The 144,179-nt window shown below is 35.1% G+C and overlaps 1 protein-coding gene across 2 annotated transcripts; it reads right to left on the reverse strand.

Moving 5' to 3' along the window:
* Nucleotides 1-21,759: 21,759 nt before the first annotated feature.
* On the reverse strand, nucleotides 21,760-119,171 carry LOC150100318 (uncharacterized). Of its 2 annotated transcripts, none has more exons than XM_090402745.1 (6): nucleotides 119,052-119,171; nucleotides 93,323-94,673; nucleotides 55,479-55,601; nucleotides 29,921-30,131; nucleotides 24,609-24,796; nucleotides 21,760-24,491 (listed from the first exon to the last, which is right to left on the reverse strand). In XM_090402745.1, exons 2-6 carry the CDS (start codon nucleotides 94,661-94,663, stop codon nucleotides 24,432-24,434), a joined length of 1,923 nt encoding a protein of 640 aa, XP_090258871.1. In that variant the 5' UTR covers nucleotides 94,664-94,673; nucleotides 119,052-119,171; the 3' UTR covers nucleotides 21,760-24,431. The 2 variants fall into 2 exon arrangements, with proteins under 2 accessions (XP_090258871.1, XP_090258870.1); XM_090402744.1 differs by having other exon boundaries at nucleotides 118,947-119,072.
* Between the last annotated feature and the right edge of the window lie 25,008 nt (nucleotides 119,172-144,179).

Here is a 144,179-nt window from a genome sequence, read left to right on the forward strand (position 1 = left end):
ATGTTGTATTCGGTGTTTACAGTTAATTAAATGTAACAGCTGTGTTAATTATTCCTTGAACAGGATACAAAGCATGTTTAGCTTTCTGCTAAACATTTTATTTAATAATTTTCTTAAAAAAATATTTTTTGATGATTTTGTGATGAATATTTTTAGATCTTTATTTTATTTCTGTTTTCATCCAAAGGAGAAAAAATAAAAGCCAATCTATCTGATGGATCTGTGAGAATAGATTGGTGTAGTTTACAAAATCGGCTTCTGATAGTAAAAATACATTGGATTAAACTGAGCAACATTTCTTGTACCTCTTTTGGAACTATAATTTAGGCGAAATCAACTCCGTTACATACCGCTCGTTAAAAACAAACTCGGCTTAGTGGAATTAGTTGTACAAAAATTCGAAAAGCACAGATGTACTGTGCGACCACACAAGCGAGAACCATCGCTGGTAGATTGCCGAGAATAGTCAATTCATGTTGAAGGGGAGAAAGGAATAAAGCGATGTACGAATTCGTCACCAACACGCGAAATCACGAGCTTTATACGTAAAATTTTCCAACTGTTGTACAAGCAAAATAGATACACTCACCCCACGACTCATTGATTACTCTATTATCGGAATGGATTCGCCTTCTGCCATGCGCAGAAGTGTCGAGGGAGGGGGGGGGTTCACATCTGTGGTCGCACAGTATATCTTCATCACGGCAGCCTTGAACAGAAAGGTTGCGTTCTTTATCAGTATTCGATTTAGAGTGAAAGGAGTCAGTGATTACAATGTCGTGTCCCTTCTACAAAACGAACTTGAATGGTTAAGCTTTCAAAATGGGTTCTTATAGGAGAATAGTGCAATGAACCAAGCTTTCTATGATTTCTATACTACATTTCTGCCTAAGGGTTTCTTTATCCTTTTATTTTATTTTTTTTTTTTTACATAATCCGGAAATCCTGCCCTATAGACCAAACATGGAATTTTTTCAAGCCGTTTCAGGCCTCCAATAAGCAGGTCGATGGTCTCACACCGGGTAATGAAATTCGTTTCCCACCTAAAGACAACCCAAACATCCATGCCCACACAACGGGATTCGAGCCCTCGGCTTATTGGATTAAAAAGCGGGTTGGTTGTTGAGATAACCATTGAACCAACCAGTCCGACTGGATTCTTATATAGATTTTGGAGGCATCAATAAGTACTCCAGAATACAAATTCTCGTTTCCTTTCTTTCCCTATAGTTTCCAAAATAAATTTATAGAAGCTCTAAAAGAAATTTTTAAGAATATGGAATGGAAAAATGGAAGTATTAGAGTCAATGGGACAGAATTAAATCTATGATCTGTTCATGACATCGTTCTTTTAGAGAATTCTGCAGAAGAGCTTCAACAAATTATTAATGAATTGAGTGTAGAAAGTAAAAAAGAAAGGATTGAACATAAACAAAGACAAAACAAAAATAATGTATGATACATAACCCAAAACCAATACATACACTATCTGATCAAAAATATCCGAACGCCTGCTCATCAAAACTCTCGCTCTATTACGAAAGACACTGATATGTAGTTTCTCCAATCTTTGCTGCTGTAACAGCCTTCAGTCTTCGGGGAAGGTTTTCTGCAAGATTTCGGTCCGTTGCTGCGATGATTCCATTCCATTTTTCCAGAAGAGCAATGAGATCGGTCCCTGATATCGAACGATTCCGTCTGGCTCGCAATCGGCGTTCGATTTCATCCCGTAGGTGTTCGATGGGGTTGAGATCAGGACTCTGTGCAGGCAAGTCAAGTTCTTCAACATCCATCTCATCAAACCATTTCTGCATAGGCCTCGCTCTCTTTTGTAGTCTGTGGAATTGTCGTGTTGATGCAGGAAGGATCTTCATTGAACTATTGCCATAAAGTTGGATGCGCAGAATTGTATAGAATGTCATTATAGGCAGCAGCATTTTGAATTAGAGAACCGAACCATGAAAATCTGACCGAGACAGTTGGCACAACACATTCGGTTAGATGGCGTTCTCCTGGCATCTGTCACTCCCAGACTCATAAGTTGGACTGCCAGATGGTGATGCGCGATTCTTCATCTACAGAACGCGTTTCCACTGCTCCAGAGTTCAACAGCGGCGAGCTTTACACCACTCTACCAGACGCTTGCAATTGCCATTGTTGATGCTAGGCTTGTATGGCCGCGCGGCGATGGAAACCCATGTTCTTCAGTTCCCGACAAACAGCTGTGATGCTGCCATTGGTTGTAGCAGTGTTTCAACCAAGGAGGAGTAGTTTTTTCGCACCAAGCGCTTCGGCACTCGGTGAACCTATTCTATGATTTTATGTGGCCTACCAGCCCACGATTGTGTTGTCGTTGCTGCTAGGCCTTTAACTGCATAGTAACATCGCTTATAGTTGATCGGGGAAACTGCAATAGGACAGAAATTTCCCGAAATGAGTTGTAAAGGTGACATCCCATGGTAGTGCCACGTCGAAAGTCATTCAGGTCTTCAGTACGGGCTATTTTATTGTTAATGTTGTCTGTGAAGATTGCAAGACTAAAGATCGACTAATCTGAGAACCAGATGGGGAAAAAAAAAAAAGTTTCTCAACTATGCTGTTAGAATTAGACTTATAATGGTCTTCTTCTGGGGGTGTAAAAAAGTGTGCGTGTGTGTGTTATCTGACTTTAGAGTTTCTGTTGTTTCAAGGCTCTCTTTTGGGTATAATTTAAGCAGAACACTATTGCCTAAATGACCACCGATCGCCATGTACAACAGGAAAAATGTCCATAATAATTTTCGGTAAACAGGTATCGCTCCATCTATTTTTCGCTGCATCCATTTTCTTGTCCTTCGTTGTTAACGATATTTTTCATTATTCGTTGTTCAACCATAAGGAAACATGAAAAGTACGGTATTGTGCGACATCATCTGCAAAACCAAACATTTCAACATTTTCTGTTTTGTAAACAAAAGCGCCCTCTTCATCAAAAGCGTCATTGCTATCAAACAATAACAGTGGGGAAGCGCAATCTCTATTTGCAGGCATGCGTCAGACAAAATGAGATAAATGAATAAAAGTGGTGTCGTCGCTAACAAATTTCCAAAGAAATGGCACAGAAATCTTTAAACGACAAACACAAGCTAAATAAACTCTGACTCACAAGCTATCAATAGAGTTCGGTGTGTGTGTGTGTGTGTGTGTGTGTGTGTGTGTGTGTGTGTGTGTGTGTGTGTGTGTGTGTGTGTGTGTGTGTGTGTGTGTGTGTGTGTGTGTGTGTGTGTGTGTGTGTGTGTGTGTGTGTGTGTGTGTGTGTGTGTGTTTAGTTCGATCGCACTATGAGTAACTTATATCATCAGCAGGTGTGTAGTGCTAATTGCACGCCTGTTGGCTATTTCGGAAAGTTACGTTTTGGCTAAAGTACTTCTTGCAATTTGGGATCATGTAATTCTTCAAGAACATATGGTGATATTTTCAGTCAACAAAGACCACAGGACTTCGAATATTTTCACAAATATGATAAGCTAAGTATTACGAAGAGGACTAACAATAAAATATCCTAATGTAGCATGAATGTTCACTGAATATTATCATTACTCTGAGTGAGACGTCTGTCTCTCTCTGAGAGGCTTTATTTTTTCATAACTCAAATATAAATTTCATACCACTTTTATTAGCAGTAACAGACTTGTACTGTCAGCTTAATATTAATCTTAGGAGCACCGCGACACTAATGAATTCTGCTACTACGATCCGAACAAATGTCGGTGTCTAAAAGGATTATCCGGTACAAAGTAAGCACGAGATACTGAATTTGCTCATCTGTTTTATTTTGCGAGTGAACAGGAAGTTATCGCTAACGAGTAGAGGAAATGCAAAGCTTGTTAGGTGAGTTTTCTAAAAGGCATTTCCTGGAGCATGTTGCATTGGTTTGCTACTGAAGAGGAAGCAAACGGTTAACAAAAGAAGTAGGATATGCAAGACCTGCCAAGTATCATCTCATCAAAATACATTTCCTGAAACGCTGTTCACAATATGAAAGAAAGCCGTTTAGATATTTCAAACGAGGTAGTGTTTAGATTGGAATTGTTACTATATCTTTGTCAGCGAAAAAAAAAAAAATATTCTCATCTTCTCGTTTGGCCTTCGTAAAGTGATGATTATCCACATGCTGATTATTTTTTGCAATATAAGAATGCTGGGATGTGAAGTAGTCTTTGTTAGGTTTGTCATTCGACTAGATTACTCGTTTGAGTGATTTTTAATTTTAATCTTATCTGGTTTGACTGTTGAGTGAATTCGTGTAAAGGACGCTAAACCACACACACTAACATGTGGTTAAATCTTCAGATTTAACCTCATGTTGGTGACGTTAAATCCCAAAGCACAATGACCTATGCAATCTCTCTTATAGCAAACATGATGCTAGAGCTCTATGACATTAAATCTTTAAATCTTGAACTTTAAGTATTTAAATCTTGAACTATATCACCAGTATGTAAATTATATATCAGCAGTCCTCCGTGTGGTATATACTGCTTGCACTTTTTTTTTTTTTTTTGAGAGAGAGAGAGAGAACGCTCCTCTTTATACAACTCGTTGGATTCCATTAGTTATCACCTTTCATTATCTTACCCATTTTCAAAGTAGTTGTGTCAGGCGATATTCTATCGGATGCCTTTGCAAAATCTAGAAAAAATTACTGAGTAAGCATCTCCTCTGTCTGATGCATTAGTTACTCTATTATAAAACTAACTGGGTTACCGAAACAAGATCACTCTTCAGCAAGCCATTGCTATCCTCTGGAAGGATTCCTATTCACATTTGAATTCTGTATTCTATCTCTAATCAGACTCTTCAACCCCTTCACCAAAACACCTGATATACAAAAAAGGAAGTGTTAGCTCCTGTGAGACTCTCCCCCCTTCCCCAAGTCCGGGGGTGGTATCACATCTGGCAATAAAATTCATCTCCTAAGGACAATCACAGACGTCCATGCCCCATCCTGAAATATTTCTAACCACTAAGTAGCCGCCATAAAATCACTTTGTTATCTATTGAAAAAAAGCACCAAAATGCGAGTTCTAAACTACATGAAATTTATAACTAACATTTAAGGATAACTAAAGTTCTTTATGATTACTCTCGTAGATATTTCTCATTTTAAGACTACAGCAATTGCTAAAATACAGCTCGCGATATTTTTAATGTATATACAAAATCAAAAAAAAAAAGTTAATTTGTAACATAGTGTGCTTGCTAAGCCTTATACAGAATGTGCAAGTCAACTCCCCCCCCACACACACCCATATTTTTTTTTTTTAAAAAAAAACCGATATTACTGAAACAATTTAGAGAAAATTTACAAGATTGATAAACCGTTGGAAGTTTAGACCACTCCTATATTCTATTCATAGGAGAGAAAAAATATTGAGAATACGATTCATTAACCATGTAAAGAAAATAGATATCGAGCTTATTGTGAAAACGTAAAAAGCTTCACAGCATTGAAATCAGGTGGTTTGCTTAAAGGTCAGAAGCCGTTAGGTTTATTTAGTTGTTTGTTGAGACATCCTGGTTGGGCCTCTGTGCTTATATCCCGAGCCTAGGGGCCTGTTCAAGTTTGTATAAAAATCGATATTTGTAGAATAATTAAATCTTATTTATTTTATAGGATTTAATGAAGAAAATTTTATAGTAAAATAATTATGCTCTGCAATAATAATGTCTAAATATTAACCAGACCAAACAGTTCATGTGACTAGTACATGAACTGTTTGATGCATTCGAAGGTCGGTTCCATATGCTTGTACCGTGAGAGGCTTATAATCATTCTATGCCGTTCATCCTGTCAGATGGTTTCGAATGTCAGCGGTGAATGCCCTCCAAACATACATTATTAATAATAATAATAAATTAATCCAGAAGTCGTATGAAGCAAACACAATTAAATAATTTGAGTTTAATGATCCCGAATAACATCATATACTCATATAAATAAACTTTTATAGACAAAATTAAATTAACTTAACAATAAATTATTTAACGTGCTTATAATCGCTATATGTATTTTTTTAAAATAGTAATTGAAATATTTTTATTATAGCATTTTGTGAAGTACAGAATACTTTTACGATGTACTCTCCAAATATGGTAGGTTCCCCCGTCTCCTTTCGCTACGTCACCATATTTTCTCAAAAGCTCTCTTTAACTACTATGCAGCAAAACTATTCATACACCTGATGTTTCAAAAATGCTTTATTTTCACAAACCTCAGCACATCGTTAATCCACGTTTGGCCCACGATTACAAGTCATTTTCCTGGACAGATTTTGATATATTGATAAATATATAAAAATATTTTGGACTTATTCCTTCTCGAAAGTTAGTTCCGTCGTGAATTCGGATATACTGGGTTTGCCGTTAGTATGACATGGTTCATTATCATTTTGATCATCAACTGGATCGTTTTCAGAGAATAGTTGCATGTAGGTCTTGATTCGTTACTCAGTACAGCTTTCCAACGATTTACTGTTCAATGATGGACAGTAAACCATTCGAGCCGCTCTATTCCACAGTAATCTACCTCGAGCATTGGTTTGAGATAATATTTCAGGTATGTGTAAAGTTCTTTAATGGAAATCGAGGCTACTGTATTCACAGGTATGTGATGTTTTGACACAAACCTCTATGGACAGCTGTGAACACCCTGAACCGTTGGCTGAGAAAATCCACTGAGGCGTAACGGAAGAAGTACGCAACCATTTCAACACTCTTCAATTTATTTTCATCAGCTTATAATCGGCCTGATTGTTTCACGGTTTTCTTTCCACATGAGTTCACGTTTCCATTTATGAATGATATCAGCCACACTTCATATAAAATGTTCTAAGCGTGTTGCAAACACACAAAATGATTGATGACCAACATGTCATTCCATAATAACGCATCGCTGGATGTCAGTTGACCTTGAACTACGTTTCATTTCCAGTATCGTACCCGACTACATTTATTTAACATATGTTCCTTCGCTTGTGTTTTATCAGTGTAGGTAATATTCAAGGCAAATAGGGGGTGACACTGATAATTTTTTTTGGAAGATAGCCTATATTGTTTAATAACTTCACAAATCTGGTTTGAGGCTTGTACCTAAACATGTGGTCTATTCATCATTCGATGAAGAGATAAAAAATGACTGGTAAGATTTGTCATTCGTTTATATAGAGTACACTGAAGGGCAAATATGAAGAGTCACTGACCCATTATCATCATCTACCATTCCCTTATTCAGCCAAGTGAACTGTTACTGCCATCTGGCTGTCGTAAACTAAATTTCATTACAATTAGGATGGTTCATTGTTTCCTTTAATCTGCTCTGTCAACTGCGTATTTTTACATTTTCTTCTTTACATCCCATTTCGAATTCTTATTCCTGTTCTACTTGTTTCCATTACCTCTATTCCATATAACATTTTGGAAGTATAATTATTTTCTTAAAACTTGGCATTTTATTTCTATGGCATCTTGTTCTGCATCGCTCTTAATTCTAGCCATCCACATTACTATTTATTATTCTATCCATCAACATCCTCTACAATAAACTTACTACGTATTTAATTATTTCACATCCTTTATCTCTTTATTGTGTCTATATTTACTTTCCACATTATCGTTTTTTCCAATTCCTTTACCGTTAAGCCATTTCATTCCTCAAAGGAAGTAGATGGCACCTCTTTAACCCTGTTTTTAAAAGTGGTGCTTATTAACACCTCTCACCATTGTTGTGATTCAGTGCATCCTCACGGTATGTTAAGGGCGATAATCCTAACTCTTATTTTAGATGTGCTGCAGCATTAAAAACCAGAGTTTGTCTAAGGAGAGAAGGGGGAAAGGGATCCTACTTTCCAACAACAACAAAAACTCTAATAGGTAACTAGAATCAATTTTGTAACGTCTTTCTTCAGCAGACCTAATATCGTGGTGGTGATGGGAGAAATTGTCTTGCGCCCACGAAAGGTTGTAAACCATAGCACATCACTACTGTCAGAGGACAAATTTCTTTATTATTTTATTTTATTATTTTTTACATAGTCCGGAAAAAACCCTGTTCTAGAGACCACGCATGGAACGCAGTGGGATTCGAACTAGTATCCTGTTGGTTACAGAGAAAGACACTCGCCCAGCAACTTATTTTAGACTTCCTTATTTGTAGATATTTCTACCATCTCTGAGATATCTTTTACAGTTTTCCGACATCTTCATAACTGATTGTTATCATTAGTAAAATGTGGTTTGCTAATCATATATTTTCCTCTTAATATTGAACGGATGATATGTTCATATACTTAATCACATGCCGTTTCAAAATGCAAAACATCATTGTAATTTTTTCGTATGCAAAGTGTTATCTCAAAATTCACATGTCACTTGTTAATTCGTGTGATGAACACAAAATGAACAGAAAATAAGCTTTGTTTGGCGCAATATTCCGAATGACGAACTATGTTCGGAAAGACAGTTCGGTGAGTTAGCCAATCTCATACGGGGTAGCAAAGTTTTTCTCCTGAAACTTAGGTTTTCATCCGCATACAGGCAAATCGGCTAGAGTGCACACGCAATTAATAGACAAATATACTATTACTGGCAGTAGATAGTGCTGTGTGCGTGTGTAGTAAGTGATGTAAATGATGGATTGTGTGCCCTTCTGTGATGAGCCCTTGGACTTCTTGAAGGTGTCACACAATAATGATAAAAATAAACATACCAAGATCCCATTCACTCACATCAGACGACAACAACTATCATAATGAAAGCCACTATTGCCTGAAAGACCATTCTTCTAAGTAGTAAATTCATGAATTTGCTACTTAGAAAAATGCATGGCATTCTTCTAAGATTTAGGACAGAATTTAGGCCATCTGATTCGGAACTAGACAAACCAATGGAACCAGTGGCGTAGCTAGAGATTTTTCCCCCCCGGGGCGGTCCCTGAGTTTGCTGCCCCTCTCAATACAAGTCAAAAATATTACAGAAAGTTAAAACGACGTAGGGAAAGAAATTAAAACACTATGTTTATTTTAGTTTTAAGTATAGTTGTTGAAAACTAATTATTTATTAAATAATAAAATTACTAAGTTAACATAAATAGAAGATTCGTCGAAAAATAAAATTGTGTCTCACGTGAAAAGTGCCGCCCGGGGCGGACCGTCCCCCTCCCCTAGCTACGCCACTGAATGGAATATTCCTGAACAAAATCGTTTCCGATGATGAAAACTTAGTCTGTAGCGTCATGTCTGAGTCAAAAACTGGAGTTCGAGACACGGAAGCATTAAAGCTGCTCGACATCCAAAAAGTCCAATTGAGAGAATCTAGTAACAGTTTTGTTGTTCAACCCGTACATTCTGTTGATAAGCATTCTCCATAGAAACGATATAATCAATATATTCTGTTACTACAACACACTTGTTTAAGTAAGTCAAGTTTTTGATCAAAAGCTTTCGCTTTTGGAAACACACAAAATGGTAGGTTCATGTTCTCCGACAATGCAGCATCACATACATCCTATGGAAACCAAGCAATACGGATAACAGCAGTGTAGCATCTCCCACACAGTACCAACATACTGTTGTTGGATTTTCCTCATTTTAGCCCACTCGTTAAACATTTCTCGGAGAATGGGTTTGAAATGGATGCTAATATTACTCCGTCGGGTATGACTTGTCTATATTTGCTTGTCCATGATTTCTGAGCCAAGCACTTTAAAACGCTTTTTTCCCGATGGGACAAGTGTCTATTAAAGTACTTACCTTCTACGTAAAAAGTTTCTCAAAAGATTACATTTTTAGTGCTACTAAAGGCAGAGTCAGTGATTTTTGAGTACTTTAAATTTTGGAAGTCTTCGTAACGGCGATTTGAAACTTAGAACATGAATTAAAAAAAAAAAAAAAGAATACGAGGATTAATTCCCAGAAAATTCATAAATTCGTAAAAATGGCTCGAATTCTAAAGAGAAAAGTTCATTTTTATTTACTTTGTTGCGACAGCGAGAATTTTGTAACGCGCGCGCGCGCGCGCACACACACACACACACACGAAATCATCACATCTACTACCACTCATTGGTTCAGGTTTCCTTTATATTCGGCCACAAGTGGGTGGGAACAACCCCATCTGAACCATGCACTGAATTTAAACTCCGGCCATAGTTTATTTTATTTTTATTTATTTATTATATTTTGAAGTATGGTGATGCGTTATATAGGATAGGTATAATATTTATATTAGGTATAATATAATATTTAGTAAAATGCATTATTTTAGAGTTTATTATATACTCCTAATAACCTAAAATTATATTACGTGAAAAGTATTTATATATAATTTACTTCTATTTATATATAATTACTTCTATTTATATATAATTTAAAACAAAACTTGATGTTTGGTATCTAATAATTTGGCGCCTTAAGCCTACTAGTATATACAGCCATGCTGACAAAAAATACATAATGATAGTTATAATATATGATGATAATTATTCTAAAATAGCATTTGGTGGAAAAGAAGTAATCCAAGCGAAAATTTAAAACTACACCAGTGGTAAACTGAATTTTACCTTTTGCACCCAACATTATTTTCTTCTGAATGTGACCAGAAAATGCTAGCGAAAGATGTACATGTTACAAGAATGTTTTTTTTTTTTTTAAACTTCATAAATTTATATTATTAATTTCAATGACACGTTTACTGCTGCTTATAAGAAAATAGAACTTTACGAGCATAATTGATTGCTATTGCATAAATCACAGTATAGCGGCTGGAATTATCCATATTTATTGACGTCTTTTGCTATCATTAATTTGGCGCGAGAACATTTCACACTGGCAGTTCCTTACTGGTTAGTGATGCCCCCTATTAGAAAATTTAGTAAACAGCTATGAATAAGAAGCAAAGCTGCATAAAAAATAATCACGTGGATTCACACCTGCTTACGGAAATTCCTGCTAGGGGGCAACACTAACTGGTGATGAACTAACTTGAAATACTCTGCCAAGCTTTATATGCATCTTTTATGATGATCCTGTACAATGCGATGTGTCTAAGTTAAGATCAGATAATCTGATATTGATAGCTAATCAGTTTTCGAAAAACATTATTATTTAATAGACCTGTATAAAGATTGACGTTTGGGAAAATCTTATTCAAATAAGGATAATTTTTATCACGTTACCTAAGTTTAATTTTGTTTAGATCGCCTTCCGCGAGCCTCGTTTTGTTGTTGGAGTTGCTGTCAAAGATAACGAGTTCATTATCTGTGTTATCGTTCATATTATGCTTATCAGCTAAGACAAGCAGGGCTCATTTTACGCATGTAGAATCGATCGGTAGTCATCTTCCGTGTTCAGGAGAAAGAGAGAGAGAGAGAGAGACGAACTCGCACGGGTACGTTTATATAATGCTATGCTTTCGTCGCACCTCATACAAAATTTATTTCGGTTTCATAATGTATTTTAACAACACACGATGCCTGACAATCATTTCTTTAAAATTTGATGTTCGTGATGCTAAGATTGAGAGCCTTCAACATATATTTTTGCGAATTTTGAAATTCTTACCTATAGGCAGAATCTTTTATAGATCATATTCAACTCCTTAAAAATATTAAATGAAAAGAAAAAATTAATTAATTAATTAAATAACACAGCAGCGAATTTCAAATCACTACAACGCAAAATTATTGGCAGGTAGTCTGACCAACTTCAACAGTGAATGTTCACCTATGAAGCAGTAGATTGCATAGTTGATAAGGGATATATCTGAGATGTACTTCTTGAACACTAACTGCATAAACAAATACTTGTAAAGTAGCTAAATGAGTCTTTTTATAACAGACAACAAATCATGCTCTTATTTTAATCCTTTACTTAAGCGTAAGCGAATAGTTTGCGCGTGAAATATCTTGAGGGCCACAACTTGTATATAGAGACATTTGACTTCACTTCAATTGCCTTGGTATCCCATAATGCACAGCACATTTCTTTTCAGACATATTTATTGCTATGCATTATGGGAAGTGTCGGCTAGATCAGTTTCGTCTTTTATTGAAGTCCCATCAGTGGGAACTAGACCCAGAAAGATGATGAGATTAAATCAGTTTAGAAGTCATGTATTGCTAGGTCTAACCCCCAATGAGATCCCAGTAAAGATCGAAACTGGTCTGAATAGTGTTTCGTCCTGCAGACACTATACAAGTCCGCAATGATTTTGCTATGCATGATTAGTGGATACCAGGGAGGCGGTGGTGCATAGGCACTGCGGAACTGCAGCACCCCCAATTTTTCTCGATATATAAATATATTTATTAACTTATTTATATTTGCTTGTAATATTTAATTTTATCATCAACAATCCTACACAATTCTCTTATTTTGTATAAAAAACAATAAAAATCAATCTTGTAGCACTTAGGAGGGCAAAGGACTCTAGCAGCACTGTGTTTACACAGTGTCATATTTGATTTTTTTTAAATTAATTTCTTTTTTTTTTTATTTATATTTCTAAACAGTGTCATATTGCTACGCGCGCAAGCATATGCCCGTCATAGTGAGATGCGAGCTATTAGCGTAATGCGGCACTGTCCGTCGCGCAGTTCCACTGTTTTTTATATGCAGTTTGCGCCAGTAGTAGAGTGTTTGTAGTGCTTATCGTGTTTACTCCGTCTCTTTAAATATTTGGACATTACAATTAAATCCTTTAATTGTAATGTCCAAATATTTGTAAATTGTAAAAAATTGTAAATCCATTCCTTTAATTGTAATTAAAGGAATGGATTTACAATTTTTAAGTAATTTTGAATTATTCCAAACTGTATAATTTTATCGATAATAAACAATATTTTTTCATGTTTAATTTTAATTGTTAATTTTTTTTAAATTTTTACCATAATTTTGCGGGATTGCGGGGCTGACAAAACTCGACAGAGTCAGAAGCTCTGCAATTCGGGAAACCCTCAATACTTAACCACTGCTTCTCCGTGTTGAGAGATCACAGTTACGCTGGTACGCGCACCTGGTCAGAATGCCACAAGAGAGGCTCCCTCAGCAGGCCCTCTTTGCCAAGCCAGAGGGTGGGAGGCCACGTGGAAGGCCAAGGACTCGCTGGATAGACAATATCCAAAACCTTGGGTGGACACGTTTGGGAATCTCACCAGAACACCTGAGCTTGGTGGCAGAAGATCGTGACCATTGGAAGTTCCTCTTGCAGCTTTTGCCCCCACAACCCAATTAGGAAGAGTGGGCCTTGAAGATGTATGTATGTATTTACCATAATTTTGATATTTTATCCAATACACTGTACTTACAGTATGTATGTATGTATATTTCGAAAGTTGCAGCACCCCTACGATTTCAAGCCACGAGCCGTCACTGGTGGATACTAAGGCAACTGGTGTGAAGTGAACTGCCTCTATACTCAAGTAGCTTAGTTCTGAAGATACTTCACGCGCAAACAGCGTAACAGCGTTTACCTGAGATGGACTTAAGGATTAAAAGAATAATTTCGTATCTGTTGTAATTTATTGTAACTAACAGGGAGCTTTCGTAGCTCCATCGGCTTCGACGAGGCCAATAAGTTTCATTGCATTCGTTTTTCGGTTTAGGTATTTTTTATTGACTCGTGAAAGGGTGAGATAGTATGTGTGTGTGTGTGTGTGTTATTTATTTCACTTTTTTTTCATCTTTGTTACGTAATCCAGAAATTTTGCTCTAAACATGGTACTTTTTCAAGCCACTTCAATTTTCCAAATAGGTAGGAAGGTGATGTCAAACCAGGAGATGAAATTTCAATTTCAATCACAAATCTCTGTGTTAATGGGGATTCGAATCCCCCACATCTTACAGAGAACAAGGATGGAAAATTGTTGGATGTAATATACATACATCTAAAGAATGTTTTACTTAGGATACAGTAAATCACTTAATAAATGTTGCTCTCTGTCCTTAGAAATTAATATATTATCTATGTCGTATTTCTCTGCAGTTTTTCATATTATCCGACTGTGGCTATATCACTAAAATATTATTTATTTATATAACATTTACTATGAGCAACATAAACTGATTATCTTCAATGCAGTGAACGCCCAAACTTATGAAAACATTTTCGGGAAATTGATGAAGCTAGGGACTTGGGGCGTTGGTTGATAAAGAACCAAATAGGCATATTATTCTAATGTCCAAGGTAACTCGTAAAATTATTTGGTTATTGAAAAATGCTCATTTCATAAAACAATCACCAACTTGATCACTCGCCTTTGGATCTTCTTCAGAACTTTACCTTCTTTTTCTCTGCATGTTAATGCAGAGAAAAAGAAGTCCTTAGAACATTATTACGTTCAGGAAAAAATCATTTAATTTTTCACTACTTATAAAAACTAAACGTAGAAGTGGTGAAATGCTTACAAACGTAATGGCGATTTCTCCAGTTTGAGATTATTATTATTATTATTATTATTATTATTATTAATGCCAATGCAATCTACCCACGAAAGGTTATAAATCTTTTGTACGTTTAGTATTTCATTACTCTGGGGACTGAATTAGGGTAATTCACTCTGAAATTCCCGAACACGATATTTTTTTACCGTTCCCCTATGCACGACCATTGTCAAGAATGGTCCTAAGTAAGCATTACTTACATAGGACCCTAAGTAAGCATTACTTTGCCATTCCTAAATTCACTGAATTGCTTAGTGGGTTATGAAGGCTGCCCCATTGGCATCATCAAAAGGGATGGAGATTTAACGTACAGGTTTCGTATTTTTATTCCTCAAAAAAAAAAAAAAAAAAAAAAAAATATATATATATATATATATAAGTTAATGCTTAAAATGGAAAAGCCAAGGTTATTAAGTTGGCGTGCCTGTTCTGTATTTATAGGAGTAGCACAACCAAAAAAGGTTTTCTTTCCTGAAACTCAGTTTTTTAACCGCATCTCAAAAAACCTCACACTATTGTAGACAATAATACGAATGATAGGGTTTAGGGCAACGACATGGCAACAATTATCTCTCTCTCCTGAATTTTATTTATTGATATCCTTGGCTCACTATCAGCAAAGGCTTGAAGGATGAAAATGGGTTCTCTACTGTCTTCAAAATGTTAGGGCTAAAGGACTTTGCCGACTTTCTTTGGGGAATAAAAGGCGTTAATGGATTTATTTATTTTAATTTTTATTTTATAGGAAGCTAATCACCCCGGAGGGAGTTATCCCTCACAAATCGCAAATTTATATGAAACCACAGCCTAATGCTTGCAAGCGGAACTGCTACCCACTCAACTGCACAGATATTAAAAAAATAATGTCAATCTTATATCTGAACAAAAAAGATATAAATCTATTGTGTATTTATTACCATCGATGAACTAAAGATTAGATAATTTGTAAGCTTATTCCAGGTATTAAACATACTTTTCCAACTCATACTTTTCGATGCCACAGCATGTATTCATATCGTAACATTACCTCCATAATTTCTTATTATTTAATGGTTAATGTTTATATTAATAAACACCCCCTCATAATTAACATCATAAATCATGATAATACTGGAAGCATAGTTACAACACATTGTTACACAACTCCATGCAAACGGATTTCAATTTAAAAAAAAAAGCTGTGGATGTGAAGTTTCATTCATATTCATTTCTATCAGATTTCCCATAAAACACAGATCATTCTCATCTGTTTCAGAGAGCACTCTAGAGTCATTTGTCAAAACAGCTGTTTACAATTTCTAAAAGAAATTCTGCATATGATATTTCCTTGAAATAGTTACGTATATCATCTTTTAGGTTTTGAAATGTGCGCCATTGTTCCCTTCTCACACGAATTAATCTTTTCATGCAATATATCCCTTTCCTAATAGGCATGTCTAATATGCCTATTAGGAAAGGGATATATTGCAGATTTTAGTGAACAGTATAGCCTACTTATTTCAATGTGACCAATATGACTGAATAGTTAAAAGTAATAGAGAGACGTTCAGAACAAGAAAAAGATGCCCCGACAACCGAAATATGGGAATTAAGCAATAAAGTCTCAATAACAAACAACATAACCAGACTGAACTGATAGCGCAATATTCCTCTATACTGTAAATCAGGGTTACCTTTTTTATGTTAAGCACTAATACTTTGTCTAGAAGCTAATTTGTGATTTTGTTAAGTTATTTTTTAAACATATACTTCGCATATTGCAAGAAATTACTGCATTTGTAATACACTGAGTAGTAGCTTTTTGAGGAACAGCATTTAATAACGACTGGGACCACTTTTGCCTTAAGAATGTCCTGAGTTCTCTGGGGGGCGTTGATTCAACTAAATGTCTAAAACATTACTCTGGCATGTTTGTCCATGCGACATTGTCTGATTGTTGTAGATTGGATGGTGGCACATTGCTGTGGCCAGCTGCTTGTTCCACCTCACCCCAGAGATTCTCGATTGGATTGAAATCTGGGAACTGAGCTGGCCACTGAAGTAAAGGAAACTCGCGGTCATGTTCCTCGAACCACTTCAGCAGGCTATGCGCTTTGCGTCATGAGGCATTGTTTTACTGGACGTATCCATTTGAAAATGAGGAAACTGCAGCCATGAATGGGTGAACATGATCGGCAACAATGATAAGATAGGCTGTGGCATTTAAGTAGTGTTCATCTGATGTCAGAGGATGTAACATGTGACAAGAAAACATTTCCCCACACCATTACACCTTAGCCTGAGCTGTTGTTACTTGGCAGGAAGGGTTCATGGATTCATGTCGTTGCCACCATGCTCTGGTTCTGCCATCAGCATGATACAGTAAAAAAACGGAGACTCGTCACAAGGCAATTTTCCAGTGTTAGATCACGTGCCCACTGAAGCTGCATCTTTCTGTTCTTAGCTGACAGCATTGAGACCTGAGATGATCGTCTAACCACTACTGTACTAGTTGTAGTCTTCTCGTCACGTTTCACAACCCTTGTCGTTCTTCTCTGTCATCTCGTGCATCAATGAACTGTTTCTGTCTGCAGGACTGCTGTTGGCTTGAAATTGTGGTTATCACACTACCCCTGGCACACCTAAACACTACTGTGCGTGAAAAGATAGAAGAGTAGATGTTTGTGAGACACTGGTCACTCTGTCACTCAACAATCATTTGATAGGACTTTTGAGTTAAAATCATACTCAGTCACCTGTCACACTTTTTACTGATTCTAATGCATAAACACACACACACACACACACACACACACACACACACAAAAAAACCATCGGATGATTGTCTGATTTATATAGAAACCTGCTACCACGTGACTCAACGTCTTCAGGAACGGTCTATTTCCGTAAACGAGGAAGTGTTCCTAATAAAGTGGCCACTTAGTGTATATAACTGAAGAAACCATTCCTGTACGATTTATGAAATAGGTAATATATAAAAATTTCCAAAAAGCTGACACTAGTTTAAAAAAAATCTCATATGCAACAGTACATAGGCAATTCCAAAATCCTTAAAACAAGAACTGTTGAGTACATGGTATAACATGTGCCTCCTTTGCATCTGCTGTAGAATTTTATTAATAGGTATAGCAAAACATTCCATACCCAGCAACTTAGGAAGTCACTTTTAATTGTTACTACTTTTCAGCATGAAAAAGAGAACATAGAATAGTATGACACTTTTTGACCTAATAGACGAGAGAATTTGCAGGACAAGTCAAAGAAAATCCTTTGATTTCTTGTTTGCATTATATTATTCTAAATATCACTTTTCATGTCCCACATGACATGAAAAGTGATATTTAGAATAATATAATGCAAACAAGAAATCAAAGGATTTTCTTTGACTTGTCCTGCAAATTCTACCAGATGCAGCTATGCCCCATAATTTGGTTGTAATTCACTGAAAAAAAATCTGCTAGTGTTTTATTCCCAAATGGAAAGTAGGCGAGGCTGTTTTAGCCCTAACTTTTGGAGACTTAGTGGGTGGTTCAATCTCCACTGTTAACCAATCAGAGATAGCTGCCCGTCTCACCAATTTTAAGCGGCATCTAGTTAAGAGATGGCAAACATGTGCCACCACTTCGTGGTCCTAACGCGTTATTGTCTGGAGTAGTGTGGATTCTAAATTCAATTTTTTGTTGAGTTTACAGAACGAAAAATCTCGCCTGCCCGTGCTGAAGATCTATTAACTCAGGCACAAGTCAAAGAAAGTCTTAGAAAAAAGTTCCTTTAGTCGGAAGACTGGATTTGAACTTAGGTTTTTCTTTGTAAAGATAAAGAAGGTATCTTTTCTCAAATCCTGCGAATTTTTTTCAACATACTATCTGATAAAATTTTCTACTCCTTTCGCATTTCAATATCGTCCAGGTGTCACTTATCAAATAATCGAAAGCGATCACAATTTCTTAGTTGAGTGTGCATTAGTTAAAATTTAAGATTTCAGTTCGAATCAACAGGTAAAAGTTTATTAGGCATTTTCTGTAGAGGCTAATTGCTTAAATGGAAACTGTCCGGCAAAAACAGAACAAATTTGAAGTGAACATGCATATTTGGCAAATTATATCTATGCACAGTGACATTAGAAAACGAGACCGGTGCAATAAAAAAGAAACAATGTATTTTTCATTTTCGTTCAAAATAATTCCTACAAGAGCTCAAACACTGAAAAGAGCAGTCAGCAAAATACAATAACATTGGTCCTCTTTTGGTGTACTGTTTAAACTTCTCATGGGTTTTGATTGAATAGTGTCCACATAATCAAAATAGCAGCCATTCAATGGTCTCATCATTTTTTTTGGGCAAAAAAGTCACATGGAGGACCCACTTAGAGAGTATGGTGGATGAAGCAGTATGCATTTCTCCTGGCTATCTAGAATGATAAGTGCTTAATTCATTACCAAGAAAGAGCCAACTACATTCTTTTTCTGCTCCTTTTTTTTTTTTTTTGGCAACAAACATTCAAAATGTAGGTGAGAGAAGCCTGGCCACTCAGAATGTCCTCTTTGTGCACAATTTCTTCATCATAAAAAGTAATGCATTGTTTTAATTTTTGACCGTTCTTGACATTTTTTTAGAGGCAAAAGTTTTTTTATTTACATTCTGTACTCTGTCATTTAGTTTCAGACGGTGCTGAAACACATCATGTCACCTATAACAATCAAGTTCATGAAGTCTGGGTTTTTTTCGGGTGGCCTCCCAGCCATTCTTGACATTTTTTAGAGGCGAAAGTTTATTGATTTCCATTCTGTACTCTTGTCATTTAGTTTCAGATGGTGCTGAAGCACATCGTCACCTATAACAATCAAGTTCATGAATTCTAGGTTTTTTTCTCGGGTGGCCTCTCAGCCGTGTTAAAATCTGATCATCATTTAACCCATGCAGAACAATCAGTACATTGTTTTCTTCAAATCAATCTGAGTGTTTCACATCATTGTTGGTCAGGATGTTCATCTTCTAGTGATTCTCTGCCATGGCAGAAACGTTTATACTTCTCAAAAACACTCACACATTAGAAATTTATCACCCAAAACTTGCTTTATCATATCCGATGTTTCTATGGCAGTTTGACTCATAATGCAGAAATATTGGCTTTGTTACATTTTAACACAAACACACGAGATACTTTCGTTTTCAGCACTCAAATTTTATACATCGTATTGAAAATGATAGTGCACCTAATGATAGAGGAATAATTGATTGTTTAAATGATATGCACGTCCACTAGAGAGCACCAGTATCATTTTACAATTGCTCCACTGTGTAAGATGCATCACATCAAGAAACTCATTAAAAAATGCACCAAAACCACCAGGTTTTGGTGCTTTTTTTGAGAGAAAATTTAGTCATGTGAAATGCTCAAACATAACCCTAATCTCAACAAAAATGATGGCCTAACCATTCCAAGAATGTGGAGGACCCATCATCTACAACCTGTATAACAACCTAAACTAGCCGTAGAAAAATCCCACTACAAGAAGACAACCTGGTGAAGTGTTTGTAACATTCAACAACAACTGAAGGAAATCATATAACAATCAGAACTGTACAAATCCAGAATATTAATACATGAGGACTTTAGCAGTTGTAGTTTATTGTAGTTGTATTTATTTTTATTTATATATATTTTTTTTATCACTAGAGGTCAGGCTAGGGAAAAGGATTAATTAACTACTCAGATTTAGTTTATTGGTATACAGGGCTAGAGCATGTAGCTTAGTTCCTTATACACTTGTATCCTTCCGAAGATGACCGCAATACAGAGGTCGAAACGTCAAGTTTTATTTTATTAGTAATTAATAAAATAATCTGTTCAACACGTGTGTTTTTGTCCCTAAATTTATAAATATGAATCATTAAAAAAAGTTAATGTACTTCTTGATTTTAGTAGGTATTAGGTGTTGAGGTTTATCACCTAACATATACAGAAATAAGATTTAATGACAACTGGCTATTCACAGTGAGTGGATCATTCTTAAGATCATAGAACTATATGAGTTGTAGTCTAATGGAGAATGCATGGGAAATTGTCAAGTGCTTTTCAAATCAAATCACAGAAATATTGTTCCAAATTATTAACACAGCTGTTGATTTATAGGGAAATTCTCTGCTGAATTCTAATCATTACACTTTGAAATATTATTATTATTACCTGAGACCTCCAGGGAGTCAAGGATTCATTGAGGGAGACTATAAATCACCCAAACCAGCTGTCGTACCTTCTCTTAAATTCATTCATGCACTCACTGCCCCATAGAGGCAAACTATTCCATTCACTCACTAGTTCATCAGACGATAACCTATAATACCCATTCAAAAGTTTATAGACCTCTATCATATATCATCCCTCTTTCTCCTGTTAACAAGAGCCTATAATCCACATACTTGCAATCTGTCTTCATAATCTAAATCCCATAATTCGAATATAATCTTTGCACCCTTTCCACAGCTTATCCCCTTGGAATCTGGGAGCCAAATCTGTGCACAATAATTCAGGTGTGGTCTTATCAAAGCTTTATAAAGAGAAAAAATGATTTCCTTATCCTTACATGTCAAGGTTCGCTTCAAGATTGCAATTATCTTCTGAGTTGTATTTGCACCTTATATATATATTATATTACAAAACTGAAATCACAGGTATAAACATTAGCAATTCTTCAACTGTGATACAGATTTATGCACATATAGCTTTTTCAGGAATGACTGATGAGAAGGTGACACATTAAACTCCCTTCAAACATGTTTCTGAACAACAGTGAGATCAGGATTCACGGAACCATGAATGCATCATGTTTTCTGCTACTCAAATCTCCACTGTGTTGATACTGCAACATATACACCTGGTGGCAAGGATATAGCTAAGTAAATTATCATGAACTGGTACTAGTTGGAATTCCAACTAAAACAACTAAGGTTATGAGGGCAACTCTCACAGATGCATCAGCAATTTAGAGAAATTCTCATTTTTTTTTTCTTAATAGTTCAAATTCACTTCTATAACTGTTAGCTTGTTTTCACTCTGAAATATATATTTTTCAATACAGGTGAGTGAGCTGAAAATAGAGATTTAAAACAAATTAAACAAGTTTGTGGCAATTTTTTTTTCTTCTGTTCAGTTTTATGAATAAATGATAAAAGTTTAAGATTATTAAGTCTAAGTATGTTTAAAAAATAATCAGAAATGTATTGTTTAAATAAATATACAAAACATCTTGTAAAAGCTCAATTTATTAACACTGCCTTACTGAAAGCTATGCTTTCAGTTTTTTTTCAGGTAACATTTAAGAAATTAATTTATTTAAAGGCCAAGCACATTAACAGAATGACTATGTATGGAAAGTTAAATGGTCCCAGTACTGTTAAATTAATTTAAAGCTGTTTGTATTACACATTTAGTACCCGTACAAACTGATTTATTCCATACATAAGCTGTTTGTTTTCCTTTTATTATTATTAATAACATAGCTCATCTAGAACAAAGATCTAAAAATATAAAGCAGCTAAGAAAAAAATAAAATAAAAAAAAACAGGAAAAAAAAAAGTAAATATGCAATAGTACATATGTATAAAAAGAAAAGTGTAGACATTATTTTATACAGATGAAAACCAGATTTCATTGGAAAATTATAAACATGACGGATAGGATATATCTACTGAATATAAAATTTTCATGTTGTGCTATAAAGATATATGATGTAACATCTGGTAAATACATAAAGTTAAAATTTTTTCCACAGAGTTCCTAGTTTTACTAGGAAAATTAAGAACAGTCATTACCCATAATGCATTATTAAATACAAAGGATGACTCTCTTCCAAGAAACCCAACAAATACAACATACATGCACACATATATATATATACACACACACACACATATATATATACACACAAACAACATACAGAGATAAGAATCGCACAGTTTTAAACTGCTGATACAGTATTTTAAAACAGGTGTAATGTTTATGTCTTCAACGGTTTGCACCTGTTTAAAAAGAAAAACAAAACAAAAAAATCATTTAATCAAATCTCCATTCTTAATGTCAAGCAATGATTAGGAGTAACATCATCCTAACACTCAAAGGATCCTTAAGATACCACTAAGAAGTAACCGGTACAAATGACATGGTCCCATAGATTTGTTTTAATCTCCGTCATCTTTAATATGAATTACTTATTCTGTAAAGAATAAATATTAACTTATTAGCAGTGAAAGTGAAAACGATGAGATTCTAAACTAAAAATTCTATATTAAATTATATCAGACATTCACTAAAGAAAAGAGCACTGAAACAGAAATATTAATAAGTAGATGATAAGGTTAAATATCATCTGCATCAAACAGCTTTGTATTTTTCCTTCCAGAGCAGCTCATTGATATAATAACAAAACAGAGAGAGCACTGTTTAGAAACACTATTACAAGATCCTCATTTTTATTGAATAAAACAAATTTCGAAAAGCATATTTAATATATATATACATATACATACATACATAAACACACACACACACACCTGTCTACTTGGTTTCTTTTAAATCTGGGATGAACATGATTATATTTAGATTCTGGCAGTGATTTACTGACACTATATATATATATATATATATAAACCAAATGTATAACTGCCCCCACACACACATACACACATACATACAGATATATATATATATGTCTAGTCAAAAATTAAAAGTAAATTTTTTTTTTTCTTTATAGAGGGGCAACTATGTCTGTAAAAATATGAAGGCGAAGCTTCCTATTGAGAGATGCATAGCTCAAGAGATGAAAGTCAATGATTCTACAACAGTTAGATAAGCACCCTATGGAATGATCTTATCATTCTTAGATAACCAGAAATATTTAAGTGATATTTAGAATACCAACTTTATATTGCACTACACACTGGCATTGTGGTGATCTTCAAGATATCTACAGTTTTAAGACTGCTTTAAAATGTCTTAGCAAATTCATACAAAATTACATTTCAAAAGTCAACTCTTTTATCATGATCTGTACAATTAATCACCGAGCATAAAACTTTCTCTATTTAAATATATAAAAATGCAATACTCTGATAAAATGAAATTTCAAATATTCAAAATAGTCATTAATTATTTTATTCTAAGTTGCATTTTAAACAATTTTCAAAAACAGAATTGCTATGTTTCATAAAGCAAACATGTCTGAAAATTCAAAATGTTATTTTTCCTTTGCATTCACCACATGATAATCCTTCACAACATTTTTCTAACATAGGCAGATTTTTAAAAAAATTAATCTTTTAAATAATAAACATATTAAGGAATTTTTTTAAAAAAATATCCTTAATACTATTCAGCAGTTCTCATTATTATATTCTATCATATTTTGTAATATGTAACAATTTCAGAAAATACTCTTTTAGGGTTTATAATCTGACAAAAAAGGGAAAAAAGCATTTCATGTCTGGGACTAGTTATTAGATGATCACTTATCAATTTTACTTACATGTGGGATGAAAGGAAAAAAAAAAAAGAGAAAAGAAATATTTTAAAATTTCCTTTGTTTGAAGTTTATGACATGGATGGAATTTATTTTCAGTAACACCTGATATATCTAGGAACTTTGGCAGGATGGGCTTTATATACATTCTACAGCTTACAACAAGTTCAACAGATGAAGAACACATTATATGTGTTATAAAATTTCTTCTTTCAGAAAAAAAATAATAATAACATAAAATAAAGTTCAATACTTTTGTATCTATCTCTTCTGTGAAGAGTACCATATTCTTCATTAAATGCATGAATAAAGAATGCCAGTAATCCAAAACTTGTTCTTTATGGGGAGGGAGAAAAAAATGTCCTGAGATTTTTAAACAACATTCTTGCTATAATTAATGACCAATGGATCTTTTTAAGAAGAATTATAATTTCTGTTATCCCCCATCATCACCATCATCCTCTGTGCTTAAAGATTCACATTTGGAAGTCGTACCCTATTAAAGACAAGAAAATATAAATTCAGCAAAACAATTCAAACACAAAATATAAGTTCACATCAAAAGGGAGACAAGAACTTAAATCTACACTTTTATCTGCACTAAAAATATTACCATATCATGTGAGGAAGCCTGTTGTAAACACTCATCACTGATTGGATCTTCTGTCTTTTCTTCAGTGTCTATCCACTTTAGCTGCCATTGCCTGAACCAACCACTACCAGCATTAAAGTCTGCATAACCCATCTTCTTGAATACCGTACAAGCTTGTTTACAAATCATATCTTTGGATACTTCTTTACCTGCAGAATATTTAAAAAATTGAATTATGAAAACTAAGGTTAGGGTATTCCAATAATTGATATATAGTAAAACATCCCAAACATGACATTCTGCATTCAAACTGGTACTGCCTAGTCATCTACCTAAACAAACTATACATCTCTGCTGATGTATCACAGAGTGAAATAAAATGCTACCGAGTCTATGGATATTGTCAAATCATTGTATATTTGACAGTTACTTGACAGAAGATAATTAATCCTGGGAACTATTCATGTAAACACCAGGATTAACTATCTTCTGCATTTAGGAGAAAAAAACAATGACTTGCTATAACTCGAAGTAGTGTTGCTTTGCCAAACCCAGTTTTTCCATGTAACTTATCTGAGGGTATTTCTAATGAAAGGGCATGCCATTCTTCTGAACGTGTAACATAGATATAAAACAGTTATATATATATACCAAGCAGTTAGTTTATTAGGTAGTACACCTACATAACAGTGAGTGGCATTTCTCTTTGGCACTAAGAATTGAACTACTTAACTCTTTGGGGTATGGACTCCTTGGATGCCAATAAAATTCAAAACAGATGTTGATTTATACAGACTCAATTACACCATGCAACTACTTCAGATTAAATTGTAACAGATCCCTGTCACAAACAGCTCATTCCACAGACTAAATTGGGATGAGGTCCAGTGACTGAGCAGACTAATAAAATTTGATTAAGCCACCCTTATGCTCCTGGAACATTCTTGAAATATGCTTTGTGACATGTCATTATTTGATGGAAGGATGATTACCACATGGATAAACTGTGAACATGCAATAACAATGTTCAAGTAAATTGTGGCATTCCCCAACCACTCAGAGGATTTAGCAAATATCAGAATGGAATAGAGATTCAACAGACTAGGAAACATCATTCTATACCAAGTATTTAGCATTGATCTTCATATGCAAAATTCACTTACTGCACATCTACGAGTGATAGGGACCGCCCATTTAAGCTGTATATGATTCTTTTAATCCTCTTTTACTTCCTAATTTCAACAAGCTGTTTCAAGCCATAAGACTACTATTATTGGCAGGATGGTTTCTGTTTGGTTGCTGAACCACAACCAGTATATTCTAAACAGCCTGCAACATGGCAGCTCCATGATGTTTGAACTGGCATATCCCATGCCTGGCTATTATATCATATTCACAGTCATTATCCCTTGGCATCTATCTGCTTTATATAACTTGGGACTTGTGAAACTACACTGGTTTCCATAAAATTAAGGAACAAAGAGAAAACGCAATAACTCAGGGAAAAAAAAAAAAAAAAAAAAAAAAAAAACACGAAACTCAGGAACATTATGTAAAAGTAACACTGAGTCTGGTTATCATATACAAATGAATGGTGCTGTCAGCAGTATGTACAAATGAACCATGGCAATAAAAGCAGGCATTTTGTGTCTGGAGTGAGAACAAGACATTTCATGATGACAAAATTCTTGAATATGGCTGCAAGACATCATTTAATCGAGATGGCAAGCCATTGTAAGACTAGACGCCGGCCAAAGTCAGGCAGCAGCTGGATAGTTGCATGTGATAGTTCTGCAGTTTACAGGATGTGAACCAATTCTAACAGTCACAAACAACATCCTTGAGATACAGCGAAGGAAGACCATAAGTTACAACTGCAGTAGGTGACTGATTATCTACTTACCGCAAGATTGCTACCCAGAATCAGCTATGATCTGACCTTGTGTTGGTACAGGAACATTAGTGTCTGCTTCTACCATGTGCAGGAGGTTTCATGAAGGTGATGCTAGGCAACCAGTAGTCTGCATGTCCTTATCCCAAAGCTACAGGGAAGAATGTAAGAAATGAACTAGGTTTCATGTCAACTGGAACCAAGACCAATGGGGATTGGAATGATGATGGTTGCTTACAGATGATTTCTGATTTGTTCTACAAAGCGAATACCAATTCAAATACCAGCATTCATGCTTCCTAGCGGAACCATGAATGCTGCAACTTATAGAGATGAGGTCCTGGACCCTTATGTTTGTCCATATGCGGGTGTTTGATTTATCTTATGAAATGATAATGCTTGCCCTCATTGAGTGAAGCTTGTGGACAAATATCTTCAAGAAGTCTGAGACTATTGTATGTATGGACTAGCCAGCCAGTTCTTCTGACCTTAATTCTATTGAGCATGTCTGGGATGCTCAAAGTAGGCATGCTACTGCCTGCAACCTCCCCCCCCCCCCCCCCTTAAAAACCTTGAGAGACTTAGGAGAGCTTTACAGGAGCAATGGTTATTATTACTGAGTTCCTGGACACTAAAATAAACAGTAAAACATCGCTGTGAGGGATGACCATATTCATGTATCCATTTATTACTGAATTAAACTATTTATTTACAATTTTTGTGGGTGAAACATCCATTTTTTGTTTTTGAAACACCTTTCACATCTCATATCATATTGCTTTTTACTGAATTGCATAAGCATTCATTGTATAGTTTTTAAGTTATTATGATTTTTCTCTTTATTTCTTAATTTATGGAAGGGGACATGTTATATAATCTGGAAACTGTATCATGAGGAAAAAATATAAAACTTTTTTAAGTCATTTAAAGTCTCCAACAAACAGGGTAGTTGTCATACTAAGCAGTAAAATTTCTCTACCACCAAGAGACATTTATAAATACCCATGCCTGCACACAATGGGATTTGAACTCACAGCCTATTCATGTGGTACATAGATAATCTGGAAATTCTGCTCTTAAAACAAACATGGTACTTTTTAAACCACTTTAGGCATCTAATAAACATGATAATCTCACATCATTAGAAGAAAATCATTTACCACCTAGCAAACATTTACTTAAATGACATTCTGAAACATCCATGCTATAGTGGAATTTGAAATTACAGCCAACAATTTGGAGAACAGACACCACCGTCTCAACCAACCTGACTGACAAAATCTGCAACTCTGCACCTATTTAAAAACCACTTTATTTCTAACACTAACAAATTAGGAGGAAGCACATATTTTGGACTACTAACCACTGAAGAAGCTTGAGTGGCAAAAATAATCAAATTGTCTGCATTATTTAATTTACAGTGGTAGAGCCAGTTTTGAGATAATCACTTAAGAATTTGAATCCGGCATGTAATGACTCTACTGTTCAAACTAGTGGTAGGTAACAATCTGGGGAGTCTATTGTTGGGAGGACATGCCATATTGTCTTCTGACATCGGTATGTGTCCTTGCACATAAAAACACATGGATGTCATATTCATCATCACATAAGGATTTTTTTTAAAAAAAATATGAACTGCTCTCCTCCCTAAATGTAAACCTACAAACTATTGTACATTTGTTAAGATGGGCAGACAAAGAATAGATAATCGAGTTTCTTTCCTGGAGGTGCTTTTTCATTTCAGGCATCCAATATGCAGGATGGCAGCCTCACATCAGGTGATGAAAATTGTCTTCCACCAAAGGTACATATTCACAAGCAGTCATGACTACATGTCCAAACCTGAATCAGAATGACTGCCTCTTACAATAGAAGATATGGGAGAGTCTTATTCTCATCATACATAATTAAGTTTTTTAGTTAATCAATATACAATTAATTAATAAAGCAATGTTTTCTCAATTATTCCTTTGTGCTTTATGTCTAACATCACGTGGCTCTCAATGTTTTATATTAATCTACTGTTCGAGTTCTATTTTATATTCAACTGCCTATAGCTATTGATGAGGACCTGTAATTTCAGGTCAAAATATATGGCCTTTGAATAAATATTATTCACTCCTTTCAATGTGTTATCATGGTCATTTTATGAAACCTCATGGCACACATATCTCTAAAACAACAATTACTCTTAATGGATAAAACTAACAACTGATAAAAAATGCCATGACAGGACATTAGTTCTTTCTAAGTTATAATTTGAATAGTTTATGCAACAAATGTTGTGCATTTCACAACAGCTGTAATTTGTGATCTGAAAATGATGATGGTTGGAAATCCAGCAAAATATTAATAACTTAATAAATTATTTCTTTATTTTGTTCCTCTGGTATTGCTTATATTGTGAGTACTGCTAATCATCAACAGCTATGCTTTTCATTATGTTAACATATCATTACAGAATGATGTGCTTTTGAAAAATGTAGGTGATGTTCTGAATATTTAACATCTTTTAAGAATTTATTATCTTTAACCTGAGGAAGCAGACCACAGAACCTATGAAACCGGTAAATATAAATATACTGCTTTCATACTGTGGATATGTTGTGCAATCTTATGTGAATAAGGAAAACAACTACAGAAGATAAAAGATGAATTAACAGACTGCTTTAGAAGGATGTGGAAGAAAAATAGTAATAAAATATTATGTTGGACTATCATAATATCTGATACACTCCCTAAGGATGGACTTTGTGACAAATTAATATATTTACCTACTTCCTTTTATGCAAATTATAAATGGCAAGATATTACTTTCTGGTTTTATTCTTTACCCAAGATTATGCAAACTAAAATTTGCACCTGAAATATCTGTGCAACTAGTCTACTTGTAATGGCTTCCACCGATGAGACCTTAATAAAGGTGAAACTGGTCTGGATAGTGATTCTGGTGAAAATATAAATGCATTTATATTTAATGCATAGTAATATAGATGTCCAAAAGTATGTTTTTCATAATGAGTTACTGAGGCAATTGATGTGAAGCCAACAGCCTCTAGTTCTTGGGATTATATAACCATTAGCCCATCCACATTATGAAATACACTACAGGTTATCAACTTTTTGTAGGTGGAACTGACAAAAAAAATGAAAAAAAAAATTGTGCTTATATTTAATTATATTTTAGATACATTAATCTGTTTATTAAATAATAAAGAGTCAACTCTTATTATAGAGAACATATGGCAAACTCATTTACTATGATATACAACTACCAAAACGTCCTGTGGCACCAACTTCATTTTAAGGATGTTCGCCACAGAAAGAGATTTACTATAATGAGAATTGAATGAACCCACAGAACATGTTCGTGATAAAATTTAATTCAAAAATAACATGTATGCATGGCATATTTATCTTGATTATTAATTCCTCAACTTACCTTGATTTTTTAATTCTTTATACCACTCATAAATTTCCCGATCTAAATCTTCGTTAAGGGGATGTGTTCCTTGTTCTAACTGCTTATTAGCATTCTGAAGTTCATTTTCCAGTATTTCTTTATCAGCAATCCATCGGCTAATTACTCGACGTGCAATACCATATTTTCTTGATGTTGCATGCTTAGTATGACTTTCAGCAAATTTCACAACCTGAAAAAGTTTCAATGGCATGTTATTAAAAATAAGTACACCTTTTTTGCCATTATATTTATTTATTTTTTGGAGGGAGGGAAGGAGAGAAAGAGAGAGTAAGCTTTAAATGTAACTGCCTTACTGCATTTCTGCAATAGCAGAACATACTGCAAAATAGATAATATTACTAAACAGTTAATAATAACATTCTTTTGTTAGAAAGACTGGAGTTTTAATCCCAAGTGGGATACAATGAACACTTATAAGGGCTTTTCTATGGAATGTGAGTAAACACATTTTGCATAGAATGGCAGATTTTTCTGTCCAAGACAACAAACAAGATAAACTAGTTAGAAAAAGAAAGCAAACTATATTGATAGGAATGTTCACCCTATCATAGTGTGTTCATTTGAAGTTGCCAGGCTGCAACATATAATTGACCCTAACACAAAGCAGATGAGAATACTGGGCAAGAATGGCAATTATGAGTAACTTCATTTTATTTATTTATTTTTTCCCAAAACAAGTTTATGAAGATATCAATGAAATCCATTAGAATCTCCACAAAGAAACAACAAGAACTGAAAGCTAAGTTTATATGGCTTTTACTTGTTTCCACTTTGTGTGCTTACCTTTGGATAAAACCAAAGAAACTATCCAAAAAAACTTCATCAGAATTTGATCCAGCCACTTTTTTACTAGGTTTTACTTTGTATTTAGCCGAAGCAGAAAAATTCCTGTTACATGCATCATAACAGACACAACTAATCGGGAAAAGTCTCTCCTAACATTATCAAACAGAAGAGGTTTCCAAAGCTAATGAGCAAACTTATTCCACAGTACAATTCTTCAGAAAATTTCTTTTGAGTCTAGCTAGCAGCGCTTATTCCTTGAAAGATTCCCCCTCCCCCTTTTTTTTTTTACAAAAGACAAAAATTTTTATGAAGAAACTAGACATATGCTATTCCAAAAAATGCTGAAAAAATCATTGCCCTACATCATAATTATCGTGAATTCATTTTGATTGTATATACAGGTATCCCTCGATTAACGCGGTTAATTAATCCCTCGGTGTTACTGCGTATATCAAAATCGCGTTAATCAAATCTAATAATCAATGGTAAAAATTACAATTCGTCCATGATCGATTACTGTATTAATAATTCGTTTTATATGGTACTCTTTTAGGAAAGATAAAAAATGAATGCAAAGTAAATGTTTAATAAATACTTGTACCTACATTATTTACTGCAATTTTTTTTTATCAAAAGAAGTTATCAAGAGTCGTTTGAACAGTTTTAGTTTTTTTCTTATCAGCATAGATTCTACGATAACAAGCAAAATGACTCTCTAGACCTCGCAAACAAACAACAAAACATACAGAAAAAAAAAACACTGCAAATATAATACATGATGGTACAAATTAAGTGAATATTGAATCCCCAACCTTTTTCATAGCTGAATATAGAAACTACAAGAGTTTCGTGTAGAATATATAAAAACTAAAAGTTTTGGTGGATGCAAGCATAAGCAACCTTATGGGACACTCGTAGTAAAGGTGGAGTAAGCTCCACATCACTTTCCTTAGTATTTTCATTAATGTAAAGCACATCTCCTAGAGCAGTGCTTCCCAACCTTTTTCACGTCACAGCACACCTCACAAGGATAAATAATTTCACGACACACTATGAAGGAACATTTTTTTCTATTAACATGATTAGTTTCTTCTATTTCATACAGGGATTCAATTAATAAGATCTTTCTTTCAAATATTTTTGCATTATAATACATAATGCATTCCAGCTAGACATTCGTTTCAGATAAGTCTTCTTATGCAGTCATAAGCATGAAATAAACGAAACAAATGGAATGAAAATACCTAATCCATACATCCTCAGTAATTGATATTTGACATAGTTTTTATATCGCATCTAAGAACTAAATTGTCAGATTTGACTAAGTGAAATTGTGATTAAATTTTTAGAACACTTATTTAACAAAAAATTATGATGTGAAAATACAAAAGTAAAATTAATTATACACAAAAGAATTACTGACTATGTATAAATATGCTAATAATAATAATAATTTAATAACAAAATAAACATTTTAAGTATTAATATAAATATCTACAATATTCTTTTGCCACAGTTAATACATATATTTCCTTTTTATTTCAGTGAGACGCTTGGGCTTGTTTCTGTGAACACAACTTTTTTTTATATCTGGGTCTATGGTTGAAAGAGCTACACGCAATTCATGATCAAGACTCTTCAATGATGATCTCTTTAAATTCTTGATAGTGAGCATAGAAGAGAAACTTTGTTCACAGATGTATGTTGTAGCAAATGGTAAAAGAATATTTATAGCTTTTTCGCCGATGGATGGAAACTCCTTTTCTTTCACTGATAAATTGAATGCCATGTGATCTAATGAAGATGCAAATGGATTTCGAACCCAATCGATTTTCTTTGTCTCCGTTAATTCAAAGTAGTGATGAAGCTTTCTTTCAAGCATGCATAGGTGTTGATCTACAAGTTCTATTAGTTCTTTTTAAGGATTCGAACTACAACACCGAATAAACATTTCAAGGGAACCATTTTTCACCACATCTTTCCAAAGTTGAATTTTGTTTTTTAATCCATTAATTTTGTCAGTGTAAGTTAATATATTCTCAAACGGTTCTTGTATTTTTCGATTAAGTTCATTTAGGTATTCAACTGGCATTTTTTACAACCAGTAATTGTCTTCCAACTTAGCTGAATACTGAGAGTTACCTTCAAAAAATACTTTTAATTCTTCTTTCAACTCATGACCTCTGGACAGAACTCTCCCTCTTGACAGTCAACGAACTTCAGTATGGAACAACAAAGATTGATGCTATCTATTAACACTCCAAGATCCCAAGCCTCATCAGTTTCTTCTAGCCTAATCCCACCAATATAATACGACACTGGATATCTAATTATGCCGAAGTGAGTGACTTTACATTTGCTGACATTGAACTGACACCCATTTTCCCATGCCCACAATTCCAGCCTATTCAAATCATTCTGCAAGGACTGCATATCAGCAGCATTCCTGATTACCCTACCTATCTTTGCATCATCAGCAAATAACTGTATGTCGCTTGACAAATCCTTCCCAATATCATTAATGTACAGATTGAATAACAGTGGACTAAGCACTGATCTTTGTGGTACACCACTTGATATATTTTTTTTTTTTAATTTTTTATTAATCTTTGTACTGGTTATGGGCAGTACTACCCTTAAATCACGTCCAGACTTGATATAGGCCTAAGCCTTTACAAGTGTTTTACCCTATGCTTGTTCTAGTTATCATTATAGTCATTCTCTGGTGGCAACGTCATGCCACCAGTGTGCCCTCAAGGAAAGAACTTTTATATCCTTCTGCATAAGCACAAGTTGTTTTAAGTCCTTATAACTATCTGCATCTCATACGCCATGTAAAGAGATGGTGGCACTGGTAAACCTCGGAGTTGTCCCATGCTCCTCCCGTATCTTACTAACTAGATCTTGCTTATTTTTATAATAATTTACTTTATTATTATGGCTATAGGCTAGTGAGTGCCCTGTTCAGCATCAACTACCCAAACGTCACCATCTCTTTTAATCACTGAGTCTGGCTTATGCAAACCTGCGGAGGTCCTATAATGTGGTTCCACCGCAGTCTCCCAACCTTTGTTCTTAAAGCGGTTGTTCAGAATGGAGACCACAGCATCATAACCCCTCACGCGGACTCCATGGGTACGGAAGCAACACTGGGCTACATGAGACAATGTCTCACTGTAGTGGCAGCCAGCCCTACAGTTGGAGTCGTAACTACTCCATCGAGCTGTGTGGGCTCGAGTAGGCAGGGCACTGATCCTCGTCCTGATATTGACCTTATCAGGACTTCTCCCTGGGTTCGAGTCTGGTGCCATCCCTTACCCAATCATGCTGGGGAGGCACCAGATATGACTCTTAAAGGAGCACCACCTACAGAACAGTGCAACAGAGATGCCCATCTCTTGTGTTCTGTGGGTGCTGACTCGATTAAAGTACCTTGATAATTGTACCAGCCTTTTGCCCGCCTAAAGTCTTCTTGTATTAATGGACTATAGAAAGCCTCTCTGCAGATGGGGGAAAGAAGATAGTTCTAATTGCGTGATTCTTGACAGCCGCAGGTGCAGGATCAGCCATCTAAGTGATGGAACCCCAAGCCCACCATCCTTCACCCGCGCATGGAAATATGCAGTAGGAGTGTCAGGCAGCAGTCGGAGCCATGATCTCACGGCTGAATGGATAGCCCTGTCCATTTGGGACAGTACTGAGATATTTGTCCTACCAAGCACCAAATTGTGGTAAAAGCAAGGTAGGAGATAGTAGGAAAGGAGAAACAGTCTTTGCTGAGGCTTCAGAGGAGCTTTCCTCAAAGAAGCAATCCCAGCTTCTAGGATAGAAGGGACAGAAGACCTTCCCTTTGGGGTGAACATGATACTGAGGCATCTCCACTCTTCCAGGATGGTCAAAGCATGCAACGGCCTCCCGTGCAGGGAAAACTCTTTAGTCTCGACCTTAGGCTTCTTGTCATGACCAGAAGAGACAAGAGCTAACAAGCAGGACTTCTCTATATTAACAGAAAGGCCTCGAATAGAAAAGAAGTCAACTGCCCAGTCAAGGAGTTTCTGCAAGCCTATCTTAGTAGAGGCTACGAGAATAAGATCATCCACAAAGGCCATACAATAAAGGAAGAAGAGTATAGAGAGTAGCCTATATGGTTAGGAAGAGAATGAAGAAACTCATCTATGACATAGTTAAAGAAAAGGAGAGATAGAGGATCACCCTGGCGGACACCCTGCACTGCGGGAATAGAAGTTACATAGGACCCTGTAGTGATAGTGATGGTGCTACCCAAGTATAGCTCCATAACATAGGAAAGAAAAGGTTCTGGACATCCAGCAATAGATAGCGCTCGAAGGAGAGCAGGAAGGGAGACGCTATCAAAGGCCTTTTAGAGGTACAGCGATGCCATATATTACTATTATTACGGGACTCCAGGGAGGCCTTAGACTCATCGAGGGAGGCCCTAAACATCATGTCCACACAACTATACGACATTCTCACAGTATCTATCATACCTTGCCTTGAATTCCCTCACCGTCATAGCACCCACAACAGACTCTGGCAGCTTATTCCACTCATTTACAACTCTAAAAGTAAAGAACCCAGCTCTAACACACTTGCTAACCACACTCTTGCCCAGCTTCCATAGGTGTCCCCTAGTTCTCCCACCACCAGTCCTAATCTCAAAAATATCCTCTGAATTAATCCTATAGAAACCCTTTAGCAATTTGAATGTCTCAATCATATCTCCCCTTTTCCGCCTATCATCTAATTTCTGCAACTCACAAATCTTCAACTTGTTCTAATATGGTTCATTCCATAGACCTGCTATCATCTTAATCACTCACCTCTGGATCCTCTCCACCTCCTCCCCATCAAGAAGGAACCAAGGTGACCAAATCTGGGCACAATAGTCGAGATGAGGTCTTATCAAGGTTCGGTACAGAGGTACAACAACTTGCTTATCTCTGCTCGTCAAGGTATTTTTCAACAACTGAGATGATGAGCTGATTTAGCTACTTTTGCAATATGCTCCCTAAACTTCATCTCCATATCCACCAACACTCCCAAGTCCCTGGCCTCATCAATCTTCTTGAGTACAGTTCCACCAATGTGGTATACTGCTGCTAATCCTTTCACCCCCAAAATACATAACCTTACATTTTGTCACATTAAATTGATATCCATTCTCCTTAGCCCAAAACTCCAATCTATCCAAGTCATCCTACAAGATTTTGACATCATCTTCTGCATTCACTATTGCCCTACCCAACTTTGCATCATCAGCGAACAAATGAACTGTTCCTCTTAGATCCTTCCCTATATCGTTAATGAACAAATTAAACAGCAGTGGTCCAAGAACAGAATCCTGCGGTACACCACTAGTCACAGGCCGTTTTTTGGACTCTACTTGAATAAACTACTCTTTGATATCTCTCCATCAACCACCCATCTATCCATCTCACCAACCCTATATTCATTCCCATATGTTGTAGTCTACAGATTAGAATTCCATGTGGTATCCTGTCAAACGCCTTTGCCAGGTCCAGCAGTATCACTGTAAAACCATTACCCTTATCCAGTTCAGCCGTCACTGTGTTATAAAACTCGAGCAAGTTACTGAGGCATGATCTACCCTTCACAAAGCAATGCTGTCCCCCATACAGTATCTCATTTTCATCAATCCATTCCTGTATTTCTCCCTTGACTACTTTCTCCAAGACCTTGACAACGACTCCTGATATGCTGATATTCTACACTACACCGTCTGCATAACCTGCGCATAATGTCATTTGCAATTATGGCCATCCTTCTAAACTCCTCTCTGTCATACCGCGGCAGACTCACCATTCTATCTCTGTCACTCTTTTCTTTCGCTACCTTTAACAATACTTTCAAGTCCTCTCTCATAAAAAAATTATCTCCTTTCAATTTATTCGTACCCGCCACAATTATTAATTCTTTCACCCTCTGTTTTTGCACTCTAATACTCTCACTTACATCCTTAAATTTTGCACCCGGTAAGTACGATTTAGTTAAACTCCCATCTATCACTCCTCTTAATAACGAGTCACCATACAACACTCTTTCCTTCATTTCAGAAACTCTTCACTCCTACGCTTATTTTTCCTTTCAAACGCTTGTTTATTTACGTTAGCCGAATCACTCTGGAAAGAGTTTTGCAGGTGCTCTAATTGCCGCTGCGCATTTTGTATCACAGCGATCTCACTCCCTACAAATAATTCCTCATTTTTTTCATCATTTAAACCATTTTCTCTCTCTGTATAGTTGCTTTCACTCTTTCTTTGATCACCGCTCTCATTGCCATCTTGTACAACATTGCAATTCCCTAGCAAGCCACTATTTTCACTCACATTCTGCCTTTCTTCAACAATAACTGTCTCACAACCTGACACATACTTCAACTCCTCACTTTGCTTACACTTTCTGCACATTCTCCCACCACTATCACTTTCAATCCAAACTCCAGCCTCATTCGGGAATGCATATGTCCCACACACATCACATTGGACAAACTCCCTCACATTACAGTTTTCAAACAAAGGCGTCGTATATATATATATAGATAGATAGATAGAGGCTTAAGGTGGCATGGGGAATCAGAGAGAAGAGAAGAAAGAAGATATATTGAAAGTTTATTTTCACTTAGTTAGACCATAATAAATTTAGTTTAATCCTTTATCCAAGTGTGAGCAAACAAAGTTTGTGCCTGAAAATATCTCCAGGACTGTGTTAAGGTATTACAACACCGGGCAACTTGCAGCAAAGATGGAGCAAGCTAACATCACTCCTAACTCAGTATCTCCCATAATGCACGACACATCTCCTTGCGGATATATATAATGTTATGCATTAAGGGAAGGGCCACTACCCAGACTAGTTTCGACCTTTATTGAGGTCTCTTCAGTGGGAGCCAGGCCGAAGTGGAGATACCAGGCAGAAGCAATTGCAGGTCATCTTTACCTATAGGAGTTGCCAAATGGTGTGCCACCTTTTTTTTTTATTATTAAATAAATTAATAAAATAAAAAAAATGAATAAATAAATAAATAATAAATAATAATAAAAAAAAAATGTGGCACACCGTTTGGCAATTCCTATAGGTAAAGATGACCTGCCATTGCTTCTGCCTGGTATCTCCACCTCTGGGTCTGGCTCCCACTGAAGAGACCTCAATAAAGGTCAAAACTAGTCTGTATAGCGGTCTTTCCCTTAATGCATAACATTATACATATCCTCAAGGAGTTGTGTTGTACATTATGGGAGATACTGAGTTAGGAGTGATGTTAGCTTGCTCCACCTTTGCTGCGAGTTTCCCAGTGTTGTACTACCTTACCCCCAGTCCTGAAGATATTTTCAGGTGCAAACTTTGTTTGCTCACACTTGGATAAAGGATTAAACTAAATTTATTATAGTCTAACCAAGTGAAAAATAAACTTTCAACATCTTTCTCTAAATCCAGAGTAATTTAATACAAAAAAAAAAAAAAAAAGGTCGCACACCGTTTGGCAACTCCTATAGGTAAAGATGACTTGCCATTGCTTCTGCCTGGTATCTCCATTTCTGGGCCTGGCTCCCACTGAAGAGACCTCAATAAAGGTCGAAACTAGTCTGGGTAGTGGCCATTCCCTTAATGCATAACATTATACATATCTGTAAGGAGATGTGTTGTGCATTATGGGAGATACTGAGTTAGGTGTGATGTTAGCTTGCTCCACCTTTGCTGTGAGTTGTCTGGTGTTGTAATACCTTACCCCAGTCCTGAAGATATTTTCAGGCACAAACTTTTTTTGCTCACACTTGAATAAAGGATTAAACTAAATTTATTAAAGAAGATATATATATATTCTCAGCACAGCCGCCTGAAGGGACAAAAGTTCTCTGTCTATAATCATGCTGTATATGTTGCTGAAGTTATTTAACTAATATTTTATGATAGAGTCTAAGTAACACAGGGGAGATGGTAATAGGTCTAAAGTCTGATGAACAGCTTGAAGTTTCTTTCATCGGAATGAAGATAGTTCTTGAAGCATGTAAGTATGGTGGTATTACTTTACTGGAAAGGAGAATGTCCACTAAGTCTTGAAGAATCTTCAATGGCACCTTCCGAAGCCTAGATGCAGGAAAGCCATCAGGTCTGGAGGCAGAGAAATTGGATGGAAGAGCTGCTTTAATCTCCTGGATGGAGACAGGCTGGGATATTTGAAGGGCAGGAATGGACCTCAATATTAGGTTGGTAATCATAATCAGGGATGTGTGGAGGTAAAGCAGAAAAGACTGTACTCCAGAATTTGACAAAATCATCATGCAAGTCTGCTAGAGGTGGAGGGGAAGTACCGTCAAGGATGGTTTTGGCACACTGCCCTCTATTCTTTTTATAGAGGGCCTGCATAGCTGCATAGGCCCTCTTCCTCTGCTTCCTATTTGACAAAGTCATTGTAAAATGAGATGTAGGCATGAAGTGTTCAGAGAATTCAGTGTGGAGGTAGTCATTCAACTGATCTGTGATATCCATTCCCAGAAGGTGAGTCTGGATGAGATATTTAAGAATTTGATGGTTATATTCTGGAAGAGGAGGATCGTCTAGAGATGATGATCGTCTGAGATCGTCTGAGAATCAAGACTCTTCTTCAACAGCAGGATGGTGGCTGGAAGATGGAGAGGCAGAGACAGGAGATATGGAGATATTACCTGTCCCTACCTGTGGCAGATGGGCTGCCAATTCTGGAAGTAAGGCTTTGTAACTGGCTTTCAGTCTATGACACTTGATGGCATCCAAGGATCTTAATGGGAACGCCTTAAATAAAGCCTCATTGATTTTCTTTATCCCTCCAGCCGTCAACTCGATCTCATGAGTGGCGAGGATCTTGCAGACTCAGATCCCCCATATACCACTTTTTGATATGTCAGTCAGCCATCCTCTTATCCATGCTAATATTGTATAACCCAAACCCATTTTCTCCAATTTATGCAGCAGTCTGCCATGCTGTATTCTGTCAAAAGCCTTAGCAAAATCCAAAAGTATCATGATTTATCCATTTCCCTTGTCTAGTTATGCCTATTATATTATATTATATTATTTATATTATTATTTTATATATTATGTATCATATTATATTATTATATTATATGCCCATATATACCCATTAAGTTTTTTTTATCAATTTTTAATGAGTAAAATGTAAAATTTAATTCAGTATACTTTGGCTGAATATTTAGTACCATATTTTTTGATAGATAATGCTTGCATTATCTATACAAAAAAGTTTAAATTCGTTAAAAATGAACATGCGCGGTATACAGGGTGTTCGGGATAAATTTGACATATTTATAATTAATTATATTTTTCCGTAAGTTACATGTATTAACACACACTTCTCTTCATTTAAAAGTTTGGACCCTTCTTCATTCATATACAAGATGTCAGAAAGGATGGATAGCTGGAACCCACCTGAATCATGGAAGAGAATAACTTGTATCATCATGATTCGTGCCCGCCATCAAAATAAGGATATTACGACTGCTGCCCAATGCTCCCTGAATACAGTAAAAACAATCAGGCATGAACTAGAGACTTGCAATGGTGACTACGAGGATGTAGCAAGAAGAAAGATCCCTAGCAGACGATCTGATTGTGTTCGTACAGCAGAATTCCTCGCAAATCTGCAGGAACAGGTGTTGAAGAACCCTGGCATTGGAATTCGGGCTTTGTTCGTGGAGTTGCTAACTGTAGTCAAGCCCTGGATAACAAGGGTAGCCAATGGTAGGCCGTATGTATGGCAGCAGGATTCGGCCCCTTGCCACACCTCTGGGAAAAGTCAAAAATGGTTGTCTGAAAATTTCTACGACTTCACCAGTCCAAATGTTTGGCCTCCAAACTCCCCAGACCTTAACCCCATGGATTATTTTGTATGGGGCACAGTTGAAAAAGACACCAATCGCACTTCCAGTAATACAAAAGCCCAGTTAATGGATAAAATTAAAACAGTTTTTGCGGCCCTTCCCAGGGAGACTGTAGCATCAGCTTGTTCGAGGTTCCGAAGCAGAATTGAAGCTGTGATCGATGCTAATGGTGGTTATTTTGAGTAAATCTTGTTGATAGTATTGTAATTAACTCTGCCTGTAATGTTTTTTTGTCAATTCATTAAATTTAATAGATACAAAGAAGATTTTCTTTTTCCTTACGAAACTGTCAAATTTATCCCGAACACCCTGTACATTAGAAAGGTATGAGAGGTAAATCAAGTGTAATAACAAAACTAAGGTAGAAGTATTACTTAATATTTATTGAACATTACATTATTCAAATCCAAAAAATTCTTTATCAGACTCAATATTGAAAGAATCAGTTGTTAAAAATTTCGTTTGCTATTTCTTCAGCTTCATAATCATTGTCACTGGACACCACAGCATTCCCTTGTGATTTAATGAAACCATTTCTAACACAGTTTTCACTTAAGTAGCTCAATTTCTACAATCTACATAACTATATCTTTATATGACATTTTTTTCATCTGCCCTGTTTTGTTATATTCATGGATGCCATTCATCATCCAGTCTTCCCACTTAGCCGGCAAATTGTCTTTGAATGGTTTATTTACTGCAAAATCAAGGGGTTGGAGTTTTTGTTAAACCACCTGGAATGATGGCCAATTTGGAATACTTACAATTGTTTTAACTTCTGCTGTCATGTGTGCCTACACGAATCCAACACTAACAAAGATTTTGGCTTGAAAAATGCCATTTTTCACTTTCGTCACACATTCTCCAACCAAAATTTCATAACCTTGGAATTTATCCAACCTTTATCATTAGAAGTAACAATAATATCTTTGGAATCACAACCTTTCTTTTGAAAATCACCATCGATGGCAGTGTGGAACCATCTGCAGTTACACAGAACTGCGCTGTGTAGGATTTTTTCCGAGAAGTACTTCTGTCTTCCATGGGTAATTCAGATCTAATAACAAAATATAAACAAATAATGATTTACTTTATGAAATATTTTAAAACAGGATGTACGGAATAATCAACCACTGCCACTAGCAACACATGTGCTTTTAAAGAATTCCTCCGTCCTCTGTCTGTACTTCCTAACTCTACTGCTAGTTGGCGCATGCGTGTTATCTATACATCAAAAGGAGCGATGAAAATGTTGGGGTGCGTGTTATACATTAGGTGTACGTTATCTATAGAAAATACAGTATTTGGTGCTTCAGCATAAAATACTAACCAAATCTCTCTTTGGCATCTTCCCTACTTTTTACAACTTCATAGATTTTATGGAAAAATATTTGTTTCTCAATTAATATAAATACATACAGTATTATTTTAAAATATGGTGAAAATAATTTCTCCACTCACAGCAGTTAGTAATAACAACCTTTTTTGGAAAAAATATGGGTTCAACTTTAATCACACTATGATAAAATCCTTTATAAGAACTTTTTAACTAAAGTGAGTTATCAGAACTCATACCGATGTGGATGTTCCCTCTCCCCTATTCCTGGAATTCCAGGTTTTAACATCTTTCTTCTTCCATCTCAGGTCTTAGACCTGCCACAACAACGTTCATTACAATCTGTCTTTTCACCATTTCTATGTGATCTTTCAATCAGTCTTTTAATTTATTTATTTGGTTTCCATTTTTATAACCTTCAAGTGAGAATCAAATGAAGTTCTCATTTCTCATACATAAATTTTTGATATAATTGGTTCTCCTGCCCCTAAATAAAGAGTTGAAAATCCACATCCATCATAGAACAATGAGTGGGCTTTCAACTCTTTCAACAAGCAAGGTGGTAATGCCACACCAGGTGATGAAAATTACCTACTACCTTAGGAAAATTGTTTCTATGAAATAGCCATTTTATTTGCTATTTTATTTCTAAATTTATTTAATGCAGCTTAAATATAAGATACAAAACTAAACAAAAAAAAAATTATTAAAGATTATAAAATTTTTCATCTGATAAGTTTTGCACTATACTGCATAAGCAATATGTACAGAAACTGATTGCTAGTTTAATAAAGCATGACACAAATTTTGGGTCTCAACTTGAATTGCTTAAAAAGAGTGTGCGTGAGACAGAGAATAGCGAATTGTTACATAAGAGATTCTTAATTATATGGCCATATCATTTCTTATACTGACACAAAATAATCTACCAACTGCACTAGAACATGTAATTATAAAACTTTACAAGTATTCAAACACTGCACAAATATGACAAAATTCAATGAAGTAGATTTTTATTTATTCATGTGGGGTTCCTCCACCATCCTTAGGACTAGTTGAGCCCCCCCTAATGAGGGATTAAGTGTGTATTTTATGACTGTAGATCCACGTGGGGTGTGTGTGTGTGTGTGTGTGTGTGTGATCACAGGCCAGTTTGCCTATGCTGAGGACGAAAAACTTGAGTTTCTGGGTGGAAAACCCTCTACCTCTGTATGAGACCAGCTGACTCACCATTAGTCAAAAGAGACCAGATAAAGGTTCCTCACATCACGGACAGGAATTAAACCCAAGTTTTTCCGACCAAAGGGCTTCATCTATACCAACAGAGCTACAGAGGCTCTAATTAAATAGATAAAAGATTACTATCCAGACAATGCATACACTGAAAATTCTCTGTCTAATATATGTACATAAATATGACAAATAAAAGTAAAAGGAATCAGAGATAACACAAAACCTAAAGTAAAGATATTATGCATGTCTGGCATACACAATCTTTAACCAGAAATGCTAAGATGATGATGTATAAAATTTTTACAGTGCCTTATGATGCATAATTCAGAAGGTATGCTCAAAAAGTCAAATCCAGAATGGAATAGAGCCATAAAAGTGCTCATCTTTAAAAATAGAAATAAACTAAGAATTACAGAGGAATTTCCCTACAGAGAGTTCTATATTATACTTAACAAGTAATTAAATTATATTCATCCAAGAATTAGATTCTTCATGACTAGTCCAAGCAGTGTATTTATAATATATATATATATATGTAATTAATTTTTTAACTTGGGGATACTGTATATTAGGGTTACCAAGTAATTTTATAAGCTTGGTTATTTAACTCCTAATCCCAAGTATGCAAACAATTAAGTTTGCGCCTGAAACACAGTTCAAGTCTAACGTAATGGTACAACACCAGGGCAACTCATTGTAAAGGTGGGTAAAGCTCTGATCACTACTCTTAGTATTTTCCATAATGTAAAGCACATCTCACTAAAAGATGTATACTGCAATACATTATGGGTGGGGTCACTACCCAGACCTTAAACGTGTGGACAGACTTATGTGTTCGTCGAACATGTTGTTTTTTATTTTAATGGTATAATAGAACACAGAAACTAAGTAAATAATTAATTTATTAACTTGATGCTGATATTTCGCTGGTATTATAACCAGCATCTTCAGAGCACAAAAACACTGTTTGTCACAATACGCGAGACTAAAACAACATGGTGTACATTAACAAAATTGTAGCAGCAACACAAAGACTAGAGTCCTGATTTTGGCGCCCTCTATCTGAAAAAAAAAAAAAAAAAAAAAAAAAACGCTATCATATATTGCTAGAGTCCTAGAAAAGTGCTAGTTTTTCCTTAATATGACTGTCTCCCAGATCTTCGGCAAGTTAATACAGCCATATTTGTTGAGATTTGGGGTGTGTTTTAGGGCTTCTGTCGCCTCTAAGAACAATCTCTCTGATTTATATGGGTTTCTGTGTAGTACTTTTGTGTTTTTCCAGTTGATCCTGTGTGCAGGGGTATCCAGAGTATGGTCTGCTAGGCCCGACTTCCCATAATGATATTTCCGGACGTATCGTTTATGTTCGCTGATGCGGATATTCACAGTTCTTCCTGTTTGACCGTAGTAGGCTTGATTGCATGAGCAGGGTACTTGGTAGACTCCTGGATGTGATAAAGGAGGAATGCTGTCCTTGGGTGAGCGGATGAGGGTGGCTAATTTCCCCCCCCCCCCCCCTAGCCAACTTTTACATAGAACACCTGGAAAAACAAGCAATCAATACAGCCACTCTCAAACCAACACTTTGGCTACGCCATGTTGATGATGTGCTTGCCATTTGGCCACATGGCCCTGAGACATTGAAAACATTCTTAGCACATTTAAATAGCCAACACCCAAAAATCCACTTTACTATGGAACCGGAAGCCAACAACTGTCTGCCCTTCCTGGATACACTCATCACACGTCTCCCAGATGGTTCCTTATCATTTTCAGTTTTCAGAAAACCCACACATACAGGCAGATACTTACACAAACAATCACACCATCATCCTTCTCAACAATATGGCATATTAAAAACGCTAACCCATAGAGCGAGAGCAATCTGTTCAAATGACAAGGCTCTTACTGCTGAACTGACTCACTTACGCCACACCTTCTTGGCCAACGGCTACAATCCACAAAAAATAAACAAAATACTAAACACTCCTAAGAAATCCCTCCCACCATCCACCACAGAGAACTACAACAAAACAGTCACCATCCCTTACATAAAAGGCACATCCGAAAAGATCTCAAGAATTCTCATTAAACATAAACTACGCACTACATTCAGACCATGTAGCATATTAGCCACCCTCATCCGCTCACCCAAGGACAGCATTCCTCCTTTATCACATCCAGGAGTCTACCAAGTACCCTGCTCATGCAATCAAGCCTACTACGGTCAAACAGGAAGAACTGTGAATATCCGCATCAGCGAACATAAACGATACGTCCGGAAATATCATTATGGGAAGTCGGGCCTAGCAGACCATACTCTGGATACCCCTGCACACAGGATCAACTGGAAAAACACAAAAGTACTACACAGAAACCCATATAAATCAGAGAGATTGTTCTTAGAGGCGACAGAAGCCCTAAAACACACCCCAAATCTCAACAAATATGGCTGTATTAACTTGCCGAAGATCTGGGAGACAGTCATATTAAGGAAAAACTAGCACTTTTCTAGGACTCTAGCAATATATGATAGCGTTTTTTTTTTTTTTTTTTTTTTTTTTTCCCAGATAGAGGGCGCCAAAATCAGGACTCTAGTCTTTGTGTTGCTGCTACAATTTTGTTAATGTACACCATGTTGTTTTAGTCTCGCGTATTGTGACAAACAGTGTTTTTGTGCTCTGAAGATGCTGGTTATAATACCAGCGAAATATCAGCATCAAGTTAATAAATTAATTATTTACTTAGTTTCTGTGTTCTATTATACCATTAAAATAATAAACAACAACTACCCAGACCAGTTTCAACCTATTTTGAGGTATCATCAGTGAGTAGCTAGACCCTAAATACCAAGGTTTTAGTAATACAGAGCCTTATCAACTTTACCTATTTTTTACCAAGTTAAAAAAATTAATTACATCTATATCTCCTCCAGAGATTCTTATTAAAAATAAAAACACCTTGCAGCAACTTCTATAGGTAAAGTTGATAAGGCTCTGTATTACTAAAATCTTGGTATTTAGGGTCTAGCTACTCACTGATGAGACCTCAAAAGAGGTTGAAACCGGTCTGGGTAGTGACCCCATCCATAATGTATTGCAGTATACATCTTTTAGTGAGATGTGCTTTACATTATGGAAAATACTAAGAATAGTGATCAGAGCTTTACCCACCTTTACAATGAGTTGCCCTGGTGTTGTACCATCTTTAGACTTGAACTATGTTTCAGGCACAAACTTAATTGTTTGCATACTTGAGATTAGAAGTTAAATAACCAAGCTTATAAAATTACTTGGTAACCCTAATATATATATATATATATATATATATACCATACAGTTACAGTTGCAGCCTTATAACACAGTGCATTGCCTTGCTGAAAGAGACAAATGATCAATTCCATAGAAACACCACAAAGTAGGAAGCATTGCATTGTCCAGAATGTTCATAAATATATATATATATATATATATATATATATATATATATATATATATATGGGGTGCTTAAGGGTCAAAGCTGTATAACTGAGAGGAGACCTCCACATAGCATTTAAAGGAATGCGGAGAACCGACCAGGGCTTCAGACCTAATGTCCAATCCTCACCTTCTCGTGGTGCACCCTGTTGGGTATCTACTTTGATACTGAACGAACGAGGATGGGCTGGCAATTTGGGATTTAGCCGACCAAATTGTATTCTTATTGGTTAAACCAAAATAAAAAATGATGGTACAATATGACAAAATTTCATGCTGGCTGGGGCGTCGCCCGGTTAAACAAGGCCCCCCATTGTTTTCGCCAGGGAACCAGGATGAACAGCGAAAAGTCAGCTACTGGAACATATCTGAAAACAAACCCCAACTCAACATCACCAGAGTTAAAGATCGGTACCATCAATGTAAGAAGCCTGAATGGCAAAGAAATCGAGCTAGCTGAGGAATTAGATAAGTACCAGATCGACATAATAGGGGTGACTGAAACAAAATAGACCAAAACTGGTGAGATCTTTTTGAGCAATAAACACAAAATGTCATATTCAGGCAATGACAATCAAGGAAAAGAAGGAGCAGCCATAATATTAAACACAAAATACGAGGCTAATCTTCTTGAATGGCAGTCAGTCTCAAGTAGAGTAATGTGGGCAAATATGAGAATGGGGAACTGGACAATGAGACTTATTTGTGCCTATGGTCCCACAGAATGTTCTACTAAGGTAGAAGTGGAAGAATTTTTTGACGCTTTAGAAAAAGCAACTAACACAATGAAAAAGGAAAAGGTGGTCCTTGTTGGGGATCTAAATATCAGAGTAGGAAATGATTGTGAGACATACAAAAATATTTTGGGAAAATTTGGAGAAAAGAGCAAAGCTAATAATAATGGCAAATATCTGTTGGATTTCTGCTCAGGACATGGACTGGTTATTACTAACACCATGTTCCAGCATAAAAATGTGCACAAATTCACATGGAGAGAAGAAGCTAGGAATAAGAAAAGTCTCATTGACTATGTTATTGTTGATAGTGGTGTTTTCTCCCTGGTGCAGGACACCAGAGTGTACAGAGGATTTGAAATTGGAAGTGATCACTATTTAGTCTTGAGCAGGATAAAATTGAATTTCATATTGAAAAGAATAACATGTAAGAAAGTTTTAAAGCAAATAAAAGTTGAGCAGCTCTCAGATGTGAACTGTAGACTAAAATACACAAACATTATTGAAGAAAAAATGAAAGAGTTTGAGAACAGGAATCAAACCTTGGGGATTCAGTGGCAAATTCTGAAGAAAACATTGATTGATTCTGCCAGAGAGGCATGTGGTGAGGTTGTGTGCAAGGATAAAAAAATCATAACTCCCTGGTGGACACAGGAAGTTAAAGAGGCAGTTAAGGAAAAGAAGAAAGCATATCAAAAGTTCCTGGCAAATAAGTCAGCTTTTACTCTTACAGAATACAGAGACAAATGTAAGAAAGCTAAACAGTGTGTAAAACTAGCTAAACCAAAGTCATGGGAGGACTTTGGCAAGAATATAGAAAATAAATACCAAGAAGGTGGCAAAATATTCTGGAGGTTGTTGAAGAAGCTTAGGAATGGAGGAAAGAGTGCTGTAAAATGAGTTAGAGATGATAAAGGTGACATGAAAACAGGAGAAAAAGATATCCTTGAAGTATGGAGTAATTACTTTGAAAAACTGCTAAATGAAACAAGCAGTGATGACAGCACAGTGATAAAAAACACTGACCAGGCATGCAGTCAGGAATACATATCCATAGTTGAAGTAGAAAAAGCCATCAAAGGCTTGAAATGTGGAAAGGCAGCAGGAGTAGATGATATTCGACCAGAAATGCTGAAGTATGGTGGTATAAAAGTCTTACAGTGGCTGCACTGCATAGTTGAGAAAGCCTGGACAGAGGGATGAATTCCCGGTGATTGGAGTAGAGCTCTCATAGTACCCATATATAAAAAGGGAAATAAAACTGAATGTGAGAATTACAGAGGTATTTCCCTACTGAGTGTTCCTGGCAAAATCTATGCAAGTATACTTGAGAAACGGTTGAGAAGAATTGTGGAAGAAAAGCTTGGTGAAGAACAAGCTGGATTCAGGCCAAATAGAGGCTGTCAGGATCAGATCTTCACTTTACGACAAATAGTCAAGAAAACATGGGAATATAACAAAGATCTGTATTTAAGTTTTGTCAATTTGGAAAAGGCATACGACAAGGTGCCAAGAGAGAAGCTATTCAATACGCTGCAGTTATATGGTGTCAATGGGGCATTATATCAAGCAATACTCAGTCTTTATTTGAGTTGTAAGTCAGCAATTAGAATTGAAGGAAGTACAGGAAGATGGTTTGATGTTAAATCTGGTGTGAGACAAGGATGTACATTATCTCCTCTGTTATTCATTACCTATATGAATCGCATTATGAAGGAAAGTGGTATTCAACATGATATCAAAATTGGAGATGTTAATGTCAGCTCTTTGCTTTATGCAGATGATGTTATACTTCTAAATAAATCTGCTACAAGTCTGCAAGATTCTCTGACTAAATTGAATAGCTGTTGTAATAGATATGGTATGAAGGTCAGCAATAAAAAGACAAAGACAATGAAAATAGGCAGAATCATTGAAAATGTCAGCTGTGTTGTGAATGGAGAACCTGTGGAACGGGTAAAACATTTCAGCTGCTTAGGCGCAATTTTTACTGAAGATGGTGAATTGAGTATGGAAATAGACAACAGAATCAGCAAAGCTGGTGTGGTGGGAGGTCAATTGAATGAATTCATATGGAATAAGAGAGGAATTGGTTGGAACACTAAATTAGCTGTATACAGGACAGTGTTCAAACCAGTTTTAACTTATGGATCTGAGAGATGGGTCAGAAGTAAAACACTTGGCCAAAGACTAGAGACCGCAGATATGAGAGTCCTGAGAGAGAGATTATAGGTGTGAACAGATGGCATTAATGGCAATATCATATTAATATTGCCATTTAAGGCTTCCTTAAATTTCCTTTCATACCAGGTTTTTGTATGGTGTAAAGAGCGGGTGCTTTTCCAGTTGATTTGGTGTAAGGTGTTGAGCGCGTGATCTGAGAGGCCTGCTTCACCATAATGGTTATATTTAATGTCTTATGTGTTCTTTCTTACGTATAGGGTTTGTCCGTCCTGTTTCACCAATGTACGATAAGTTACAGGTGCAGTGGATGCAATAGACTCCAGGATGTGCCAATGGGAGGAGAGGATCCTTAGAGGAGCTGAATATGGTTTTAAGTTTAGTGGGTGGCTTAAAGGTGGCATTGAGGTTATAATGTGGTAGGATTCTGTTGATTTTTTCTGATATCCCTTTAATGTATGGGATGGCTATGGTTTTACTGTAATCTAGATTCGTTTTTGTTGTTGTTTTATGGAATATTTTATTAATAGTATTTTTGTTATAGCCATTATTTATGAATGTGTCGCTGATGATTTTTAGTTCTTGTTTCAGGGCTTGCTAGTTAGAGCAAATTGTTGTAGCTCTGTTTTTAAGGGTGTTAATGACTCCATATTTTTGTGATGGGTGGTGGTATGAATTAGCATGTATGTATTGGCCCATGTGTGTGTTGGTTTTCGGCAGACCGTGAAGGATAGGCTGCCTGAAGGAAGATGTGTGACTAGTGTGTCTAGGAACGAGAGTGAGTTTTGATTTTCAATTTCAATGGTAAATTGTATGCGTTCGTGTTGTTTGTTCAGTTGGCTAAGGAATGTATTTAGCATTTGTCGCCCGTGCGGCCAGATAACGAACACATCGTCAAGTATCTAAGCCAGACTGTTGGTTTTAGTGTGGCGGAATCAAGAGCCCTTTGCTCAAAAGTTCCCATGTAGAAATTAGCAATTGGGGGGGGGGGGGGATAGTGGTGAGCACATGGCTGTACCTTCTTTTTGTAGGTAAAATTTGTTTTGCCACACGAAGTAACTGGACTGTAGTACATGGGCAAAGAGGGCCGTAATGTCGGGCGGAAATTTGTTCTGTAGTAGGAGAATTGTGTCATCGATGGGGACATTTGTGAAAAGGGCAGAAACGTTGAAACTGACTAATAAGTCGTCTTTGTCGAGTGTTATGTTTTTAATTTTGTTTATAAAGTGTTGTGTGTTCTTTATGTAGGAAGGGGGAATGACCTATCAACTCCTTGAGTGTTGACGCTAATTTCTTGGCTAAGTGGTAATTAGGGCTGTCTATTCCTTCCACAATTGGTCGAAGCAGCACATTTTGTTTGTTTATTTTCGGGACCCCATATACTATTCTGGGGGGGGGGCATAGTAGTGTTTGAGTTTTTTAACTGTCTCCGGTGGCCAAGAAGTGATGGACTTGAGTAGTTTCTCTGTTTTATCCTTTATCCTGTTTGTTGGGTTATAATTTACCAGCTTATATGTGATGTTATCGGCTACTAGTTGATTCATCTGAAGTATATATGTTGACCTGTCAAGGACAGCAGTGGCATTACCTTTATCCAATTTCTTTATTATTATGTCTTGGTTGGCTTTTAATGACTTAATTGCTGCTAGTTCTGTGAGATTGTTCTGTATGATTTTCTTAATGTTCAGGACATTACTAGTTTCTAATTGTATTTCATCGGCTATATTGTTAGGTAGGGACCTGATGCCTCTTTCTATGTGGTAGATAAAATCCAATTTGTTTACCTTTTTAGGTGCTATTGCGTAGTTAAGTCCTTTATTCAGTAGCGTAAGTTTGCCGCTGTTCAAGGTGTGGCTTGATAGGTTGATCACATGGTTCTTGCTTGCTGGTGGTTGGTCGCTCCTTGTCTCCCTTGTTTGTTGTTCATTGTTGGTCTTCTGATTGGATGGATTCCTGTGATTGGCTGCCATATTTCGGCGTTGTTTCAAACTGTGGAATTTGGTCTTGAGTTTTTCTTTATTCTTTTCCAGGGTATATTTGGCCGAATTGTCAGTAATTCTTTCAAGTACTTGTAGAATGTCTGAATTAATATAACTCAATAGTTAAGATTGCAATTTTGAAACCAGATTTTGAGCTATTGCTAGATTTTGGCGGGCTGTTTGGATCTGTTCTCAAGCATTGCTTCTTCTGTGCGGTCACAAATACGGAGTGCTTTAGCAGACGTAAATTTCTTTTTCAGTTTGATGCAAATAGGAATAAGGTTATTGTCTCTGCATCTCTTTAAAAAGGCCAGCCGATTGATTAAGAGGCACGATTTTTAGTGTGAGATGGTAAATTAAATATCATGATGTTAATATATATATATAGATAGATACATAGACTTGTTGTTGCGCCCAATGTATTTCTACAACCAACAGATAACACTAATAATAGGACTCTAGCATTGATGTATAATTTTTTTTTCCCACCAGAGGTCAGGCCATCAATTGTTGTAGCAGTTGGTCAGTAACTTTAACAAACCAGTTTGATTGTAGTGTAGCTTGTTTTCTGTGTATGGTGTGTATGCTCCAGAAGATGACCTTGACATAAAGGTTGAGACGTCGAATGTATATTTTAGTTATGTTAAACTAAAGTTTTCATTCAAATACGGTAGTTGTCTCCATAATTTTCAAAAATGTATAGAGACAATACAATAATAATGGGAGATTGGAATGCTATAGTGGGAGAAGAGGGCAATGATTTCAGGAAGATTTGGTCTTGGATGTAGGAATGAACGAGGAAAGTAGTTAATAGAATTTTGTACACAAAAACAGTTATTTATAGCAAATACACTATTTCAAGTTCCAAAAAGAAGAAGATACACCTGAAAAGCACCTGGGGATTCAAATAGATATCAAATAGATTATATATAAAAGATACAGAAACTAAATAAAAAAAGGCAAAAGCTATCCAGGTGCCGACATCAGTAGTGACCATAACCTTGTCTTAATGAAAACAGAACTGAAACATAAGAAACAAATCCAAAGATATAAAATAAGATGGAACCTTGAAAAATTAAAGAGTAAAGAAGTGAAGAGAAGATACCAAGAAGTAACTGATCATAACATTCCAGAAAACATAAATAGTAAGAATAATATTGAAAACCAATGGAATATGATTAAAGAGTCAATTACAAATGCATCAAATCAATTATTGAAAAATACAGAAAAAGAAAAAAGAAAATATTGGATAACAGATGAAATACTTGGCCTTATGAATGAAAGAAGAAAATATAAAAATACTGTTAAAGAAAAAGATGTAGCCAAATACAAATATCTTAAAAATCTAATTACAAGAAAATGTAGACAAGCCAAAAAATAATACCTAGAAGAACAATGTAATAGATGAATTATTTAAAAAAGAAAACATAGAGAGACCCTATAAAGAAATTTACAAACTGATTTTCAAATTTAATAAGAACAGCAAAAACAATGCCATCAACAATGAAAATGGAAAATTACTCGTAGAATCTGAGGATATATTAATGGAATGGAAGAATTATCTTGAAAATCTCTATAATGGAAACGAACTTGATGTTGATATTAGCATAGAAAATCAAAATGAAGATAATCTAGGACCCCCAATAATGCAGAAGAATTTGATAAAGCACTATTCAAAATGAGTAAGGGAAAAATACAGGTGTAGACAATATTCCTATAGAATTACTACAAAATCTAGGTGATGAGACAAAAACCTTACCCTATCAATTAATAGCCCAAATCTATGATAGAGAAGAAATACCAAAGGAGTTTATCAAACTATAATATCAATACTGAAAAAGAATAATGCAAATAAATGCATTATTTAGAACAATAGTTTTAATCCCACATGTTAGCAAAATTCTGCTAAAAATTATTCAGAATAGAATTTATTCCAAAATAGATTGTCTATTGGATGAAGACCAATTTGAATTCAGAAAGAATAAAGGAATAAGAGAGGCAATATTCTGTTTAAGAACAATAATAGAGAGAAGATTAGACCTTAGCAAAAATACTTACATTCCCTTCCTTGATTTAGTGAAAAAGTTTCATAAAGTAAACCAGCAAATACTCCTCAATTGTCAACTAATATCGGCATAGACTTGAGGGATAGGAAAATAATTTATCAAATTTACAAAAATCAAAATGGGCTGATTAAAATCAATGCTAAAGAGAAAATAATAAATATAAGGAGTGCAGTAAGACAAGGATGTATACTTTCACCACTTTTATTTAATTTATATATTGAATTCAGGAAACTAAAGATAAATGGTGAGCAAGTCGTGTATAAGATTTGCTGATGACATAGCCCTTGTGGCAGCAAACAGAAGAACGTTAAAAACAATACTAGAATTACTAAATAATAACCCCGAAAAATATAAAATGAAAATCAACATAGATAAGACTAAAATCCTTGTTACAGGCAAAACCCCTATCAATATAGAGCATATAGACATCAGCGGGAAACAGATAAAACAAGTAAAATGCTTTAAATATTTAGGAAGCCTAATAACAGAAGATGGCAGAACAAGAGAAGACATAAGATCAAGAATAAACAATGCAAAAGCCCAATTCTCTAAGATGAAAAGCATTTTAACAGAAAACCTCAACCTATAATTGAAAAAAAAAAAATTAATAAACACATTGAGATGGAGCATTGCACTGTATGGATATGAAACCTGGATTCTAGGCAGAGAAGATGTAAGAATATTGGAGGCTTTTGAAATGTGGCGCTGGCGCTGCATGAACAAAATAAAATGGGCAGAAAAAAATCAAACGAAGAAGTCCTGAGAGAGAGAGAGATAAGCGAAGCAAGAACTCTAATTAAATCGATCAAAATGAGAAGGGACAGGTGGTATGGACATATACTTCGTCATGATGGACTTGTGAAAAGAATAACTGAAGGCAAAATAGAGAGGAAAAGAAGAAGAGGCAGACCAAGGAAAAGCTTTATTGATAAGTCAAAGAAAGCACAGGTTTGAAGAGTTACCAGGAAATTAAGAAGAAAGCCATGACAGAGAGGAATGGAGGAAATTGCTGCTGAGTTACTAATCCTAAGACTGATGCAACTGATGATGATGATGAGTGTCCTGCAAGTGACAGACAAGATGATTCAGGAATTGATGTGCATCAAATAAAAGTTATCAAAAACAATCAAGTAGAGTAAAGACAGGTTCCATATGAAAAAAAAAAGAGATAATGACATTTAGAAGTAAAGCAGTATTTACACACAAACACTTTAATAATGAACTCGCTCACTCACAATAAAAAATAAATCTATTAATCACTGCGAGAATCAACCACATACACATGTATATTCCAGGACTAAAATATGCATTTTTAGAAAGCGTAATAAATAAGGATTATCTTTGTATTTCATTATTTTTTAAACTTGACTGATTGCATAATATCATAATTCACTATAATCATGAACTTAATTTAACTAAAAAATATATTTGAGGATTACTAATTTCAATAAGGTAAATATTATACCTGATTTTTGCCCACAAAAAAAATTCAAAAAGGATAATATTACAAACTTTCTTATCAAATGCCCATATCACATTATAATACTATAAGATAATTACTATAGGCTGGAACATGGAGAATGACTTAACAGGCTTGTTGCTCTTTTTCACTAATGACACTAAAAACATACCTAATAGATCATTCAAGTCAAATACACTGTACTAGGAAAAAGTTTTGCAATCACGGTAGGCCTATTTTTAGTAAACTTTACTATTAGTTCCAATGCTCAAGGATTAAATTAGTACATTTATTTATAAGAATATGCCAAATTAATAACTAAATAATAGAAAAAAAATCAATTTGTTACCTCCAATTTGAAGGCAAGTGTATAAGAGCGTCTTCTCCTCTTACTTGAAGATACAATTGTTTCTTCACGGTCTTTAGGAGCAGCAGATGTTTCAAGAATCAGACAAGTGTCATCAGTCAGTGGCTATTAAAAATTGATATTGTTAAGTTTTAATAATAACAACAGGACAAATTATGATTCAGATTTCAAAAATTAATTCATAGTAGCCTCATCACACTTATGAATAAAGTACCACATGAAATTGTGTTAATTCAAAACTCAAGATACCAAAAATTCATATCTCGAAAAGTTTGGTTCCTTGGTACTAATATATAGTTCAATTTATTTGAAGTATTTTTTTTTTATGAAGTATGGTATCTGATTTTCCTAAGAAGTGAAGTGAAATGTTTTTAAATTATTTTGCAGTATTTGCTACTGGTGTGCTTTCAACTACAGCAGAACCCCTTTATATAATGAAAGTTCACAACAGTCTGGAAATAAATATTGTTCCAAATTCAAACAGTAAACACAATAATTAGCATTATTTCACAATCATTATGCTAGTAGTTATCAGCATTTTTTCATAATTTTTGATTCCTGACTTCTTAATGCTGTTGAAAGAAGCTGTGATTGATTAGAAACTAGTCAGTCTCAACTGCCAGCCTGTTGAACCTTTTTTTCTGTTTTGTCTGGGAAAACTATCCTTGAGAATAAGATTTTTTCTCTTTGTTCTTCAATATCATATTGAAAAGAAGAGGAAAATAAGTAAGTCACCGACTTGCACAGAATAGAGTTATGGGGATTCATACATACACAGTTGCTATACTTTGACTGAATAGCAACATCCTCTATCAAGGCACCGTAACACCTACTAATTTCACTCTTAACAGCAAATGTTGCTTCATATGTCTTTATGGTTTAAAACCTAGTGGTTAATGCTAGCCTTCTGTTTATTCCATGAGCAAAAGTTCTTGTAAAACACACCTAAGATATTTTCAATTGAGTATAGAATTTCAGATGGATGTGTGTTAGGTAAAGAGGTGTGGTTTAAGAGTACCTCTTAAACCACACCTCTTTACCTAACACACATCCATCTGAACATTCGCTATGAAGAAAAGAAAACTTTAGTACAAAAGTAAACATTCTTAATTTAATGAATGTAAGAGGTTACAAATGTAATTAATTTGGATGGGGAATAGAGTACATTATTTCATGTTAACTGTGACTGCCAACAAACAGTCCTTAAATTCATGCACAAATCAGTTACTTGTACAAAATTGTTGCTTTATTCCCACAAGACTGTAAAATGTAAAATTTTAATTTTCCCTATGTTGTTGTTTGATCATGTTGAGAACAGATGAAACATATTTACAACTGCAGAAACAAACAAAAGTAATCATTATAACAAAATAGTGCTCTCATCACAACCAAAAAATCATACTATATTTAACATTATTACATTATATGCCAGCCTGTTTTTATTTTTTATTGTGTGGTTCCCATCCATAATAGGTTATTAGCAAAGCTATAGTACATTTGTACCCTGGGTGGGTTAAGAATTTTTATCAATTTTATAAAAATTTTTGTAACTTTTTAAATTTATTTTTACATAGTCTGGAAACCCTGCTCTAGAGATCAAACATAAAACTTTTTCAAGCCACTTCAGGTCTCCAATAAGTAAAGTGGTGGTCTCACACCAGGCAATGAAATTCAGCTCCTACCTCAAGACAATCACAAACATCCATGCCCACAACAGAATTCAAACTTGGAGAACAGATATGCTAACCACTTGACCAACCAGGTTGGTCAAGTGGTTAGATGAGTGGTTAGTATACCCACTCTCCAACCAACTGGCTGTGAGTTTGAATTCGACTGTGGACACATACTGGCCACTGAATTCGAAACCTTTATGCCAATGTACGTAAATGTAACTTACACAGCATATGTGCAAACTTGGAGTTCAATAAAGGGCTTATTGTGGGTGTTTGTCTGGCTGGAGTTATGATTTTGAAAACAGCAGAGCTGAATGGTTTCTCGAAAGGTGAGATATCCTGGGTGTTTAATCAGTAGAAAAATAAATCACATTGTTTGTCTAAGAGGCATAACTGTGATCCTAAGACAGTTTGTCAGGAACAAAATCGCTGTCATCGAGAAGGCTTGTATACAGACAAACAGGACTTTCTGTGTGCAGCAAACAGACCGAAGCATTTAATGAATTCTGTTTTTGACTGTTATCTCACTGAACTATGCACAGGGAATTGAAGAAGATTTGTACTGGCAGTTGCATGCCTATACAGAAACCACTGATTTCTGTGAGGAACTGGAAAGTTCATCTACAGTGGCATCAGGAACATTGTGACTGGATACTAGAAAACTGAAAAAAGTCATGTGGTCTGATGAGTCACGGTACATCTTGTTCTGTACCGATGGTAGGCAGAGAGTTTGGCAGGAGCCCCATGAAGCAATGAACCCAGCTTGCTTTGTAAACACAACTCAAGGTTCTGCGGATGGTGTCATGGTGTGGGCATGTTTTGTTGGTACAGAACGAGTCCTCTGGTATTGCTGGAAGGCATTGGGTGGTCTCCACGGAATATCTGAACATTGCTGTCAACCCAGTCCATCTTGCAATGTTGACTTCTTATCCAACAGGTGATATCAGATTGTTTCATGGATAACAATGCTACTGTCCATCACACAAGAATTGTTCAGCAGTGGTTCAGTTGGGAATATTGCTTATCACTTTGAGTCCTAGATCTTCTGTAAGTATATATACATATCAATGTATATTTACATCGATAGGACTCAAAGTGTTAAGCTACCTCCATGATTGGTGAAAGAAGTATTGGACTAGATTCCACAGGAGAGTGGTCAGCAAAGTATGGCATAGACAAACTTATGGATATAAGTAGGACTATCGTTATTGGTGATTTCAACTAAGGAGATACAGACTGGAGGGAGTAGAAAGCATAAAAGACAAGGGAAAGGGAATTTATAAAGTTACTGAACTAACTTAAGCAGCATGTGAAGGAAGGGGTTCATGGTACAAGATACTAGATCTCTAGCAACATCCGAGAATCAGTATAAGAACAGAGTGGCTATTTTGGCATCAACTGGAGAAAAAGAGAAAGGAATCATGCAGTTTTAACTTGGAGAGTGGCAAATTGTGTGAGAGCTTTGAATAAAAACAAGGGCATATGTAGAACTTATTGAGAGACTGAGAAGGTAGTTGAAATAGTGCCTTTGCATGAGAAACTGCATGGTAGAGGAGTCAGCAGTGAAGTGGTCAAAAGATGTTGAAAGTTTTTTCACTTGGTTATTAAAAATTAAATTAAATTGCCAAGAAAAATTGGTGTCATCCTTTATCCAATTGTAGAAGTAGCCCAGTCGTGAAGTGATTTTGTACGGAAACTTTGGTTGCTTACACTTGGATAAAAGATGAAACCAAGAATATAATTTCTTGGCATCTTTAATCATAGTATAACCAAATGAAAAAACTTTCAACATCTATCTCTAATACAGAGTATTTTAGTAATAAAGTGAGACACCTTTTGCTTACTTGTACATGGAAATATGACTTCTGTATTACTTCAACCTTGTTAACACTTTTAGGTGTCTCGCTCCCACTGTTGAAACCGCAATAAAAGTGGAAAAAAGCAATTCTATAGTAAACCTCTGCAATTTTTTTTTTTGGTCTCTTCAACTATGAACGAAGCATGGGGAATTTGGACTTCCAGTCTTAAAATTCTGCTATTTAAGCAATACAGCTTCAAAAACCCATAAAATATTGCAAACTAATCACACACATACACATGTGCAGACCTTCTCCGGTACTACTTGGATTTCATCTTTCTTCCCCTGTTTGAAGTTAATGATTATAAAGGTCCAGAGCTGAGATTGTTCCTGAATACTATAATACTCTGAACAATCTAAGACTGCTAAAACACTGGAATTGACATTCTTTGCATTATGTAGAAAGTATTTTACCTTGGGTATAATAAATGTTAAAGATACCAAGCTATTTTAAACCTGGTTTTACTCCATTTCCCAAGTAAGCAAACAGACAAACAAGTCAAGTTTGCTTACTTGGGAAATGGAGTAAAACCAGGTTTAAAATAGCTTGGTATCTTTAATATTTATTATACCCAAGGTAAAATACTTTCTACATTTATATCTCCTCCTGAGATTTTTATTTAATAAGGTTAAAACACCTTATGGTAACTTGTTCTGGTAAAATACTTGTAAGCTCTGTATTACTAAATCTTGGTATTTCTAGCCTGGCTCCCACTGATGAGACCTCAATAAAGGTCGAAACCAGTCTGGGTAGTGGCCCTTGCCTTTAATACAAAGCATCATACATCTCCTCCAGGAGATGTGCTTTGCATTATGGGTAAATATTAAGATTAGTGATGAGAACTTATTCTACTTTTACCATGAGTTGCCTTGGTCTTGCACTACGTGCAGGGTCAGCTAGACTTGCAACACTTGCAGGCGGCACAAACTTGACTTGTTTGTCTGTTTGCTTACTTGGGAAATGGAGTAAAACCAGGTTTAAAATAGCCTGGTATCTTTAACATTCTTTGCATTAAAAAAACTAAAATTTGGTATAAAGAAATCTTTAATCTCTTTTGCTGTGAAGTTCCACAATTGGGTACTGACAACAATATTTTGTTTCATAACTTGATGACGTTCCAAGGGTACTCTAACAGGAAGGATCTTGCTTGGAGAATTGCATATGGTCGCCTTCCAGTCAATGCCATCAAATGGAGGTCAAAACTTTAACATCAGAGATCCAATCTGTGACATCTGTTACCAAATGGAAACAGTAGAACATGCATTCTACAGGTTCCCTCTTGCTCTGTGTATTTGGAACAGATTATGTAACGTGTTGGGCATGACACTATTTACAACAGAACAGTTTTTTTTTTTTTACAATATCCACCACATGTCAGCAATGGGAAGAGAATTTTGATTTTTATAATTAATGAATTAAAATACCATTTATGGAAGGTTAGGAAAAAACATGGATTTGAAAACCAGCAATACGACATCCAAATGCTTTATAATATTGTATTGTGGAAATTTTATTCTTCAGTCAGACATTTTTTGTATTTAGAAAGAAGAATTCTGGAAGATATCAAATTTATCACTAGATGGTGTAGACCACCCACATTATGCAATATTCACCAGGGGAGATAAAATTCTGTCTATTCTTGCTGAGAGATTTTTTAAATAGTTTCATCCTCTTAATTCAATTGCAGGGATGGCTGGAGAGCAATCCCAGACAGAGAAGGCCAACTCAAGGCAGTTAACCCAGATGGGGCTAACCATCTGGGTATCATTCATTTTTGCACTTTAGTTTCAATTGATTTTTTGATTGTTCATCTATATGAGATTGGTGAAAAAGGAAAACTGAGCCTTTGGCTATATGATGATATAAAAGAGCTGAGGCCTTTTCTCTCTCTCTCTCATGCTATCTATCTGTCTTTTTTCTCCTAATACTATCGGGCTCTCTTGCACCTCCCTATACTAACTACTCTAGGTCTATGATTAGCAACCCTTTACTTTTTCACCTCAATAAAAGTCAAAACCGGTCTGGGTGGTGACCCTTCGAATAATGCATAGCATTATATATGTCTGTAAGGATATGTGCTTTGCATTATGGGATACTAAGGCAAGTGATGCGAAGTCACTTCATGCGAAAACTTTGTTTGCTTAAGCTTGGATAAAGGATGAAACCAAGAATATAATTTCTTAACATCTTTAACTTACAGGTCAAAAGATCTCTGATTTAAGCTTGATTTAATGTCTGACTACATTCCTCGAGTTATGAGAATCAATTACATGAAATTTAAATGGATGAATAAGACGTGAAGCAAGAGAAGGAATAAAAATAAAATGCAATGGATCCAGTACCAGAAGAAATGCGATAACTATGCCCATAAGCTGTATAAAAAGTAAGATAGGAGAGTGACAGGTATGGAGAAGGAGAAAGTGGACCACAAAAAGAAGTTAGCCTAACAGGTGAAGGAAAATCGACTATAGAAGAATAAACTACATACAAGTCCGAAAGGGGTGTGCGCTTTGCAATATGGGATACATATCCTGATGCTGACCATGCTTTGGTGGTTGACCTTCTTCCACACTGGAAGAAGGCCACTCTACTGTATTGCAACAAATTCAAATATCAAAGACTATTCCTTGAATCTGCTTCTGCCTTAAGGAAATACCCAAAATTTTGGAAGCATTCATCCTCTACACTAAGCCTGACAGACAAGGACACCCATTTTAGCCTGCTGGTGTATGTGGGTGGGGGGCACTATTTAGGATTTTGGGCTGCATGCACATATCATATTGTGCTCTCTGATGATACCAATTTAACTTGGCCAAAATATTGTAAGTATTAATCAAATTTATTTTTGTTAATATTAGTCTACAATGTAATTTCCTTAAAAAATCACAGTTATAAAATCATATGAACCCCTAGCTAGCTTTGGTATTGTGAGTTTATTCTCCAGTGTTCCCAGGAACAATGTTTATATTTTACAGGAACTCTTCCCTCCAGAACTGATATGTATGATGTTACTTCATGAATTAACCACCCAAACAGCCACATGGATAAAAATATCAAAAATATAAGCTTCGTATCCAACTTATTTCAATACCATCCACATATTACATTAACTTCAATGGACACTTTTGCATCCACTTAATATCGTCATGTAAATGAAACACGTCAATGCCAGTTTAGTGGTTAATTATTGAAATTATTAACCCTTAATAATTTCAATAGGATTAACCCTTTATAGGGTTAATAATTTCAATAATTAACCACCGAACTGGCATTGACGTGTTTCATTTACATGTCGATATTAAATGGATGCAAAGTGTCCATTGAAGTTAATATAATATGTGAATGGTATTGAAATAAGTTATATATATATATATTTACAGAGTAATTGACTTGGTTAAATGACATGTTTATAATTATTAACTGACTTAAACACAGAGAAAATGCTGACTTCGTCAGGTGAATACAGTACCATGGAGAAAACAATATCTTAAAAATATATTGTGCTTTAGGCAAAACAGAGTTTAGAACAAGTAGCAGTTGTGTTTGAAATTGAGTCCGAGTGTTAGTTCTGGCATGAAGCACTGTGCGTGTGAATGATACAATGAGTGCGCCAAAACTGGATTACAGTGCTATGTGAATCGGACAGGCTGTAACTGAGATTGCCGTTTAGATGGACAAGGTCGAGAGCTATTTCTTTGGATTCCAAGATACGTCTTTCTAATTCATCAAAGCATTTGCAGATGTTTGAAGTTGAATTCCAGTCTATTTGATGTTGTCATCCTTCAACATTGGTATTGGCCGAGAATAAACGCTAGTCCATGAGAGTCCATGCTAGTGCCCTATCCATAGCTGGATAGGGCACTAGCATGGACCCCATTATAAGAAATGCCACGTTGGTGTTCTTCTAGGCTGAGAGGGATGGACTTTTCTGTCTGGCCATAATATGGCCAGACAGAAAAGTATAAAATTTTGCATACTCCTGGGAACTGAAGAAGGTTCTGTTTTAGTTTAGGTTGACTGAGGTAAGATCGGAGTTTTGGAAAGGTGGAGAAATATGTTTTAACATTAAATTTCTTCAGGATTTTCACTAGTTTAGGAGAAAGAGAACTTATATACAGTAAGGAGATGTAGGCTGTTGGGTTTGAGTTATCTTCATTACTATGTTGATTACATACACTAAGACGATTATAGATATTTTTAGGAGAGTAACTATTATTTAAGAAAGTCCTTTTGAGTTAACTAAGTTCTTGTCAAAGTTCCTCTTCTTCTGACAACAAGGATCTCAACCGATGAGCTAGCGTGGAAATAATTCCTAATTTTTGAGGGGGGGGGGTTAGTAGTGAGACGAAGCATGTAGGTATCTATCGGTGTCTGTTGGCTTTCTAAAGATAGAAATCTTGAAACCTTCAGTTGTTTTAGTAAGTTTTCTATCGAGAAAAGCAAAAACACCATTAACTTCTGGTTCTGATGTGAAGTTTATATTTTGATGAAAATGGTTTAAATGATCCAGAAAGGATTGTAAGTTTTCTGAGCCTTGCTCCCAAATTAGGAAAATGTCGTCCATGTAACGTAGCCAGATTTCCTAATTTGGGAGCACGTCTGGCATCGACATATTTCATTCACATGTCGATATTAAATGGATGCAAAGTGTCCATTGAAGTTAATATAATATGTGGATGGTATTGAAATAAGTTGGATACGAAGCTTATATTTTTGATATATTTATCCATGTGGCTGTTTGGGTGATTAATTCATGAAGTAACATCATACTGTAAAATATAAATTTCATTCCTGGGAACACTGGGGAATAAACTCACAATGCCAAAGCTAGCTAGGAGGTCATATGATTTTATAACTGTGATTTTTTAAGGAAATTACATTGTAGACTAATATTAACAAAAATAAATTTGATTAATACTTACAATATTTTGCCCAAGTTAAATTGGCATCATCAGAGAGCACAATATAATATGATATGTGCATGCAGCCCAAAATCCTAAATAGTGCTCCCCCCCCCCCCCCACACACACCAGCAGGCTAAAATGGGTGTCTTTGTCTGTTGGACTTAGTGCAGAGGATGAATGCTTCCAAAATTTTGGGTATTTCCTTAAGGCAGAAGCAGATTCAAGGAATAGTCGTTGATATTTGAATTTGTTGCAATACAGTAGAGTGGCCTTCTTCCAGTGTGTTTTATGGTGGGTGTCCAAAGAATGGTCAGCAAGTCATGAGTGGCTGTAGTGGTGAAAAAACAGATATAGTCCTTATATTCATCAATTCTGATGTTGGCTGTCCTGCCAGTTTGGCCATAGCAAGATAGGCAATGGACCTGGCAGGTCTAGGAACTGACAGAGGATGCCAACTTTTTATAAGTACTGTAAATGGTTGTAAGGTGGTATTTTTTTAAGATTTTACCTAGTTTTTCAGATATGCCTTGGATAAAGATAATGGTGATAACTTTGATGTAGTCTCTGTTCTGGAAAGGGGAGGATGATTTTGAGGTAATATTTTTTAGATATGGTGGGAATTGTAACCAGTGGCTTAGAAGGTTTTTGTGAATGTGGTCAAGTTTGGTGTGATACAGAGGGCACTGTTATCTGAACTAATTAATTTAGCCCTGTTATATAGAGTTTTAATACTCACATATTATTGAGAAGAGGGGCGGTGAGTGTTTATGAATGTATCTACCAGTCTCTCTGTGTGTGGATTTTCTGTAAACAGGAAGTGCTAAGGAACGCGAGACTGTTTCTATTTTCCTTTACTAAGATAAACTGAGATGACACGGGATTTGCGAGTATTGCTAAAGACAGTGAAGCAAAAAGAGCGTGAGAGGGAGAATTATCTTAAATAAGTGAGTGTATTGCCAAGATATGAGAGTAAAGAGAAGAAATGATCATGAATGGCATGACAGTTGGGACTTGCAGGAAGAAGGGATTGAGTATTATTATTATTAAGAGTGATCTCCAGGGAGTCAGCAGGAACTTATTTAGGAAGTTCATACAATTCACACTGGCTGTCATACCTGTTCTTGAATTCATTCACGCTACTTGCAAACACAACAACCAAACGCAATCCATTCCAATAACGCACTACTTTCTGAGAGGAAAAATCTAGCCCTAACCGTCCCTTCTTGACAGCATTCATTCTCAACTTCCAAGGATTCTCTCGCATCCTTTCGCCACCCTCCACAAATTAAAAAATTCCATCTACAAATTCTCCATAACTCTTTCAGAAGTTTGTAAGTTGCAATCACATCAACCCTCTTTCTCATGTTTGCTAGTGTCTGTAGCAGACAAATTCTCCTGTCTACATAATTAGTTTTCCACAATCCTGATAACAATTTTGACACTCTCCTTTGCAGTCTCTTTCTCCACTGTATGTATCAGAATCACCATTGAAACCAGGAGACCAGACCTGTGCACAACAGTCCAAGTGAGGTCTTATGAAGGCCTTGTAAAGAGGCAAGAGACTTCCTTATTTTTACATGTCAAGGTTTGTTTCAGCATTGCCATTATTCTCTGAGTTATATTTACACTTTTTGCTACATGATTTTGCTACTTGAACTTTAACTTCCTGTCTACTAAAACTCCAAGTTCCCCAGCTTCATCAGCTTCTTCAAGCATAATCTCACCAATATAACATAACATTGGATATCCAATCACACCAAAGTGATTGACCTTACATTTATTAACATTGAAATGACAGCCATTTTGAAATGCCTACAAGTTCAGTCTATTCACATAATTCTGCAAGTACTGCATATCAGCAGCACTCCTGATTATCCTATCTATTTTTGCATCATCAGCAAATAGCTATATGTCGCAGATAAAATCGTTCCCTACATATTGAATAACAATGGGCTAAGGTCTGATCCTTGAGACACCACTGGTTACCATGAATCTTGCAGATTCACAACCTGCACATATCACTTTTTTGATATGTCAGTCAGACATCCTCTTATCCATGCCAATAGTTTATAATCCAATCCCATATTCTAGAATTTATGCAACAGTCTTCCATTCATGCTGTATTCTGTCAAAAGCTTTGCAAAATCCAAAAGTATCGTAGCATTTTCCACTTGGTTAACTCAGTGGTAATATTATTATCAAATGTGATCAAGTTGCTAAAACATAACCTTCCTTTAGTAAACCCAAGCTGTTCATTGCAAAGTAGAGATTCACTGTCAACCCATTTCTGAATGCAGGCCCTAACAAACTTTTCCAAGATCTTCACCACCACTCCTGAGATAGTGTTTGATCAATAGTTGGTACATCGATCTTTGCAACATCTTTGTGCAATGGGATTATCATGCATTCTTTCCACTCCTGTGGAATCTTCCCTGTTCTGAGACTCAAATTATATGGTCTGGTCAAGGCAATAGCCAGTTTAGCATCCATGCAGATATCCCGTCAGTATCTATTGCTGAATTCTTCAGTCTGTACTTCCTCCTCATTTACATGAGTTTCTTCATATGGTGAAGAGGTGAGTTCAATGTTGCATATACCAGGTTTATAGCTTTTAGCAAAATAGCTGCTCATTAGTTGAACAAACACTTCTGCATACCATCTACATTCGGTAGAGTTATTCTTTCAAATTCATTCTTTCTTTTACTTGCAGCATAATGATAAAATTCTTTTGGGTTGTCTTTAACCTGCAGAGCCAGTTTCTTTTCAAACTCAGCTTTCTGTACAACACCTGTAACTCTTCTGACCTGCTGCTTATAATTATCATAACTGACATCATCCTTATGCACAGACTATTCCTTCAACATCATCTTTTTCTCATAAATCTCTTGCTTAATTAGATTATATATCCATTTCATTCCTACTCTATTTATTCTTTGAACTCTAGGGATACATTCTGCTATCACATCATTTAAGTATATTTTAAACACTTCCCTCGCACTGTCAATATCCTTCCCATCCAATAACTGATACCAGTACAGATCCCAGGATATCTCTCAGGTGGTCATAATTTCCTGCTTTGTAGTTCAGCATGTAACCTTTTCTGAATGGAACATTCATAAACTTAGCCACTTCCCAAGTGAGTACTGCATGATCACTATCACCAACTGCAGGCAGAATAGTTACATCTTTAACTAAACACTTCCCTGACTATAATCAGATCTCACCCTCTTTGACCATGAGTTCCTTTTGTCACATGCTGCTTGAGGAAGTTGTCTCGCAACAGCTCAATAAATTCAGTTTCATTCTTTTCATGCAATTTCATAGCTACCCAATCAATGTTTCAATAATTAAAACTCCCCATTATGATTACTCTTTTTTGCACCCATCATATATTTGATGATGTATTTCTTCATCACTAGCAACCGATCCACCAGTTCTGTAACAACACCACACTATGTATTTAATCTTATTAGATTCCACCTCACACCACATGGCTTCAAACTCACTGCCACATGAAAAACTGTCACTAGCATTGCAGTCATAGGTCTCAAATCTAATTGGATGCAAGTCATCTGATATCATTAACAGCATGCATCCTGCTCTCCTATCCTGTCTATACTTCCTAAAAATACTGTACCCTTTACACTTGACACCAGTTAGTATGTCTGCTTCTGATAGCCATTCCTCAATAATGCTTACTACATGAGGTTCCAATATATTAACCAAGGCAACAAACTCTACTCCTTTGTTTCTGATACTCCTAGCATTCATGTACAGACATAATAAATTAAATGTATGTTCTTATGTATACACCTGTCTATGATCTGCATGACACAGTTTGACAACTTGCAGATCTCTGTTCTTATCTAGTTCCTTACTTATGCAGACATTATTACACATGCTTAATAGGTCCAAACTGGACAAACAGAGAACCGTTCTCTCTTCATAATCTTTCCATAATAATAACCATTCCCATCTATAACACAGTTATCTAATATTGTCACTCTTACACACAGATTCTCATGATTCTTCACATCAGAATTCAGTTTCCCTGAATGTCTGTGTTAGGTTTTATATCAATTAATAATTTTTCAAGACTCCCTGATGCCAAATGCATTCAAGTCTAAGCTGTCCTTTGGATTATACAAATCCAATCTTCCCTCAAACTCACTCCACACATCCATTCCTTCTACAGAGCTTTAGCATCAAATCATTTGTCATCATGGCCTGTCTTTGTAATTCATTTCTATCATATCTAAATATCATCATCATGCATATCAAGGAATTAGGCCTGGCATGGCCTGTTCCGGCCTTAGAAGTCATCGTTGAATCGTTTAAGAGGACGTCCTGGTTTTCTTTTACCTAATGGCTTGTATTTTAAGGCTTGTTCTGGCAATCTTTCTGTTTTCATTCTTTGAACGTGTTCCATCCATTTATGTTTATATTTTTAAATTTTTTCTATTACTGGTTCTTGGTTTAATTCTTTCATAATTTCTTCGTTTCTTTTGTGATCAAATAGGGTATACTTTGCAGTTTTTCTCATAAACTTCATTTCTGCTGTTGTTAATCTTTGTTTGTCTTTTTGTTTTATTGTCCAGATTTCGCTTCCATACATTAAGACTGGTAGGGGTAATGTATTGTATACTTTTAGCCTGGTTTGTTTTTGAACTAGGTTTGGTTTAAATATAGAGTTAATTATACCTGATATTTTTAAATATTTTGCAATTTTTATGTTTATATCTTTTTCATTTTCATATGTGATCGTACATCCTAGGTAGTTAAATGAATTCACCTGTTCTGAGATCTTGTAATCTATTACTATTTTAGTTCTTGCTGGATCTTGTCCTTTAAAGGTCATAGTTTTTGATTTTCCTGTTGATATTATCATACCATAATCTTTGGCTATCTCATTGAGATCTAAAATAGCTTTCTGTAGTTTATCTTCAGAATTTGTAATTATTATTTGGTCGTCGGCAAAGAGGCAAAGAGGAGAGGCAAATATTTAAGTTTACAGTAGGAGAAAGTTGAATACCTTGATGGAAATTTATATTTCATTTTATTATTTGATTTAGATAAGTATTAAAAAAGAGTTGCTGAAAGGGGACATCCCTATCGGACTCCTTGGTTTATCTCTCTCAGATATGATAGTTCATAATTTAATCTTATTTGTATTTGATTATTTTCATATATACTTGTGATAGCTTTTAGGATATTGTTTGGTATTTGTCTTTCTTTTAATATGTTAAATAATATGTTTCTTTTAACTTTGTCAAATGCTTTTTCAAAGTCAATAAATGCAATATGTGTTTCTAAATTGTATTCTCTTCTTTTCTCTATTATTAATTTTAGGCAAAAGGCCGGGTCTATACATGATCGTCCTTTTCTAAATCCATTCTGTACTTCTAAAATAAAGTTTTCGGAATATTTCATTAGTTTGCTATTTAAGATTCTGCTATATATTTTGTAACAGGAATTTAGTATACTGATACCTCTATAGTTTTTAGGGTCATCTCCATTACCTTTTTTAAAGATAGGAATCACAATTGCTTTTTTCCATTCTATTGGGGGGATACCAGTTGAATAAATTTTATTTAAAAATAATAAGTCTTTCTTTGAATCTAGTTCCTGCATATTTATATAGTTCTGAACCTAGATTATCTTCTCCAGGTGATTTTCCGTTTCTTGTTTCTTTCAGGCTGATTTCTAATTCTTCTTTAGTTATTTCCTTTTCATCTTCATTAATTGTTTGCCAGTTGTCTTTTTTAAAATATTTGTCTGTCCACAATTCTGTGTAGTAATTTAGAAATTCTTCTAATTTCAGTTCAGTGTTTAATTTTATGTTTACTTTGGTATCTGCATTTAAGTGTTTCAAAATTTTATATACATTGAGTCTTATTTTATATAAATCATGTTCTAAATTAGAAACAAATTTGTTCCATGATTCTCTATGTCTTTTTCTGACTTCTCTTTTAGCTATGGCTCTTATTCTTTTTATATTCTATTTCATCTTCTAATCTTTTACTGCTTAACCATTTGTGATAGGCTTCTTTTTTCTTTATAATTATTTCTTTCATTGTATCATCCCAGATCTTCAGTTTTTTTGCTTTTATTGAATTTTTTGGTCTTTCCTAAGCTTTCATTTGCTGCTGCATTTAGTATCGTTTTTATATTAAGCCATTCTATTTCTACATTTTGTTTTATTTTGTCTAGATACTGGTTAATTCTTTGTTCATATAGCCATTGTAAATTTGTGTCATTCAATAGTCTAGTTTTATAAACAAATGTTTCAATTTTTCTTTCTGTTCTTGTTACTTGTAGCCATTTAGGTGGTAATCTAAATATACTAATGATTTTTATTTTCTCACTTCTTCCAACAATCTTTTCATGTCCTCTTTCATACTGAATTTATCACTAGTTAAATCATTGGTACCTACCAGAATTATGACCTCTTTTGATTTTCTTTTCTGTTTTTCAATTGCTTGTGTTATATTTTATATGTATGTGGATGTATGGGATAAATTTGAAAGTAGGAGGGAGATGTTTGCTGCAGATGGTTTGCATCTGAGTGAGAATGATAGTGTGAAGCCGGGTAGATTGTTGATGAAAGGAAGAGTGTGCGTAGCCAGTCAGGGAAATGAAAACTAGTCAGTGAGACTGTGAGTGTAAGATACCAGAACTGGTGTGAGATAATGGACAAAGAAAGACAAGATAGGAATGCAAGGATGGCTTCAATGGAAGCAGCATAGTCAAAAGACTTGAATGATGGGATAAGGAGTTGTGGGAGAGGATAGAAGGATCAGGAGAAAGCTACTGTGCTTATACACTAATGCAAGAATTATCAAGAATAAGGGTGCAGAGTTTGTGGTGTTGATACAGTTAGTCAGTCCACAAATCATTAGAGTTAGTGAGACGTGGTTAATGGAGGATGATGCACTCATGGGAATAGAATGTGATGGTTATAGCATTTTTGAAAAGCTAAAATAAGAGCTGGGGTATTATTTTTAGATATTTAGTGGGATGTTGCTGTAGCCAGAGAATGCGGATGGAGGTAATTCAGCAATGTTCAGACAGATGAGACTGGTGAGTAACAGGATGGCAATAATGACTTTAACTATGGCAGCACTGACTGGAAGCAGGAAATATGTGTGAGTAAGGTGATCGAATTCCTTGAGCTACTTAGGGACAATTATCTTATCCAGAATGTTGCTGAAGCAACATGTGGGACTCCGGTGTTAGGCTTAATAATATTGTTTTGATAATATCAAATGAGGGTTTTGACATGAGAAGTGGTTAGACAGGTACAAGCATCATGGAACAAGAGAGAGAGAGAGAGATGTGGAATTACAGAGCAGGGATACTACAATAAGTTATAGAAACAAATTGGCAATGTGCAGTGACTTAATCAGTTGAAGCGGAGAGAAATCAGCAGTGCCTGGAACTTGGTCTGGAATCAATTACTTATGGAAATATAAGATGGCACACTCCTAAGATTTGGGTAAAATGGATAAATCAGAAAAGGGTGAATATGGAAGACTAACTTTAATTGCTAGAGACAGAATTCGAGTAAAATCTGCTAAAGATAGTGGAAATGTTCAATGAATATTTCGAGTGTTGTGTGTATGGATGGGGGGGGGGTTAAGAGGGGTATTGAATAGCAATAGGAAAGAGGACAAAAGACTAACAGTTCAAGAATGGAGTGTTTAGAATATTAAGTAACCTTGATGTTAATAAAGTTGTGGGGCTGGATGGGATATTATGATGTATGCTATGAAAATGTCCAAAAGAGCTGGCAGTGCTCTTGACTTAGTTGTACAACAAAAGTCTGGCAACAGGAACAATCCCAAAAGAGTGGAAAGAGGGAAAAATGGTGCCCCTGCATAAGGGAGAAGCCAAGTCAGTAGTGTCAAACTATACAGCAGTGTGTATATCAAGTGTAGGTGTTAGAGACAGAATAGAAAACTAGTTTACAAACTGTTATAAACTTTACAAAACTAGAATACAAAACCAAATGTCAGGAAATTAAAATAGTTATTTATAACACGGTTGTAAAGCCCACAATTTCTAAAATGAATACAAAACTAGATTGTGGACAATGGAAATCTTTTGAGACAACAGCATGGATTTGTTAAGGATAGATCATGATTTATTAACATGGTTATATTTTATAATAGGGTGACTAGTGTAGTTGATAGAAGAGATGCTTATACCATGATTTATTTGGATTTTGCTAAAGTATTTGATTGAGTACTGCATAATAAACTACTGTTGAAATTGAGCAGAATGGGGATGGATAGATACTTGGGAGCATGGTTACAGGGATGGTTGACTGACAGGAGCAAGAAAGTTGAGTATGGTGGTGCAGTATCCTGAAACAGGAAGGTGACAAGTGGAGTACCAGAGGGTTCTGTTCTGTGACCACTGTTGTTTAACTTATACATCAATGATATAGTTCAGTTATTTGCTGCTGATGCTAACTCAGGAAGGGCAACATCAGGAAGTTATGATGTATTGGTGTTACAAGAGAATTTGAATATGTTTGTGCTTTGGGTTAGGGAATGGGGATATCATTTCAATATTGTGAAGTGTAAAGTGAAGATGAAATGAGAGAAAATATCTTGGTGGATATGGAAATGAAGTTAGGGAACACATTGCAAAATGTTATACGGGTTACCCAGAAACTTGCTTTTATAATGTGAAAAATACTGATAGTATGGATAAGGAGGTTTCACTGTATAAGGCACTAGTTAGACCTAATTTGGACTACTGTGCACACATCTGGTCACCTGGCTGTATTGGTGATAAGAAAGCATTGGCAGGAGTGTAGAGGTAAATAACTAAAACTGTCTCAGGACTTGAGAATTTTGAGTATGAAGGCAGATTGAGGGAACGTGGTGGTCTTCTAAGGAAGTGAAAAGGAGATTTATTGCTTGGTGGGTGGTTAAATGAGAGGAATGCATTGTCAGAGTGGATGGTTAGTGCTTCAACACTGAATATAAGTATATACATACATAGACAGGGACTGAAAAATATGCTCATCCACTCACTTGTGGTGAGTAGATTTTGCCAGCTGGCGAGTAGCTGCAGACTGAACAAAATGGAATATAATAAAGAGCCTATTTTTTTCCCGGCGGCATAAATTAAGTTAAGGGAATAATAAATCCCTCATTATTTTAAAGCCAGATACGAAACTCGGAGATCGAAATCTAAGAGTTTCATGCCGAAGAACTATCGGCGAGTCCAAGCATAAGTAAACACCTGGGTAGGGTAACTCGGAGCAAGCTCCATCACTATCCTTAATATTTTCTCATAATGTAAAACGCAGCTCCCAGGAGATGTATTACTGTTTTACATTATGAGGAGAGGTCACTACCCAGACCGGTTTCGACCTTTATTGAGGTCTCATCAGTGAGTAGGTAGACCTGGATAATACCAAGGTTTAAGTGAAACGAACTTATATTATTAACTTACATTCATTAATACATCTCCTAGGAGCTGCGTTTTACATTATGAGAAAATATTAAGGATAGTGATGGAGCTTGCTCCACCTTTGCTCCGAGTTGTCCTAGTGTTGTACTACCCAGGTGTTGACTTATGCTTGGACTCGCCGATAATTCTTCGGCATGAAATTCTTAGACTTCGATCTCCGAGTTTTGTATCAGGCTTTGAAATAATAATGGGATTTATTATCCCCTTAACTTAAAAATGGAATACACTCGGGTCTCTTTTTATGCAGTTTTGAAGTTATGCACCACCTTCAAAACTTATGTACCATTGTACATAACAAACAGCATGTTGCAGCACATTCTGGCATAACGTAAGTAACGTGCAAGCAGTGGGTGTCCGTGAAGTTTAATTTTGCATGTAAGTGTTTGTCTTTTCATTATCATAAGTCTAAATTTTGCTAATTTTTATTTTAAAGATTTAATTTGGTCCAATGGAGAAAAAAAAGCACCAAAGAAAAGCAATTTCTTTGGAAATGAAAATTGCAATTTTAGATCACTTAGCAAAAGGAGAGGGATCTAAGGCGATTGGTAAACATGTTAATTTAGGTTAATTTACTATAACAACAATTAAAAAAGAATGAAGTCGCAATATGAAAATCTCATTTCTGGCACAAAACTAAGTGCCAAATTATCATCGTATTCAAGAGATGCTTTATTAGAAAAAATGGAATGACGGTTTTATGAACAGATGAAGCCATCTTACATAAATATTCTTACACATATCCATCAACTTCTGCTTCCCAGGCTGATAAAGACTTTTCAGCTACCAAAGGATAGCTAACTGGGTTTTTAAAAAGGAATGCACTTCATAACGTGAAGATTACAGATGAGGTTGCAGTAGCAGATGAAGCAGCAGCAAAAAATTTTCAACAGAAGTTAGCCAAAATTATCGAAATGGTGGATATTGTCCCAATCAAGTGTTTAACGCTGACGAAACAGGATTGTTTTGGAAGAAAATGCCTAGTCAAACTTACATCGCAAAGTCTGAGAAAAAGCAAGTAAAGATTGAGTAATGTTGATACTTTGTAGCAATGCATCAGAGGATCTAATGTTGAAACCCCTCCTAGTAAATCGATCTCTAAGACCATGTGCTCTAAAAGGCAAAGATCTAAAACAGCTGCCAGTACATTGGATGGCTAATACAAAAGCCAGGGTAACAACTGCTGTATTTACTGAATGGTTCAATAATTGCTTTGTACCAGAAGTGGAAACATATATAAAGCAAAAAGCTCTCCCGATTTTAAAGTTTTATTAATTGTTGACAATGCACCAAGTCATCTGCATTTAGAACATCCAAATGTGCAGGTAGTGTTTTTTCCACCCAATACAACAAGCATTATTCAGCCATTAGATCAAGGCATAATTGCTACTTTTACAAAAATATTACGTTAAGCACACTTTTCAATTTATATTGGATAAAATGGAAAATGAATCATTAACAGCAACTAACATTTGGAAAAAAATTTCTATTTTGGACTGCTTAAATCATGTTGCATATGCTATCGCTGAAGTAAGACCATAATCTTTAAATGCCTGTTGGAAAGCAGCTTGGTCTGGATGTGTTGCAAACAGTGCAAACATTTAAACATCTATATTATCAGCTGAAATCATTTCTTTAGCACATGAAATTGGTGGAGAAGGTTTTGATACATTTAGCCAGAATGATGTAGACGAATTGCTTGTGGATAATGCCTTAAGTGACGATGATATTACTGGATATCGATTAACTTTAGATATTATCGAAGATCCAGAAAACGACAGTGAAGCGGAAGAAAAAACCTGTTCTCCTCTCTGCAAACATAATTTGAGAAGGTCTTGAACTGTGCAATAAATTGGAAAATCATTTTCTTGTTAATGACACAAATTCTGAACGAGCCTTTAACCCTGCAGAGATTGCGGCTGATCTGACAGATACAAACAAACTGTTTAATATAAATATTCTTACACATATCCAGTGTATAGCTTGGAGGTCATGAATAGCTGCGCATGCATATGTTACAAGTGATATTCCACACTGTTTATGCGGTCATGTAAAAGTGTGTGATATTTCATAGTAAATTGTCTGAGAGATACTGCGACCTTCGATGTCAGTATAGTATTGGTTTAGTTGTTTTTTTATTTTCCGTTGAAAATGGATGGAAAAATATATCGACTGGATAATCCATCATATGTTGAAGAGATTCAACGATTTTGTTACTCGAGTCTGATGATGAGAATGATAGAGTTGACTGCAAAAGTGAAAGTGATATTTGATAGTAAATTGTAACTGAGAGATACCGCAAACTCAGATGTCAGTATAGTATTGGTTTAGTTGCTTTTTTCTTTGTTCAATAATTTCTAGATTGTAACTGAAAATAAATAAACCATCATGTATTGTAACTGCTAATATTTGGTCCCTTGACACTTATATGATGCACCAAAAGTTTATAAAGTTGGAGTTCCGCTCTGCCCAATTGAGGAACAGTTGAAATTCTCCAACATACCTACTAGCCAAACGATTTCTTTATCCGATTTCTTTATCTTCTCTTTCAACAGACCAGCTAGGTCTGTTGAAAGAGAAGATAAAGAAATCGGAATCTTTTATAAAGAATTCTAAGCATTTCACTGAAAGATTAAAACGTATCAACATCTCAAATACAGACATACTTGCAAGCCTAGATGTAGTGTCATTATTCACGAACGTACCAGTTGAAGAAGTGATTAAGATCATAGAAAATCTCTATTCACATGCCATTGCTCAGTTTTCAGCCATTATATCAAATCAAACTACTTTAAAGTAAATAATATAATGTACGAACAACTTGATGGCTTAGCCATGGGCAGTCCCTTGTCACCACCTTGCGAGGATCTGTTCATGGAAAAACTAGAGGCTAACATCCTATCCAAAATAAATCTGAAACCATTAGTCTGGTGGAGATACGTGGACGATGTCTTCATTATTTGGAAAGACACAGAAAATGCCTTACATGAGTTCCTTCAAAAAGTAAATTCTTTCCACCAAAAAATCAAGTTCACATTACAGTTGGAAAATAACAATCAATTACCTTTTCTGGACACATTCATAAAAAAACAAGAGAATGGATAAATCAAGCTCACAATCTACCGCAAACTACAGACACTGGACGTTATCTTCACTTCAAATCTACTCACCATCTGCACAAAAACTTAGCATTATACATATGCTTAAAAATAAAGCAACCAATATCATCACAGAAGAAAAACCATTTTCTTCTGTGATGATATTGATATTAATATCAATATCATCCACCTATATCTTTTGGATTATAAAAAAATATAATCCAAAAGATTCTCAATAGAAACATCTCAGTCACGTAGTATACATCATCGATTGTCATACCTTATGCCGGCTCAGTTTCAACAAAAATAGCAAAAATCATGAGGTCTTTCAACATCAAGGTTGCCTTCATACCTGTTCAAACCACACGACACATGTTAATATCTCCTAAGGACAGCATCACCTTCTACAAGTACGCAAATGTATATAACATTCCATGTTCCTGTAGACTGAATTATATAGGCCAAACATCACGAAGCCTAGAAATCCGAAAAAAAGAACATATAGGGGATGTCAACAACAACAGAACAGATACCTCAGGATTAGCTTATCATTTCTCGATTTCGAACCATTCCATCGATTGGGACAACAGCTCCATGCTGTACATTGAAGAAGATTTCAGATGTAGAAACTTTAAAGACGCTGCAGTGGTACTCCAGACAGGAGACAACCTCAACAGAAATCAAGGCATGATACTAAAAGACGTTTGGAAGAGCTTAATAAATTCACTATGCTTAGCAGAACTCAACTTCGCGAAAAACTATAAAAAGCGATCAACACACAATGACTAAGACTCCACACTCTTAATGTTACGTGTCTTTTCAATTTTAATTAATTTAACTGTTTTTACTTCTGTTAGTGTACCCATTTCTTGTCCTGAAGAAGCCAGACAGACTTAGCTGGCAAAACTTGTCGATGATTGTATATATATTGATAAAGAACCATGGTCCACTATAAATCCAAAAGAAAATTTTTCAAACCATCTTGTATTATATTTGCAGTGTTTTTTTTAAAGTTTTAATAGCATTTTAGCACATACTAGTAATGAATGTATCTCTCAGATACACACACGATCTACACTGCAATTTTTTCGACCACGACCTCTGCAGAGTAAAATTCCAATGTGAGCTGAAGAACTGTATGTCTGGATATCACAAGCTGTGTAAAAAATTAGTAAAACCAGCACTGCAAAGTTTAATCACTGATTACATTGTCAGAAGAAAAAAATCAGCACAGAACGAGGGTGAAGCTAATTCTGTTTGTGAAGAACCATTGCCTTTACCAGACAGATCCGATGCGCTGACTACCTCTTCTGTGATGAAAGTGATTTCGCACCAGTTTGTAAACATTGCCGAATATCATCTAATAGCGATGATAATTCTGATGAAAAAATGTAAAAAAAATTGTTACTTTCAATAAAATTAAATGAATAAAGCTTTAAAACAAACTTAGGCATTCTTATTTTTCTGAATTTTTATAAACTTTTTTATGCGATTTTAGATTTATTTTAATTCATTGCTTCGGTTATATGCAGTTTTAGAAAATTATGGAACGTATCCCTAAATTTTCAATGCAAGTTGGGTTTTTTTTGAGCGATTTTTTATATGCGGTTTTATGTGGAATGTATCTATGCATAAAAAGAGACCCAACTGTATTTTTAACTTAAAAAAAAAAAAAAAAAAAGATGCAGCACTAATGATTGGTTTATAAATGGAACTCTTATTGACTTACTCAGTGATATTAAAAAAAAAAAAAAAGGGAGGGGGTGATATCTTGGGTGAATGAATTTTTTGAGCCCCATACATATATGCATATAATTTTTTTTTTCTATAGTCCACAAGCCCTGACTGATTACCATGTCTCAATTCATAAATTTATTAAAATACATCATCATCAATTTCCTGCCATGTACCTTCAAGGGGTGTATAGGATATGATAGTACTACATGATAAATTTACATCATTACTAACTTCTTATCTACAATTTTCCTCCAAATCAGTCTGTTACTGGTCAAGACTCCAACATTATAAGATCTTATATTTCTATCGTCTAAGGCACTTTGTACCGTATCAATCCACCTATATCTTGGTCTTCCTCTGAGTCGTTTTCCTGCCAACCTTGCAGAGAACACTTGTTTTGCTAATCTTTCCTTGCCCATTCTGTTTAAGTGACCATACCACCTGAGATTAGCTCTGCTAACGCATTCCTGGATGCTGACAATGTCAAGTTCTTTCCTAATATTCTCATTTTTATTATGATATTGCCATTGATGCCATCTGTTCAGGCCTATAATCTTTCTCAGGACTCTCATATCTGCAGTCTCTAGTCTTTGGTCAAGTGTTTTACTTCTGACCCAGCTCTCAGATCCATAAGTTAAAACTGGTTTGAACACTGTCTTGTATAAGGCTAATTTAGTGTTTCGACTAATTTCTCTCTTATTCCATATGAATTTATTCAATTGACTTCCCACCATACCAGCTTTGCTGATTCTGTTGTCTATTTCTATATTTAATTTACCATCTTCACTAAAAATCGTGCCTAAGTAGCTGAAATGTTTTACTTGTTCCACAGGTTCTCCGTTCACAACACATTTGACATTTTCTACGATTCACCCTATTTTCATTGTCTTTGTCTTTTTATTGCTGACCTTCATACCATATCTATTACAACAGTAATTCAATTTAGTCAGAGATTCTTACAAACTTGTAGCAGATTTATTTAGAAGTATAACATCGTCTGCATAAAGCAAAGAGCTGACATTAACATCTCCAATTTTGATATCATGTTTAATACCACTTTCCTTCATAATGTGATCCATTTAGATAATGAATAGAGGAGATAATGTACATCCTTGTCTCACACCGGATATACCATTAAACCATCTTCCTGTACTTCAGTCAATTCTAACTGCTGACTTACAACTCAAATAAAGACTAAGTATTGCTTGATATAATTTCCCATTGACACCATATAACTGTAGCATATTGAATAGCTTCTCTCCTGGCACCTTGTCATATGCCTTTTCCAGATTGACAAAACTTAAATACAGATCTTTGTTATAAAATGTCATGCTTTCTCAACTATTTGTCTTAAAGTGAAGATCTGATCCTGACAGCCTCTATTTAGGCTGAATCCAGTTTGTTCTTCACCAAGCATTTCTTTCACAATTCTTCTCAACTATTTCTCAAGTATACTTGCATAGATTTTGCCAGGAACACTCAGTAGGGAAATGACGCTGTAATTCTCACATTCAGTTTTATTTCCCTTTTTATATATGGGTACCATGTGAGCTCTACTCCAATCATCAGGAATTCGCCCCTTTGTCCAGGCCTTTTGAACTATGCAGTGCAGCCACTGTAAGATTTTTATACCACCATACTTCAGGCATTTCTGGTCAAATATCATCTACTCCTGCTGCCTTTCCACATTTTAAGCCTTTGATGGCTTTTTCTACTTCAAGTATGGATATGTATTCCTGACCGTATGCCTGTTGAGTGTTTTATACCACTGTGCTATCACTACTTGTTTCATTTAGCAATTTTTCGAATTACTCCATACTTCAAGGATATCTTTTTATCCCGTTTTCATGTCGCCTTTATCATCTTTAACTCCTTTTACAGCACTCTTTCCTCAGTTTCTGAACTTCTTCAAGAACCTCCAGAATATTTTGCCACCTTCTTGATATTATTTTCTATGTTCTTGCCAAAGTCCTCCCATGATTTTTGTTTAGCTAGTTTTACACACTGTTTAGCTTTCTTACATTTGTCTCTGTATTCTCTAAGAGCACAAGCTGACTTATTTACTAGGAACTTTTGATATGCTTTCTTCTTTTCCTTCACTGCCTCTTTAACTTCCTGTGTCCACCACGGAGTTCTGATTTTTCTATCCTTGCAGACAACCTCACCACATGCCTCTCTGGCAGAATCAATCAATGTTTTCTTCAGAGTTTGCCACTGAATCTCCAAGGTTTGATTCCTGTTCTCACACTCTTTAATTTTTTCTTCAATAATCTTTGTGTATTTTAGTCTACAGTTCACATCTGAGAGCTGCTCAACTTTTATTCTCTTTACAAATTTCTTAAATGTTATTCTTTTCAGTATGAAATTCAATTTTATCCTGCTCAAGACCAAATAGTGATCACTTCCAATTTCAAATCCTCTGTACACTCTGGTGTCCTGCACAGGAAGAAAAAATAATTAACAACAATAACATAGTCAATGAGACTTTTCTTATTCCTTGCCTCTTCTCTCCATGTGAATTTGTGCACATTTTCATGTTGGAACATGGTGTTAGTAATAACCAGTCCATGTTCTGAGCAGAAATCCAACAGGTATTTGCCATTATTATTAGCTTTGCTCTTTTCTCCAAATTATCCCAAAATATTTTTGTATGTCTGACAATCATTTCCTACTCTGCTATTTAGATCCCCAACAAGAACCAACTTTTCCATTTTCATTGTGTCAGTCACTTTTTTCTAAAGCATCAAAAAATTCCTCCACTTCTACCTTAGTAGAACCTTCTGTGGTACCATAGGCACAAATCAGTCTCATTGTCCAATTCCCCTTTCTGATATTTGCTCGCATCACTCTACTTGAGACTGCCTGCAATTCAAGAAGATTAGCCTCGTATTTTGTGTTGAATACTATGGCTACTTCTTCTTTTCCTTGAATGTCATTGCCTGAATATAACATTTTGTATTTATTGCACAGAAAGATCTCACCAGTTTTGGTCTTTTTTGTTTCAGTCTCCCCTATTATGTCGATCTGATACTTATCTAATTCCTCAGCTAGCTCCATTTCTTTGCCATTCAGGCTTCTTATGATGATAGTACCGATCTGTAACTCTGGTGATGTTGAGTTGGGGGTGTGCGTTCAGATTTGTTCCAGTAGTTGACTTTTCGCTGTTTGCCCTGGCGAAAACAATGGGGGGGGGGGCCTTGTGTGACCGGGCGACGCCTCAGTCGGCATGAAATTATTACTTTTGTTTAGCGAAAGAGGTTGGGCTGGTAATTTGGAATTTAGCCGACCAAACTGTATTCTTATTGGCTTAAACCAATATACAAAATGATGGTACAACATGACAAAATTTCATGCCGGCTGTCAAACAATGCTGTGTTAATTTCAGATAAGAGAGGGACACAAGTCTTAGCAGATATGGAAATTAATTCATTGTATGGTGCTCTATTTTGATTGCTATGTTGATAAATATAGCAGTCAATACAATAATTCAGTGTAAATTAAATTAAAGTTTGGATATAATTCAGGAAGTGCACAACTTCCTGGGGATGGCCACTAGTTTAGCCTATATCTCCCTCCATTCTATGAAACATTTCTCCACATTAATCACATAACAATTCCTTACCAATTTATATGGCTCGATCATAACATGCAAATAGAATTCCTCATTTGTTTAAAAACCAACAATCCGCACATAGCCACAATGTATTATCAGCTGTTTTCTGAACACATGATTGTCATTACCCCGATTTCTGGTTGTTCATAATGGTAGCAGATTTAGATTATACTGTATTACTTTTTGATAATATTAACAAGCTATTTCAAACTATCTTTTTCAGTATAGGAAGTTAAGTCAACATAAATACAGCTAAAATATATGGACTTATGAAAATTAATTATTTATTATAATAAAAATTTTGTTATATAATAAAATGGGTAATCTTCAATATAAAAAATAGAACAGAATAACATACACAACAGAATAACTGAGTCCTCAAAATGGTAATAGAAGATAATATAAATAAAGTGATAAATTTATCAAGAATTTTGAAGTGAGTAGGGCCAAGTTTACCTTTATATCATACCAGGTATCCAATACAGTCTATCTATAGAAAAACTTATTTTTGTTACTTTTTTTTTTCTAATGCATTGGCAGAAGAGTCAGATCTAATTGTGCCCACACAATTAGATCTGCTGGATATAGGGCTATCCCCACCAAATTACCAAAATTGTTGTTTTATGTTGCTATTATTATGATATTATGTGGTGTTTTAATAAACAATATGTTAAAAAAAAGTGCTCATGGTTTTTCCTGTTTCAAGAAATATCTACGTTTAAATAAACACAAAGGACAATTACATGCTAATAATAATAATAAAAAAAAAGAAAAATTTAACAACACCAACAAAAAAAAATTAAAATGAAAGTGTAATTTCTGGAAACCTGCTGAAACAAACTATCCTCTGCATTTTAATAATAATAAAAAAAAACTTGAACATTTATAACAAAAAATTGCTACAGCCAATGAAAAACAGCAACACTCTTATCTTGCTCAATATCCAGAAACTTTTTAGATATACTAGTATCTGAAATATATAATATATATTTCAATATTAATATAATATATATATATATATATTATATAATACTATATATATTATATTAATATCGAAATGATATATGCAGTGCCGGCGCTAGGGTTTCTGCAAGCAGTGTAGAACTTGTGGACACTGCTAGCACTGAAGAAGGTATGTATGATTTGGAACTATAGAACAGGTCATTATGATAATCTCAGAAAGTAGCTGAGAAGTGGTGCATGGGAAATGGTTAAGAAGTATTTGATGGATGCAGTATCCATATACATACTTAGAATCACTAGGATAAATCAGTTGTTGGTTAAATGGATGAATAGAATCTTTAAGCAGTAGTTTAAAAAACAAAATAAATAAACATTGTGGATGGAATATAAAGAGAAAACTGGTCAGTAAGGCATAAGCAGGAAGGTCCTCACCATTAGTTGGAAAGGTTAAAAGAAACCACTCAGAAAGAATTAATTTGTTCTGTTGTGAGTAAAAAGAAGAATAATTATGTTATCATCATCAAATTTTCCCAAAGGACATACAGGATACTATGACAGTGCTATTTGATAAGTTTACATTACCATTAAATGGCTACTGACAATTTAACTCCAAATTAGATGGTAATTAATATTTTGATATTTATTAATAATTATGTTTAAATAATAATTACAGCATTAAAATTGAAGAATTTTAATGAATGTATATGGTAGGGAAGTGGCAACTAGACTAAAGGGGTTGGGGGTTCATCTCTGAGCTGAACTGCTTTCCTATGGCAGCATCAAGAATCTTTAGGAAGATTTTCATCCCTGAAAACTGAGTATTCCATTTTCAGGGATGACACCCTTATTCAGTTTCAAAGATATCCTCATGAGAATCAAAATATCACATGGTTAAGAAGCATGTAAGATCCTGGTTCTCATGGCATATGGTGTGTGTGTGTGTGTGTGTGTGTGTGTGTGTGTGTGTGTGTGTGTGTGTGTGTGAGAGAGAGAGAGGAATGGGACTACCAGTAGATGTAAGTGCATTTTCAAGTGATTGTTTTAAAAGAGAGATGTGATAGGTACTGAGTGTGTGTCCTTAGCTCCCCTCAAGGAGCCTATATATAATAATAATAAAAAGCAACAGCCTACCACAGCTAACACATTTTAAGAAAGACTAGCTACAGATGTTGAGGAAGAACTTGTAGATTATGCAACTGCACTAAAACTTTATATTATGAGTAATACCATTTTGAGTTCCCAGGTTTACGAGTTCTTTTTTTCACATATCAACAAAAAATAAATAAATAATCAAAAACATGAACATCATTGCAATAAATAAATGCTAAACATTCATGAATATGGCATATCAAATCATGTGCATAGTTATATAATACTCTGAATCTGTTCAGGCAGATGAGAGCATCTCAGTGACTCACATACTATAAAGCAGTTACCATGCTGACATTACAGAGTGGCTGTGCTGCCGTTCATTTCTCTGTCTTTCTTTATTTCACATTTATCTGTCTTCTTAATAATGTACCAAAATGGATTAATACTAAAACACAACAAAGACGAATCATCAATGAGTATGCATTTGATTATGCATACTCACTGATGATTTGTATGACATCAATAATTCCTTTATTATAATTTGCTCAATTTTAAAGGCTATGTTTCCATTTCTTCAGATGAATAATCACTTAAGCAGAAACTATCATTTTCTTGACTGTTATTTAACATTAACATTACTATGATCAAATTTCATTGTTGAGAATGTATCTTCCTGTTTTTAAATATTAAGTCTATAGGAAATAAATTCCTGCTTTACAGGCTTGTTCTAGGAATGAATTAATCTGTAAAATTGGGAACTACCTGCATTATTACTATAAGACACTCCAAGGACTCGTTGTGGGAGGGCACCTGACTCCACACAACTCACCATCTCTCCTACTTAATCCTCATCATTATCATCAAATTCCTGCCATGTACCCTCAAGGGGTGTACAGGATATGATAGTACTACATGAAAAAAATTACATCATTACTAACTTCCTATCTACAATTTTCCTCCAAATCAGCCTGTTACTTGTCAAGACTCCAACATTATCAGATCTTATATTTCTATCGTCTAAGGTACTTTGTACCGTATCAACAGATGGCATTAATGGCAATATTAATACGATATTGCCATTAATGCCATCTTTTCACACCTATAATCTCTCTCAGGACTCTCATATCTGCGGTCTCTAGTCTTTGGTCAAGTGTTTTACTTCTGACCCAGCTCTCAGATCCATAAGTTAAAACTGGTTTGAACACTGTCTTGTATAAGGCTAATTTAGTGTTTTGACTAATTTCTCTCTTATTCCATATGAATTTATTCAATTGACTTCCCACCATACCAGCTTTGCTGATTCTGTTGTCTATTTCTATATTTAATTTACCATCTTCAGTAAAAATCGTGCCTAAGTAGCTGAAATGTTTTACCCGTTCCACAGGTTCTCCATTCACAACACAGCTGACATTTTCAATGATTCTGCCTATTTTCATTGTCTTTGTCTTTTTATTGCTGACCTTCATACCATATCTATTACAACAGCTATTCAATTTAGTCAGAGAAGCTTGCAGACTTGTAGCAGATTTATTTAGAAGTATAACATCATCCGCATAAAGCAAAGAGCTGACATTAACATCTCCAATTTTGATATCATGTTGAATACCACTTTCCTTCATAATGCGATTCATATAGGTAATGAATAACAGAGGGGATAATGTACATCCTTGTCTCACACCAGATTTAACATCAAACCATCTTCCTGTACTTCCTTCAATTCTAATTGCTGACTTACAACTCAAATAAAGACTAAGTATTGCTTGATATAATGCCCCATTGACACCATATAACTGCAGCGTATTGAATAGCTTCTCTCTTGGCACCTTGTCGTATGCCTTTTCCAAATCGACAAAACTTAAATACAGATCTTTGTTATATTCCCATGTTTTCTCAACTATTTGTCGTAAAGTGAAGATCTGATCCTGACAGCCTCTATTTGGCCTGAATCCAGCTTGTTCTTCACCAAGCTTTTCTTCCACAATTCTTCTCAACCGTTTCTCAAGTATACTTGCATAGATCTTGCCAGGAACACTCAGTAGGGAAATACCTCTGTAATTCTCACATTCAGTTTTATTTCCCTTTTTATATATGGGTACTATGAGAGCTCTACTCCAATCACCGGGAATTCATCCCTCTGTCCAGGCTTTCTCAACTATGCAGTGCAGCCACTGTAAGACTTTTATACAACCATACTTCAGCATTTCTGGTCGAATATCATCTACTCCTGCTGCCTTTCCACATTTCAAGCCTTTGATGGCTTTTTCTACTTCAAGTATGGATATGTATTCCTGACTGCATGCCTGGTCAGTGTTTTTTACCACTGTGCTGTCATCATTGCTTGTTTCATTTAGCAATTTTTCAAAGTAATTACTCCATACTTCAAGGATATCTTTTTCTCCTGTTTTCATGTCACCTTTATCATCTCTAACTCATTTTACAGCATTCTTTCCTCCATTCCTAAGCTTCTTCAACAACCTCCAGAATATTTTCCTACCTTCTTGGTATTTATTTTCTATATTGTTGCCAAAGTCCTCCCATGACTGTTGTTTAGCTAGTTTTACACACTGTTTAGCATTCTTGCATTTGTCTCTGTATTCTCTAAGAGCACAAGCTGACTTATTTGACAGGAACTTTTGATATGTTATCTTCTTTTCCTTCCTGTGTCCACCAGGGAATTCTGATTTTTTTATCCTTGCAAACAACCTCACCACATTCCTCTCTGGTAGAATCAATCAATGTTTTCTTCAGAGTTTGCAACTGAATCTCCAAGGTTTGATTCCTGTTCTCAAACTCTTTCATTTTTTCTTCAATAATCCTTGTGTATTTTAGTCTACAGTTCACATCTGAGAGCTGCTCAACTTTTATTTGCTTTAAAACTTTCTTACATGTTATTCTTTTCAATACGAAATTCAATTTTATCCTGCTCAAGACTAAATAGTGATCGCTTCCAATTTCAAATCCTCTGTATACACTCTGGTGTCCTGCAATAGGGAGAAAACATCACTATCAACAATAACATAGTCAATGAGACTCTTCTTATTCCTTGCCTCTTCTCTCCATGTGAATTTGTGCACATTTTTATGTTGGAACACGGTGTTAGTAATAACCAGTCCATGTCCTGAGCAGAAATCCAACAGATATTTGCCATTATTATTAGCTTTGCTCTTTTCTCCAAATTTTCGCAAAATATTTTTGTATGTCTCACAATCATTTCCTACTCTGCTATTTAGATCTCCAACAAGGACCAACTTTTCCTTTTTCATTGTGTCAGTTGCTTTTTCTAAAGCATCAAAAAATTCCTCCACTTCTACCTTACTTCTACTAAGTTCTACTATTGTGGGACCATAGGCACAAATAAGTCTCATTGTCCAGTTCCCCATTCTCATATTTGCCCACACTACTCTACTTGAGACTGACTGCCATTCAAGAAGATTAGCCTCGTATTTTGTGTTGAATACTATGGCTACTCCTTCTTTTCCTTGATTGTCATTGCCTGAATATAACATTTTGTATTTATTGCTCAGAAAGATCTCACCAGTTTTGGTCTTTTTTGTTTCAGTCACCCCTATTATGTCGATCTGGTACTTATCTAATTCCTCAGCTAACTCAATTTCTTTGCTATTCAGGCTTCTTACATTGATAGTACCGATCTTTAACTCTGGTGATGTAGTTGGGGTTTGTTTTCAGATTTGTTCCAGTGGCTGACTTTTGACTGTTCGCTCTGGTTCCCTGGCAAAAACAACGGGGGCCTTGTTTAACCGGTGACGCCCCAGCCGGCATGGAATTTTGTCATGTCGTACCATCATTTTTTATTTTGGTTTAACCAATAAGAATACAATTTGGTCGGCTAAATCCCTACTTAATCCTCCAGTATATATTATATGTTATGAGTAAGCAGCTCAGCAAGGAATTAAACTGTTAATCATATAAAAGTGAGTCTCCAATGTTGTGTGGTCCCTGAAGTCAGTTTTTTTGCTATTTTTAAAGTACCATGAAAGTACTTTTATAAAAATTGAAAACAATATATAAAAATAGTTAGTATCAGTTTTCTCAGACAACAATAGTGATAGTTTACAGCTATGGGTAAATTTTTGTGCACCAATATCTACATTTTGACATGAATTTGGGAAATCAATTTCATTTTATTCATAATATTACAAATTTTGAATGTTACTGCAATCTGGTTGTTTGTGATCAAAATTTTATTATGCAAAAATAATTGTTAATAAAATGACATTCTGATTAGCACTTCTACTGACCAGTAATCCTTCAATCTTTTTTTATTTATTATTTTTTTAAGCCTCCCATTAGCATTATTGCTTCAAATTTCAGTTTGCCTGTACCATGATGCTGCCAATACTAAAATGAGCTGACAGCAACTGTACTCCAGTTTTCAAATCATCACATTATCTAAAAATACTATATGGAAAGGCTTAAAGTTTATAAACTAAAATTAAAGGAAAACAAAGAATTGTTCCAGGAAAGGATAACACAAAACATCTAGACCCTGGAGATAAGTAGTAAACAAATGATTCACAAGAAAGTTGCAGACTGTTCAAGCCTGTTATCTTCCAAACAACAGAAGAGATTTTCAGAAAGTCAAATGATGCAGAAAAGCAAAACAGATACCCCAGACAGAAGAAATTAAGAGATAAGTAAAAATAAAGTTCTGCAACAATAGCTAACGAATGAAACAATGGGCTGACCATGATTCTTACAGACTACAGAGAACAAAAGTGAAAAACATGTTGTAACAGCCAAAAAATCCTCCATAAATTCTCATGGAGAATTTATGGAGGGCAGTAGCAAAATCGGAATCTGTTTTATAAAGTCTTAAAGAATATGACAAAAGAAGAGAAGGAATGGCTGCTAAAATTCATCAAATGGAAAGATAGAAATAAGACACCATGATGAGATTGAAAGAATACTTTTCATGGTTACCAAAGCATTCAGGTAGAGAAAAATGATATAACAACACATATAAGTGCCATAGAGTCTTAAGATATAATCAAGGAAGAAGAAATAGACATGGATGTTTTAAAAATGAAATTTGGGAAATCACCAGGACATGACACATAGCCTCAAAAATGTTAAACTGCGTGTTAAAGCTTGCTTGGAAAGAAAAGATTATTATTATTATCATTATTATGTTACACCTCCAGGGAGTCCAAAGACTCATCGAGGAAGGGCACCTGCTCCACAACTCTCTCTCTCTCTCTCCACCACTGAAACCACCAACTACAACGAACCGCAACTATCATCATCATCTCCAACAACGCCATCTACTGCCCAACATCACCACTAGTATTTTCACAGGCAATCACAAACATCCATGCCCATGGCGGGATTTGAACCCACAGCCTTTTTTGCTGGAGAGCGGATACGCTGACCACTCGGCCAACCAGGCTGGCTTTTTCTCTACCAGATGACATGAAAAGATTGGAATATTTCAATAACTGTCCCTATTTACAAAAAAGACAACAGATTATGCCAGTGCCACAGCAGTATTTTACTTTTTAACATACACAGGAATAATCTAGCTCCAGATACCAGAAGTCAGACTGAGGATCAGAATATAAAAATTGGAAGAAAGCCAGTGTGTATTCTGACCAAACAGACATGCATAGGATCAAATTTGCACTTTCAGGAAGATAAGTGAAAAAAAAAAAAAAAAAAAAAAAAGAATATTGGAAGAAAAGCTCACATTTTTTTAGATCTTCGGGGGGGGGGGGGCTTCAATAGGTACAGTGAAAAAAGAGTGGAGAAAAGTTTGATCCAAGGAAAGGGCTCAAAGCTTCTACTAGGACTGTTAATAGAATAAAAAGAGCCTCTGTAACTCAGCTGGTATAGACAAAGCCCTTTGGTTGGAAAGACCTGTGTTCGATTCCTGTCTGTAAGGAATCTTTACCTAGTCTCTTTCGACTAAAGGTGAGTTAGTTGGTCTCATATGAAGGTATTTTTTTTTGCCCGGAAACTCGGGTTTTTCATCCCTCTGAACAAGCAAACCAGCCTGTGAATTCATATGGATTTACCATCATAAAATATATATTTAATCCTTTCTTTTAGTGTTGCACAGTGATCAGCATTCGTTTTAGAAATTATGGACTTTACAACCGTGTTATAAATAACTCTTTTAATTTCCCGACGTTTCAATCTTCATATTAAGATCATCATCTGGAGCATATACAAATATAGGGGACAAGCTGAATTACATTACAGTAAGCTAGAGAAACAATGATTTGATGATATGTAAAATGAACATATTTAATCCCTCATTACAAGGGCTCAACCCTTCCTAAGGGTTGGTGAAGGAACAGGGGGGAACCCCATATGAATAAATAAATAAATAAAAATAGCATATAAGAAGAATTTGTGACAACAGCTGGGGTTAGACAATGACATGATCTCAACCCACTGATGGATGATATCATCACGACCTGCATGGTAAAAACTAAACCATTTCAGAAAGAAAACGGTTGAGGAAATCTGATTCTCGCTGATGACGTGGTATTAATAGCAAAATCAGAAGCCCATTAAAATTTAAAAATGGAATGAAGAAATGCTAAACTATGATTATAGATTTGAAGCAAAGAGCATGTGTAACTAAACTTCATTAAAAAACTCTAGAATAAGTAGCCAGCTTTAAATATTTAGGATCAGTTTTTACTCAAATGAAAAAATCTCAGAACTCAGAAGAACTGCATCAGTAGGGAGGTTGTGCAACAGGCTAGATAAAAAAAATTTAAGTAAAAAAGGAAAATCAGTAGGAGAATAATGAGATTTGTCAGGAATATAGAAGACAAAATCAGAAGACATAAAATAAGAAACTAAACAATAAGAACAAGTTTAAGAGTAAAACAATCATCCATGAAACACAGATGTATGGACATGTTAACAGAATGTAAAATAAGATATCAAAATGAAAGCATGGCAAGCAAAGCTGCAGGGGAAATGACTCAGAGGAAGACCTAAGCAGACTATAGAAGAGGAGCACCCCCCCCCCCCCCACAAAGACAGCAACAATTTACAGTGATAGTAAAAGCACTATAGGCGGCATAAAAAACCAAACCAACCATATAGCATTAATAGAACAGACAAGAAATCTGGTTCAGAATCTCACTCTAGAGGGATGGGAAGTCAAGTTCTGCTGGGTGAACACGCATACCAAAAGTACTCAAAATCTGCTATAAAAACACTTGCAGAAGAGAAAAGCCTAGACTTGTGGGAAGAAGAATGGAAGACATAAAAAAAAAACGGATCAGCTACAAAAGAATTCTTGCCAAGCATCAGAAGCAGACTCCGGCAGAAAAGACATTCCATTTCTCCAGGTTTAACCACACTACTAATGGACCATGGAAAACTAAGACACTATTTACACAGATTCCATATCCTGGAATCGCCATCATGCACTTGTTGTCCACACCTTCAACAGACTGTTGACCACATACTCTACGACTGTCAGCTACTGGATTCCATCCGGATGCCCCTAATACAACATGTCATCACTTCCAGAGACAAGTGGCCAGTACCAAAACAGAGACTTATTAAAAAAGTATTACTCAGAATTAATTAAATTTGCCAATAAGATCAACTTCCAGTGCTTGTAATCTAACATAAATTACTGATATTGTGTGAATTATATGGATATATAAAAATATAAATACTGATACAAAAAAATAAATATAAATGTTAATCAGTACTTGTAAGCTACAAGTAATATAAGCATTGTATGCAATGGAGCATGTAGGAATAAATTACCTCCTGGTAGGGTTACTATTGGGAGGAAAATGTGCACGCGCACGCACACAGACAGAGAGAGAGAGAGAGAGAGAGAGAAGATGGATAATTTGATTCCAAATTACTAGTCAGAGACTGAAAGAAGTGGTGTACTTTTTTATCGTACCTCTTCACCATCAGTTAGAAAGTTTCGAGTGGGAATGCCTATTTGTTGAGTTTGAAAGGGAAATCTTTAACTGAATTATGTATCCTAATTAAATGGTGGAAATCTCTCTCTCTCTTCCCCGCCCCCCTTTCCTTCCTTCCCAAGAGACCACATACAAAATCTGTATATCATATGTATTCTTGAAAGGATTAAATAACATTTACTGAAATTTAGTGCCTTTTTTTTATTTAAAAGAAAACACTAACAATTGTTTATTGGAAATGATAGCAGTCAATACTAAAGACTACCAGTACAAATTTAACACACAGAGAAACAGTGCCTCTATAGTACAACTAGAAGAACAACAGACAATGCGCATTTTGGGTGGAAAAGATCTGAGTTCCATTCTCATCATGATGTGAAGAATCTTTATATAGACTTTTTCAACTGAAAGTGAGTTAGCTGATCACATATTTAGGTAGCAGTGTTTTTTCTACAGGAAACTTGGCATTTCAACCAGGGAACACACAATTTACAGACAAAACTACTATTAGTAACAGTGGGTGGCACTGTGAGTAGATGGTGGATAGTGACACTGCCTGTAGATGGAGAATTAAGTAGTGTAGACAAGCAATGAGTCCTTGGAGGTGTCATGTAGAACAAGGAAAAGTCAGTAATTTACAAACCAAAGCAACAAAAGCAGAACAAATGAAATGAAAGTGAATAGGTTTCAGTATAGAAATGGAGGGAACCCCCATACAAATAAATAAAAGTATGCATCACTAGGTAGCAGAACAGTCTATGATGATGACGACGACAGTGCATGTGATAGATGTGCATGTTTTGGAGCCATTTTTTGCTGTTAAAAATGGTTGTTCTGCATTTCTTGTGGAGACTTTCAACTGTTTGACTCGCTGAAACAGTATCTTGGCGGCAAATATTTTGGTGATGATCAGGATGGCTGAGATAACAGACAAACAATTCTACACTGCTGGTTTTGAAGACCAATAAAGCACTGGGACAAGTATATAAATGTTGAATGAAATTACATGAAGAAATACATGTTTTTTTGAGGTTTGTATTTCACTTGTTTTGTTTTTTTATAAGCATTTGTTACTTACTTATTGATCTTCCCTTATAATACTTTATAAAACTGATTTACAGTACTATTTATTTAACCTTCATAAATATATGCATGATAATTAAATAAGTTACTCATCATGAAGCTTATATTTATGTGTGATTTCATCACTTAATATTTATGTCAATGTATTTATATATGTACAAGCTCAAATTAAGCTGACTTCATACATAAATCTGTGTGACAAATACTTCACACACACTTTGTGGTCTCAAGTTTCTGATACACATTTCCTTGAATTTAGTGTAAACTATGAAAAAAGATGCTCTTTCAATTCTTTCTTTAACTGATGGATAATGAAGATAATGGAGAGTTAATTAATTTATATGCTGTGAAGTTTATGCAAATTCTTATTCAAGTTAAAAAACAACAACAACATACCTTTGGGATACCATCCACATTGCTATTGAAGCACACCTTAAACAATTTACACCAGTTTACTAGCCAAGTCATGTTCTGTTCTTGCTTATGCGGAAGCTGAACATTGCTCGCTTTTTGAAGAAATTTTTCAACAGTCACTTTTTCTCCTTTATCCAACCAATGTTTCAGAGTAATATATAATTCGATTTCCCAATCTTGCACTCCTATATTCTGAGCCTTTTGCATGATAAAGTACTTTGCTTTGCACCAAAGGTTAATTTTTTTTTCTGGTATACAAAATTCTTTTGCAGCTTCTGCCTTTCCATTCTGCTCTGCAAACTCTATTACATGAAACTTAAAACTAGGTGGAAAAATAATTTCTTGTCTAGTTGATAGCTCACTCTCAAGAACACCTAATATGTTGTCTTCCTCTTCCTCTTCTTCTTCTTCATCTTCCTTTACACCTTCATTAGATAAATTTAACACTTCATCTCTTTCAAGCTCAGATTTATGGTCACTTTCTTCGTGTTCTGGTTTAAGGTCTTTATTTATGGATTCTACAGTATCCGTTTGATTATTTGTCTCTGATGTGTCAAATTTATAAGATTCTTGGCTGTCATCAAGAAATGAATTTGAAGATGCACCACTCTTTCTAACCTTATGTAATATATTGTCTTTAGTTTTACACCACATGCTAACTTTCTCAACGCATATATTATACTTTTTAGCAGCTGCACTCTTGCTATTCTTTTCAGCAAATTCTACCACTTCTAATCTAAATGTTGCTGGATAAGTCACATATTTTCTTCGCCTTTTTGGCTGCTCAATATTCAATATATCTTCATCTTGGCTTTTGCTATTTTTATCATTAGAATCTTCTCTTCTATCTTCATAAGACCTACTGTGAATGAAATTTGAATGTGGTGAAAAATCGCTTTTTTCAGGTATAAGCATTTCATTTGGAGTAACATATTTTTGCCTAATCCTAAGGTTATGAGTACTATCACTTACAACTGGTTTTCTGGTTTTCTGTAAATGGCTCGAAACACTGTGGCTTCCATTTTCTACATCTGTTTTACAGAGAAGGTTTTGCCATCCCTTCTTCCAATCACATATCCTCTCTACTTGATGTGATGAATTTGGTGATATAAGAACATTTTCTGGCAGATGTTGCCATCCAGATTTCCAATATTTCCCTCCTGAAAGCTTTGATGATGAAGGCATAGTACTACAGTCTAAGCTGCGCATCATACCTATTTCTAAATCATAGAAATCAGAATGGTCATCATCATCATCTTCATCATCTTCCTCATCTGATTGTTTAACATATTTCTGAGGTTTACTGGCTTTTCTTTTACCCATTATGCAATTTCTGGAAAAAAAAAAAACAGAAGAAAAAAAGTATAACATATACAAAAAAGTAAATTAAAGAGGATGTGATATTTTTTGATAATATATTTTGTAACTCTCATAATTCTTAATTATTTTTATTTTTAAAGAAAAATATCTGATATTAATTAAACTGCAAGTTTTTTTTCCCTAGGTATGCATATACAGATTAACAAATGATTATTTGCTATCTAACCAACAGACTACATTTGAATCCTGCTGCAGGCATGAATGTTTGTAACTGTCTTTAGAAGAGATGAATTTCATCACCCACTCTGAGACCAATCAATAAGAAGCATAACATATATTTTAATAATATTATTATTAAAAGTTTCAAGTTATGCTCTTTCGAGCACAAAAGGATATGACAGTGCCTCATGATGGTAGTATCATCACTGCAGAAAATGATGACTGGATCATTTAAACTAATACACAATTTCTGACAACAAATGACAAAAGGAAATGTGTGAAAGTTCTAGAAAATATACCATGGCAGTTATTTTATTGATGAATGATTAGTAAACTATACTAAATTTAAAACTGGTGCAGCATCCTGAATTATACAAATACCAAAACTCAACCACAGTGGCAAAGAGGGTGCAAAGCCAAAAACTAGTAGGCAGCATTGCGTGCCTTGCTGGTAGATACAAGTAGTGCCTGGATTGTTTCACTGGAAAATTTCCTTCCACAAAACAAGCAACTAGTCAGAGAACAAATGCAATTAACAGATAAAAACAAATTTGGTAAATGGTGTAATATTATAACAAAGAACTATGTCAAAGAAGGTGAAATAGATGAAACAGTACAGCATCTCTAGTTAAATTAATGGCTATTACTAACATGCACATTTTGCTGACCTGGTTAGCATATCCACTCTCTGACTAAAAGACTACGTTTGAATCTGGCTGTAGGTATGAATGTCAGTGACTGTCTTTAGGCAGAAGATGATTTTCATCACCCACTGTGAAACTACTGTGTTGTTCATTGATGTCTGAAGTGGCTTGAAAAACTGTTTAGCCTCAAGAGTAGGAATTCTGGATTATGTAAAATAAATAAAATGCAAAAAATATATAAAATTAATAAAAATAGAAAAAATTCCTTAGACACCCCATGGTACTAATGCATTATAGGTTTATAACTTTCTGTGGCTGGGAGTCACATATACATAGGTTAATTTATCACAATTAGTTAATTTAACTATATAGTGATAAATTTAGAATAAGTACTAACTATGGGTCAACACAAATAACTCCATATTGCAAACAAGTTTGTTATTATTAGCTCATGATCCAAACCATGATGTACATCTTGATTCTCCTACACAATGCAAACACATCTTTCCACTCTCACTTAAAGCTACTAAACCTCCCATATCAAAGGAGCAATCCCCCGCCCAGACTCTTGAGTATTTCCTTCCACAAAACAAGCAACTAGTCAGAGAACAAATGCAATTAACAGACAAAAACAAATTCGGTAAATGGTGTAATAGACTCCTGTGATAAGTCCTAGAATTCCATGGAAGTACAAGTAATAATAATAAATTTCCCATCCGCTATAATTTCTAAATCTGCATAATGAAAAAAAAAAAAAAAAAAAAAAAAAGAAACATTAATTTTGAGATGTTTCATTACTCACTCCGTTAGAGAGCACATGAATTACGTCTGCTCAAGTAATTAGTTATTTATTCCAATTCTCATGCTACTTTTCATATTATCTTTATTAACTGACCTGTAACCTCTTTTTTCTGTTTACTACCACCACTACCACTAATTATATTATTGATGCATCTCGTTAAGTTCCAAAATCCTTATTCACTTGTCTATCATACTGCACTTTACACCTATTTACTGACAATGTACTTTTCTCTCTCTGAAAACTTATTCCACCTGTTCGCTAATCTCCAAGCTTTAAGTCTTTGAATTCTTGCTAATCAGTTTCCTTCACTCAATTTCTAAGGGTAACTGACACCCTATTGTCATAAATTGAACTTTCTTCTGCACGTGGCCTATAAAACTTCTTTAGTAACATATGCTTCTATTATATCATCTCTTTTCTACCTATCAAGACATCATAGAACGAGATAACGATCCTTATCCATCCAAGTGATCTGTTGTGTTATTCTGTTCACTTCTGCAATATGTCCCCCAGAACTTCAGCTCCCTGTGTACTATCACTTCCAAATCCTTAACTTTGTCACTGTAATACACAGCATGTAATGTCAGCAAATCTTACACTTTGCAATACTATGCTAGCAGCCACAAATTCTTTACCCATATTAGTTATTCATATCTTCCTGTAGAATCTCTGTATTACTTTTTTTCTTTTCTTTTTTTTGTAGGCACTTCTCATATCATCACCAACATCACTGCCATACAAATTAAACAACATAGGTCTGAGCACAGAACTCTGTGGCACATCAGTGAATGAGTGCCTTCTCCTAGATTCTGCTCCACATTTACTACTCCCTGATATTTATCACCATCTTCTTATAAGAGAACCCCCGTTCACTCTAATTTGTGTAAAAGGGTTCCCCTGTGGTATCACAGGACAGGAGTTAAATGCATTATTACAGTGTAGACATTTCCCTTATCCAACTCAACTATCTCTCTTTATTGTAGAAAGTGACCAAATTACTAGGGTAATACTTCTCCTTCACAAGTTATCTTATACTGGCTCACCCATTCTTGAATTCCAGATTTAACCAATTTCTCCACCAATATACTTTAATCATTATTTCTTTTTTTCTCCAGAAAAATCTTGGGGAAGAAAGCTGAAATTCTTCAAAGTCTCTAAATTATTAAACGATACTTCTGAGAGTTACAGAACATTGGTAGAAATATACAATATAAATGCAATCAGGGGCAACTAACAATACTTGAGAAGAAAAACACCATCAGAAACTGGAAATGAGAAAGGTAGCTGAAGTAGATGATATTCAATCAGACATGCCGAATCCAGATGATTGAAGTAGAGTTCTTATAGTACTCATTTACAAAAAAAGAAATAAAACTAAATGTGAGAATTACAGAGTAATTTCTCTACTGACTCTTCCAGATAAGATTTATGCAAGCATAAATTTTATCTTGAGAACAGGCAAAGTAAAATTGTGAAAGAGAAAACCGGGAAAGAACAAATGTGGTTCAGGCCAAATTTTTGGGTTGTCAGGATCATCATGTACTTTATTTTTAAAAGTATACTCTCCCCTTTTTTCTTACATGCAGTGCAGGTGAGGACTTCCTAGTTCATACAAAACACATTGTAAATATTTAAGTACAGGATGATGGTCTGATGTGAAATCAAGCGTAAAACAATGATTCAACGTAAGTTATCTCTGTCATTATTCATATCTATATGGATCATGTTATGAAAGAAAGTAAACATTAAACTTGATATCAGTAGTGGAAGTCATGTTGGCCCTGTAAATATTTTTTGCAGATGATGTTATAATCTTAAATATGTCTATTACAAGTCTTCAGAATTCTGTAACTTTGTAATAAATTTGATATAAAAATCAATAATAAAAAGACTATTAATGATACTAATAAGAATCTGGCAAACATCAACTGCATTCTTAATGTAAAACATATAGAACAAGTAAAATATTTCAGCTATTTAGGTATAATATAATATTCAGTTAATAATAATGACGAGACCTTAATAAAGGTCGAAACAAGTCTGGATAGTGGCCCTTCCCATAATGCAAAACATTATGGGGATACTGAAACAACTGATGTGAAGTAGACTAATCATGAAGATATTTCCTTTGTTTGCTTATGCTTAGGTAAAGAATTAAAATAAAGGATTAAAATGGGCCACTGGAGGACATACAATGCCCTCCACCTTTTCTGGTCTTCTCTCTCTCTTTAAATATACTGTTGATGTTAGCTCTCCTCTTGACTGAGAAGAGGACAAACTGTAGAAAATTAAGCATGGATAAGTCTGCCCACACTTAATTTTCTATAGTTTGTCCTTCTCTCAATCATTCTCAGTCTCACATCTTATGTCACTACAATGATGCCAAATGGGACGACTTTTGGGATTTCTCTGTCTCATTTCCATGGTGTGATTACTGCTTCCATTCCTCTGATCTAATAAAAGAAATTATTCTCAGTAGGATGAGCGCTTTTATATCCCAATCCACTCAAAGATCTTGACCTTTATCCGAAGTGTGGTTCTCAACTGCTGTGGCAAAGCAGTTCAAACCAAAAATTCAGCACATGCCCATTAGTTCTAGACAAAAACTCCAGCCTCTCACACAGCTTACATCTCACAAAATCAATTTAAGCAGATTTTGCAAGAGCCAAATGCACAAGGCTTGTCTCCTGTCCTAATGGCATTCAAGCCTTCTCGTTCCTCCCCAAAGTTTTTTCTTCAGTTCTTGTAGAGATGACAAGAGAAATCTCCTCCCACTATTATATGAACTATTCACAGTATGCCTCCTCTAAAATTTTGCCAGAAGAACATCAGAAAAACACTCGGTAGCCACGAAATACATCTCCTGGCCTTGATGGTATTCCTCCAGTTGTATTAAAAAGCTTGTGCTCCAGAACACCCATAATGTACTGTCTCTTGAAACTATCATACTCATCTGGCATCATTCTACAGCTTGGAAGCAAACTTTTATCCAGTCAGTTCCCAAAACAAGGAGATAAAAGGCAACCAAACTATTGCCCTACTGCTCTAACTTCACTACTTTCAAAAATAATGGAAAACGTCATCAACAGCCAACTGCTTCCTTGCTTGGAAACTCACCAATTACTTAGTGATCAAAAATATGGATTTCATCATTCTTGTTCCACAGCAGATTACCTAGCCAACCACACCACTTATAAGCCACTGAAAAGTTTGGAGAAACTCAAGTGGTGGCTTTGTGAATAAACTGCCAGGTTATTCATCAGTCGTTCATTGTGGATCATGTTGGATGGTTTCATTTCATTGGATTTTTCAATCAATGCTGGTGTATATTATTGTTATTATTAAGAGACACCTCCCGGGAGTCAGATGCATCGAGGGAGGACGGACGGACGCGCGCACACACACACACATGCACACACCAGATTTCATACTTATTCTTGAATTCACTCACACTGCTTGCACTCACAACATCCAATGGCAATCCATTCCAATCACGCACCACCCTCTGAAAGAAAAATCTAGCCCTCACCACCTTCTTAGCGGCCTTCATTCTCAGCTTCCAGGAATGCCATCGTGTCCTTTCCCCACTCTCCATAAATTGAAAACTTCCATCAACTGAAATCCTGTATGACTCTTTCAGAAGTTTGTTAGTCTCAATCATATCACCCCTCTTTCTCCTGTTTGGTAGTGTCTACAGTCTACAAATTCTCAATCTCTCTTCATAATCAGTATTCCATAATCCTGATATCATTTTTAACACTCTACTTTGTACTCTCTCTCTCCAATATATCAGAATCACAACGGAAACCAGGAGACAAGACCTGTGCACAATAGTCCAAGTGAGGTGTAATCAAGGCCTTGTAAAGAGCAAAATGACATTCTTATCTTTACATGTGAACATTCGTTTCAACATTGCAATTATCTTTTGAGTTATATTTGCAATCTTTGCCACATGACCCCTGAAGTTCAACTTCCTCTCTATTAACACCCCAAGTTCCCTAGCCTCATCAGTTTCTTTTAGCCTTATCCCACCAATATAATACGACACTGGATGTCTAATCACACCAAAGTGAATGACTTTACATTTACTGACATTGAACTGACATCCATTTTCCCATGCCCACAATTCCAGCTTATTTAAATCATTCTGCAAGTACTGCATCAGCAACATTCCTGATAACCCTACCTATCTTTGCATCATCATCAACAAATAGCTGTATGTCACTTGTCAAATCCTTCCCAATATTATTAATGTACAGATTGAATAACAGTGGACCAAGCACTGATCCTTGTGGTACACCACGTGTTACCTTAAATCTTGCAGACTCAAATCTCCCATATACAACTTTTTGATATTTGTTAGTCAGCCATCCTCTTATCCATGCTAATATTTTATAACCCAAATCCATTATGTATTAAAGGCAAGGGGCCACTACCCAGACCGGTTTCGACCTTTATTGAGGTCTCATCAGTGGCAGCCAGGCTAGAAATACCAAGATTTTAGTAATACAGAGCTTATATTTTACCAGAACAAGTTACCATAAGGTGTTTTAACCTTATTAAATAAAAATCTCAGGAGGAGATATAAATGTAGAAAGTATTTTACCTTGGGTGGTATTTCTAGCCTGGCTCCCACTGATGAGACCTCAATAAAGGTCGAAACCGGTCTGGGTAATGGCCCCTTGCCTTTAATACAAAGCATCATACATCTCCTCCAGGAGATGTGCTTTGCATTATGGGTAATTATTAAGATTAGTGATCAGAGCTTATTCTACTTTTACCATGAGTTGCCTTGGTCTTGCACTACGTGCAGGGTCAGCTAGACTTGCAATACTTGCAGGTGCAAACTTGAATTGTTTGTCTGTTTGCTTACTTGGGAAATGGAGTAAAACCAGGTTTAAAATTGCTTGGTATCTTTAACATAGAAAACCAATAATAATGCAAACAATCACGTGGTACTATCACACAGTATCCTGTATACACTCCTCAAGGGGTAGATATTAGGAATTTGACAATGATGATAATTCTCATTTCATTAGTGAATCTGTACACCATGATGCTGAACTTAATAACTTAAAGAAGAAATTAGGAGTTTGTTACAGAAGAGGCAACAATTCAGAGTATAATGCAAAACTTTGTCATTAAAATGTCAAAGTAAAAATAAACATCTAATAATGGGATAAATTACAGATACCAAGAAATTATATACTTGGTTTAATCCTTTATCCAAGTGTAAGCAAAAATAATTTGTGCCTGAAGTATTTTCAGGACTGGGGTAACTTGTATAAGGAAGCCAAGACTTCACATCACTTGCCTTAGTATCCCATAATGCAAAGCACATCTCCTTACGGACATGTGTAATGCTCTGCATTACACATGTCCGCAAAAAAAAATAAATTAATTAATAAAATAAAAAAAAATATATAATAAAATAATGTGAGATTTTAATATATCTGTTACTGATCAATCATTACGAGATGGATATTCTGCTTGTGGAAGATTTTTTTCTCGATCTATTTGACAACTGTTTCATATCAACAATGTAATGCATGCTACAAGAGGGAAGAATAGGATTTAGGACTTAATTCGAACTACAGGCAGTTCCCTGGTTACGAACGAGACATGTTCCTGAGAATGTCTTGTAACTCGGATCCCTGATGAACAGTGCATATGCGGTAATAATAATAATAACAATACTATAATGGCTCACATGTAGCAATAATGATACAGTGTAATATTGTAATAATAATAATAATACCCCTGTACTGTAATAATAAGTTGCAGAAACTACTGTGCTCTTTCTTTTAATTCAAACAAACAGAACATAAAAACAAACTGATACAAAAAGTTTAGATAGGAGAAATTTCAAAAAATAATATTTTATATAATATTGCATCAATATCTTGCTTACTGGAAGGGACATTTCTGAGGCAAGAAGTTAGGCTAACATTAATTGGAAGATGATGATGAAGATGGTGCTATAGAGGATGGACCTGGTGCTGGAGAATCAGGATTTGATTCTGTTTCTGGAGGAGGGGAGCTTACCACTGAAGTTGGTTTCTTGAAAAAGGTATCTAGGGTTGTTTGCATAACCGTTTTCTTTTTTTCATCATAAATGGCCTTGTAGCAGCTAATGTTCTCACTAACTGCACAGTAAACCTTTGTAAACTGCTGAATGTTAGGATCTTGGTTAGCAAATGCTGCTTCAACGAGATGAAAGGCTTCAGCTAATTCTTTTGTCGTAAACTTTCTTGGCTCTGGATCTTCTGATTCTTCGTGTTCTTTTGTTTCTATCAGCTGCTTTTCTATCTCCATAAGGTCTTCATTGGTTAATTCTTGTGAATGGGACTCTAGTAAGTCAATGACATCATTTTCATTGATGTCCAATTGCAAGGCAATGCCACTATCCATCACAGCTTTTCTGGCTTCAGTGATGTCTTCTGTGAAGCCTTGAAAATCATCACAGAATTGAGGGCAGAGTTTGTTCCACACCCCTTTCACTGTTGATTGCTTCACTTCCTCCCAAGAATCAGCAATGTTTTTGATGGCATCATGGATATTATAATTCTTTCAGAACTCTCTCTCTCTCTCAAGGTCATCACATCATCTTCCGTAGCCCAGAATGCTTGCGGGAATGTACATCATAAGCCTTAAATGCAGAAATAATTCCCTGGTCCATTGGCTGTAGTAATGATGCAGTGTTGGATGGTAAAAATACGACCTTTATATTAGGGTGAAGGTCATCTAAAGATGTTGAATATCCAGGAGAACCGTCTACTACAAGCAGAATTTTAAAGGGTAATGCTACTATCCACTATCTTTTATGAACAATACCGTTCCATAGCAGGAATAAAACAGCTCAAGATCCAATCTTCAAATATGGCAAGTGTGACCCAGACTCTTAAATTTGATTTACAAATAATGGGAAGAGCTGCTTTAACACGTTCGCTGCCAACTACGAGTATACTCGTAGTGAGTAAACCTGCTTCACAAGCCAGCTACGAGTATACTCGTATGATGCTTACCGCCGGGAACGAGATTATTGTAGTGACCTTGAAGAAGTGAAAATCCTTGGCTTGTGGGGCTAGCATCAAAACTGTGTATTCTCATAGACCGTATATGCTCTGTACAAGCCAACTACGAGTATACTCGTAGGACGTTTACCTCCGGTAACGAGATTATCGTACTGACCTTGAAGAAGTAAAACTGCTCGGCGTAGGGGAACAGACCATGCGAAAGTAGCGTGGCAGCGAACGTGTTAATAATGCGGCGAAGTGCGGGTTTGTTTACATGCACGAAAGAAACTAGTTCCCATATTATTAATTTAATTATCCTTATGAGGAGCCCGTTTGTAAGTACGGAACGGCATAAGTCGGGTCATCCGTAACCCGGGGACCACCTGCATATGATGTAACTAATCTCATTACAGAACTACTTGCAGGTAGTGATCACAATGTTCTATTCTAGAATATGTGTTATGAGAAGTAAGAAATAAAAAAGTATGGAATTCATTTTTTTTATAAGGGAAACAAATTGGACAAAGATAATGTGAATTTAATATTATTAAGAAGTGTTTGTAGAGGCACTGAAGCAGTCAGAATGATGGTTAACCTTAATGGTAGTACTGGAAGAGAATGGTACAACACTTGTGCCTCTGACTGGTCAACTATAACTAGCAGGTTCCACAGAGTTCAGTGCTGGGTGAAATGTTTCTTAACTTTTATCAATGATACAGTTACATTATCAATGGAATTACAAGTTTAATATCTAAATCTGCAAAATGATAAATTAAAGCACTAAGGATGGTTAACAATGATGAGCAAGGGCTAGTGCTCCTGGACAATTTAAATGGTGTCAAGAAAAGGCAAGTAAAATTTGACAGCTTAAAAATATCAAGTTGTTTATGTAACCCAAATCTAAAGGTGGCCTATTATCAGAATGTAGACAAAACAATGAAAGATGAAGAAGATAAAATTTTCTAAAGGTGCAGTAAGAAAGTCAAACATGAAAATTGATTCCTTTGTTTTTAAAATTAATTTTCTGGAAATACAAAGAGAAATACTAGCAAATACAAAGAGATCATTACACAATGAATAAAACAATGGTTAGACCTCGTTCAGAATAAGTCCATATTCAACTTTGAAGTTCATCTCTGTTAAAAAAGATAAATAATATCCTGAAAAAAATTGCAAAATGAAGTAATCAGATTGCAGTCTGGCTACACTAATGAAGAAAGGTTCAAATTATATATTGGGTTTTATCCTTTATCCAAGTGTAAGCAAACAAAGTTTGCGCCTGAAGTACTTTCAGGACTGGCACTGCTGACATCTTGGATATAGCTATCCTGCAAGATATTAAACTTCAGAACAGCCTAAAATCACTGAACGAGCTATCATCGGATCACAACCCAATTCTACTACAACTGGGAGAACAAGAATACCTCGTGGTAAAGGTGGTATAAGTTTTTATCACTTGCATTAGTACTTTCCATAATGCAAAGCACATCTCCTTGCGGACATGTATAATGCTATAACCAACTTATGTATAACCAACTTATCTCAGTACGTCTGGCACTGCTGACATCTTGGATATAGCTATCCTGCAAGATATTAAACTTCAGAACAGCCTAAAATCACTGAACGAGCTATCATCGGATCACAACCCAATTCTACTACAACTGGGAGAACAAGAATACCTCGTGGTAAAGGTGGTATAAGTTTTTATCACTTGCATTAGTACTTTCCATAATGCAAAGCACATCTCCTTGCGGACATGTATAATGCTATGCATTAAGGGCAGAAGCCACTACCCAGATAGGTTTTGATGTTTATTGAGGTCTCATCAGTGGGAGCCAGATACAGAGGTGGTGATACTTCAGGCGCAAACTTTGTTTGCTTACACTTGGATAAAGGATAAAACCCAATATATAATTAGTAGCATAGCCAAGTGAAAAAACTTCCATAAACTTATCTCTAATCCAGGGAATTTTAATAATAGGGTGTGACACCCTTTGGCAACTTGTATAGGTAAATATGACTTATCCATTACTTCCACCTTAGTATCAGAAGATGGTGGCTCACATGTTAGTTTCGTGTATTATTGATGGTAAATTGCGAATTTGATTGATAATGTTTTTAGCGATTTATGCTTTAGTGATGAGAATTATGTTAGCATGTGTTGATAAAGCATTTTGACTAATCAAAGTTTTTATAAGTTTTAGGTGAGTAAATACTTTACTTTCAAAATCTTTAGTTTCATTGGAAACCATCTACTAAGCCTATTTACAGGGCATACTAAATTATATCTTATCATTCTGCTGGTAGACACCAGTGTGTGTGTGTGTGTGTGTGTACGGGATTTGCAAGTGGATTTTCTAAAGTCCACAGGATTATTGTAATTTGCTCGAACGTATCTTTACCATGGCAAAACCTCTGAATGAGACCATTTTCGAGGAGGTTTATAATGAATTCCTCCGACTGGGTAAACTGCCAAGTGATAATTGGCTGGGAAAAGTTAAGCTTTCTGATACATTCCCACCCTCTGCAGTCACAGAAGATATAAGTGAGGAGCTTATTACTCAGTTGCAGTTTCCCCCAGACTTTGAAGAGGTCTGTGTGTGCAAAACCGCAGAACCTTCCATAAATTTCGGTATGGAAGAAGGTAATCCCAGTTCCAATCCCTCGGCCTCCCTGAAAGAGAGGGTGCCACTGATCGTCCTCCGGGATAAGAAAAGATGGACACACTTAAGATACAGTATCTCTTGGCCAAGAACATGGATGATGGTATCAAGATCCAGCCGGCTACTGTGACAGACTACAGGAAACTGACAAAAGAGCTAGACTCGAGCAATATTCAATATCATACCCTCTCTCTCGACTCAGAGAAGAATCTGAAGGTGGTCCTCCAGGGTGTCACAGAGGATATAACTACAGATGACATAGAGGCCAACCTCCACCACCAGGACCTGCCACCTATTAAGATCAGCAGAATGACTAGAGCGGACAAAACCCCCCCTATGCCTCTAGTGTTAGTGGAGATCCATAAAGCCTATAAAAATATTTATGACTTAACAGTCTGTGGACTCCAGATCACCCCAGAGCCACTCCGGAAAAGGGCATCTTCTGGTCAATGCCACAGGTGCCAAAAATTTGGCCGTGCTCAAAGACTCGGCAAGGCAGAGTACAAATGCCTGAAATGTGCTAAGAACCACCCCACTAACACCTGCACAAAGCCAAAAACCACCTTGGCTAAATGTGCCAAATGCGGTGGCCCTCATCCTGCTAACTACAAGGGATGTATTCAGCACCCAAAGAACAGACAGATGGGGACAGCTAAACCATCCTCTTCCTCTAGTAAAAGAACACCAGAGACTCAGCAGCAACAGTCGGTGACCTTCAAAGACAGTGGAAGGCAAACAAGAAGTTATGCTGATGTGGTCTGCACAAATAAATCAACATCAGAACAAAATCAGCCAAAAGCACCTACAAACCTGACAGCTTATTACAGCCTCTCTAGCAAATATGCTACAAGACTTCAGCCTGTCTAACCCCTTCAGCAACCTCCACTAAAAGATTTCTATGCAAAACACAGGCCATCCAGACAGCAATCATAAATGAATAAAAACAAACTTATTCCAGCCTCTCTTCAGATCATTGCATGGAATGCAAATGGCCTAAGAAACAAAATTCTGGAGCTCCAAGATTTCACCTACAGATATCAACCAGATATTATACTAATCAGTGAGACACATCTAAGACCCTCTGACAACCCTAAAATATGGGGTTATCTCTTATACAGAAATGACAGATTAAACTGCAGAGGTGGCAGCACCACCATCTTCATTAAAAACTATATCAAACACCATTCTGTAAACAACCCACCAACCGCTGACCTTGAGATTACAGGCGTGGAAGTATTCACTAGCTCCGCTGGCAGATTGAAAATCTACTCAGCTTACAACCCACCCTTAAAAATTCTACTGCACTTTGATCTAAATGCCATTTTAGGAGTCAGAGAATCCATCATTATTGCTGGGGATTTAAACTCCAAACACCCTACCTTGTAGAACCATCAACAAAAATGGCTGCATCCTTTCCAACTACATAGGATCAAACTATGCTGTTGTGGCAGGCCCTGCCGAACCAACTTATCTCAGTACGTCTGGCACTGCTGACATCTTGGATATAGCTATCCTGCAAGATATTAAACTTCAGAACAGCCTAAAATCACTGAACGAGCTATCATCGGATCACAACCCAATTCTACTACAACTGGGAGAACAAGAATACCTATCTCCTCCCTCTCACTCATGCATATCGTGGGAGAGATTGTCAAAAGTACTTAGGGATCATATTGGACCTGTTCCTCATATATGTACAGAAGAAGAAGATGTGGAATCTGCAGTTACAAGCCTCATCCATCAAATTAAATCCGTTATAATGGTAGCCACCTCCTACAAATCTGTTCCCAAGCCTGGTTGTTTGCCTGAAGATATTATGGACCTAATCAGAGAATAAAACAGAGCTAGAAAGAGATTCCACAACACTTGCACACCTCAGGACAAAAACAGTTCTTAATAGATTGAATGGGGCAGTGAGAGATGCACTCAAAACTCATAGAGACCAAGTTTGGGATGAAAAGTTAGCCTCTATCTCACCTAATTCCGGGGGCCACTGAGAAACATCAGAAATAAAAACAGATCCCCCCCCCATATTCTCTGACCAGGGCCTTGTTCACACAGATGTAGACAAGGCAGAAGCCATAGCAAAGAATCTGGAGGAGCAGTGCAAATCTTCATATGACAACTTAGATTTCAATCATTTATATAAAATCCACAGACAGGTCAGACACTCCCTGATACCAGTGCTGACCATATTGCACCCTATATGCAGATGATATTATTAAAAAATTAAAGAACAAAAAGCTCCTGAGCCAGACTGTATCTCAAATAGAGTGATCAAACTGCTGCCCCGTAGAGCTGTAGTGCACCTGACTATAATCATTAATGCCATCTTAAGGTTTCACTATTTTCCTTCCATCTGGAAACAGGCTGATATAATCTCAATTCATAAACCAGGTAAGGACCCGCATCTCCCCCACAATTATCGTCCAATTAGCCTCATCTCCAACTTGGGTAAGCTTGCAGAAAAGGTCATCCTCTTACGACTTCAAGCTTCAGTAAATAAACTAAACATCCTTCCCAAAGAGTAGTTTGGCTTTCGGCAGCACCATAGTACTACCCTACAAATCCACAGAATTGTGGAATATATTATCACCAGCTATAACTGGCACCAGTGCACAGGAGCTGTTTTTCTAGATCTATCAAAAGCATTTGACAAAATATGGCACTTTGGACTGCTACACAAACTTATCTCAGCCGGTATCTCACTAAAAATGGTACATCTAGTCAGATCATATTTACATAACAGATCCATCCAAGTCAAGATCAATGGTTCTACTTTATCTCAGTGCTATATCTTGGTCGGAGTGCCACAGGGATCCCTAGTGGCTCCATTGCTATTTTCTATATACATGTCAGATATCCTGCACAATCCAATGTCATCCATCATGGCTCTATATGCAGATGATACAGCAATATTAACCAGATCTCTCCGACCACACTTCATTACCAGAAAACTTCAAGAAAACCTTCTAAAGTTGGAGGGATGGTTTTCCAAATGGAGATTGGAAGTAAATCCCCAAAAAGGTTAAGTCTCTTCACGAAAAGGCCAAAATCTCCTGTAGGAGACGTATTACTATTCAATACTAAAATTCCCTGGCAGCAGAAACAAAATACCTGGGTGTGATGCTTGACTTGCTTAGCTTGCTGTTTAATAGAAATGGCAAGCTAAGCAACAGAATCAAATTGCAGTTATACCAGATGATGATTTGTCCTATAATCACCTATGCCTCTTCAGCCTGGAGCCACACCTCTAATACCACATTCTCAAACTACAACAAGCACAAAACAAGTGCTTAAGAATGATTTTGAATGCCCCATGGTATGTTAGAAACAATCAACTTCATCGAGATACAAATATTCCTTACGTCTTCTCTTTCCTACAATCCTTAACAACTAAGTTCTTCCTAAAGATGTCCATACACCCCAATGATCTAGTTCAGCAAGCTGTAGCATACGAGCCAACGGATATATTCAAATATAAAAGACCAAAAACCATTTTAACTTCCTGAAGGTGATGCATAATCTCCATGCCCATCCTGGGCGAGCAAACTGCTCATAAATTCTACCCTCACTGTAGCCGCAACAGACAGCGGGGAATATGAAAAGCATCTTGCTTCACCCCTAAAGACATTAATGTCAATTGTCAAACTTAGTATCACCACCTCTGGGTCTGGCTCCCACTGATGAGACCTCAATAAAGGTTGATACTGGTTGGAAGCTTGGGTGATGGATGGCAATACTGTAGCCAATCAAGTTCTGAGGCTCAGCTGTTGCTGTTACCCAGGTAGAGGGGCAACGAATGGCAATGCTGTAGTCCATGAAGTTATCTGAGGCTCGGCTGTTGCCCCTCAGATGAGATATAAGTGGTTCTGCTCGGTGTTGGGGGGTGGGTCTGCCACTGAGTAGAGCCAATGCTAAGAGTTCTTCTCAGTAATGGGATGAGCCTGTTACTGAGGGTAACAACCACTGAATTAAATGATCCTTTGGGTCACTCATTGTTGGGTGATCTGGGGGGGGGGGGGATCTCACGAGTTTTTGGAGAGGTAACCCCACACTTAAACAGGGAAACCGGTCTGGGGAGTGGCCCCTTCCCTTAATGCATAGCATTATACATGTCCGCAAGAGATGTGCTTTGCATTATGGGAAATACTAAGGCAAGTGAAGAGAACTTATACCACCTTTTACCATGAGTTGCCCCAGTCCTGAAAGTATTTCAGGTGCAAACTTTGTTTGCTTACACTTGGATAAAGGATAAAACCCAATATATAATTAGTAGCACAGCCAAGTGAAAAACTTCCCTGAAGAAAGGTTCAATTTTGTCATCATCATCATCATACGCATCAAGGATTTAGGCCTAGCATGGCCTGTTCCGGCCTTAGAAGTCATCGTTGAATCGTTTATGAGGACATCCTGGTTTTCTTTTTCCTAATTGCTTGTACTTTAAGACTTGTTTTGGTAATCTTTCTGTTTTCATTCTTTGAACGTGTTCCATCCATTTATGTTTATATTTTTTAATTTTTTCTATTACTGGTTCTTGGTTTAATTCTTTCATAATATCTTCGTTTCTTTTGTGATCAAATAGGGTATACTTTGCAGTTTTTCTCACAAACTTCATTTCTGCTGTTGTTAATCTTTGTTTGTCTTTTTGTTTTATTGTCCAGATTTCGCTTCCATACATTAAGACAGGTAAGGCTAATGTATTGTATACTTTTAGCCTGGTTTGTTTTTGAACTAGGTTTGGTTTAAATATAGAGTTAATTACACCTGTTATTTTTAAATATTTTGCAATTTTTACGTTTATATCTTTTTCATTTTCATATGTGATCATACATCCTAGGTAGTTAAATGAATTCACCTGTTCTAAGATCTTGTTATCTATTACTATTTTTGTTCTTGCCGGATCTTGTCCTTTAAAGGCCATAGTTTTTGATTTTTCTGTTGATATTATCATACCATAATCTTTGGATATCTCATTTAGATTTAAAATAGCTTTCTGTAAGTTATCTTCAGAATTTGTAATTATTATTTGGTCATCTGCAAAGAGGAGAGTGTTTAAGTTAACTGTAGGTGAAAGTTTGATTCCTTGGTGTAGATTTTTACTCCATTTTATTATTATTTCATTTAAGTAGATATTAAAAAGAGTTGCTGAGAGGGGACATCCCTGTCGGATCCCTTGGTTTATCTCTCTTGTATATGATAACTCGTGATTTAATCTAATTTGTATTTGATTATTTTCATATATACTTGTGATAGCTTTTAGGATATTATTTGGTATTTGTCTTTCTTTTAATATGTTAAATAATATGTTTCTTTTAACTTTGTCAAATGCTTTTTCAAAGTCAATAAATGCAATATGTGTTTCCAAATTATATTCTCTTCTTTTCTCTACTATTAATTTTAGGCAAAAGGCTGGGTCTATACATGATCGTCCTTTTCTAAATCCGTTCTGTACCTCTAGAATAAAGTTTTCGGAATATTTCATTAGTTTGTTATTTAAGATTCTGCTATATATTTTGTAACAAGAATTTAGTATACTGATGCCTCTATAGTTTTTAGGGTCATCTCTATTACCTTTCTTTAAGATAGGAATCACAATTGCTTTTTTCCATTCTATTGGGGGGGATACCAGTTGAGTAAATTTTATTTAAAAATAATAAGAGTCTTTTTTTGAATCTTGTTCCTGCGTATTTATATAGTTCTGAACCTAGCTTATCTTCTCTAGGTGATTTTCCGTTTCTTGTTTCTTTCAGGCTGATTTCTAATTCTTCTTCAGTTATTTCCTTTTCATTTTCGTTAATTGTTTGCCAGTTATCTTTTTTAAAATGTTTGTCTGTCCACAGTTCTGAGTAGTAATTTAGAAATTCTTCTAATTTTAATTCAGTGTTTAATTTTATGTTTTCTTTGGTAACTGCATTTAGGTGTTTCAAAATCTTATATACATTGGGTCTTATTTTATATAAATCATGTTCTAAATTAGAAACAAATTTATTCCATGATTCTCTATGTCTTTTTCTGACTTCTCTTTTAGCTATGGCTCTTATTCTTTTATATTCTATTTCATCTTCTAATCTTTTACTGCTTAACCATTTGTGATAGGCTTCTTTTTTCTTTATAATTATTTCTTTGATTGTATCATCCCAGATCTTCAGTTTTTTTCTTTCATTGAATTTTTTGGTCTTTCCTAAGCTTTCATTTGCTGCTGCATTTAGTATCGTTTTTATATTAAGCCATTCTATTTCTATTTCTTCATTTTGTTTTATTTTATCTAGATATTGGTTAATTCTTTGTTCATATAGCCTTGTACATTTGTGTCATTCAATAGTATAGTTTTATAAGCAAATGTTTCAATTTTTCTTTCTGTTCTTACTTGTAGCCATTTAGGTGGTAATCTTAATTTTATTTCAACAAGGAAGTGGTCACTGCTTATTTCATATCTTCTGTGAACTCTAACATCTAGTGAAAATTTTGATGTCTTTTCATTTAATATGAAGTAATCTAATATTGATTTCCATCCTCTTGCTGCCCAAGTATATTTATGTATGTCTTTACGTTTATAGAAGGAATTCATTATTTTTAGGTTATTATAAACTACAAAGTCAATCAATTTTTTACCATTTCTGTTTAGAGTGTGTTCTCCATGTATTCCTATATTATTATTAATTTTCGTGTTTCCAATTCTTGCATTTAAGTCTCCTGCTAAAATTAATTATTTTAGCAGGAGATTTATATAATAAACTAAAATATATATAATACAAAACATATATAATAAAATAAAATTATTTATTTTATTATATATGTTTTGTAGCTGATTATAAAAATCAATATTATCCTGTTCTCTTCCTTCTTCTGGGGCATATAAACCAATTATTGTTAAATAGCCTCTATCTATTTTTATTCTAGCTTCTATTATTCTTTCATTCCATAATTTATAATGTTTTAACTGTTTTGAAAGGGAGTTATGAATCCAAATCATGACTCCTGCTTGTGCTCTTTGGTCTCTGTCGACTCCACTGTATATCACATTACAATTTTCAGTTCTCATAGTTCCTTTTAATTTCTTTTTTGTTTCAGTGATTACTGCTATTTTAAAATTTCTTTCATTTAGTAACTGGTCTAATTCTATTTCTTTATATGCTATTCCTCTTACATTCCAGTTTGCTATGTGTATTATATTTTGTCCTTTCCATTTTCGTTTTCCCTTTTCCATTCCAGGGTCGTTTCCCATAGATTCAATCCGATTATCTTTTTCTGTCAGCTTACAAGTAGGATTATGTTCTCCATGTCAGGGGACTAGCCTGACGATGGAATAGTTCAGTGGTAGGGCTGCTACTTTAAGGCTTCTGAACAAGCCTTCTTCCGAATTTAAACCAATAGGAGGAATAGTGTATACTGAAGGGGAAAGAGTAGATTACAGAAGAAATATAGTAAGGTTTATACAGAGGGCATAGTTGTAAGGCCAGAAATGAAAAGACCCCATGGCCCTCGAGTACTCTAATAGCATAAGGGTCATAAAGTAAGAAGAGTTGGCTGATAAGGCCTTATAGGAAAGATTAAAGTAAGTTCAATTTTGTAATCGATTTAAAAAAAAAAAAAAATCATGCCCTCACTCAAGTAAGGTTGTAAAAGAACGAGAACGATACATTAGTACCATGGGTAAGTTAAATTTTGTGATCAAATTCATCTTCTACCTATAGGCTGATATATGAAGAATAAGAGGGTATTTTGAAACGTTTATAAAACTCTTAACCCTTAATTAGTCATACCTTTTGTTACATAATTAGTCGTTTGGGGATAGAACGTCAGAAATCACTCCTTTCTCCACAACTGATTGCACTGATAGCCAGATGTGAACTGATTCGGCATGGTGGCAGCTACTCGAAATGCAACAAAAATCAGTCATTGGTTTTGTCAGAAATCAAACTTGAGTGATGACTGGGGTGAAATAGACTGCATGCGACTAATAAAGAGTTAAGTAAATGAATGAGCTGAATTATGTCATATTCTCACTATTCTCAGAGCACCTGCTGGCTTTTCTTATAGTTCCTTGCAAGAAAGTGAGAAGATTCTGCCATCAATTCTGTAAACTTTGGTTCTTTCTTGTTTGTAAACTTTCATATTTTTCTCCAGTAGCATTTGAATATTTGAGTAAGGTCCACTTCTGAAAGATGTTCAATTCTGATCTTTTAAAAACCTTCTTATATATTTTTCTTTTAATTATGATATTCATTTTTATCCTGCTCAAAACTTTATGGTAATCACTGGGTATTTCAAACTTCTGTATTATTAACGTTTTTATTATTATTATGGTGTTTCCATAGTCAGAAGATGCACTGTGGGAGACACACATACTGACACACTAACCATTATTCACACAATACCTATCATACTTCTTAAACTTATTCACAGATGAAGCACTCACAACTACAGCAATTTATTTATTTGTATGGAGTTTTCTACCTTTTCTCACCCATCCCTATTAGGCCGAGTTGAGCCCCCCCCCCCTTATGGGGGGGTTAAGTATTTATGACTGTAGATCCATGTGCAAATCCGGGTCCGCGCGGTTAGCCTAGTGGCTATGCGCTTTGCAACCATATGCCTGGGGAAGGAGTGTCCTAGGTTCAATTCCCGTCGGTGACGTGAGGAGCTCAAGGATCTTCCTCAGCCATAGCCAAGTTAGCCAGTCTTGGGCGTGGACAGCAGGGTTTTTTCCCCAGTTTATTCTGGGGTTTTTCATCCCGCAAAGCAGGCAAACTGGCCTTGAGAACTTAACACTACAAGCTATAGGATACACCGGGGCATAAGGCTGACCACCTTATCCTGTAAACGGAGTGAGGTCCAATGATCAATGGACCCTCGACACCGCAAGGTAAAAGAGGGAAAGGAAGATGAGATGAGATCCGTGTGCATTTATGGGGCCGGTTTGCTTGCTTGCAGGATGAAAACCCCCAGATAAACTGGTGTAAAAACCCTGCTGTCCATGCCCAAGACTGGTTAACTTGGCTATGGATGAGGAAGATCCTTAAGCTCCTCCCGTCACTGATGGGAATCGAACCTAGGCCACTCCTTCCCCAGACATATGTTGCAAAGTGCAAAGCCACTAGGCTAACCGTGCAGACACCTCTGGCAATGCATTCCACACGTTCACCACTCTCCAAGCAGAAAATCTAGTCCTAACCACATTCTTACACAAGGGTCATCCAGGGATGATCCCCTTGTTCTCTCCCTTCCTGCACTGTGCAGAAAAAAAGTCATTAGTATCAATCCTATAAAACCCCTTTAATAACTTATATGCTTCTATCATATCTTCTCTTTTATGCCTATCAGCTGGTTTTTGGAGTCCACAGACCTTTCAATCTTTCCTCCCATGAAACATTCCACACATGCAACAATCTTTGTCACTTGCCTCTGGATCCTCTCCATCACTTCTTCATCACCAAGGAATCTAGATGACCAGATCTGTGTGCAATAGTCCAGATGTGGCCTTATTAATGCCTTATAAAGTGGAACAATAACTTCCTTATCCCTGCTTGTCAGTGTGTTCTTCAATGATCATGTAATCTGATGAGCTCTTTTGGCCACCTTTGCAATATGTCATCTAAACTTAAGTTCTCTGTCCACAATAATCCCCAAGTTCCTTGTCTCGTCAACTGCTTGCAGTTCAATTCCATTAATATAGTACACAACATTGTGATCTCAACCTCCTGAAGTGCATCCTTACACTTAGCCATGTTAAACTGAAAGCCCATTTACTAGTATTTACCACCACTAGTAGTTTTTGTTTGTAAATTGTGTGTGTGTCCTGAAGGCCGATTTGCCTGTATGTGGGATGAAAAACTTGAGTTTCTGGGAGAAAAAAACCTTGCTACTGCTATATGAGATTGACTAACTCACCTTCAATTGAGAAAAAAAAAAAAACCCATAAAGATTCCTCTTGTCACAATGAGAATCGAACTTAGATCTTTTCCAATCGAAGGGCGCAAGGTATGGTCATTCATCCAATTGTGCTATAGAGCAACATCCTGTCGAATGCCTTTGCAAAGTCCAGCAGTATCAATGAGTAAAGATTTCCTTTATCCAACTCCAATGTTACTAAGGCAAGACCTATCCTTCACTAAGCATGTTGTCCCTTATAAAGTAACATGTTTCTGTCCACACAGTCCTGAATTCTAATTTTTATCAGTTTCTCCAGAACCTTAACCGCCGCTCCTGATATATTGATTGGCCTATAATATGCTACTTCTATCCTGGAGCCTCCTTTAGGCAGTGGAATTATTTTCCCTTCTTTCCATTCTATTGGAACTTTAGAATCTTGGTATGTAAATCTACCAGAGCTGAGGCTTAAATTAAACAGCATGGTCAGAGGAGGTGCTAATTCTCTTGTAAGTTCTTGTATATTCTGGATTCTTGAACCAATGTGAAGATATCACTAAAAACAATAACATAGTCAATAATATATATATTATAATAATATTTAACTCCTCCATAGTGCAGTTGGAAGAAAGCTAGTTAACATTACATCCCCTCCTAATATCTATGTTTTAATGTAATTCTGTTACTGATATCATCTGTTTACTTCCCCAATTTTTCTTAAATTTTCTTTTCTTATCTCTGATCTCTAAGCTTTTTTTTTTTTTTTTTTAAATGTGATTTTACCACTAATGCCATCTATTCACTTCTCTAATTATAGAATTTTCATATCTATGATCTTTAACCTTTGATCACTGTAGGATCCTGCCTTTCACACCAAGTTTGTATTTGCTTTCTTGTTTGGTGTGCCTGTATGCATGTGCTCAGAATACAGTACAATTTATACATCCTGATATATATATATATATATATATATAGATGTATGCACACACACACACACACACACACACCAATGCCACAACCACCACCACAATAATCTACAAGTGAACTCATTATGCTGTGAATTCTGCCCATAACCGAAGGATCCTTTTCTGTGACTTTTACCTAGGTCACTAACTTTCATTGCTCTTATTTATTTTTTAATCTTTAAAAATACCAGTTTACTTTTCTTGCAGTTTAATTTTTCAGAAGTGGATTCTTTTTTTAGAGAACAGTAAACAAGAGAGGGGGAGGGAAGTTAGGTTTCTTTACTTCAAAATACCTACTGTAAACACTTTTACATTTAGTCCTATTTCTCCCTTCACTAAATCTATCTACTTTTCTCCGGTGGAAAAAATAAACAAACAACTTTACAAGGCTTTGATAAGACCACACCTGAATTATTGTGTGCAGATTTGGTCTCCCAGGCTTCAAGGGAATAAAGAAGCTGTGGAAAGGGTGCAAAGAAGAGTTACAAATATTATATCTGGATTATGGGATTTAGATTATGAGGGCAGATTGTGAGTATGTGGATTGCAGACACTGGTTAACAAAAGAAAGAGGGATGATATGATCGAGGTCTATAAACTTTTGAATGGGTGTTATAGGATATCAACTTATGAAATTTTTCGTTATATGGAAGGTGGGGAGAGAACACAGGGGCATCTGTGGAAGTTAAATTTATTTGCAGTCAAGAAAGGGGTAAGAGCTAGGTTTTTCTCCCACAGAGCAGTGAATGAATGGAATAATTTTCTCTTAGAGGTAGTGAGTGCATCTAGTGTGAATGAATTTAAGGGAAGGTATGATAGCTGGTTTGGGTGATTTATAGCCTCCCTCGATGAGTCCTTGACTCCCTGGAGGTCTCAGATAATAATAATAATAATATGCATTTATTTTTTGTTCATGTTCAAGATTTCTTTCTATAATTGTTGAAAGAAATGCCTATAGGGTTTCAGTTTGTTAATATAAAGCTAAGGGTAGCAAAAATCCATTATTCTTTAATGGTCAAATATTTTGAAACTTAAAAGTTTTTCAAAGTGATTGATCAGGGAATCTTGGTATGTAAAATGAAACTTTCCAAATTTACTATTATTATGTTATATGGCTGAAATACTTTTTTTCTTCTTTTTAATGAAATTTGAAGTTTGACTTTTCTGCAGTCTTTTAACTTTACCCCCCCCCCAACAATGCTTCCATTTATTATTAAACTAAATAGTTCATCATTCTGATCCTGTTTGGAAAATCATTTGCTATTATTTTATTAATAAAAATGTAGTTCTTAATAAAAGCCTACTAAAGGAACTAATTAAATATAAGACTAAAGCGAAGAGAGAGAGAGAGAGACAGAGATTCAGAAAGGAAAAAAATGAATGCAATATTTGGATTAATGTCAATTATAATATTATTTGGAATGTCGCAAGATTCTGATGCCGAAAAAGTTTTGTAGTTCAAACCTGCTCCAAACATACTTTTATTATATATATCAGAATCTTACATGCTGAGAAATAAGCAAACTCTTTAATGTCATCAGTGATCGTGTGAAGTTTGAAAATAGAAACTGCGGAGTCGTTTTGTGCAAACATTGTGTTCATTAGTCATTCTTCACACAATAACTGATTTCAAAACATTCCTTTAATCCCATCCATCAATTTTCAATTAATGATTCAGAATTTTTAAAATAATTTATAAAATTCATTATGAAGACGAAAATTAATTACTAGATGAAATCTAATAAAATACCATTCTCATATATATAAATATATATATATGTATGTGTTTAATGGAATTTCGAATCGTAGGAAAAGCACGTTTTCTCATTTGTGGTATTTCTGAAATAAACAAACTTTTTTTTTTATTTTTTAAGTTAAAGTGTACATATGAAATATATAAAATTTTCTCGTCATTTTAAATAACTATTTTGTTCAATTAATTTCCATCAGTTATAACTTGTTTTTACGAATCTTTATTTTTAATAGAAATGACACGCATTTCACGATTAACACGTGGTCTAACAAACCTATAACAAACTTCACCTAACGTTCAGCACGATTCATATTTGAAATTTCAACTGATAGAAATTTGATAAACACTTACCAAATGACATTGACCATTTTATCATCGACTGCTTATGATTAATAAACAAATATATATAAAAAGCAGTTTAAATTTTCTTAATTATTTAATAAGATTAACACTTACGATAATTTTAATTCTTCAAACCACGCGACGTAAGTGCATTTAGAGTAAATAATATTTGGTATTACTTTATAATTTATTTCAATATATGGATCACAATTAAATCAAGTCTGAGTACTCCAAATCATCAATATGGCGGACAATATCAGAAGCCCGAGGACACAAAAGTATACAGACCCATCTGGTGTCATTCATCCGAAGAGAAAATATTTCTTTTCCCAAGTCCATAGATAGAAACTGGAAAGAAGGAAGGAAAGAAAAAAAGACGGCGAGCAAAATCCATGCGTTAAATGTAAACAATAAGTGATTTGCAAATGTTAGATTGTTCGTTTAGCTATTAGCAGAAAAACGCCGTTGACTTTTTCCATAATGGAAAAGAAAGAAATTTTTGAAGAAATTAAACGTTTTTTAACAGGGTTACATTATTTAAATAATGATTTGAGCAGAATGAGGAGTTTTACGAATTTCTAATTAATTATAGGAACTGTTTCATTTCTCGGAGTGAACATCAGATTTTTAAGACCCCAATTATTATTTATGTGTAATAATCAAATTATGGAATCGCATAGTATTTAAAGAACTAAATGAAACAAACTACTTGAGACTCAAACCACAATTGTAATTTATTTTGAAATACAGGAACGAATATGTAACTAGGAGAGAATACACTCGAGTTTTCACACCCTTCAAATTATGAGTTTGTGTTTATAAAAGATAGAAAAAAGATCACTTTTGCTAATAAATAAATAAAAAAATAAATGTAAGTGCAGATAAGTTGCCCTTTCTAAGGTAGGCATCACTACTTATAGATCGTTTGAAGTTTGAAAAGCGACTCAATGTCGCCATCTATTGGTAACTACAAAAACTAGTAGTAAAAGACAGAACGTGGAAAATTGGATTATTGAGCTGTGTAACACTGGCAAACGTGCAATCAGGAATTTCGTTTAGAAGGCTATAAGTCACACTGTAGTGACTTGGATCCTTAAGCTACAAATTCCCCCTAGGATAACAAAAGTGCGTTTTATTCTATGACATATTTATATCAAACAACATTGGAGACCTGGCAAGTGACATTAATTTAGAAGCAAATTCTTCATAGAAAGCTAGTAATAATGGAAACATAAATTTACGTAATACTGTCGTAGTATCCTACACACCTTTTGAAGATGGATATAAGGAACTGCTGATATAATTTATATAATTACATTGTGATATTCAAATTTGAATTTATAATAATTATTTATTATATATCAAAATACTATCCTGTGTTATTTTTGTCGCTAGGGCAAGAGTAAAAACATGTTTAGTAAACATTATTGTTTCCGTCACCTGCTGTTAAGCCTTACAGAAGCCTTAAAAATGTAATGTTGTATTGACAAATCCAAGAGTGCAATTTTAGAGTGCATTTCCCCATTTCTTTTGCATTTTAGGCTTAATATCTATGAAGATTTCAAATCAGATTTCAAAGAAGCTAAGTGATTTGGCTTCTTTAAAAGATTAAAAAAAACCTTAGTTTTCGGGATGAAAGAACTTGCCCTTACGGTTACTTCACCTATAATTGAAAATATCTTGATAAAAGTTCTTCGGCTCGTAGAGGAGATTTGATGGCCGGTATTTCAAACCAAAGCACACTGCTGAAACCAGCCTTGCTATGAGACCTTGTGGAGATGATTCGCCACTGTGTAATTGAAGGAATGGAATAGGTGGGATTTCAGTTTTCCATTAAAAAATAATAATAATAAATGAAAAACTTAATAAGTCAGTAATCGTTAAAAGTTAGGTATTCACGCAAAACTAAAAATAATTTCCCATGAAATTTATTTTATTTTATTTATTTTGTAATTGCCTCTTATAGTTCAATAAAATATCTTGGATTTTTTTTACTTTCATTTCTTGCCATATTTAACAAGAAATATATTTTCCTTTCTATCCATATTTTACTCTTTCATAAGCAAACAAAAAATTAGCTCCTGTAATAACTTTGCGATCTCCTAGGAAACGCAATTTATATTATACTTGATGTTTGCGCAACTTCTGGCCGCTAACTGCTCTGGAATGCAAAACGTAAGAGAGATTACTTCAAAACTATTATTGTTTTGAGTCTTTGAACTCCGTGGTGGTGTCACGTAATAATAATAATAAATACAGTAGGCGTGACAATGGTATTGGAAAACGAAACAGCAAAAATTCTCTGGGACTTTAGAATACATACTGATCGGCATCTGGAACACAATAGACCTGACATCACAATTATCGAACAGCGACAAGTTTGGATTATTGATGTCGCAGTGCCCGGTGATAACAACATTAACAACAAAGAACTGGAAAAAAATTACTAAATATCGAGATCTGGCAATCGAAGTTGGCCAGCTGTAGCTTAAATACATAAAAGTCATCCCAATAGTTATCAGTGCGCTTAATGCGATTTCCAAGAGGCCATCCGACAGCAATTAAACATCATCCCCATATGATCTACAAAAAACAGCATTACGTGGAACAGTCCATATTTTACGACGCTACCTGACAGACTATTCATAGATTCTTGGGTAAAATATTTAATATTTTGTTAACAACACCAATTTCTGAAGCGAAGCAATAATTTGCACTTCACTAACTAACTAACGTTCTACTTCAACTAAGGTTGCCACAGACTTCACAAAGTCTGTGGCGAAGATTAATTCAGAAAGCAGCCAAAGAAAGGTCTGGAAATGAGTTCCCTTTATCGGTGACTAGAATGGAACATATAACAGTCTTTCTTTGGTCAGTGTAACGCTTATAATAGCAAAAGACATATTAGTATCAGCATAAACGATCTCGGTTCATGCTGTAATACTGAATTACATGGGCTATTGAGAAATAAAATAAAATTGGCTATTGAAAAAACACATGTTTTATATTTTTTAAAAAGAATCTATGTTCGTGGGATGACTCAGATAATTTCTATATTCATCCCCCCCTACCCCTTGTATCATTACATAATATTGCAATTTACTGAAAATAACGAATTTTCTAAATTGTTAAAATTGGTGTGCTACTGAGAGGGCAGTTAATTCAACTACGAATTTAATAGAAAGTGCGCTTAATGCTCTTGAGTTGCTTACGTGTAATAGTGTTTTTGTGATATGAAACTGCGCAGTTGTGGGATAGATAAATACAGAGTAAATAAATTTGGATTTAATTTTATGTATTTGCATCAGATTGTTCTCAGTATTTGTAAGATAGATAAATGCAGATGTAAGTAAATTTGGATTTAATTTTATGTATTTGCATTAGATTGTTCTCAGTATTTAGCATTAATGATGTCGCATTTTAGGGTTAATGTAAAAAAATGTAACGTCCTATATTTAAGCGATATTGTACTATGTGTATACAGTTGACCCTTGAAGAACGCAGGTTTGAACTGCGCGGGTCCACTTATACGTGTTTTTTTTTTTTTTTTTTTTTTTTTTTTGAATAAACATATTGGAAACTTTTTTGGAGATTTGCGACAATTTGAAAAAACTCGTAGACGAACCGCTGGAAATAGATAGGTATGTCATGAATGCATAAAATATATGTAGATACCAGTCTATTTTATCATTTAATACCATAAAGTATACACAGATCTATTATAAAACGTTAAAATTTATCAAAACGTACTCACACAAACACTTACAGACCATACATGACCATTATTATTATTATTATTATTATTATTCGTGACACCTCCAAGGAGTCCGAAGACTCATCGCGGGAGGACACCTACAACTGTCTCAACCACTACACCGAACCTCTACTACGAATCATCTCCATCAACACCATCTACCGCCGACCTCCACCACTATCACAATATTTACAGTCGAGATATATGTAACCAAACTTAAAGATGCAGTATTAAATCATAACTGTATAAAATTAACTGTTATTAGTTAGTTAAATTAATTAATGGCATAAAATAAAAATTTTATAACGATTCATTAATTAGTGTGTAGGCTGGGCTACCGCGAAGCAATCATATCGATTGCACTTGGCTACCATAATGCAATCATATTGCTGCTTCTTCGTTATCAATGCATGAATCTTTATACCTGTAAATAAATATGAATTTCTTTTTCATCTTATCTTTTCATTTTTGATATCTAGTATTAGTAATACGTATAACTTCTACAGTGTTTTGTATCATATAAGACAATATGATGTAGGATAGGAGTACGATTCATCTTGTAAACAGACAACGTAAAACTTACGGTATCTGTAAGTGCAGTACTGTAAATGTATTTTCACTTCATTATGCTTTTCTTTCAGTGGCGCACCCAGGGAGGGGGACAATCCCCCCCCCAAAGGAAATAAACACTAGAAAATTTTTCAAAATCTTTTCCTAATTAAACATTTTTTTATTTATGTTGTGTCTTCTATTTCTATACTACTTATCATGTATTGGCGATCACTACAGATGCTCAGTCATAGGTTATGCAATGCGTAGTGTGTATTCGTAAATCGTCTACTCAACTCTCCCCCCCCCACCAAGATTAAATCCTGAGTGCCCCACTGTTTTCTTTAATAACATTTTCTTTTCGCTAGCTTACTTTATTGTAAGAATCTTCTTCTTCTTCTTTTCGGGGATTATGTATTTGCCTGGTTCGGCTTCACTGGTCTTTCTCTCTTTCCCTTTGGTCTATATCTATCCACCTCTTTTGGTAGCCCGATATCTTTCCATCCTAGATAGACGTTCTTTCCATTTCTCTCTATATTACTTGATCTTTTCATTTATGTTATAAATATCTAGTTCTTTTCTGATGTCTTCATTTCTTATATGGTTCAACTGTGTGTATCCTTTAATTGTTCTTAAAAATCTCATCTCTGCAACTTGCATTCTACTTTCATCTTTCTTTTTAACCGCCCATGTTTCTAAATCATATAATAGAGTGGGAGTGGCCATTACTTTATAACATTTTAGCTGAGTTTCTCATAGTGTTTTTTTATTCAGTGTCCTTTTTAAATGTACAACAGATTTTCTGAAATATCTTTATTTTTTCATCTATATCTGTATCTTTTAGATATATTATTATGCAGCCCAAATAATTAAACTGTGTCATCTAATATATTCTTTTATTTTCTATAACTATTTTTGATCGAACCTGATCTCATCCTTTAAATGGCATGACTCTTATTTTCTTTTGTGAAAATTTTAAAGTGTATTGTTGGCTTATTTTGTTTAATTCGTAAACTGATTTTTGAAGGTTATCTTCATTGTCTTGTAATATAATCTGATCATCTGCATACAACATTATATTAATAATAGTTCTTCTGGTTAACTAGATACCTTATTTTATTGTTATTTTCCATATTTTAATAATCTGATCAATATATATATATATATATATATATATATATATTGAATAGAGTTGGAGATAAGCTACGTCCTGTCTGACATCCTGATTTATATCAATCTCTTCTGTTAATTTATTACCTAACTGTATTTTTGTATCTTTATATAAACGTTGTTGTATAGCTTGTACCAAATGTAATGGATATCCTTATTTTTTCATTATATTCCATATTTTTTCTCTGTATTTTATCAAAAGCTTTCTTGTAATCTATAAAAGCCATATGAGTCTCTAAATTAAATTCTGGTCTTTTTTCAATAATTTTTTAAATACATAAATATTATCTATACATGATCTTCCATGTCTGAAACCACAATCCACAATCATCTCTGTCTCCATTCTTAAATATAGATATAATCTTAGCTTTTAACTACTGATGGAACCAAACCACACATTCCTTCCAACAGTTATTTATCAATTTTAAGAATCTCTGATGTAAATATTCTCCGCCATAGTTCCAAAGCTCTGTAATTATACCATCTAATCCGGTTGATTTTCAATTTTTTTGATACTTTTATTTCATATTTTTGTTCTTCAAATTTTATTGGTTCTATATCAGTGTTAATTTCTTCATTAATACTTTCTGTTATTATATACGAGTACTATATTGTAAGAATATAGTACTCGTATATAATGAATATATACCATACAAAATATGTGTTAATCGACTGTTTCTGTTATCGGTAATGCTTCCGGTCAACAGTAGCTAGTAGTTAAGTTTTTGCGGTGGCAAAAGTTATACGTGGATTTTCGAACAATGCGGGGATCGGCGTCCCTAACTCCCGCGTTCTTCAAGGATCAACTGTATAGTATATACATAGCACAGTATATCACTTCCCTCGAATATACGCATAGCGAACATATATCAGCATGGGAACGTTATTGCTGTTTTATAATGTTAAGAATCAGTTGTCATCGTAATTTGAATCTTCATTATTATCATCATGCTTTTCAAGGGTTTAGGCCTCAGAAGTCATCGTTGAATCTCTTAAGAGAACATCCTGGTTTTCTTTTCCCTAATGGTTTGAAATTTAAGGCTTGTTTTGGCATTCTTTCTGTTTTCATTCTTTCGATGTGTTCCATCCATTTATGCTTATATTTTTTTAATTTTTTCTGTTACTGATTCCTGGTTTAATTCTTTCATAATTTCTTCATTTCTTTTGTGATCGAGTAGAGTATATATTGCAGTTTTTCTCATAAACTTCATTTCAGCTGTTATTAATCTTCGTTTTGTCTTTTTGTTTTATTGTCCAGATTTCACTTCCATGTAACAGGACTGGTAGGACTAATGTATTGTATGTTTTTAGTCTGGTTTGTTTTTGATTAGGTTAGGTTTAAATATAGTGTTAATTATACCTGTTATTTTTAAATATTTCGCAATTTTGGGGTTTATATCTTTTTCCTTTTCATATGTAATCATATATCCCAGGTAGTTAAATGAATTCACCTGTTCTTAAATTTTCTTATCTATCACTATTTTAGTTCTTATTGTTTCTTCTTGGCCTTTAAAGGCCACCGTTTTTTATTTTCCCGTTGATATTATCATTCCATGATCTTTGGCTATTTCATTTAAATTTAAAATATCTTTCTATAAGTTATCTTCAGAATTTGTAATTATTATTTGGTCATCAGCAAAAAAAAACAACAAAAAAACAAAAAAGAGTGTGTTTAAGTTTACAGTAGGAGAAAGTTGAATACCTTGATGGAAATTTTTATTTAATTTTATTATTTGATTTAGATAAGTATTAAAAAGAGTTGCTGAAAGAGGACATCCCTATCGGACTCCTTGGTTTATCTCTCTCAGATATGATAGTTTATAATTTAATCTTATTTGTATTTGATTATTTTCATATATACTTATGATAGCTTTTAGAATATTATTTGGTATTTGTCTTTCTTTTAGTATAATTAGATATATTAAAGTATGCTATCCTGATTCTATATATCCAAGCTTAGTTATATGCTATGAGGAGTATGCTCATTATTAGGTATGCGTTATGTTCATAATAGGTATACATTACTATTACTTCTACTACCACTACTACTACTATTAATAATAGAATACGAATATAAAAACTGTGGAAATGAAATCGTTGATATATAGCAGCGATTGTTAACTTATTAATTTTTCTCATCAGGTGCCACCAAATTGCTGTAGACCGAACAGAACAGCATTTCGAAATGTTTCATTTAATCGGGGGGGGGGGGAAATAAAGGTTTTAAATGCAGTACAACATTTTTTTTAAAATTAGAAAACAATGTATTTAGGTTTTTTAATAAAATAAATGATTTAAAACATTTTTTTATGTTATTAGAAAAACTTCTTATTTTTTTTATTTTTTGTTCAGTAACACAAAATAATATTAACAAACAACAATTTTTGAGTAAGAAAAATCTAGAGAAAGACCCATAAAAAACTAATAGCGACAGTTATACAAATTATGTTGGTATTCCCGTGGGCTACCGGTAGGTTTACTGTACTTTGTGGTGGGATTCATATAAAAAAATAGCTTGCTCATTATTATTTTTAATGTTAACCTTTCCGCAACATATTTTTCATTTCATTCTATCTTCTGAATCTGAGTGATGTTTTTGCTTCCCATACTGCACACAGCCGTGAGTGACCACTTGTAACTTGTTCACTTCATTCATTAGTATTATTATAGGATTGCCACCTAACGTTTTCTGCATCGGATTTGCGAGGTTATTTGCACATTTACTCTTTAGTTTGGACTAGGATTCAAATTTCGTGAATGCAAAGAACCTTTACAAGTTTTTTTTTTCAGCTGGAAGCGAGTCAGCCAATCTCATAAAAGGACCTAGCACAGGCTTTCCCCCCCCGAAAACTTCGGCCGTAATTCCAACCAATACCACATCTGTCTTTCACCGGAGACTTGTCTATAAGGTGAACGACGGTATTATTAATAATCTGCGTTTTAAAATATTCCTGTATTATTTAACTTTTAAATGTAGCGTCGTTTTCAGATGTATTACTCTGAACATTCATCAATGATGCACAAAGCGAAACACGTGTACATATTGAGCATTTAATTTATTCCACTTTCCTTGTAACGTTGCAGTATTCGTGTCTTCGTTATTGCCTTAATATCCTAATATCTAATTTACATCATGTTACTTGAAAGATCCATAACAATGCTTATTAATTTATCTAATTAAACTTCCGTTTTCAATTGGCCTTATCACGCAAATTCTACTCTCTTGCTCCAAATGAGTAAATGAAATCATTAAAGGAAATAACGGATACTGAGAAGTGGTATATAGCTTGTTTCATACATTCAATAACTTTTCCTTTTCTGAAGTTATTTCTGACCGTAAAAACTATTTCTTATTTACAAGCGATCTTGACAAGTAACAGCCGCTGACTTGACTGTTTCGCACATCAATTGATGTTGAGACCCGCTCTCTCCCCCTCGATGCCAAGCATCTGCTGCAAGCATCAGGTCAATTCAAGGGTTACTTGAATTGACCTGATGTTTTCTGATGTTACTTGTCAATACTGATGTTGCCATCCCCAACAATCCTATTTTTTTAAAGTGCTTTATTATGCTTTATGTTTTTACTCAAACTGCGTCCTTTAAGTAAGTACCTTATAGCGATATGTTTCTATAGCATAGAATCCACTGTGGTATGGATGTTTGTGCCTCTTTGGATGGTAGATTAATATGATCGCCAAGTATGAGACCGCTATCATGCTTAATGGAGGCTTGAAATGGTTCGAACGCTACCATGTTTCTAGAGCAGGTTATCTAACCTTTGGATCACCCACAGTGCTGATTTGCTCTTAGTTCAAAGCCTTGGCGACTGGGATTATCATAATAAAAAGTAGATCGACTTTGTTGTAATTTTTATGAGGTTTTCTATCATACTGAACATTATCGAATATCGAGCTTGTCCATAAATTTCACTTATTATTTTCTGAAGAGAGGAATATAAAAAAAAAGAAAAGAAAAAGAAAGCATTACATGATTTATAGACGAGCCTTACGGGAACAACAACAAACAAACAAACTTCCAGAAATAGCCAGAGTTTCGAATCCCTACAAGTGCAGCTATTATTATAAGATTTTTGCAGCATTCTTTCAGTTATTTACTTCGTTAATACCGACAAATTGACTTGGGAGCTTAATATTAAATTTATGGGAGATATTTTCAGAATAACTTTTTTTTTTTTTTTCATTTAAAGGTCGGAATGAAATAAGCCTCTCAGAAGATTTATTTATATATGTATTTATTTACGCTATCACTGCGATGCTGCAACACGTTTTTGCCTAGAAATCTGAGTTTACACCAGAGTGCTAACTTTGTTAATGCGTAAATAGTGAATCAGAACTGAAGATAATCTGTGGGAAGTGTTACGTAATATTTCATTGTATTCGTGCTTTATCTTGGCGCTAACTGTGTTCGGGAAATTCGCAGACTGACGTTAATTAAATTCAGCATTTGGGAACGATTAATTCGTTCCAGCATAAGAAGGGACGGCAAGCAAATATGCAGCTAGAAATTTAATTTAGTTTCTAATTATTTTTCCATATATTTGTGAAAGCAATTAAATAGAAAACCATGATTAAATTATAACTGAATTTTAACAACTACAATGCATCGTTCTCTCTCTCTCTCTCTCTCCCCCTCTCTCTCTCTCTCTCTCTCTCTCTGTGTGTGTGTGTGTGTGTGTGTGTGTGTGTGTGTGTGTGTGTGTGTGTGTGTGTGTGTTTCTCATACCCTTACTCAAGCATATTTTTACTATTTTCAAGAATTCCCTCTTGTTTTTGTCTCATTTTCTTCCTTTGAAAAATATCGGATATCTACCCAGTAGCTCCTGTCCAACAAATGTCTGTCATATTTCGCCTTCTATTTATTAGACCGCCTGAAGGTTACGATTCATCATTCTGTCCTCATAAACGAACATTGCAGAATCCCAGCAGTATATTTGTTGGACGTCACCGAATCTTTTCACTTTCCTCTTTTCCCCAGTAATCCATGGAGAGATGAAGACCATCGTGTTCATCTGATGAAGACCAGCTAAATCTGTTCACAGTAGTGGTATAGATGTAATCTAATTAAATCATAATTACAACATGACAGTAAGGTTTTGCATTTCTACAAAGTTCTACAAAGATAAATGAACTATTTACAAAAAATAGTTCATTTATCTTTGTAGAACTGATTGTCATAACCTGTTATCCACTCTCTTTTTTATTTACATTATAAGAATATTCAAATTTCGCTGCAGGAATGCCTTATCAGTATCATTTATAACTCTCTCCAGCTTTTTATTGTCTACAAACAATTGAAAACTTAAAAACGCGAATGTGCCATGAACATACAGGTTCAACAATAGTAGTGCAGACACCGCTACTGTCTAATAAATTTATAAAACATCAGTTTTTTAATTCGTTTGTGGGCTGGGACAGCAAACTTCATTAAAGCTCGCAAACGAACCTCCACAGGACACGCGTTGTTGTAGGAGGATAGGGACAAAATCGTATTTAGAAAATATTTAACAACTTTATTTTATAAAAGTGCAGATTTACTTTTCGTTGCGAACTGAAAAATAAAATTAAAATGACATTTTGAAAAGTTTGGAAGCTTACTTAGTGAATTTAATTTATTTTAAAATATATATTTTTAATTTTTATATTATCCCATGCATGTCATTTGTGTTTTCTTAATTTTGAGGGAGTTAGACGGGAACTGTTTTTCATTGACTTCTTGTTTAGACAGAAAAAAAAAAAATATATATATATATATACATACTACAAAAATTACAATTAAAGATATAACATTTGTTATAGTTTTTATTTCTAAACATTATTGGGGTTATGATAATGGATTTCATTTTTAAGTAATTTTGAATTATAGTAAACTGTATAATTTTATCGATAATAAACAATATTTTTTCATGTTTAATTTTTTTTTAATTTTTACCATAATTTTGATATTTTATCCAAACACGTATATGCTGTACTTACAGTGTGTATGTATATTTCGAAAGTTGCAGCACCCCCCCCCCCCCCCAAGATTTCAAGCAACGAGCCGCCACTGGTTGGGAGTCACATAAAAATAACTCGTGCATACCTAGAAAATGCATTTAAATGGCAACTATTTTCAAAACGATGAAAAATAAATAAATTAGCATAATTTTGTACCAGTCTTTCAACGAATACATAAGGTTAGACTAATATATTCTTTCTAATTTAGATTATTCTTTGCCCTGAATAACTTACTGATTCGTCCATAGATGGCGACAGCTGTTACAATCTCGGCAGTCTTCAAAATATGTGTTGCATGTTTGTTTGTTTTTTATACGTGAAACAAGATAATTATTTAACTCTTTGATCTGTGTTTTTTTTTTTAATTTTTTTTATTTTACATATCGTTTATTATGTAAAATACAATGTTAAAACCCCGCTATTTATTTACAATTTGTATCTTGCCATTGCTTTGGCTTTTGCTATTTATATTAATTGAAGACATTGCTGACCATTCATTTTTCAGAAATTGTCAATTAAATTAAGTAGCTATTTGTGTGTTTATCGAATTTGGGTAAACACTCTTTGAGATATCCTGTAATGAGTTTATTTTCCTTTTGTACCTATAATTATCACTGCATTTCTTGTATACTAATGCCAGGAGTATTAGGAACAAGAAGGAAGAATTTTTGGCCTTGATTGGCTCTTCCTGGCCACAGGTTATTGGTATTAGTGAAACATGACTGACGGAAGATGATATAGTTAGTGGGACAGAATGTGTAGGTTATAGTGTGTTTAGGAGGGACAGAGAGAATAAAATGAGGGGGAGGGGTGTTATTGATGATAGCGCTGATAAACTGCTGCCAAGGAGAATTCAAGTTGTATTGCAGGATAGTGAAAAGAGCTCATTTGAGGCTATTTGGTGTGAGATTGAGACTGACAGAACAAAATATGCAGTTGGATGCTGCTGTAGACCATGTGATGGAATAGATGTGGAGATAGTATGCATAGACAAATTGATGAAATGAGTGGAAGGAGGGTAATTATTATGGGGGGGATTTCAATTATGGTAACATTGATTGGAAGGAGGAGTAGACACAAGTGAGGAAAGAAATTGATTTTATTCAATTATTAAGGGATAACTATCTGAGACAGCATGTACAGGGTGTTCGGGATAAATTTGACATATTTATAATTAATTATATTTTTCCGTAAGTTACATGTATTAACACACACTTCTTTTCATTTAAAAGTTTGGACCCTTCTTCATTCATATACAAGATGTCAGAAAGGATGGATAGCTGGAACCCACGTGAATCATGGAAGAGAATAACTTGTATCATGATGATTCGTGCCCGCCATCAAAATAAGGATATTACGACTGCTGCCCAATGCTCCCTGAATACAGTAAAAACAATCAGGCATGAACTAGAGACTTGCAATGGTGACTACGAGGATGTAGCAAGAAGAAAGATCCCTAGCAGACGATCTGATTGCGTTCGTACAGCAGAATTCCTCGCAAATCTGCAGGAACAGGTGTTGAAGAACCCTGGCATTGGAATTCGGGCTTTGTTCGTGGAGTTGCTAACTGTAGTCAAGCCCTGGATAACAAGGGTAGCCAATGGTAGGCCGTATGTATGGCAGCAGGATTCGGCCCCTTGCCACACCTCTGGGAAAAGTCAAAAATGGTTGTCTGAAAATTTCTACGACTTCACCAGTCCAAATGTTTGGCCTCCAAACTCCCCAGACCTTAACCCCATGGATTATTTTGTATGGGGCGCAGTTGAAAAAGACACCAATCGCACTTCCAGTAATACAAAAGCCCAGTTAATGGATAAAATTAAAACAGTTTTTGCGGCCCTTCCCAGGGAGACTGTATCGATGCTAATGGTGGTTATTTTGAGTAAATCTTGTTGATAGTATTGTAATTAACTCTGCCTGTAATGTTTTTTTGTCAATTCATTAAATTTAATAGATACAAAGAAGATTTTCTTTTTCCTTACGAAACTGTCAAATTTATCCCGAACACCCTGTAATTGAAAATACTAGGGGTGTGAAACTGCTTGACCTGGTAATAGCATCTGAGAATTTGACTGTAATGAATATGACCATGTTGCCACCTATTGGTGAGAGTGATCATAAGGTCTTGACCTGGGAGGTGACTAAAGGTGTGGAATTTTCGATTAAGACAGGGTATATGTGGAATTACCGTGCTGGCAAGTATGACAAGCTTAGGAGATTGCTTGGATCAGTGCTATGGCATATACAACTGCAAGGGCTGGATGTTGATAGAGCATGGGAAGTGGTCAAGGAGCATTTACAGGAGGTTATGGCTGATTGTATACCTAGGGTCCGAATAGTAAAACAAGTAAGGGTTAAATGGATGAATAACACCATTAAGCTTGAGTTGCAAAAAAAAAAAGAAACAACTCTGCAGGGAATTTAAAGAAAGAGGTGACCTGCAGGCACACCAACAGTATAAAGTGCAGGACAGAAGGGTAACGAGTGTGGTAAGAAATGCAAAAGCAGATTATGAAAGGAAACTAGCTATCCAAGCTAAAGAGAATCCCAAACAGTTCTTTCAATATGCTGCAAGCACGAAAAAACTGTACACGGCAATGTGATTTTAAGGAATGACAATGGTAAGGAGGTCACTGAATCAGTCGATATAGTGGAGTTACTGAGCGAGCACTTTGCAAAAGTATATCATCCAGGTGGTGAAATTGAAAAAATGAAGGAACCATTAGTTTATACAGGAATTGTGATGAATGAAGTGGAGGTGAATAGTCTGTTACAGAACCTTAATATGAATACATCTGTGGGATTGGATGGTATACCGGCACGGGTCTTGCTTGAAGCCGCTAAAGAATTATCAGTGCCCTTGACCATGTTGTTTAATTAGATTCTTGGGTCTGGTTTAGTCCCGAAGGTGTGGAAAGAGGGGAAGATAGTTCCACTGCATAAAGGAGGAACCAAGACTACTGTTGCAAATTACCGACCGATCAGCATATCAGGAGTCGTTGTCAAGGTCCTGGAGAAAGTAGTCAAGGGAATGGATTGATTAATTGATTGATACAGGAATGGATTGATTAAAATGAGATACTGTACTGGGGACAGCATGCCTTTGTGAAGGGTAGATCATGGCTCAGTAACTTGCTCAAGTTTTATATCACAGTGACGGCTGAACTGGATAAGGGTAATGAGTTTACAGTGATACTGCTGCACCTGGCTAAGGCCTTTGACAGGATACCACATGGAAGTCTAATCAGTAAACTGCAACATATGGGAATGGATATAGGGTTGATGAGATGGATAGGTGGGTGGTTGATGGAGAGATATCAGAGAGTAGTTTATTCAGGAGTAGAGTCCAAAAGACGGCCTGTGACTAGTGGTGTGCCGCAGGGTTCTGTTCTTGGACCACTGCTGTTCAATTTGTTCATTAACGATATACGGAAGGATCTACGAGGAGCAGTTCATTTGTTCGCTGATGATGCAAAGTTGGGTAGGGCAATAGTTAATGCAGAAGATGTCAAAATCTTATTTCCAGGATGATTTGGATAGATTGGAGTTCTGGGCTAAGGAGAATGGATGTAAATTTAATGTGACAAAATGTAAGGTTATGCATTTTGGGGTGAAAAGATTAGCAGCAGTATACCACATTGGTGGAACTGTACTCCAGGAGATTGATGAGACCAGGGACTTGGGAGTGTTGGTGGATAGGGAGATGAAGTTTAGGGAACACATTGCAAAAGTAGCGAGATCAGCTCATCAACTCACTTGGTTGTTGAAAAATACCTTGGCGAGCAGAGACATTGTTATTGTACCTCTCTCTGTACCGAGCCGCCTTAATAATACCTCATCTCGAATACTGTGCCCAGATTTGGTCACCTAGGTTCCTTCTTGATGGGGAGGAGGTGGAGAGGATCCAGAGGCGAGTGACGAAGATGATAGCGGGTCTATGGAATGAACCATACGAGAACAGGTTGAAGATTTGTGGGTTGCGAAATTAGTTGATAGGAGGGAAAAGGGGGGAGATATGATCGAGACATTGAAATTGCTAAAGGGTTTCTATAGGATTAATTCAGAGGACATTTTTGAAATCAGGACTGGTGGTGGGAGAACTAGGGGACACCTATGGAGGTTGGGCAAGAATGTGGTTAGCAGGGGTGTTTGAGCTGGGTTCTTTACTTTTAGAGTGGGAAATGAGTGGAATAAGCTACAAGGGTCTGTTGTGGGTGTTATGACAGTGAGTGAGTTCAATGCAGGGTATTATAGATACTGTGAGAATGTCGTATAGTTGTGTGGACATGATGTTTAGGCCCTCCCGCTCTGAATCTAAGGACTCACTGGAGTAGTCCATAATAATAATAATAATAATAATTTTTTTGATAAAGTTCTTGGATATGTAGGCTTAAATGCTGGTTATAATTAATCTTGCTGCTTATGGAATTTTATTATTATATGAGTTCCTCCATGGCGTCTGTTAGACTCACCGCGGGAGGTCCACTAACATTTCACCAAATATTAACCACCATTTTCACAATGCTTGTTATACTTCACTTTGTACTGAATCACGGATAAGGCACTCCAAACTAGCTCCTGTAATCCATTCCAATGATTCAGCACTCTTCAAGCAAAAAATGTAGCCCTCAAAATCTTGCTAATACACTTTTACTTAATTTCCAGGAATGACTCCTAGTTATCCTTAAATTAGTCATGTACGGATTGTTTCTGAGATCATTTCCTATATATATATATATAGGAAATGATTTATATTTATATATAGATCATATATAGATTTATATATTTATTTCTCTCTCTCTCTCTCTCTCTCTCTCTATATATATATATATATGTATATATATATATATATATGTATATATATATATATATATATGTATATATATATATATATATATGTATATATATATATATATATATATGTATATATATATATATATATGTATATATATATATATATATGTATATATATATATATATATATATGTATATATATATATATATATATGTATATATATATATATATATATATATATATGTATATATATATATATATATGTATATATATATATATATATATGTATATATATATATATATATATATATATATATGTATATATATATATATATATATATATATATGTATATATATATATATATATATATGTATATATATATATATATATATATGTATATATATATATATATATATATATGTATATATATATATATATATATATGTATATATATATATATATATATATGTATATATATATATATATGTATATATATATATATATATATGTATATATATATATATATATGTATATATATATATATATATGTATATATATATATATATATGTATATATATATATATATATATATATATATATATATATAGAGAGAGAGAGAGAGAGAGAGAGAGAGAGAGAGAGAGAAAGTTCCAATGTTTGGAGTTTGGATGTTTAGAGCAGGGTTTTTTCGGATTATTTAACCCTTAGCAGTGGCGGCCGGTGAAAATTTAAAGTGGCGGTGCTGCATATACAAAAAAAAAAAAAAAAAAAAAAAACAGTAAAGAATTTATTAATAAATAAATTTACATATTAAAAATTGTTTATTAAAAAGATTTCATCCTCACCACGAACAAACACCAATAATAAAAGTTTCGTATCAATAGCAATGACAGCGCAAACGAATATCAGCGATAGATCGCAGTGCATTTGTTTCGTGTAACGATAATTGAAAAAATATAATTCTTTTCATATTTTCAACAGTGACACTCTTCATAATTCAGCCTTGTATCTGTAATAAATAAATAATGATATGCTATTTTAACAAAATAAAATAAGATTTACAAAAAAATAGTTCACCAGGCACACGCACCAATAATAAACGTTTCATATCTCACAGGCGTAAGCATACTAAAAATACACTGCCGTTTGGGCAGTTACAGTTGGGAATGACATAACGAGCAATGACAAGAGCAAATGAATATCGGCGTTAGATCGCAGTGCATTTGTTTCGTAATCTAAAGCGTTAATCGAACAATTCCAATTATTAACTATTCAATCAATGTCAAAACATAAGCTGTAACCTTTAACATGTTATACTGCATTTATATAATGTTGTAAGCATTGTTATTATTTATAAACACAAACAAAATTAAAAAATTTTATTTTTTCCTTGGGGGTGCTGCAGTATCGCAGTGCTTATGTACAGGCCGCCACTGACTCTTAGTCCACCCCACTATTATACAAGTAATATGATACTGTCTGTTTGTAATCTTTCGAAAGTGGATAATCACGTACAGTGCGCCATACTCGTTGGCATCAGTTGTGTTGTGATTGAGCAGATCCTTCTGAATGCCATTTAAAATATTTGTTGTTTGAAACTTGATATTGGCGCAATGACCTATGTATGCGTTAAGGGGGAAAAGCACATTAGAAGTGAATAAACCGCAGAGAAGTTTTCGATTTCTAATACATTTATTTGACAATGATAATAGGTTATTTAGTATATATATCGTCATTAAGGAAAGACAATCCTTTCTGTAGCTCTTGAAGATACCATAAACAAAACATTACTGTTATGAGAACAATAATCTCAGCAAAAAAACAAAAAAGTGAAGCTTTTGTGTGCCTTTTTTTGCGATTAATAACTGTAGCACCTTTTTCCTGCAGGCTACTATATTATTTTTCAGAGCAGAACAATCCTTCGAATTTTTGTGATATAAATATTTACGTTAAAATTCACAATACACATTACGTAGGTAATTGCAGTCGTTTTTTTTTTCCCTTGCAAGAAGATGACAACCTTTTCTTCCAAAGTGATCAAAAACATTCAAGTTTTCTGTTATCGCCCAAGGGGAATATCCTGTATAGTATCTTAGTTCTTAAAAGATAAAGGCGAAAGCACGGAGAAATCAATTGATGCTCAGAAAAAGCTTTCTACGCGTAGTCTATATAGGTGTTTCAATCTTTTTTTTTTTTTTTTTTCAATAGTTTTTCTTACATGTTTATTTGTGTAATAAGCGTCCAAGTCTTGGGAAGTAAGTTTGAAACATGATTGTCTTTTTTCGTTTACAGGCCCTCCGGGCTGCTGTGTGTCTGTAATTGGTCATGTCAGTACAGTAGAGTTTGAGGGAAAAAAAAAAAAAAAAGAAATCATCATCACAATAAAAGAATGAAATGTTATTGGAGTTTGGTTGTAAACAGAAGACACATAAGACAGTCAGCACTGCATTTGGATACGTAAAAAAAAAACGACGAGACCCAATAACTAAATTTGAATTTCAGATAAGGAAAATAATAGTCTCAATAATTTCTGTTTTTTTTAGTTGTAAAAATAAAATAAAAACGGAAAGGAGAAATATTTTGAAGTGTCAATATCAGCTAAGCAACTTTTCCATTTTAAGCAGAAGACATAATTATGAAATGAGTTTTGTGTTATTAAAAAAAAAAATCGAAATTCAAAGGAAGTCCGCCAAATTCAATAAAGCGCCCTCTGTGATCATTAGTTCTGAGACATCCACTTTACGTTAAAGAAACTATATTTTATTCACGTACTTCATATAAAAGAAAAAAAAAAAGAATTAAAATTCTTGGCTCTCTTACATTCTCGTTTTTTTTTTTTTTTAGAATAGAATATAAAGTTCCATTAACCATCTCAAAGGAAATGGAAATGGGATCGACATAAAGGCGGCGCACCTGTTACTCTCGCAGGATTTGATAACACCTGCTTTTGTGTTTTCCAAGCAGCTGGGTAAATAATAATAATAAGTAATTTATTTTGTTGTCTGTTGCAGAATACACTTCTTTGTGCGCACGCATTTAGAAAACCGTTCACTTTGAAATATTTAATAGACTCGTTAGAGAGGTAACATTAATCTGATAAACGAATAACCAAAATATTTTAGGAAAGAATGAAACTCGGATAAATTTATATTGTAAACGTACGTATGAACAGTAATTACAAACGATGTTTCAGATCTACTTTGGATCGCTGAAACTGCTTAATTACTTTTAAAGAAAGCATGCAATGCAGCTACCAGGGTTCTTTGCGATGTCTTTGCAAGATTATTTTGAACACATAAATTTCTAATGGAAGCATATCGTATGAGATCTCGTACTGTACTGCAAGGGAATATTTCGCAAAATCCACATAAGAAATCAACATGGATTGAAAACATTTGCAGCAAAGCATTTTACAAGCTTTGAAAGCGATTTAATTACATAACTTTATCCTCTTAATTAAATATAAAAATGGAATATAATACTAAAGGAATTCGATACATGTTTTGTGAATTAGATACAATTTTGAGTTGCATTTCTGCATATAAAGGGTTTTACAAAATAATAGATATGGGTTTAGTTTAACAGTAGAGAAGAAAGAAGAAAAATAAGCAATTTACGAATTTTGGCTTTAAATAATCCTTAGCCTAATTTTTTGAACAATTAAAATGGATGCCGTACCGATTTATATAATCTAGACTTATTATTATTAGTGCAGAAATTTTCGCTTTTGAACCAGGCCTAGTTTCAAGATTGTTCACGAATGTTTTTTTTTTTTTTTTCCCTGTTGAATTATTGTTGACAAAATGACTTAGTTTAGTTTGTATTATAGACGAAGCACTAAGGCTATGGGGAAACAGCATTTTATTCTTGTTAGTTACCGATGCTCTTCTGTTTGTATCCTGTATATTTGTTCGGTATTTCAGTTGAAGTGATATTCGTGACGTAATTGGCTGCGCGCTAAAAAATGTTTCGAAACGACTAAAAATCGTCTTTCCGGAAGGCTTGGTGAATATTTAATGAGATACGTTTATTTTATTTTTAATGTGTATCTCATCCACAAAAGGCTGTAAACCCATAGCATCGCCCTAGAGTCCAAACATGAAACTTTTTTTTTTGCAAGCCACTTCAGACGTCCAGAGGAAAAGGTTGGCGGTCTCAAACCGAGCTAAGAAATTCATGTACCACCCAAAATTTAGGATCATTATTCAAAATTTAGCAAGTTGTTTCAGTTTTAATAGGAAAAATGAGAAAAAACAAAATTGTCTGTAGTACATATACAAAAAAAAAAACGGCTCTAACTTCAATTGCAAACCTACTTTTTTTTATGATTATGTGTAATATTGTCTTCTCTTTTCTTTTCTTTTTATTTTGATAGATACAGCGTGCATATTTTCTAACAATATACACACAAGCAGTATTATGTTGAACCCATAATTTCTGTTAGAGAAATGTCCTCATGCCCATTGAAGATTACCTTTACAATCTTACAAGCGAATTTCGGTTATTTAGAAATAAATGCGCGCAGTTCTCTACCCTACACAAAGCTGTCGCATGTAAACTACTTCACCTCTTTGATGTAAGCCATGCAAATAGCCCGTGCAAGTTAATAAGTCTCAGAAGAGACGGTGGCTGGGGTGGGAATCCTAAGATTGCAATTTATTGTAAAGGCCTTTATTTCCTTTCCATTTTCCTTCGATGGCTAGCTCAAGAGGATGCGTATACAGTCAACATCCTCTTATTCCTATTAACTTCGCAATAATGAAAAGTTGTGCCTAGAAGGAGACCTCTTTGCAAATATTCTCCATGACCAGTCTTTCGAATTGATACATAATACTTAACAAAATTCTCTTTTAGTATTTTGCTTTACAACCTTCTAGGCGTTTGAAATGCTCAATGATTTCAAGAACTAGGAAATATAAATGGAGATTATTCCATGTCGTTGATGGGAAATCCAAAGTTAAAATTGTAGAAAAATGGAAACAATTATAATTTTTTTATTCTTGAAACTTATTTACGCTTCAACAAATGTCGTTAAATATACAAATTGTGGAAAGTCAGCAAAAATCTTTTTTTCTTGGTTTATTATCGTACTTTACATTTCACCGTACATAATTAATAATGTGGATAATATTTTTAATTTTTAGCATGTTTTGGCATATTTTTGAATATCAAAACTTTTTTTTTTTTTTAGATATTCACAGAAAGGACCAGTCTAATTTGTCGCGTGTCACATCCAGTATTTTATGGAGAGTATAAAATTGGAAAGGCATTGCTTGAAATTTTTGAAAGCAGGTGAAATAAAAAATTATGCACCCTAATTAAGATGAAAGATGATATGGAATTATTCATCCTGTCTAAGAGGGAGGAGTTGGAATAGCACTATCCTTACTATAGTTTGTAAAAAAGAAAGAGTAGTTATTAAACGTTACCACTCGATCAGCCTCCTTTATAATATAAGCAATTTTTACGAAAATCATTACTAATGGAATACAAAGCAAACTAGATTTTTGCCAATTTACAGAACAAGTATGATTCAGATATGAAATAAGACAATTTATTGAAAAGACAAATATATATCAAAACTGCTTTAGATCCGGCCTATATTGATTTTGAAACTGAGTTTGATTCCAGTCTCAAGGTCAGTTATTTTAGAAGCCCTAAAAATCAAAGAGAATTAAAAAAAAAAAAAAAACACGAAGCACTCAAAGAGGACATCCTGATATACTTTAAAAGAAAAATATTCGACACTTGCATACCTCCCGGATATATGGAAGTGAAACATTGACTTTGACATAAAAATTGATACAAGTTGAGGACTGCACGGAGGAAAATGGAAGCACATTTGGAAGATAGGAAGCGCAATACTTGAGTTCGAACTCAGACTAGGGTGAGAGACATTGTAATAGCCATTCAAAGATCCAAGTGGCAATGGACGGATAGGTCACGTTGCAAGAAGTAACATTCAGAAATGGATAAAGATGATATCTGAATGGAATCCCAGAGATGAAAAGATAGAGCCACAGGAAGACCAAAGAGTCGTTGGGTGAATGAGGCTCATTATATAAGGTAAAAATGGAAGAGTTGAGGAGATCCCTGTTCGGCATTGGACAAATGGCCGATGACGATGATATTCAGTGGACCCTTTTTTACTGGCTGCTATTTTCACTTAATTATTTTGTGATCTTAATAACAAAGTGGATAACAAGGAAAGCAATGTATATGCGATTCATGTTTTGAAAAATCACAATTGTTAGCTGTGTATTTTAGGGAGTTATGAGGATATCATCACTTTCCATTGAACGCTATTCCCTATTTTGTAGTTTGCTGATAAACTGAAGTGGGTGCCTTTTACAAGCCAGTTAACTATTTTATTACATTGATATTTTTGGAAATTAAAATTCAACTTTGAATCCTCAGTGGGATTCGGATCATATGCTGGAGTTTATCAATGAGTATGTTTACATCCTCTGATCTTATCACTAATTCTGGGTATGCTTAATTCTGGTGAGTGGAGTCACCATATATATATATGTAGATAGGTAGATTTAAAGAGTGGTCTTCATATTTTCTTCTGATCTGATTAGGTGACTTTGTAGGCATTGCCCACAAAGTATTCCTAGTGAGATTTTTACAGGATAGTTCACCGTTGCTTTTCCCAACCCCCTAATTTTATCCGGAATCGGGACCGGCATATTGGCTGGGACGTATTCATGACTGTAATTCACGTGTGTTCACGGGGCTGGTTTGTTCTGTTCTGAGGGACGAAAAGCCCTTTACCTCCGTATGAGACTTGCTAACTCATTTGTAGTCGAAAGAGACTAGATAAAGGTTCCTCACGTCACTGACGGGAATCGAACCCAAGTCTTTCCGATCAAAATACTTCGTCTATACTGACTGAGCTACGGAGGTTCTCATATTCTCTTGAAAGAATTATTCCCTAATATGCTTTATAAATTCCGTTTATTCTCTCCAATGTTACAGTGAGGTGTTATAACTTGGAAATGTGTGAAGTAAATCTGCTGTTTTTCACTTTTTTCAACGAGTGTGTTTTTTGGCTTTTCATATTCGTACTTGGATAAAAGTTCAATAGAAAGAAACATCTCAGTATGCAATAATTTTTCTTGATCAAAATAATACGGTGAAAGTGTCGAATGAATAAAGTACGTGTTTCCTTATCAGAAATTCATTAAAAAAAATATTACCTGAAGTTATTTTCGAGAACATGCAGGATAAGAAAAAATAATGTTATCTCCATATGTTAATATCATAAGAAAATTGTTATTTATTTATTTATTCTTTATTCTTTGAATTGAATACTTGTGTGATATTATTCATGTATCAGAAGGTTATAAAAATTGTACTTCTATTTTCATGCATCTGTATTCCATGCAATAGCAACTATCTGCCAACTACTACGCTAGGAATTTAGATCTCACTGCAGGCATTGATGTTTCGTGGATTTCTTTAGATGGTAAATGATTTTCATTATTCGGTGTGAGACTATCACTCCGCTTATTGGAAGCCGGCTTGAAATAATTTCACATTAAGGCGGTCTGCAATATTCGTTCGTGTGCTTATATTGATAGATAAAATTATTGGCTTTTTTTTTTTTTTTTTTTTTTTCTATTTGAAATTCAGACGACTACAAACATAAAACTATGCTTGGTCATAAAGATGGGGATTGTCTTCTCATCGAATGACTTGTTTGACGTTCCATGTCGCTTCTGTTTCCTCACTGAAATTCGTGATGAAAAGCACCAGGCAGCCTTCATATGAAGTGACATGCAGGACCACCCTATATTTCCCCCGAGACTTTTTTTTAAGCTCTTCTAATTGCTTAAATAGCTGTGTGTCAGTTCGTTTGGAGATTGCTGTTGTTTCTTTTCAAGTTTCTGCGATAACTCTGCCCGTACTCCTTCTTTGAGATGGTATTAAAAACTGCCTAGATTTCGACGCCAATCTCTGAAACATCTTCTTTTTCCTTCTTTGGATTCGATGTTTCATTTTGGGAAAATTAAAGGAAGTATCAGTGACCGAGATTCGATGAGTAGGACCAGCATTACCACTTTTATGGCCGTTTTTAGGTTGTCATCGACACTTAATACTTTTTTTTTTGTGTGTGTAGTTTGGTCGCAAGAACTAATTGTCGAGACAAGAGCCCTTTTCACAGTATTCAGAGAAACAAGCGGAATTCTCAATTGTCATTTTTGTTCATTCTTGATAGCGGAAGAAAGCACTTGAAAATTTATTCTTCCCATTACCTGATCTTCATATATTGTTTACAATATTTCGGAAGTCTCTGAAGTATGTCTACCGAGTTTCAACAAAGTTGACAAATTCTTTGCTTTTTCATATCACCCAATTTGAAAATCCCACAAACCCATAAAGAACCCGAGAAATTAAACCTTTACATGACAGATTTCAAGTGCTACGGCGAAGTACTAGAACGATATCTAGTGGAGAGGCAAGTTGCAACCGACAGTTCGGGAAGGTTTGGACAACTTCTTGTAGAAGTGACCAGATTTATTGATGATAAATAAAGCGTTTCCTGTTTGAGGCATTATTTTCAGCTGCAGACGCATTATAAGTGATTTATTATTTCCTTTGTAAACAACCAAACTTCTTCTTTTTTTTTTTTTTTTAATCTTCACTATTTCCCCTCCTGCAGAACAGACATACCGGCCAGAAGAGTGCATGCAAGTAATAATACACTGGCTTTGATTCGTTAGTTGTTCAGTAATATTTGATATACTAAATACATGAACGGAATATGTTTTTTTATTATGGAGTTTAATGTAATCTTTTTTTTTAAAATAGTTTTAATTCAAGTGTGATTTATTTATTTTCATTATACTTATTTCTTAAACTTTTGTTTTATTATTTTTTATTTTTTAAATCAAAATGCAGATAAGGCCTGTTATATAATAATTTCATGTTTAGAATTTTTTTTTTAAGAATC

The sequence above is a fragment of the Typopeltis vanoorti genome, chromosome 13, assembly GCF_054136105.1.
Source record: "Typopeltis vanoorti isolate ZY-2024b chromosome 13, IOZ_Tvanoo_1.0, whole genome shotgun sequence".
Taxonomy (NCBI): Eukaryota; Metazoa; Arthropoda; class Arachnida; order Uropygi; family Thelyphonidae; genus Typopeltis; species Typopeltis vanoorti.

What these genes read in the sequence shown, in the direction of transcription:
- LOC150100318 (XM_090402745.1), bottom strand. Translation starts at nt 94,663, where the DNA reads ATGGGTAAAAGAAAAGCCAGTAAACCTCAGAAATATGTTAAACAATCA. An exon ending in ATGTGGATGGTATCCCAAAG is followed by an intron (nt 55,602 to 93,322) that starts GTATGTTGTTGT and finishes AATTTTTAATAG; the next exon opens with CCACTGACTGATGACACTTG. An exon ending in AGGCTTCCTCACATGATATG is followed by an intron (nt 24,492 to 24,608) that starts GTAATATTTTTA and finishes TGTCTTTAATAG; the next exon opens with GGTACGACTTCCAAATGTGA.